The sequence below is a fragment of the Momordica charantia genome, assembly GCF_013281855.1.
Source record: "Momordica charantia cultivar OHB3-1 chromosome 11 unlocalized genomic scaffold, Mcharantia_2.0 BLBB01000011.1, whole genome shotgun sequence".
In the NCBI taxonomy this organism is placed as follows: Eukaryota; Viridiplantae; Streptophyta; class Magnoliopsida; order Cucurbitales; family Cucurbitaceae; genus Momordica; species Momordica charantia.
This window is the reverse complement of record NW_028275159.1, coordinates 9,803,453-9,947,631: the sequence shown is the minus strand read 5'-3', so window position 1 is coordinate 9,947,631 and position 144,179 is coordinate 9,803,453. Positions and strand designations below refer to the sequence as shown.

At 35.0% G+C, this 144,179-nt stretch overlaps 11 protein-coding genes, 2 long non-coding RNA genes, 1 other non-coding gene and 1 pseudogene across 15 annotated transcripts; 7 read left to right on the top strand and 8 right to left on the bottom strand.

The window, feature by feature from the left end:
- The first annotated feature begins 19,441 nt into the window (after positions 1-19,441).
- LOC111021132 (uncharacterized) lies at positions 19,442-21,306 on the top strand. Its single transcript, XR_015788672.1, has 2 exons — positions 19,442-20,346; positions 21,054-21,306. It is a non-coding gene; the product is annotated as an uncharacterized LOC111021132 (transcript).
- A 5,660-nt stretch (positions 21,307-26,966) lies between these two features.
- LOC111021144 (Polynucleotidyl transferase, ribonuclease H-like superfamily protein) lies at positions 26,967-37,894 on the bottom strand. Its single transcript, XM_022297995.2, has 14 exons — positions 37,532-37,894; positions 37,326-37,382; positions 37,175-37,240; positions 36,581-36,714; positions 36,355-36,467; positions 36,054-36,182; positions 35,873-35,943; positions 34,513-34,572; positions 34,003-34,058; positions 32,682-32,742; positions 32,316-32,583; positions 28,989-29,170; positions 28,603-28,898; positions 26,967-27,188 (listed from the first exon to the last, which is right to left on the bottom strand). The coding sequence occupies exons 1-14, from the start codon at positions 37,634-37,636 to the stop codon at positions 27,065-27,067; spliced, it is 1,722 nt and encodes a 573-aa protein (XP_022153687.1). The 5' UTR covers positions 37,637-37,894; the 3' UTR covers positions 26,967-27,064.
- Positions 37,895-44,100: 6,206 nt separating this feature from the next.
- LOC148208092 (secreted RxLR effector protein 161 pseudogene) lies at positions 44,101-44,805 on the top strand (annotated as a pseudogene).
- Positions 44,806-58,338: 13,533 nt separating this feature from the next.
- Positions 58,339-61,628, top strand: LOC111021162 (sequence-specific DNA binding transcription factor). The gene is made up of 5 exons (XM_022298018.2): positions 58,339-58,585; positions 59,553-59,682; positions 59,830-60,030; positions 60,141-60,311; positions 60,866-61,628. The coding sequence occupies exons 1-5, from the start codon at positions 58,452-58,454 to the stop codon at positions 61,301-61,303; spliced, it is 1,074 nt and encodes a 357-aa protein (XP_022153710.1). The 5' UTR covers positions 58,339-58,451; the 3' UTR covers positions 61,304-61,628.
- A 113-nt stretch (positions 61,629-61,741) lies between these two features.
- Positions 61,742-70,904, bottom strand: LOC111021161 (transcriptional corepressor SEUSS). The gene is made up of 10 exons (XM_022298017.2): positions 70,576-70,904; positions 68,627-70,038; positions 68,419-68,538; positions 67,565-67,613; positions 67,152-67,366; positions 66,997-67,065; positions 65,865-65,962; positions 65,503-65,596; positions 64,793-64,862; positions 61,742-63,023 (listed from the first exon to the last, which is right to left on the bottom strand). The coding sequence occupies exons 2-10, from the start codon at positions 69,698-69,700 to the stop codon at positions 62,080-62,082; spliced, it is 2,733 nt and encodes a 910-aa protein (XP_022153709.1). The 5' UTR covers positions 69,701-70,038; positions 70,576-70,904; the 3' UTR covers positions 61,742-62,079.
- Positions 70,905-86,592: 15,688 nt separating this feature from the next.
- Positions 86,593-87,844, bottom strand: LOC111021149 (uncharacterized). The gene has a single exon (XM_022298004.2). The coding sequence runs from the start codon at positions 87,669-87,671 to the stop codon at positions 86,658-86,660; it is 1,014 nt and encodes a 337-aa protein (XP_022153696.1). The 5' UTR covers positions 87,672-87,844; the 3' UTR covers positions 86,593-86,657.
- Positions 87,845-90,838: 2,994 nt separating this feature from the next.
- On the bottom strand, positions 90,839-101,033 carry LOC148208091 (uncharacterized). Its single transcript, XM_088119535.1, has one exon. The coding sequence runs from the start codon at positions 98,084-98,086 to the stop codon at positions 97,040-97,042; it is 1,047 nt and encodes a 348-aa protein (XP_087975661.1). The 5' UTR covers positions 98,087-101,033; the 3' UTR covers positions 90,839-97,039.
- On the bottom strand, positions 90,985-92,040 carry LOC111021150 (uncharacterized). Its single transcript, XM_022298005.1, has one exon. It carries the CDS (start codon positions 92,038-92,040, stop codon positions 90,985-90,987), a length of 1,056 nt encoding a protein of 351 aa, XP_022153697.1.
- A 3,590-nt stretch (positions 101,034-104,623) lies between the features above and the next one.
- On the bottom strand, positions 104,624-105,821 carry LOC111021151 (uncharacterized). The gene has a single exon (XM_022298006.2). It carries the CDS (start codon positions 105,817-105,819, stop codon positions 104,980-104,982), a length of 840 nt encoding a protein of 279 aa, XP_022153698.2. The 5' UTR covers positions 105,820-105,821; the 3' UTR covers positions 104,624-104,979.
- A 2,586-nt stretch (positions 105,822-108,407) lies between these two features.
- Positions 108,408-109,322, bottom strand: LOC111021152 (uncharacterized). The gene has a single exon (XM_022298008.1). The coding sequence runs from the start codon at positions 109,320-109,322 to the stop codon at positions 108,408-108,410; it is 915 nt and encodes a 304-aa protein (XP_022153700.1).
- A 12,899-nt stretch (positions 109,323-122,221) lies between these two features.
- On the top strand, positions 122,222-127,479 carry LOC111024984 (uncharacterized). Of its 2 annotated transcripts, none has more exons than XR_015788688.1 (4): positions 122,222-122,627; positions 122,704-122,897; positions 122,982-123,094; positions 127,203-127,479. It is a non-coding gene; the product is annotated as an uncharacterized LOC111024984 (long non-coding RNA). The 2 variants fall into 2 exon arrangements; XR_015788687.1 differs by having other exon boundaries at positions 122,227-122,627; positions 122,987-123,094.
- Positions 127,480-129,730: 2,251 nt separating this feature from the next.
- On the top strand, positions 129,731-130,599 carry LOC111021153 (uncharacterized). Its single transcript, XM_022298009.2, has 3 exons — positions 129,731-130,103; positions 130,152-130,414; positions 130,471-130,599. Exons 1-3 carry the CDS (start codon positions 129,731-129,733, stop codon positions 130,597-130,599), a joined length of 765 nt encoding a protein of 254 aa, XP_022153701.2.
- Positions 130,600-133,028: 2,429 nt separating this feature from the next.
- LOC148208090 (uncharacterized) lies at positions 133,029-135,023 on the top strand. Its single transcript, XR_015788963.1, has 2 exons — positions 133,029-134,249; positions 134,500-135,023. It is a non-coding gene; the product is annotated as an uncharacterized LOC148208090 (long non-coding RNA).
- Positions 135,024-136,181: 1,158 nt separating this feature from the next.
- LOC111021154 (uncharacterized) lies at positions 136,182-137,050 on the top strand. The gene is made up of 2 exons (XM_022298010.1): positions 136,182-136,862; positions 136,910-137,050. The coding sequence occupies exons 1-2, from the start codon at positions 136,182-136,184 to the stop codon at positions 137,048-137,050; spliced, it is 822 nt and encodes a 273-aa protein (XP_022153702.1).
- Positions 137,051-138,596: 1,546 nt separating this feature from the next.
- On the bottom strand, positions 138,597-140,463 carry LOC148208089 (UDP-glycosyltransferase 71A15-like). The gene has a single exon (XM_088119405.1). It carries the CDS (start codon positions 140,362-140,364, stop codon positions 138,787-138,789), a length of 1,578 nt encoding a protein of 525 aa, XP_087975531.1. The 5' UTR covers positions 140,365-140,463; the 3' UTR covers positions 138,597-138,786.
- Between the last annotated feature and the right edge of the window lie 3,716 nt (positions 140,464-144,179).

Sequence of the window (144,179 nt, the reverse complement as noted above, 5' to 3'; positions counted from 1 at the left end):
TGATGCATTCTCTTATGCAGTCTACCTAATCAATCGACTGCCTGCTGCTAATCTTGATTAGAATAGTCCCTTGGATAAATTTTTTCATCAGAAGCCTAACTATCTCTTTCTCAAGACTTCCGGCTGCCAATGTTTTCCATGTCTTTGTCCTTATAATAACCACAAACTTCAACCATTCTCTACTCTCTGTGTTTTCATTAGGTATAGTAATATTCTCAAGGGTTATAATTGCCTCTCTCTTACTAGTCGCCTATGTATCTTCAGACATGTTCTTTATGATGAAACAACATTCCAATTCTCCAAAGCTACATCTTTTAAATCTCCAACTCCATCACCTATCTTGTCTTTAACTATACCTATATCAGCTACATACCCCAATACACTTACCCATCCTACCCCCTCTACTTCACCAACTTATTCCATTATTCCTAATCCCGATACTATGATATCTACCTCACCTTCCCCTATAGTCAATCCCCTAACAACATCATCAATTATGCATTTCTTCATGGCTTACTGCAAGAAACTATATTCATGGAGCAGCCTACAGGTTTTATTTCTCATGACTCAAAACATATGGTTTGTAAACTAAAGAAGACATTGTATGGATTAAAACAAGCACCAATGGCTTGGTTTGAAAGATTGAACAATTTTCTGGTCCTTGAATTTTAAAAGCTCTAAAGTTGACCCTTCTTTATTCTATAAATATCGTAATGGTTAATGTTGATGTGTGGATGATATTGTGTTAACTGGTAGTTCTTCTACTGATATTCATCATATCATTTCTCTATTGGATGTTAAGTTCTCTTTAAAAGACGTGGATAAGTTGAGTTATTTTCTTGGGTGGAGGTTTCATTTGTGGTGGGTTGTTTCTCTCATAGCTAAATACATTACTGATGTGATGCCAGAGTAAAGAAGAGAGGTACATAGATGAAACGGTACTACAATCTGAATGAGAGAGGATCTTAAGATCATAGAAGCATGATCAATAAAGACCTAAAAGAATTGATAGTTACTACCTATACTAACAAAATGCACCTCCCTTTTTAGTAGCTCAATCATAATAACTCCAAAATTAAGTGTGCTCAGTTTGGAGCAATCTTGAGTTGGGTGACCTCCTAGTTAATTTACTAGAAAGCATGTGAGTGTGGACAAAGTATGTTGAAAGGACTCGTATTAGTCTAAAGGGATAGCCTTCGTTCTTCTAAGTAGCTCATATAGAAATGGTGGCATAGTTAGGTTATAGGGGATGGAGAGAAATACTGGGACAATTAGATTTCGAATCTGGATTCCAAATCTTAGTCCAAGTTCATGCACTCTCCCACCTCTGTACATTTGCTGCTCGTCAAATGCATACTAATTAAGATACTTGAAAGAATCACTTGATCATGGATTATTGCTTTCAAAATCCCCCCAGCTCTACTTGAAGGGTTTGCTGGAGCCGATTGGATATCTGATCCATGGAGCAAAAAGTCTACCTCGAGTTATTGAATCTACTTTTGTGGAAATCATATATCTTGGAGATCTAAGAAACAAGCAATCATATCTCGTTCAAGTAGGTGAGTATAGGTCCCTTGTTCTTGCTGCCTTAGAACTTGTCTAGTTAAAAACTTTATTCTCTGAGTTAAGTATCCCTTTGTCTAAAGCCCCTGTGCTATGATGTAATAATTTGGGAGCGATTCACATAAGTGCAAATTCGATATTGCATTCAAGAATGAAGCATGTGGAAATCGACATATATTTTGTTCGTGACTTGGTTATTCTGGTCTAGATTCTAGTTCACCATCTACCAACTTCTGCTTAGATTACAGACGTTTTAACTAAGCCACCCTCGACAGCTACTTTTCACTCTCTCAAGGACAAGCTCAATGTTCTATTCGTTCTCCATCTACCATTGGCTTGAGAGGGTGTTAAGATAAATCACTAAGCTATATTTTTCTATTTTACAGTTATATGTTAATCGATTGTATTATGTTAGTATTCGTTAAGCTGTTATTTGAAGCTCGAGATAGTTAGTTAGAGTCTCTAGCCTATATGAAGAGATTTCCTGTATTCTTGAAAGGTTAAGAATGAAATCTAAAATAGTTCGGCATAAGCGTCTTAACTGTTGAGCTATGTTCAAGTTATAATTAATCCCTCATTGCTTAAATAGAAACATTTTGTGGAGGGATCCTTCAAACCTATTTCTCAAGACTTGGGGGCTGAAATGCATTTTTTGAAAACTCATGGACGAAATGACCTCATTAGTAAAAATTCATGAACAACTAAAAAGGTAATTTTCTCGTGATGTATAATAATTTAGTTTTCAATATCACTTAATATAAATGCTTACACTTCTGTTTGACATAAAATTTTGGATCTACTCTTAGTTGTGTTAAATTTAATCAAATAGAACTCCTCGGGGAATATGGAATTCTATGTCAAACTGTTACTAAAAATTTGAAAGTATTATAAAACTAAGAACAAAATAAGAATAAGAACATAAAAGAACACAAGATGGAGAAGTGATAATAATAAGATAGCAGAGAGCATAAATGTGAGATTTCTTTATTCATCAGTTATTGTGAGAGATATGTGTGTACAAAAGCTCTATACAACCACTATTTATAGGATCACAATAGTCTAAGTTACAAGATCTACCATAAATGACTTAACTCATAAGAGTAATATGACAGTTAATGGTATGGTATGATTTTATAGGAGGTTATGAATATCTATATTATTATTATATTATACCACATTGCACTAGAAAAAGATATTTAATTTTTCTGAAAAAAAAAGAACAAGAAAAAAGACCGGCTCTCTTTTATATCTCTCCGAGGAAATAGATCCTTTTTTCGTTTCCTCAATATATATGGCACGCTTGACTAATAGTGGTGAAGAAAAATTATTTAATTTTTCTGAGAAAAAAGAAAAAGAAAAAAGACAAGTTCTCTTTTATATCTCTCTATGCATCTGTATTGTAGTTCAAAATTTTAACAGTGGGCAGTAGAAATTTGATGTTACCAAGACAATAGGGAACTATTTTCCATATTAATTTTGACTTTAAATTTCGATAATTTAAACCCTACAATAATATCTTTAATTTTTTTGTTTAAAGATTTATGACTAGCATGAGCATAGTATGCTTGTGGCCTTTTTTTTTTTAATTTAATGTTTTTTGGTATAAATTTTAGATTTTTTTTAGTGGAAATTTATATGATTTTTTGGTTTTTTCATGGATAATTTGAAATTTTAATTCGGATGAGTTACTAATTGCAAGGGTGATTCAAAAGTGTATGGTTTAAGCGGATGAAATTGAATGTTTAATATTAAAATGAAGGGAAATTGATTGGGTAGCAAAATTTTTATACAAATTTACAAAAATATCACCATCTTTCTGTATTTTACAAATAAGGTAAAATATTTGAATTTTTATTTTTTGGAATTTTTATTATTCCAATTTTACACTTATGATATCTAATATACCATCCAATGTATCTAATATACTTCCAATCTACATCTAATGTATATCAAATGTATGTATTATACGTTTAATATACATATGATGTACCTCTAATTTATGATATACTAAATATATTTGTAACTATGATATATATAAAGTATATCAAATGTGTAATTTTCAATAGTATATCAGTTGTTTATATTGTAGTTTATCACTGTGATTTGTTGATTAGTAAACTAATATTATCGATTGCTTTATCACTACTATTTGATCTATATTAATATTAATTAGATACTAAATCAATAGTAAATCATGTAATCATATCAAAACTATATATTAGTAGAAATCATAATTATATCATACGTATATCAGTGATAAACCATATTCGAAGTTACTATTAGTAGATATCATAGTTATATTAGAAGTAAATCAATTGTATATCAATATTATATCAGTGGTATAAGGCATATCAAGAGACACCTATTAGATAAATAATATGTTAAGAAAGAGAAGCCTTGAGAGAAAATAGTTTTCACAGTAGAAATTAGATTAATTTTAAAATTTTGTTTTTTATAAATGTTTCTTAAAGTGTCGTTTCATATATAGTTTTGAAGTTAGATTCATGCTCCTTCCTTTATCATATTCTATTAAATCATCCTTAAAAATGTAAGTCGTGATTATTTAACCATTTACATATACTTAATATTCTTGAAAAATAAGTACAAGGCAATTAGTGACTATGAAAATATCAATTTTGTGAGAAATAACATTACTCTGATATCGGTCGACATGGACTTAATAATTGGCACCTGTCGTCCTCAAGGGATAGTTTGGATGGTCTGGGACTTCTAAGAATATTCTTGAGGTCTTAAGTTTAAGTCACATGGAACGTAACTCAATCAAGCAATGACCTTTGCGTATGTGTACGATCGAATGATAACACTAGATGGGGTGAATAAGATTGCTTATCACTTTTTTAAAATTCAAGATAAATTCAAGGTAACGAACAATGATGCAAATACTGAAATTAAAAGAGAGAAGAGAAGAGAATGGTGACACCGAGAATTTTTATAGTAGTTCAGAAATTTATATTCCACCCCCAAGACTCCTTCTTGGATATTTTACTACAGTGGCTCTCTTAACGGGTGAGAACCAAACCGATCGACCATCTTTTTGTCCTAGGCTAAAGAGAAATCCAAAATCATTTTTACTGATCCAACCAATTTACATTTCTCACAATCCAAGATGTACCCACACCTTAATACAAAACCCAATTTGAAAATAAAGAATTCAAAAACAAAGTGGATTACACAAATTTTGTAATGGCTAAAAAACCACACTCTAATGAATCTCTCACAAAAAATGAGCAAGTTATGTGTAGGAAAGAATGGAGATTTTGCAAAAATTGAGAGGAGAATTTGAAAACAAATGATTTTGTTTTGATAGTTGGTGTCTAGAATGATGGAATTTGGTGGCTTTAAATAGAGTTTCTATGATGAATTTTGCCATTGAATTTAGAGTAACAAAGGATGAATGATATAGATTAAAATGTGAGGTAATGAAATGAAAACATAATTACGGTGATTAAAAAAAATTGGTGGAGATTGAGAAATCATTGAGATTGTGAGTGATTGATAAGATTGAGAGAATTTGGTGGAAACTGTTTTTTAGAAATTGAAAGCACCACATGTCATCTTCTCATTTGTTCGATTGTTGTATGTCACGTCAACATAAGTATGTCATCTTGATGCCACATATTAACTTCTAAGCGATCCACTTGCCCATGTCACCCACCATTTATGATTTATTCATTTATCCACGTCACCCGCCACGTAAAATTTTTCTTCTAACTTGTTTTGACCATTACTTCTTCGTTTAAACTCCGATTTGAGTGATTTGACAGGCATTGATTTTGTCTTTTCGAACTCTACGCTATGGACACTTTGAAACACTCAAGTTATTAATTTATACTTAGTTTGTGATCATCAAAATATTTAGTTTGATTGAAGCCATAAAACTAACAATGTATAGATAGAAGGACATTATACATACCCAGATATAAGGGCATAAAGGTCAAATGACCGCCAACTCCAAGAATTCGAATTCCATCTCACCCCTTGTTGTACACAAAAACCATTATTGAAAGTTAGTTCATTCTAGCATAAGCTTAAATAGTGTTTTAAGCTTATTGGGCCCGGGCCTTCATTTCTTCGGACTAGATTGATTTACAAGCCCAGTACCTAATACTTGGATAGTAAAGAAAACTAGGCGTGAGCAAGCAAGGCCGAAAAATCAATCCAACCGACCAAAATCGACCGAACCGACATCGATCGGTCAATTTTCTAGATGAATCGTTCGGCGTCGATTTTTTAGATGGAAAATCGACTAGTCGGTCAGTCGGCTCATCCAATACCAAAAAAACCGACCGACCGACTTATTAAAAAAAATCCCTCAAGAATCACTATGCTGCATTCAGGAAGAGCTACAAGAAAAAGAACAATAACTAAGAGTATAATGGAGGATAGAAGAAAGATGTAGAAACTAAAAGAAAAAAAACGAGAGAGAAAGATGGAGAACTAACGGAGAAAAACAAGAGAAGGAGAAGGAGAGGGTGGGGAAAAAGAGAGAGAGAAATAGAAATATTGAAAAGGAAAAAAAGAAAAAAAAAATCAAAATTTTCACATGATTCACGCGAATCTCCTCCCACACATATATTTATTTACCTACTTTATCTTTTATTTATTATTATATTTTATTTTTACACATTTTCCAACTCCAACTACGTGGCAATTTCTTAGCCACACAAACTTTTTTCTTATCTTTTTAATCTCTTTCCCTCTTTTTTTCCCCTCCCACTTCCTCTTTCCTCCCACTGTTTCACTTTTCTCCATTTTCTCTCTCGACCTTTCTTTCTTCTTCTTCCGTCTTCATCCTCCCCTTCTTCTCTCCTTTCATACCATCTCCATTACACCTATGTATTTTAGTCACAGAAACACCGTCAAAATGGCTTTTATTATGGAGGTCGGTATCTATAAAAAACCGATCAAAATCGACCGACCGAACTGTCGGTTGATGGTCGGTTTGCACGGAGGTAAAAAAAAAAGTTTTCCGACCGACCGAAACCGACATGGTCGATTTTCGGTGTCGGTTTTTGATCACCCCTAAAGAAAACTGTTCTTTCTTCTTTTCTTTTTTTTTTATTGAAAAAAATAGAAACTAAAACATATTTATACCCCTTTTGTGTTTATTGTTGTCTGAAATTTTAGAGTAATAAAAAATAAGTTTAATATGAAATTTAATTTTTCAAATTAAATATTCAATTTTTTATGTTATATTTATTATTTGATATTTATTATACATTTTAAAGATAAAATAATGATAAAATAATATTTTTATTATGGAAAAAAAAACCACGAGTCAGAAATAACAAATAATAAACTTGATCGTGTTGTTTCCAAAATTTATCTATAATTTTAGAAACATTTCTTAAAAATTAAAAACGACAAACATAAACAATTGTTGAACGCTCATGTTTTTCAAAAATTGAAAATGATAGAAACAAGAAATAAAAATGTAAATATTATCGAACGGGACCTAAAATTTTTACAAGGATATAATAATTATTTTATTGTTTTATTTTAATTAGCTAGCTAAATTTAGTATAAGGATTTATTTTTCAATAATTATAATTAAGTATTTAATTAAAGTTATTCATAGTTCTATAAGAATTATATATATATATATACATATGTATATTAGTATAACAACTTATGATGATTCAAACTCATCTCTTGACTAGAGACAATTACTAATTACCACTAAGTTTATTTATTAATTTTTTTTTGTTGTTAATTCATTGTATCATAATTATATAAGTTGTTTGCGTCTTTGCAATTAATTCCATAAAACAAACACTGCCTCATTTATTTCTACGTACATTCGGAATGACAGTGATCTTTGATTCGCAATAATACTATTTTTCTTATGTTTTATTCTCAAGCATTTTTTTTAGAAAAAACGGGCATACGTTGTTTATAAGATTATAATGAAATCTAAAATCAAAGGACCCTTTTGATACTTTAATAATTTTCTAATAAGTCACAGTTACATTCACTTAGTTCGTGTACTTCAAAAAGTTTCTAAATAAAGTTCCTAAACTCTTAACTTTGGGTATGATAAGTATTTGTTAACTCCGTAATTTTAGCGTCTACATGGCACACATTTGACTTTATTATCTAAAGATTGCGCTCGAAACCACCTTACCACATGATGTTTTTACAAAATATACAAATATCTTGTCATTTAAATGTTAAACGAATTAACCGTAGTGACTTATTAATACAAAATTAAAAGTTCAATACATATTAGAAAATTTTTAAAATACATAAAACTCAATAGACACAATAACTCTCACCGTTCAATAACTTATTAGAAAACCCTGTAAAGTACAAAGATTAATCACTTTCTGCTCTGAAATTAGAAAAACAAATTAAGTAGACATAACTTTAAATCCTCATCGACCAAACTTGTAAATTCACCTAATAATTGATGATTTGTAATTTTCATGGAGTATAAGTCCCCTGTGTGAAGATAAACCATTAACAGCCTAGTTTTGTCATGATTTTACGATTTGTTGCACATTTAGTTATTCTGTTATAATTATCCTCTTACAACCAATTGTTTATATAAACCATTAATCATCTCCGTTATTCCCAGTTATCAATAAGAGAGATTTCATATTCTAATTCATCTTTTTCTCTTCTGTTAATTGATATCAACATATGGTATCAAAGTCCATGTTTCAAAACACCTGATTTTTTTTTCTTTCCTCTCTCTTCTTTCCACCATGTCAGATTCAAGCTTATCGCAAGAATCTGGAAGAGGGTCTTCATCTCAAGGGATAAACCCTGGGAATCATGTCAAAACCCTTCAGCTCTCTTAATCAAATTACCTTGTGCGGAAATTGCAAGTTCTTACAACCTTGCAAGGCCATGGCTTAGAAAATTTGTTTTGACCGACAATGGTCCTTCAAATAAATTCCTCCGACAATCTGTTCCAATGATCCTAATTCTTCATCTATAGATATTTCTATAGAATAAAGTCCTGCATATTCGACTTGATACGCCAGGATCGACTCATACCTTAGCACGTCAAATTTGAACAGCTCTTAAAGGAACCTATGTTATCAGTAATCCAGTGAAAGGCATGGGTTTTAAAAACGAAATGCAAAGCCTCAAGAAAGGCTGAACGACTGATGCCATGATGGTACAAATTTGAATGCAGACTCAAATTGTTATTTGGACTCTGGGGCATCTAACCATGTCAAAAACGACTTTAGCGACTTTACTACAAGTTCTCCTTGCAGAAATGATAGCAAAGGTCTGGTTGGAAATGGCACAGGTTTATCAGTTGAAAATATAGGTGCTCCTACTTTTTATTCTTCTCATAATGCTTTATTGCTTAATAAACTCTTACATGTCCCAAGTATTACTAATAACTTACTTAGTGTCAGTCAAATTTGCAAAAGAAAATGCTGTCTTTTTTTAATTTCACCCTTTTATTTGTATTTGTTTTGTGAAGGATCAACACACTGGAACAATTCTTCTCCAAGGGCAGATACATGATGGACTGTACCATTTTCCGCTGTGCACATCTCAAACTCAATCCGACGTATCGTCTAGTACTTCTTTGTTATTGATTCTAATCTTGATCTATGGCACAAACGCCTCGGTCATTCTGCCATTCTTGTTGTAAAACAAGTACTTACTGAATGTAACATTCCTATCTACAATAAATCTTCTACTTTTTGCAATACGTGTGATATTAGTAAATCATCTATCTTACATTTTTCATGTTCTCTTACTCAAGTCCCTGGATCATTACATCCCAATGAATCTGATCTTTGGGGTCCTGTCATTAAACCTTCTCGAAATGGTTTTCATTATTACATAAGTTTTAATAAGTTTTGTTGGTGTATTCTCTCGCTATACTTAGATATATTTTCTTCAATCCAACTCTGATGTCTATAATACTTTGTCCCCTTTAAAACTCATATTGAGAAACTATTAGGTACTCTTATTCCAATGTTACAAACAGATTGGGGTGGTGAATTTCGCTCTCTTATTCCCTACCTCAAGTCCCACGGTATCACTCATCGAGTATAATGTCCATATACTTACAGCAAAACGGAATAATAGAACGCAAACATCGACATATAGTAGACATATAGTAGACACATGGGACTCACTTTCTTATCTCAGCGGCGATTTATACTATCAATTATCTTCCAACTATAGTCCTACCAACGTATTAGCCCGATGGAGAAATTGTTTGGTACGAAACCTCTCTTCATTTCTTAAAGTTTTTTGATGTTTATGCTTTCCTTGTGTCGGAATCCAGCAGCCCCCAATGGGGACATCAATATTTATCTTTATTCCTCTACGCAAAGGTTTGTTTTATGTCAACAGAGACCCTAATCCGAAGACTAGCACCCCAGCAGAAACCATTTCCATTGCAGTCAACATCCTCAAACCTTCCGATTGCATTTCCAAGACGAATAGCCATAGTCCTGTTCATACATGACATTGGAAGACCAAAAAAATGGACCCAGAACCTTTTTAAACTCCAATTCCGAAATTTTTTTTTTGAATGGCAAGGCTTTTCAAGGACAAGAAGAGCCTTATCAAAAAACCACGGTCCTGTTTTCAACACTCTAACCATATCAACTTCTCTGCAAAAGTTGAATAAAAAAAGATTTTTTTCCAATATTCTCCGCAGTTAATTTGTTCTCTACTTTCCTGATCAAAGAGAACCTTTGTTAACACTTCAGAACTGATGATCCTTTTAACAAGAAGCTTACCAACCAAACTAGAATTCAAACCTTGTTCAGTCATCTTGATAGCTTCAGAGTCCACAACAATCGCTAACTCCTCCTCCTCAAATGTCAACTTGAGCTTTTGCCAATCGGCGAGGAGCTTGTCGTTTTCCATGGCGGAAAGGAGAGAAGAACCCCCTCCCACAAAGAACCAGAATATAAACCTGGGAAATCTCAGTCACAGACTGAGAGAGAAAACATTCATCCTTACGGAGAGCGATGAGTAAGATTTACATTTGTCCTTTGTTATTTTTAATACAATTTAATTTTGTTCTAATTTTGTACTTCTTTTCAATTTTAATGAAAATACATTCTTAATTTTGTTAATTTCTCTTGTGATTTCATTTTCCTTATCTCTATGGGTAGCTAAATTAGTATTTCAACCTTCCTACAAATGATATAGTTCATCTTGCCTTAAATTGCATCTATAGCACAGCGTAATAATTACGTTCATTTTACTGATTGATATAATTTATCATGTTGATTTTCTTGTTGGCCACTTGTTTAAATCACGTTAGATTGAATTTAATTCTGAAAATGCTACATCAAACGGATTTCATCAAGGTAAAATGAGAAGTTACTTAGAAATAAGAACTAAAACAAGATCCTAAACATAGGCTCTCCTACCCGTACATTAAATGTAAGTTGGAGTTTACTTTATTTAGGATTTTAGTGTTTCATAGACGTATGTAAATACTAACTTAAGCTTCTAAACAAACCAAAAGCGGTATGAAATCGGAGTTAGAACCAGTTGCATAAAATTAGTGGGAATGCGGGCACATTTGGTAAGTGTAATTCATCTCTTTGAAACTAAAAAGTAGTAGGGTGTTGGCTTTTTAAATTCAGTTTTCCTTGTGTTTTTAAATCATGTTCCCAAAAAATTGACTTATTTTTATCCCAACCCCGATTATTCATTCAAGCTATTTACAAATTATTTTAAAAGAAAACTAGTCCCTATGGAGACGAACTTGGAATATTTCCATATTATTACTTGTGACAGTGTGCACGGCATGCACTCTACCCTCTAGCTATTAAGTAGAGGCACAACAGTTACACTCCATAACGAAGCACGTTGAGCTAGACATATACTTCGTTCAGGATCTGGTTCTTCAAAGAACTTCTTGTTCAACACCTGCCAACTACTGATCAACTTGCCGATGCCTTTACCAAACCATTATCCTCTGTTTCCTTTCATAAAATTCGTTCAAAGCTGAATGTCTGTGTTGCTGAGGACCTTGGTTTGTGGGGGTGTGAAGATAAACCATTAACAAATTACTATTACTATGATTTTATGATTTGTTGCACATTTAGTTATTTTATTGTAAGTATCCTCCTATGACTAATGTTCTATATAAGTCATTAATCATATTGCAATTATCAATAAGAGAGATTTCATATTCTCTGAGTAATTTATCTTTTTCTTCTTTTAATTGATATCAAAACACCCTGCAGCATGTCAAAAAAAAAATTAAATAAAAATAAAAAGTCCCCTGCATATGTTATTATTTAATGCACAATTTCTTTCTTACTCATAATAACTGATTGCTTAAACTTTTTCCCACGTGAAAATTCAAAGTCATTTAAATTTTTTACTGAGGGCCACAACCTTCTAATTTCTACACAAAAAAATATATATTCTCTCATTTTTTCTCTTTTTCCTTTTTTTTTCTTTCTTTCGCAAAGGTTGGTGGAGTCAGATAACTATAACTTTTTTCTACAAAATAAAAGTTTGAAGGCTTGAACAGCTTGAATAACAACTTTTTATGCACCCAATGATAACCCACAAATTTTCTTTTTATTAATATCACTGTGGACACAAGTAAAGAGAGACTATTTAGAATCAAGGTTCGAAATATCGATGTCGATGGAAATGTCGAGATATGTCGATGTCGACGGATATTTAGGGAAAAATCACGGAAATTGTGGAAATTGATGGAAATTTTTTGAATTAGTAAATAAAACTTGAATTGTAGCTTAATATGTCTATATTTGATCACGTTTAACTATTTTACTTATGAAAATGTTGACGTCGATAGAAATATATATAAAAAAAAAAAAACTTTGATGAAGATTGATGGAAATAGTTTGAATAAGTAAAGTAAACTTTAATTGAATCTTAATTTATTTGTACTTTGTTCACTTTTGACCATCATATCTAAATTATTTACCTATAATTTTCATAAGTAATATTACTTGTGGTTGAAATTAAAATGTTGGAACAAAATCATGTTTATATATATGGAAATTATTTTAATTATTAAATTAAAGTTCATTGTTACTCGATTGTGTTTTATTGATAATTTATAATACAATCTAGTATTTAATTACACAATTGAACAATATATGTGAAATACTAATATATAAAGATTGAAATAATCGTAGAAATTTAAAATTTGTTTCAAAAATGTGTAAATTAAAATTTGAAAAGAGAAGTAGGTACGAGTTAATTAGAATTTAAAAATGTGTTTGAAAAACCAAGTCGGTAATTATCTAATTTCGAAGTGAATTCTTATTAGGAAAGACACTAAAGCAAAAAAAAAAAAAGTAGTCAACTACTTGTAATACAACATAAAGTAAATTCCAAATCTTATATTTGTAATGATCTTGTTAGTTATACTTATTACTTAATCTTTATATTAAAATACGAATGTTGCATTGAACATATTAAGGTTAGGTTGTGATAAATTATAGATTGTAGTTGAAAATAAAATAAATAACCTAAATTTTAAAAAAAAAGGCATTTGAGTCGATATGTTGACGTTTCATCGACATGTTGACATGTCGACGACATTGGAGGAAAAACGATTTTTCCCCATATGTCGATGTCGAACACCTCGACACGTAAACATGTCACTCGAAATTTAAAACCATCTTAAGAACTATTTTCTAATTTTATGGGGTAAGATTTTGAAATTTAGGATTTTTGTAAATTCTAGAATTAAAAGTTATTCAGAAAAAAAAAATGTTATAGAAAAATTCATCTCTACATTTTGATTGCAATTTAATGAACTATTCAACGTGGCTATCCTCTACCAACCAATTCAAATTAAATAGAATTTTGAAATTCTCTTACACATCCAATAGTATAAAATCGCCAAATCATTACTTCAATTTTCAACCATCCCCATCACATCAATAGTACAATTTTGCTAATAATTTTATTTCGAATTCTCTTCTCCATTTAAGTTTTCAAATACACATACACTTCCAAAAACTACGTTTCTTTTGCTATTCTCCGATCTTAGATTCTTTTTTCTTTTTAAATAATGTTTATTCTCAAACTTATCTATGAAATAATATTTGTTTTAAACATAATGCATTGATTAAAATTTATTTTTAAAACAATGTTTTTAAAATTCTTTCGCCACTTGCAAGAGACAGACCATATCATTCCGTGCTTGTTCGTCTCAAAAATCAAGATATAATCGACACCAATTACAGTATAACAACAACATTGATTTATTGAAAAAATATATATTAGTTATATTATATTAAACAATTGCATAATTTTAGCTATAATGATGGTCTTTGGGGGTGCAGAGCCCACTTCATTTCCTTGACTTCTTGTATTCAAAATGGGTTATGCTTTTTTTTTATTATTATTATGTTAATCGACTTTTTATTTATTTATTTTTATTTATTATTATTATTATTAAAATTATAATAAAAAAAGTAAAAAGTTAGATTAACAATTAAAAAACATAAGAAAAAAAGTAAAAAGTTGATTGTAAAAAATAAATTAATAAAAAATTGATTAACAATAAATAATTTTTAAAAAATAAGAGCATAACCCACAATTTCTTTTTTAACATCAGCATAAACCACATCTCAAACGTAGGAAGACAGAAATAAAGTGGTGCTACATTCACTAGTCAAAAACTATTATTAAAAAAAAGTATACTATTATTTAATATATAATATAATTATTTTTTTTTTAAAAAGTTTTCGAGCAATATGTTGTTTCTTGAAGAGATGACCACGAATATGAACTCAAATAGTCATATTTTTAAAAGATCAGACATGACGCCAATAGTGCCACATCTTATAGTGGTCAGATGCAAATGCAATAACAAAGATAACTAAGTGATGGAAGAATTTAAAAGCATTATTTTTTTTAATAACTTTCATCCCACATATTATATATTTAACATGTTTAAACTGATCATTATTTTGTAAATAAGTTTGAAAAATAAGCATTATTAGAAAAAAAGAACCCTCCAATCTTAAATTATAAATATTAAAAAACATTTCTAGATTGAAAGGAAAAAAGAGGATGTTAAATCAAGTTACTTTATAAGAAAATGTTAAAAAAAATGGAGACCTATTAGAAACCTTTCCTAAATTTTTAATTAATCATATTTGAGACTTTTAATATTAATAGATCTATTAATTGATATATATGTCAATTACCACTCAATTAAATTAATTAGGTCGGGTTAAACTTGTAATTATATATATAGACTTGCTTTATAAGAAAAGACAAAAGAAGAGGGAAAAAAAAAGGCAAATCACATGTAGCTAATTGGTTGGTGTGAGGAATTAAATCTTTATCTTCTCCCCTTGGGTGAAGTGAAAGGCCAAAAAAGGCCCCATGAATATGCCTTGAAGTGACTGTCAATGCCATGGCATTGCCAATTAATTTCCAAAAGCTTTGCAATTTGCACTTCTTGATGCCCTCCTTGATTTTAGGCACCAACCAAACACTGCCTTTTCCAAATTTCCCATCAACACTATCCCTATCTCTTAGAGTGAACCATACGTTTTGCAAGAATTTTTTTGGTCAGTCCTCAATTGCAATACTAAACAAGTCATTGTAGGTAACTCACTCACACTCTCGTTTCTTAATTTTGTTCTGAGATTTTCTTCTTTCATTGTCCAAGTAATTAATTTTGTCATAATCTCTCTTTGAAGACGATAATTTTTCTTATCTATTTAGATTTAATCCGAGCAAGCTAGTACATTTATTCTCATGTTGTTTTAGATTCTACCGTGTCAATTTTTCTGTTTAAAATGTTAATGGATGTTTGCTCCAATGATATTTTGAAACTTTTAAGAAAGATCAAAGGTAGCATTAAAACGTTTGAAATGATAAGGATATCTTTTAAGCAAATGGCAAAGTTTAAGGGTATTTTTGTAATTTAGCCTTTTTCCAAAAAATAAATAATTATATTTCATTTTACTTTCAAATTTTGAAATTTCTAGTTTTGTCCTAAAATTTTTGAAAGAATAGTTATTTTAATCCTTATTTTTCCGTTTTTTTTTTTTGTCAATTATTTTAATGACTTTTGAGTTCAACCCGGAGTGAGGAATTACAAAAAACAAGTTATTTCAAGCCAATAAGTCAGTCATATTGTTTTTTACGACATAATTTCATTCTAGTCCCTCAACTTTTAAAATGTCTAGTTTAGTTCTTAAACTTGAAACAAAATTAGCTATTTTAGTCCTTATTATTTCTTTTTAAAGGCTTTTAGTCCTTATTGTTATTTTTTGTCGATTATTTAATAGATGAGTAGCAAGGAAGGAAATTAAGATCGTCCCCCTTAATTTATCTTACATATTTTAAAAAATCCATATATATGGCAAACTTTTTAAATTGAAAGATTATACATGGTCAAATAAGAGGTAAAACTTTGCCCCTGATGACAAATGAAAATTTATGGCTTAACGCTTGAATTTGAGTATTAACCTGTTGAGTTACACATCTATCTAAACTAGTTTAGATAGACAAAAATTAAAGGCAAAGTAAGAGTAAGAAGAAGAAATGTTTTTTAATTAACCGCTGATTAAATTTGATAACGCCAATAATGTGTTTTTATTTTAAGTATTATAATTTGATTTGGGTTAGATATTGATTAAATATAGTAATAACGTGCCAAAGCAAGTGTAGAGCTTAATAATTGCTATATATTCCTCACCCCACATGTTGGAGATTGTGAGATAGCTATAATCGTTTTGACATGTATAACTTCTTACTATATATTTGCAATTGTTATTTTAATTCTTAATTTTCTTTAAGTATTTTGATTATCGATCCTAACACATTAGTAATTACAAAAAAAATTTCTCATATGTTGTCAATAATCAATAGTCTCTATCATGAATGAAAAAGTTTTTAAGAAAAAAAAATTTAACTTCTTTCAAATATGCTACCTCATCAAATTGACGTGGACTTACTAATTTATTGTCAATATTAATAAGATTTAACTAAATAAATAGATGGAGAAAAAAAGGACAAGAAAAAAGTGAAACATCGAAAGCAACTTGGTCAATAATAAAAATAAAATGAATGCTTTTGGCGTTGTAAATTAGATGCTACTTTTTGGGACAGTAGAAAAGGCTACCAAATTTGAAAGAGAAAAAAAAAACAGAGCAAAAAAAAAAAAGAAATTGTAAATAAATCCTTCATGATTGAGATCCACTCGTATTATATTTTGACAGCTTTTTCATCTTTTGCTTTTTTTTTCCTTTCTTTCTTTCATTTATCAAAAAGTAAAATTTTTAATAACAATATTATTTCTCGGTTAAAATAGTACTATTTTAACCCCTTCTACTTTTGATTTTGATTTATTTTAATCTATTTATAATGAAAAATGAAGAGAACAATGAAGCGTAAGCAAGAGAGAAATAGTACAAAGAATAAATTCTATTCATTAAATTGAAAATTGTTACAAGTATTTATAACGAAAAGTAATAATCGACCACTGCTCTTCAAATTTTATCTAACCAACGCAATACCACAACTCAGCTAAGCCACTAGGCCTACAAACCACAATAATCACCGAGCATAACTCTAAAATGTGGAAACACTAACAACGAACTAACACATGTTTGCATTAATTTTTAGCGCTATCTACTTTTAAAACGTTTGTTTTAGTCTATGTACTTTCAATTTTTGTTCATTTTAGTTATTGTACTCTCAAAACGTCTAATTTTGGTCCCGTACTTTTAAAAAGTGACCAATTTAGTCTATATATTTGCAAAGTTTTAACCCAAATTTCATATACAACGAAAATTCTTTAATACAAAATTTATGGTTACATTTTAACAAATTGAGTGAGTGAAATGTTATGCTAAAACTATTATCGGAAGAAATGAGATAAAAATGAAAATAGACTAAGATGGTCACTTTTTAACTACAATGATTGAATTAACGTTTCGAAAGTAAAGAGATCGAAATAGACGTTTTGATAGTAAAAAATCAAAATAAACTAAAATGTGGGATAAAAGTTTGAACCTTCAATCTTGTAAAAACTATTGGTGTCTTCACTCTCGAATTATATTTACGTTGGCTTTGATGGTTGTATGTAATTAGTTCTAAACCAGGAGGAACTAATCTTCAATACTGTTAAATGTTTGATAACTAAGAAAAACAAATATAAAAACAAATATTTTTTTAAAAATAGAATTAGTTGTCAATTTTTCAGTGGTGATGAGAATAAAATTCCTCCTTACCGTTAAGAATTCAAAGTTTACGTTTCTTTTTATACAATATGTAGAGGTGGGAATTCGAACTTATAACTTATTGGTTGGAAATAGGTGTCATAACTCATTGTTACGTTCGGTTTGGTACTTATTTTTTTCTTTTTTAATACTGCTTTTAGTGGTAAATTTGGCAATAATTTTGTAGTTGGAATACAATCAATGATAGAAGAATAAGTGATAAAAGCTTGCGATTGTCAATGGCATGGAATATGACTGTCGTGTAAATGCCGGTAACAATAACAATGACACCCATACTTTTTTATTGCTTTGTAAAATTTATTTTCTTAATTGTATTTTAAATTTTTTATTGAAGCAAATTCAATGTAAGTTTCGTATCATTTGGTAGCTCAACTAATTAAAACATGTACTTTAGACTCACTAAAAAATCGTGAGTTCGAATATTCGCTCCATAAAATACTGTACTAAAAAATATTGGTATCGTTTTTATATACATTCTAAAATAGATAATAAAATTTATGAAAATTATCACTAAATACATTCAAAAGCTAAAAAGTACAATTATTATCAACAATAGAAAGAAAAAAAAAGTTCGACTAATTATTGAATCGTTTTTTATTTTGGATTTAGATTTTTTTTTGTTCTTAAATCAATAAGTAGAGTAGGAATTCGAACGTCCAATCTTTTGGTGGATGATATATTCTTAACTAGTTGAGTAAGTTTATAAATACATAAAGTGTTTCCGTTTTATTTATTTGTTTGATTTCTTATGAAAATTTTAACTTAATAATTTAATAATTACATTTTAAAAGAATAAAAGCTAAATTTTTATACAAATAAATAAATAGTTTAAACTTTTCTATTTAATATTTCTTTTTATTTTAATCTTTCAACTTTTAAAATATGTCATATCAATCTTTGAAATTTTGTCAGAAAGAATTATATATTTTGGTGATCTATTAATTTTTTTAATACAATAAATTGAGACGATGATTTCAACCTTTAATCTGAAAAAAAGGAGTATATATTAATTACTACTAAAATATGCTCCGTCATTTTAATCGTTGTTATTAACTTATTATCTACCTTAATTAATATCTATCCGAATCTATTATATGGCTCTAATTCATGTTCGTGTTTGCATTCACACGTATCGAAATCCATTTTATTCATACCTCAAATACAATGAGAGTAAAAATTTACAGAGAAAGTAAAAACGGTGTAAATTAAAATAGATATTTTAAATTTTTCATAATAAAAAATAGAATAAACCTAAAAATTTTAAGAATAAAATAGATATTTGAAAATTTTAAACAGGCAGAATCCAAATAAAAATTGAAAGGCAAGCAATCAAAATATAAAAAATCAAAATGGTTGCATGAGAGCTTCTTTTTTAAACAATAATTTCCGTAATCATCTAGATATCTTTGAAAGTAGAAAATAAAAAATTGAAATAAAAACTCAAGAACTCAAAAGTCAAAAAACGGAACAGAGACTTTAAAAGAAAGACAAGCCAATCATATATCTCCAGGTCAGACTAACAAATTAAATGAAATCCCACGTCATCGTCTTCTAGAATCTCTGGACTTTCTGGCCCACGATCTGCCCGTTCGAAAATCTCTCTCCCATTTTTTTTTTTCTCGAGAAAGTGACAGAAAATCAAATAGAAAAACAAGGAACCCCACGAGAGTCGCCCACGATAATGACTCTGTTTCTACAGTCCTCCCACTGCCACAATCGTACCGCAATCTCCATATTCTCCTCTCCAATTTTCCTCTCTCTTTTTCATTCACGCACGAGCGAGCAGAATCATGATCGGTTCCGGGCGAAGACTGTTGGAGAGCCCTCTCGAATCCCCGGATCTTAGGGCTTGGAACGCCATGGAATTTGATTCCAGACCGGCTCTGAACCACGAGATCTTCAGGAGCTGGAATGGCAGGCAGATTCATCTGAGGGACGAGGCGGTGGAATTGGAATCTGGATTTCGTTTGAGCCCTCAACGGAGCCCTCAGTTCTACCGATCGAATTACCAGAGCCTGTCGCCGCCGTCGAAGGCTCGCGCCATAGCTACTGGACAGAAGGAGCTCATGGAAATGGTGAGCCATATGCCGGAGTCGTGCTACGAGTTGTCGTTGAGAGACCTGGTGGAGCAGCCTAGGGTTTTGGGGCTAGAAGAAGAAACTGTAGCTGATGAGAGGGATTTCAATTTGGGCGGGGATCGAGAGATTTTCGCGATGGAGAATCGGAAATCGAAGAAGGGAATTAGTAGGCCATTGGTTAGTAAGAGTACAGGGAATATGGAGAACGGAGGTTTGTATCTGAAAATGGGATTTCCGAAATCTATTGGAACGACTAAGAAGAAGAAGAAGAAGAACGATTCTGCGTTGAATACGAGTGCTAAAGTTTCGCCTAAACCTCCTCCTCCTGCGGACAAGGATTGGTGGAAGAGAAGATTCTCAGTTTCATCTGAGAGTGAAAGCGTTGGTTATGGTTCGAGTATTAACAATGGAAGCATCAAGAGCAGTAGCAGCAGCAGCAGCAATGGCAGCCATGGCAGCAACAAGAACAGAACAAAATCCGCCCGCAGGTAACACCATAACTATCAATCTGTGGTTTCTTTGGTTCACTCCGTAATTTTTTACTTGAGAAATGAACGTTTAGTTGATCTTCTGAGTTGAAATGAAGAACAGATGAATTCACCATTAAATAGAATAATTAATTTCTAATCTGCATCATTTTGGGTGGTGAAATTTTTCAAGACGTCCTGTTATGCACTAGTAACATAAGAATCTGCTAAGTTGAAGATGAATGATTTTTCTCTGAAATGAAGAACAGACAAATTCGCCATGATCGTACTCTAGTAATGTAAGAATCTGCTTTGTTGAAGATGAATGATTTCTCTCTGAAATGAAGAACAGACAAATTCACCATTAAATAGAGAATCGTTTCTACTCTGCTCTGCACTATTTTGGGTGGTAAAATTCCTCAAATTGTTCATGCACAAATATCTCAAGAATCTGCTCTGTTGGAGATGAATGATTTTTCTCTGAAATGAAGAACAGAGAAATTCACCACCCAATAAAATTATTTTTCCCAAGTTCTTCATACACTAGTATCATAACAATCTGCTGAGTAGAAGCAAATTCACCATTGAATCAATCATCTCTACTCTGCATCATTTTGGGAACTAAAATTTCTCAAGCTGTTCATGAATCAGTAACATAAGAGTCTGCTGTAAACTGGGTTCATCATCATTCATTCATTCATTATTATGAATCATAATTTAATCTACAGGAACACAAGTGGAGGTTGCTGGTCATGGATTTATTCAAAATAAAATACTATGAAGGAGATGAATGAAGAGGCTGCTGCTCTGCCCTCCACTCAAAAAAAGCTAAACCAGAAGCCATAGGTATATGAAGATATGGAAATGGAAGCATTAATCTTACAGCATATGTAAATTCCTTCCAGTTTTTCAACAAAAATGCTTCCTTTTTTCTCTTTTTGTTCTTTGATATATATATATATATCCCCTGTGTTCTCTTCCGGGGCTCGTCTTCTTTAAGCTAATTGATAGAATGAATCTCCTCTTTCAACGAGTTTTTTTTTTTCTTTTAATTGGCTGGCGGAAATATTTTCTGGAAAAATTATAAAAACAAAAATTTCGGAACAAATATTTAAATTAACAAATAAATATTTTACTTTTTTTTTAACTAAGTTAAAAACTATTAATGTTAATATTATATTGATACTAGTAATATGTTGTTAATATATTTTTTCCTTTTTATATTTTGTCGATTTTTTTGCGATATTATTGCGACATTGATTAGATGTCGGATTAATGGATATACGAAAATGTCATCGGAAATACTGACATATTGACAAAAATAACTTGAGTCAAACTTCACCACCGATGATTGAGAATGGTACCTACTCGTTAACGTTTTGACGAAATGTTGTTGTATGGTTGAGGTCAAAATTTTATCTTTTGTGCCTTGTTTTTTTTATCTTAGTACAAGATGTGGTGGTAGAGAATTGAATTCACAAACGATTCGGTGGAGATATATATCAATTATTGTTGAGTTATGTTCGCTTTTGCTGGATTTCTTTGTTAATATTATCAACAATAGAAGACTAATCTAATTACGGAGACTAAATTTACGATTGAATTTCATCTTTTATTAATGTAATTTCATTATAGTTTTGTAACTTAAAAAAATGTTTATTTTACTTACCCTCTCGCTCAACTACCCTATTTGGTTTCAGCTCATTAATATTTTTATAATTTAGTAAGAGAGAAATATAAAAACATAAATATTTTTTTCTATTGGTAAAAAATTTATAAAGCTGTGCAATAACTACATTAGTTACTTTTTCAAATTGAATAACTAAAATAAAATAACGATAAAAGTTTAAATAATAAAGTAAACCTTTCCAAAGTTCTTAAACAGAAAGCCTAGAAATTAAAATAGAATTTAAACAATTTTTTTTATTAATCAGTCCCTTTAAAAATTGTTATTAGTACTTGAAAAAGTTGTAGTTGTACAGTTGTGTATTATGTTGCTTAAATATTAAACAAATTCCATGAATAAAACAAAGTTGCTTGGCCATCACGACTTTTCAATAACTTTGGAATTGGGAAAGTTTGGAGTGTTCTTTGGTTCATGACTTTTGTGTAAACATATCAAAATAATATTCCTCATTATTGATTTCCAGTATAAAAAATATGTGTACCACAAAATAAATATATTTTAATTATTAATGTTCGAGAGTTTTTTCAATTAATTTAATCTTTATTATTTATAAATTTTTAATTTAGTTGTTTATATTTTAACATTTTTTCAATAATATTGACAAATGTTAAAATTTCGCTGAGGAACAATGTTATCTTAAAGGGGAAGGGGAGAATTTCTCATTTCTTTAGATTTCTAAAAAGATGAGTAGAAATTTCGAGTTTCCTTTGATGACTTTTTTATTTCTAAGTTTCTATAACTCGCCAAGTATTATGTCACGTAAGTTTATCATCATCCATGTTAACATTTACCAATAAAAATAGATTGAATTGAAAAGATGTTAAAACATAAGATACTAAATTGAAACTTTTTAAATAATATTAAACTAAATTGAAAAACTCTCAACCATTTAGGATTAAAATATATATTTAGCCTAAAAATAAGTGTATAGTATACTGGTAAGATCGACTAATATTCTATAGTTTTTTTTTCCTCTAATCCTAAGGTTCGCCTTTTAGTTTATGTTTTTTCCCCTAATAATCATCTCTCGAATGTTTAAACTACAAGAGTGTCAATCACATTAAAATTATTTTTTTTAGGCAAACTTGAACATAATTCAACTGGTGAAAACATAGAGGTTAGAATCCCCACATCCACATGTTGCTGAACTCAATAATATTAATAATATTATTTTTTGGATAATCATCTCTCAATACAAAAAAACAAAAATTGAATCATCCAATTTTTTAAAACTATTATCTCCCCCTATTATTGCAGTTTGTAGTTCCTTTGGATCAATGAGCCACCATGACGATTATTCATAAAAACCAAGATTCAGTACCTAAAGACTACTATATTTCCGTATAACTGTAACATCCTAAGTTGTTTTCGTGATTGACTATTTAAAAACATACGTCTTCTTATGAACTAACTTAAAATTTCCCCAACCTCAGCATGATGAATTACGAGGAAGAAAGATGCATTTTTTTTTTTAACATTGAAAGATGCATTTTGTTACTACATGCAGTGTTTGTCAATTTTGTAACGTTAAACTTGACTACAAAGTTTTATATCGTTCATTCATCTCCATCTAGAAGTTGTGTCAGCTCTACTGTGTCACATCAAGAAAAATTTGTCTCTTTTATGGGAGCTTTGTATAATGTCATTCTAATATAACATTAAGGAAAAAAAAATTAGTGTTGGATTTTAGAATTCTTCCTTTTTGATGCGGGAAAAGAAAAGTGATAATTTTTTTAGTTTAACTATTGCTAATGTGAGAGATCAAACTATCGACATTTTAGATGCACGAACTAAATTATGCTCAAATTAATATATAGATTAGTTTCTTTTTTTTGTTATTTAGTGTAGTTAATTTGTTAATTTTGAATTAAACCAAATTCTGGTCAAACAAAGGAGATGTCTCCTAGAATGAGAGAAACTCATAAATGAATTAAATTTACCAAATCCATTAGCTTAAACTTTTGGATTGAGCGGTGGTTTATTCATTTTTAAGAAAATCAATTAACCAAATTAGACTAATACCTGCCTCTTTTCCCACATCACAAAGACTTTAATTGCCTTGATTAAATTATCAAACAATTTGTTGTTCAAGTTCATTCTTCGTTTGTTGCATGAATATTATATTTGCTACCAAAGAGAGAGCACTCATGTTATAGAACCATATAATTAGGACTTTGGTTTTGTTTTATCTATCAATTAATATGATTTTTTTTTTAAATCCGTGTGTCCGGGTCAGCTTGCGCATCTTGACTAATCACGGGCCAATCCTACCACATTTGGTTGACAAGGTAACTCGTAGGATATTAAATCCTAGGTAGGTGACCACCATAGTTTGAATTCATTTCCTTTGAATCATTTGCTCTTTATATTGGTTCTTATTGACCACTAGATCAATAAGAACATGATATTAATTAAGATACATTTTTTTTGTGAAACATAATCTATCTTTGATCGTTTTTTTGTTTTCTCCCAAATTTTCTTTCTCTAGATTACCCATGCACAACTCGTCAGTCAGAATTTTTCATTCAACAAAATCTTAATCGTTTTATTGTTTGATTTCATATAGGCAAATTGCATGTATCTATGGCATCAACTTAGAAATTAAAAAGAAAACAACTTAACATAAATCGAGTTTTGAAAAACTAAATAGTCCAACCACATGGGAATTTGATAACTCAATTGTTTCCCATCGCTCATCTAGGTTAAACCATGGGCCATCTTGTTTGCCAGCTCTCGACGAATACGTCTCGTTGAGGCTATTTCCATATATCTTCCATCACCTACCAAATTTCTTTTAGAAGCAAACTAATTTCAGCTTGTTCTTCACATTGTCCGTTAAGGATACGAATCGTTTCGAGAGAGTCAGATTCCAAGTGAATCGGTCGACGGTGTTCTTGTCAAATCACATGGAGTGTACTTTGATGCTGCATCACCATTTTGTCAATTAATTTTAAAGTTTTGTGATAATAATAACTCAATTGAAGAAAAAAAAAAGAGATGAAATTTAAACTTATAAAAAATTAGGAACCGAATCTTAGATTACTAGCTAATATATTTATTTAATTATTATTAAGGGTCTGGTCAATCATATAAAATTCCTGTTGTCTCCAAATCTTCCAAAGACATTGAGGAAGATTTTGGGGACTTTCTAGAATGTAAGAAGTTCTCAAATTCACACGTATTAAAATATTACAAACTTGATTTGTCTCCGCCCTTTTCTACTTTCCTTCATTTGTTTTCTATACTTTTAAAATGTTCATTTGAATAGGATCTCTATAATTTCTACTTTTGTAATTCTTGTACTTTTAAAACGTTCATTTTAGTCGATGTAATTTTTAAAAAGGGATCAAGATCAAAATAATTGAGATAAAAATACAAATGAAAATATCAGAATAGACGTTCCGAAAATACATAGACTAAAATGAACAAAAGTTGAAAGTACAAGATTAAAATAGACGTTTTAAAAGTACAAGTACCAAAATAAACCAAAGCTGGATTCGAACCTTCGACCACAGATTGGCTAAAGCTGTCTAAACTTATCATTTAGGATAATAATTAATTAACATTCTTTCGAAGACATTACAATATGAAGTTTGAAAATGATAAATTAAAAAATTATATACGAAGATGGGAACAAGGATGGTCAATAGATTGAAATTGAATCCATCATATATTCATATTCAATTTTGTATGAATACAGAATTATATATTAATTGGGTACCCTTTTTTCTTTCTTTTTTTTTCTTTTCTTTTCTTTTCTTTTTTTTTTTTTCCGCTTCTTATCTTTGCATTACTTTTCTCAAGATCTCTTGAGATTTTTAATCTGTAATAGAAATTTCGGGACAGGTACCACTACCGAGTAGCTTTTTATTCTTTTAAAAAATATTTGAATATTAAATTTTTTAAAAATAAAAACTCATTACATGTAGCATTTAAAAAGAATTGCAAATAATAAATATTGCCTTTTAATTAAAATTCATTACTCACTAATTAACTTTGATTAATAATAATCAATGTTTTTACTTTCTGTGATAATCATTAATTCATTGATAATAATTTATCACCTATAGCCTACGTATTAAATAATTGCAACTATAATAATCATTGATATACAAGTTTTAATTTTTGTATATTTAGTTGTCATCTTTGTGATATATAAGTTATGTTAGATTTGTAACTCCTAAAATTTAATACTTATCTCTAAAGTGACAATTTAGTTCTTGTACTTTTAAATTTGTAATAATTTAATCTTTGAATTTTCAAATGTACCAATTTAGCACTTTAAAATTTGCAACAATTTAGCTCATGCCAATAAAAATGTTGAGTAAAGAAATTTTTTATATATGTATATCGATATAAAGTGATGATGGACCATAGTATTTATAAACTACAAAGTTTGGCCAACGTAAACATAGTTTAACGATAATTGACATATATCTCCAACTAAGAAGATATAAGTTCAATCTCCCACCCTCACATATTGTACTAAAAATTAAGTAAATAAACTACAAAGCCTGAATTATTACATGTATAAAAATCAACACTAAATTTTGATGAGATTTTCATCATTGAGATTAAATTGTTACAAAATTTGAATGGTTTCATTATTATAAACTAAAATGGGGAAACTAAATCATTACTTCCAACGAGTATAGAAACCAAAAGTGTCTTTTACCTACTTTATATCATTTAGACAGCATGCGTGCCAAGTTTAGGGTGGGAATGGGCACGGCTCAGCCCACACGCATCATAAGTCACTTATAAAGAAATAATACTTCCTCGATACATGAAATTTCTTCTTACCCACCACTAAATATTTGACAGTAATTTATTCTCCTTTTTTTCAGAAAAAGAAAAGACCTTTTCTCTTCCTATTTTCATTCCTCTCCAACTTGTCAAACACTGTATAGAGGACGAATATTTCTACAGTAGGGAACTACTTTCGAAATATAAATACGAGAAACTAGAAAACTTGTATTGAGAAATAGGCGGCATCGAGAGAAAACGATCATAATTATAAGAGACATTTAGAAGTTGCAAGCATTTGAGTAATCAATGTTTTACAGATACAAAACACAGAGCTACCTCAGCTTGGGCATGGAGCTCTTCCAATATCTTTACAATCTTCTCACGGCATATGCTTGTTTCATTTTGCTCCTTTAGCATTCTCCTCAATCTACATCCATATACAACGTGTGGTAATGTTCCAAACCAACAAAAAGAACAAGTAATAATAAAGACTGCCAATAAAGTCTATGAATAGTGCAGAAATTTTGGTGAGAATAGAAATGGTTGGAAAATAGTTTCGAATCCTATGGTAGTCGTCTATCTAGGTTATTACATCCTACAAAAGTTTTAACAACCAAATACTAAAACATCATATGGATTATCCCAAAATATTAGTCGATGTGTGTGTGGTAAGTGAGTCCAAACACTCACAACCACAGAGGAAAAAGAAAAAGGTATTCATACCTAGTAAGAACATCTTAACTATACCTTTAATTTTACCCCCACTCCCACACGAAAAGGTAAGACTAAATATTATCAAATGGTGTTTAATATTTTACAAGTCTCAAATTTACCCGTATGGAAATTCACAATTAGCTCCTTTTAGGGGAAAAAAATCAACTAAAAAACTTGTCACTAAATTATTGGTTTTTCTAACATATTTACGTGCACTCGGAATAAATAGATTTTGTTGAAACCCAGGTCAGATTTTTCTAATGGGCAAGCTAGATTTCATGTGTTAGGTAGCATCCAAATGACATGTCCAAATATGTTGAAAGAATAATCACACCAACTTTTTGTTAACAAGTTTTTTATGTAATGACCTAATTAAGAATCCTCCAATTAACTCTCTGCTGTAGAAGTATTTCTTTTATATTGTGTCCCACTCTCAGGCCAACTTGTGCATACCTCAACTAATCACGGACAACCGCCTGACCCAACTATATTTGGTTGTTAAGAAAACTCGTAGGATATTAAATTCCTAGATAAGTGGCAACCATAGTCTGAACTCATTCCATTTAAGACCTTTACTATTTACATTGGCCCTTATTGACCACTAGCCCAACTCATGATAGTTCTCTATTATAGAAGTATTAACGCGACAGAAAGACTTCAAAGGTTGGAAGATACCCCCAAGTGGGCTCTCCCTCTCGGTTTGTAGCCTTTGTTTAAAGGTTGAGACCCAGATCACATATTCTTGCACTGCCCTTTTGCTAGTCAGACCTAGGGTTATGGTGTAAAGGAAGGCTAATAATATAACATAAAGGAAGGTCATAACAGAAAAGCCAATCCTATTAGCCAGACTAAGGAGTTTTTCTTCATCGCAATTTGGAGCCATAAGGTACATTTAGCTCATCTAACAAGTTTTTTCCTTATGATAGTATTTCCCACATGAACACTTCCGAGGCACCAGGCAGAAAGTGCTTGCCCTGTAACCTTTCATGATATGATTGAATAATTGCTAGATTCTATGTCACATTATGTCACTTGTTCTATCGAATGGAAACTTCAATGTTTGTAAGCAGTTCAAATTTACCATGATAAATGCAAAGAACAGATTTTAGGTTGCATCATGCACATACCTCTGTACAAGTGCTATGTCACCATGACCAGTGCAAATAATAAGCATTGCATTAGTAGGTAATGAGCTGTAGAGGTTTTTGATTCTGGAATCCATGCGAGTCAGAATTTCCCGAAGTTCAGGAGAGATCTTGCGGCTGTGCTTTTTTCGGTTGACAGATTTCGTATCACATGTAAGTAAAGACATCATCTCAGCAAGTTTGACATTCAATCTTTCTTCATCATCTGCTTGTTTCTTATAGTAAGAATTCAGTTCCGAAAATTGTGTCCAGATGAAGTGCACTTTTTCATTTATTACCTAGAACAATAACAGGCACAAAAAATACTATCAGATATCAGTCAGCTATAAAAAGAAATTTCTGAAAGGTACAATCAGCAGCCAATCAACCTCCTTTTTTGCCCTTGAAAGAGCTTCCTCATCAGAAGTTACAGGAAATGCATGTGATGATTCAGAGGAATATCGCTTCACTGTTGAAACATCATCAATGAAAGAAGACGTCTTTCCACTCTCACCAAGTATAGTTAGTAGTTTTTTCCGGATTAATGATGGAGGCGAACCAAACTCCGGTCCTGATTGAAAACAAGAGAAAAGGCATCCAATAATAACTCTGCAGAAATTAAACTTGACAATTTATAACACAACATAAGGTAATCTTTAAGCCAAACTCTACAATGCAAAAGATATATGCAACTGATCAAGACTGCGCTGGAGTAATTTTCCCACTATCAATCCCAAAGGAATGATAACAACAACAGTTATAACATAAGAATATAATAAGAGTTTTGAGTGTAAAACAGCTTTAATTTTAAAAGGTCCAGCTTTCACTATATAAAGCCTTCATACTAATGCAATGCTTGAAGGAGCTTTCTGTTCTGGTGATTCTCATCCAAGGGGCTTTTATAGCCACTGTATTTAAACTCTTGGCTAGTCACTCATACCAACTTTATCGCATTTTCTCAAATTATATGTCACAAGAGAGGCAAGCTCATTTGAGAATACGCCAAAGCCAATTGGTAAGAAGGGTTCCATTTATTTCTCATTTTCCCAACATCGAGGCCAACAAGCACCAAAGGAAGAGAAACAAAATTCCCTTGTATCAGAGGACACTCTCCGTCCAAATTAGGCGCCTTGTAAAAAGACTTTTCTGATACACTTGTAAGTTTTATACAGAATAGTCTTTGGGGCTTGGAAAGCCGAGAGAAAGTAAGAAGGTTGGCAAGGACAATCGAAGTAAGGCAACCCCTTTTGTTCAACTTTCTCCACCAAAGGATTCCAGAAGACCACTGACCAAGGACTTGGGTTTATTGCCGAGGGGCATGCCCAAATAAGTAAGAGGAAAGGAGCCCTTCAAGCAGCCCCAAGTTTTAACAGCTTTGCCAAGATCCAATTCACCAATGTTGATGCAAATCACTGAAAATGTAGTTAAACTGATTTTCCAACCAAATGCCAACTCAAAAGTTTTAACCATGTCAAATAGATTAACTATTTTTCCGTCTTCCATGATTCAAAAGAGTGTGTTCAACAAATTGCAAGTGGCAGATGACTCTTTTTCTTCTACAAGGGAGCCTTCAATAATCTCAATCTCAACTCCCTTTCAAAGAAGTCTACTCAAACAGACTGACAAGGAGGAAATGAAAAATGGAGAAGGGGTCCCTAGTCTAAGGTCCCAGTGTTTGTATTTTGCTTCTAGACTACCCAATGATAAGAACAAAATAGGAAGGAAATACTTGAAATACACTCGTTTATAAGAAGCAGCTCTCATTAATAATGAGATAATACCAAAGGAAGGACAAGAGATCCTACATGCTTAGGAGCTTAAACAAAAGCACTCCAATTGGCACAAATAACAAAAATAAAATGATTCCCAAGAAACTACAAAGAAATTCTTTTTAACTTGAAGGATCTTATGAAGGAAGTTTCCGTCCACCTTCTGATAGGTTTTTTCAGTTTTAAGTTTGAAGACAACACCTTTATTCTTTTTGCACCTCCATTCATGCACCACCTTGTTTGCCCCAGAATAGGATCTACAATTTGGTAACCCTCAATAAAAGCTCAATGAGAAGGCAAAATTGTGATGGGTGGCACCTCTATAGGTCTCCCAAAAAGAACTATAACCAAGATTTTACAAGCACAAATTTTTTTTTTCATAAGAAACGATACTTTCATTGAGAAGAATGAAAAGAGAAACAAAAGAAACCAAAGGGGCCTACAAAAAAACCAACCCCGAGAGGAGTCCCTTACAGAAACGGACTCCAATCCAAAAGAATGAGACCTAACAGATAATTACAAAAGGCCTTAGAAACAGAGCCCCATAAAGAAGTATTAAATCTAATGAGATCCCAAACATAATCCACAGATTTCTCCACCTCCCTAAACATCCTATTATTTCTCTCTAACCAAATCCTCCAAATAGCAGCCAGAAAACAGGTCTGCCACAAAAAACGACCCCTGTCATGAAAAGGGAGGTGTAACAACACCTCCTCCATCACCCCTCTGGAACGGACCTAAGACAAGCCAAAGCAATCAAAGAAACGGAGCCAAATATCCTGAGCGAACTGACAACTCCATAACAAGTGCTCCAAATCTTCAGAGGCATTCCTACAGAGAACGCACCACTGCGGGTCCAGACGAAAGGAAGACATCCTTTGGATATGATCTAAAGTACTGACTTTCCCAAGTAAAACTTACCCCCCGAAGAATTTAATCTTCTTCGGAATCTTAATCTTCCAAAGAGAGTTGAACCAACAGGTCAAAGGGGAAGAAGGAGAAGGGGAAATCAAAATATCGAAATAAGATTTACAAGAAAAACCTATCGAGAGGTTGGGGGACCACACCCTCACATCCTCCCTCCCAACAAATAAAGACACCTCAGACGACAACAACACCAACAACTTAGACACCTCTAAATGAGACCAGTAGAGCAGCAGTTAGAGACCTTAGAAACACTAGCCTTTTTAATAGAGTGTCAAGTTAAGCCTCACTTTTGGTATTCAAATGCAGAAAATAGCCCTCAGGCGATACAAAGCAGACCCACCTATTCGCAAGGGTGGGTATTCTCTCCTTACAACCTTTCAGCACTCACAACTAGGATGATTCCCTCCCTGCTTCCCCTTTCCTTTTCTACTACTTGTCGCCCTATTACAAGACCTGGGCCCCACTCCCAAACCGTTATCCCTTTATTCCCCTACATCATTCTATTGCACCTAGTACAATTACTTTTCTACCCTTCCTATGATAAGTCTTCACAATGGGTGGCCTAACATAGAGCTAAGATGATATCATTTACATTAGACTTTACAATTCCATTATGAAAGAAATCCTAGAAGAATTCAACAAGATCCTTCTTGAGAGTATCCTACCCCTTTTAGAAGAATGCTCAAATAATAAGTCAGACCCTCCAGAAATATGTTTAGGCACTATTGTTTTGATTTTACTGTGTACTTACAAATAGGTCCGGTTTTTTATGTTGACTTCAATACCGCTTGCATCCACATGCAGCAGCTAATGAATACATCAAACATGAAACTCGGAACACAACAAACGGTTGCAATCAGCTTTGCTTGCACCACTATAATTGAAATAAATGCCACTTTCATGTTCAGTTATTCTGAAGACCCTCCATAAAGTGTAACCAGTAATATTCCTAAGCAACTTCAGAGTTGAACAGTCAAACCATGTTCTCCATAAGTACAGTGCAGATAGAATGTCACTTGCCATGTTTAATTTTAAGAAGTGCAAGTTCCATAGTAGCTCTTGCATCTTCAGTACTATCATGGCCATTGCCAGATTGTTGTATCTCCCTGGAAAGAAATTTTTTAGCAAGAATCCGAAGGGCAGTTTTATGAGAGCCACCACGGGGATGCTTATATAGTACTGCAGTATCAACAACCAGATCATGAGACATCTTCAACGCCATCAGGTCATTCTCCAACGAATGACCAATTAAAATGGTCTCCTTGTGAACCAGATTCAAAAAATCTCTCTGCAAAGTACATTTACTACAAATGCATTAGGAGGTTCCAGATAACAATAATTGCAGCAAGTAGATAACATCAATGAGTGCAATGTCAAGGAGAGAACCTGAACATCTTCCAGAGTTGTGGTCACCCCACTTAACATCTCACTTGTAATTCCACTGAACCTGTTATGCCCCGAAAGACAAATGTTTAGAAGAGAATGAGGTTAGTTCCTTGTTTTTCATCAGTATATTGGACCTTGCGAGCATTACGAAGACAAGTGAATTAGAGAAAGTAGCCATACAGACATGTTTGGTGACATATTAACACCCAGATAAGCTAAGAACTTCAGAAAAGTTACTCTGGCCAAACAAGTTCACGCACAAACATGATGAAAATGAACCATTATTGTACACCCAAAAATCCTCTAACCTTTTGATGGTTAAAAGGTTTTAAAATATAAATTCTTATCTGACCCAACTATAATTGGTAATTACAAGACTTAATGATGTAAACTAGACTTGGAATCCTACAAAATTGCTCAAACAACTGGAAGAATGGCAGATGGTTGGATTCCAACACCTTGGCAGATCTTTACCCAAATCTCTATGTCCTATCTACTAATAAGGGCGCCAAAATAACTGACCTGTGGTCAAAATCCACCAAATCTTCAGATTACAGCTTCAGAAGGCCACTAAAAAAATGAAATCGAGGATTGGATGCTTATGTCTCAGACTCTCAATGCCCCTCCCAACAGCAGATAGATGGGTTTGGCCATTAGACCCAACAAAGGACTTCACCACCAAATTAGTCTTCAACAAGCTGACTATGAATGAATCCCAACAACAGAATTTGGAAGGAAAAGTTGCCAAAAAAAAATTAAGCTCCAGGTGCAAAAAAGACTTCCTCATATGGCCCTATCTCCTAGCTGCTGCCACCTCTGCTTTAGGGAGACAGAAACACAAGGCCCTATCTCCTAGCCACTGCCACCTGTGCTTTAAAGAGACAGAAACACAAGGCCATCTCTTTATTCCTATTTTCTCCTGAACACTCCATTGCCTGGACATCCTTTCAAGAAGGAAGCTGGAATTCTTTGGGTTAATCCGGTGAAGGCTTTGCTTTGGAGCATTTGGTTGGAAAGAAACGACAGAATCTTCAATGGCACCTCTCTCCCCTTCAATAGTTTTTATGATAAAGTTACTGCCTTAGCAGGTGTAAATACATCTATTTCCCTACTCTCAATGATCTCATCTCTAGCTGGAAGGTAATCTAGTCTATGGAGACTTTTGTATATTTCATATCATCAATGAGATTGTCTTACCAAAAAAAAATATTTATATCATTATTGTCGATTAAATACAGGAAGCCCAAATTTTCACATCATAAGAACTTCAAATTTTCTGTGTCCAGCCTATTGTATACTAAAAGCTGAAAGAAAATTTTACCTGGTATTGTAATCAACAATCGCATTGAATGGTTTTACCAATTTGTCAAGGACAATCTGAGAAAACCAGGAAAAAGTAATAAATAAAAATAATGGGACACGCAAAGTAGAACAGGGTGATTTAAAAACAAAATCAAATACTGCAAGTCACACCTTAAATAAAAGTTGATAATACATCATTAACCCAAAACTAATAATAGTTGATCTAAAACTTCAGTTAAACAAACTGGACCTGTATGCCACTAAGATACAGCGGCTTCATTTTATTAAATAGGAATTTTAACTTCAAAAAGCAGCATAAGCTGAGAGAGGATAAAGATATAGATAACTGAATTAACTTAGCAAAATGGTTACAAAAATTAACTGTTCAGTTCTTGATTATTTTTTTCAGATAAGAACTACCAAGTACTAGATTTAAAGTCTTCAAAGCATCAGTTAAGTTTTCCTAAAAAAGAGATCCAATGCTTTCACCAGGGCGCATAACTGAAGCAAGCAGATGTAAAGTGTATACCTCTCCTTGCATATCCACCAGGGTTATTCTTGTGAGCTCAAACCCTTCACAGGTCACACACTAATAAGAGTAAAAAAAATAATAATAATAATAACAGTGATGCGGGTCCTCAAATGACATTCTACCACGACATAATTAATAATGCATTATATCAAGAATTACAGTTAATGAGAATTATTGAGTTTTTGCTGACTAAGTAGCCATCCAATAGAAAAAAGAAAACGGGTAGTCATAAAACACATGAATAGAATAGATACAACACTCCACAAATAAACAACTTAGTTTTGGACTCAAAATTAATAAATAAATAGATAACAACCTTTCACTTTCTTTTCATGGAATATATGCTCAATAAGTTTCATAAAATTATAAAACATAAATAAATAGATAACAATGTCTGGATGCTCTTCCCTTAGCTTGTGAATAAATCTTTAATTATCTCAAGAATACTGATGTGGTAAACATCAGTCCAGGATGGTGTATTCTGTGCAAAGAGGAGGTAGAATCTCAAGGACATATTTTTCTTAAATGCACCTTTGAACTTTGTAGATAAGTTTTGGACCTAGTTACTTTCTTTCTTTGCTAAATGGCCTCCTCTCTACCACCCTTGATTAGCCATCCGTAAAAAGGTAAAGGAGATCCCGTGGTTACAATTTAATAGAACTTTCTGCAACTTTGGCTTGAGAGGAACCAAAGAACATTTAACAATGTAGAAAAGACCATTGATGGTTTCTTCGATACCATTTCTGCCTCTATTTTGATGTAAATTTTATGCTCCTTTCAACAACTATAGTTTAAATGGTTTTTGAGTCTGGAAGAATCTTTTCTAATCTTTTTTCTTAGTTAGAGGCTTGGCTTTCTTTCGCTTTTCATAATTTCATATCACTTATAAAATATTTAATGCTTCCTATCCAAAAAAAATGGCACATAAAAAAGAAAACGTATAACTACATAAGGAAAAGATTTACACCAAGAACAGCAACACAAAACCATATTTCAAGAACAGAGTGAAAGAAAGATCTTCCCCCTTGAATATACGTCTATTCCTCTCAAGCTGCAAGTACCACAATAAAACTTGCGACCATGATATTTTAAAAAACCTTTTCATTCTTTTTAAAGGGATGCCGACCAAGTATTTAATTTAACTTTAATACAAATATGAACATTAAAATATGGAATATAAATGAATGGAAAGAGATCAAAGATAATAATAAGCAGGATTGTTTGTCAAATATCTGGGGGATAATTTGCTAGCTTCGTCAAGATTAAGCTTTGCCTTTTTACAATATATCGCATTCTCTTATCCAAAAGATAATATATTGCATTATCAAACTAAATTTAGAAAGAAAAGTGGACTTACCATCTCACAGTCAAGTGCCAACATTTCATAAGGTAAAGATCCCAAAGGAGCAGGAAGTGTATGGATAAAACCTGAATCATATGAACAATTAACTTGAGGAGTTATCTGACTATGAGGGAAAAATGAGTGAAATAGAACTTTCTGAGAGAAAACAAACAATCAACTAACAACGACAAATAACCTGGTTGATTGAAAGGATAGCCATTGTCTTCCAGTTCTTTTGCAGTAAGCGTATAATATGTAACAGGGAAAGGCAACTCCTTCGGGAGTTTGATAGATATTGGTGTTTCCTTTTCAGAGCCAAATCTTTCTATAAATATTCCCATGGAGGAAAATAAATTTAAAATAATAATAATAAAGTACATTAACTCCCTACTTCTACAAGGAAATAGAAAGAATTCTAAAACATCACAAGAGGAAAATTAATTTTCAGGAGAACTATGAACTAGACCATAACTAAAGTTCGTAGATTGTTTACAAACCTTGTTCAGCTGTCGGGTCAGACTTCTTTAAGTCTACATCATTTGCACCCCTCTTTCTCTTTACCTTACACGTCAAAAGTGCATCAATTGTTTGCATTCTATCTGATACACAGCTAGCAAAATACAATAGGGAAAAAATATGAGGACTGCACTGTATGTAAACCACAGAGCCATTCTAAAGGTAAAAGGAATAAAGAATAACAGAATTCAATAAATTAATATGCACCTAAGAGCTAAAACTGCCCTTGGATTGCCACAGAATTTTTTAAATGTAGGAAGTATCTTGGACTGTGACATGTACAGAGCAGCATCCAGGCCAGGGAGATAAACCATTGCCACTTTTGGGATGAGGGGTTTATTCTGCATATATTTAACTCTGTTAAGTATTACCAGGAAATCCTAAATAGTTGGAGCAAAAGTAAGCTATCAACCATGGATTAAATGACAGAGCATAACGCAATTCAAAATAACATTTTTATACAAACCAACATTCACAGTTAAATAATAAGCATGCCTGTAAATTTTCAGGAGAAAAATGAAGGAACACCAAAATCCCACTTGTCAATCTAATTCAGACGTCAAACCACACAAGCTCGTAACAAAGAAGAAAATGCATAAGGTTCACTCCTGGTTACATCTCCAAATAAGCATATGTGATTGAAGTGAAACAAATATTTGAGGTCGTCGACCTTTAAAGGAACAAACAACACCGATATCCAGTTTCGTGTTTACAACATAATGTTCATGGTCAGGTCTTCACTGCTAACACAAAATTTCAAGTTAGAGACATCAATAACCTAATGGCTAAAAAGGTATTGACCTTAATAAAAACCCACGATGGCATAAAACCTTCAGCAAGCACCCAAGTTACAAGCCCTTGAACATCCTGCGGGGGAAAATAAACGACAATAAAAATCTAATAGCCACTTGCCTTTAACATTTGAAGAAACTTGAATAGTAAGTAAACTCACTTGCAGACTCAAAGTTGAATTAGAATCCGGAGTTTTGAACACAACCTCAGCTTTGGCCTACAGGATGAATCAATCAAATTAAGCTGACCCCTTTATTAATTTGACAACAAGAATCAAAAAGTACCCAGAAGATGAAAATGGTGAGCAAAAAGAAAAGGCAATGACTTGAAGAATTTGAAAAGGCAAATGTAGGAATGAATACATACGTCGGTTCCGTATATGTCAAAGAAGCTGGACTTCTCCTTTGTTTTACCCACATTCAACTGGGCTTCATCTTCGGAATCCAAAACTGAAGCGCTGGAAGATGGCATGCTATTTTCTCAGCAGAGAATGGGAAAGGACAAAGGCGAAAGAACGCTCTGCTCTCTTTGAACTCAAATGCCCTGCGCCTACAGCTACTGGAAAATTTCGAGTTTCTTTTGGGTCCTTTTGTGGGAGATAACGAAAGTGCCTACTTTTTACTGAAACGTGCTGCAATCGAGTATAGAACATCTCCAATGGTGTATCATTTTGGCTCTAGGGTTTTGAAATAATTAGTGATTTTCATATTTTGATTTTCAAAGTAGTCATGAATAATTTGTCATGTCTTACTGATACTATGTTTTGAGTTGAATTATTTTTAGATTTGACCTAATTCTTCATGTCGTAAATTTGTTCTTAAATAACTCATATTAAATAAATAAACTCAATTTCAATCCAATTATTAAATATTTTGGTTGGATTGATTCAAGTACGATGGTTCCTATACGAGTGAAATCAACAAATATATATATTATATATTTGCTTTTTCTTTCCCGAGGGTCGTTGCCTTATTTTGGTTATATTTCATATATATTTTTTAGCATTTTGTCATTTAGGGTATTTTAAGCAAAACGTGAGAATGGTATTAAATAGGTATTCGAACTTTTAATTTGGTGTCAAATATATTATTGTTACTGATTCCATTAGTTTAGTGCTATGTGGCAGGAAAATTTCTAGTCCTCCCGTGGTATGAATAGCTTCATATTTCTTCTATTTAACTGTTGCCACGTGTCAAGTATCTTTATTATTATAATAAATAATAAATAGATATAGTTTATGTTGGACATTTAGAAGTCATATGTATTCCACGGATATACATTCTCTCTCCTATTTATTATGATTATTTATTTATTATTTATTTATTTCTTATTTACATCTTTCATTTCTCTCATTCTTAACTTTTATTTGCTAATTTTCTCTTTCTTCATTTTGTTTCCTTTTTTCCTCTTTCATTGTTTCTTTTTTACATTTTAATTTTCTTCTTTTTTTATTGAAAACAGCAACACATTTATTAATTTATGGATAAAATTGATAAAACTGCTACAAAGTGTATCTGTTGGGCCAACTTGGAAAACAGTTGTTCCAAATACCAGAAACACGACAAAAGCAAGTCTTTCCAACAATTTTCTTATTTTAGTACTATGCATTTAAATTTATGTCTTTTTGATTGGGATATATATCTTAACCAATAAGTTATGGTAAGTTTAGATTTGATATCTTTACTTTCTTTTGTAAGTTTAGATTTGATATCTTTACTTTCTTTTGTTAATGTAAGTATTATTTCATTTTTTCTCTTTCTTCCAAACAATAAAATTTTTATTTGAGTGGTTTTATATCTTATTCTCATTGTCGTTTGTAGATTTCTAAAATAAGAAAGAAGGGTTTGTTATTTTATTTTGATATTTTCATTTTGTTTATAATTTTATTTTCAAATAGTTTAATAATTATTTTTAATTAGATTTTATTTGTTACCTATTTTGATTTGTTGTTTTTTATTTGTAACTTTCTTTCAAATAAAAACAAAAATTTTAAAAGTAGATACTTCACAATACTTAAAAAGTGATATAAAAAAACCTTAAAAAAGTAAATACAACATATTTTATTTGTTACCTATTCTATTATCCAGCTTTTTTTATATAAGTATAAATATCGAATAATAAAATATGATTAATTAATTTACATATATTAAAAAATATGTCATGAAATTATTTGAAAATTCCATTTTATTGAATTAAAAATGAAAAAAATTAAACATAACATATGTGGAGATTTATTTCTTCACTGGGGATGAATGAATTAAAATATTTTATGCATTCGAAAATAATGAAAAATGATATAAAATGATTAGAATGGAATAGATAAAAAGAAAGTAATAAAAAACAACAAAAATAAAAAATAGATTGAAAAGTCATACATAATTTAATGGTGAAATAAAAATAGTTGAAGTTCAAATATTCTACAAGAAAAATGAAAATTTTCAGTTTGAAGGAGGAAAATTAAGGAATGAAAATTGAGAATAAGAAAAGCAATTGAAGATATAAATAACAATGAAGTGAGAAATAGATTAAAAAAATAAAAATAATAATCACGGTAATAAATAGGAAAGAGAATGGCCAAAGCGAGCATAGCTCAGCAGTAATTGGTATATACTTCCAAGTGGTTGTGAGAGAGAGAAAGTAAAATACGTTGAATAAATATTGCTTCTAGATGTGTGGACCCCACATAAAATATATCTATTTTTATTTCTTATAATAATAAAGATACTTGACATGTGACAACTTTTAAATGAAAGGAGTATGGAAGTTCTCCACGAGAGGACTAGAAATTTTCCCCTATATGACATGCTTACATGGCTATAACGTATCAAATGAAACTTGCCACTTGGAATAAATTTAGTTGGGTCTAAAATTTGGACGAGTTCTAGGGCAGAAAAAGTAAGGTGACTAAAATAAATCTAACATAAAAAGTGGGAAACAAATAGAAGGGAAGAAGATAGAGGGGAAGAAACAATGATAGAGACTTATGAGACACAAAATTGAAAATTTAGAAACCTATTGGATATAATTTTAAAAGTTCAAATATCTATTAGATACAATAGCAAGTTCATGGATTAGATTTATTACCTAACTATTGTTGGGAATAACAAATATTAAAACCTGTCGTTGTCCCACATCAGAAGAATAACCTTTGGGAAGTTAGTTTATAAGCATTGACTCTGTATTGGGCTTATAAATTTGGTGTGAGGCAAGCCAAGACCAAGGCCCACACGTGTGCCGCCATCCGGCTCGGGCATGGTTTTCCTTTTGGGATAAATTTCTTCTACAAAGTCAAAGACACGTGGCAAATTTAGAGGAATTGTTGGATATGTAGATGGATGAATCTTGAATAAGAAAGTCAAGCAAACGTGTCAAGTTTAGAGATTAAAATGGCTAGTCAAAGAACACATGAGTAGCCAAAATAATTTTTATTTTTTAAAAATTCAATTCTATTTTGGGTCACCCCGTCACTATAAAAGGTTCACTCCCCTGTCATTTCATATCATCCCATTCATCTCAATCTCCACTCTATTCCTTCACTTTTCCACCTCTTTCAACTATCTTAACTGAGCACGAGATTGATTCCACTCACATTCCTACGAGTGCACGTCTGAATTGGAGATTGTGTTAACATTGGGGACCATACCGGCAATAAAATGATTTAGCATCGAGGTTGTGCCGATTTTGCTTTCAAGGCAGTGGTTCCACCCACGACACAATGTTTTTACCTTCTGGTTCCAATTTTTTCCTTTATTTTCCAACAGTTGAAAGCAAAATCTACTAATGGCTGCTATCCGATCTGGGAAGGTCCTACTGCCACTGTTTCAGTTGCTGCTGCTGTTCCCGGGATGTCTACTGCCGTCGAAGCTGACAAATTCGAGAAAGACAACAAAACGATCCGTGGGCATCTTCTTAACCATATGAACGACTTTCTCTTTGATCTCTTTGTAGTTCAAAAATCTGCAAAGGTCATTTGGGACACGTTAGAGTCTAGATATGGTGGGGATGATGCAGGCAGAAGGAAGTACGTCGTCGGTAAATGGCTTCAATTTCAAATGTCAGACGACAAACCGGTGATGGACCAGGTTCATGAGTACGAAAACCTAGTGGCAAGTGTGTTGTCTGAAGGCATGAAGATGTGTGAGATGCTTCAGGCCAATGTGTTGCTCGAGAAATTCCCTCATTCCTAGAGTGATTATCGCAACCACTTGAAATATAAGAAGAATGACCTGACTCTACAAGAGCTTATCAGTCACGTGCGCACGGAGGAAGCCAACAGGCTAAAGGATAAGCTCTCTTCTCAATCCCTAAATTCAATTAAAGCTAATTTAGTTTAATCTTCTAGTGCTTCCAAAGACAGGTTCAAGAATAAAGGGAAGACAATTGTAAGGGATAGAGCTCAAAAGAACAAAGGTCTCCAACCTAAAAATACTGGTGGAAGAATCGAGAAATCCAAACTAGTCTGCTATGTCTGTGAAAAACCCGAGCACAAATCCTATCAGTGCACTCAGAAGAAAGATAGGATAGATCAAAGAGCTACTCCACAAGCCAACCTTACAGAGACTGATGATATCATTACCACTGTGGTTGTAGAAACAAATCTAGTAGAGAACAAATCAGACTGGATTCTTGACACGGGAGCATCCAGACATTTCTGCTCGAACCGTGACCTCTTCCATGACTTCCAGGACTCTGCCGACGGTGAATGTGTTTTCATGGGAAACTCTGCCACAGTTGGAGTACTTGGGAAAGGGAAGGTTCTCTTGAAACTCACATCTGGCAAAACTTTATCATTAAGTAATGTGTTGTATGTTCCTTCCCTGCGTAGGAATCTGGTGTCAAGAGGTCTACTGAATCGAGCCGGACTTAGGATTGTGTTTAAGGCCAACAAGGTTATTATCACAAAAAATGGTGACTTTGTTGGTAAGGGCTATTTAGCAGATGGTTTTTTTGTTCTCAACACTACTTCTTCAAATGAAATTAATTCTAGTTCTGCTTACATCGTTGAGTCTCTTGATGTGTGACATGGTAGATTAGGGCTTGTAAATATTGCATCAATTAAAAGGCTGAAGACTCTAAATTTAATTAATGATTTCGATTTGCCTGAAACTACAAAGTGTCATGTCTGTGTAGAAGCAAAGTTTGCTAAAAAGCCTTTTAAACATGTCACTACAAGGTGTACTGAACTCCTAGAATTAATTAATTCTGATTTATCTAATTTCAAAAACACAACTAGCAGAGGTGGAAAAAAATACTATATTTCTTTTGTTGATGATTTTTCTCGATATACAAAAATATATCTCCTAAAATCTAAAGATGAACCTAGTAGTATGTTTTTGAAATTCAAAGCTGAAGTAGAAAACCAATTAGACAGGAAAATAAAAAGAATAAGATCAAATAGGGGTGGTGAATATAGTGATAATTCGCTTAGAGATTTTTGTGAATCAAGTGGAATTATACATGAATTTATTGCTCCATATTCACCTCAACAGAATGGAATAGCTGACGGAAAAATAGAACTTTAAAATAAATGATAAATGTCATGCTATTAAGTTTTGGTCTATCTGATGATATGTGGGGAGAAGCTGCACTTTCTGCATGTTTTATTCTTAACAGGGTCCCTCAAAAAAGGCTAGATAAGACATCATACGAGCTTTGGAAAGGGTATTCGCCAAACCTGAGCTAGTTGAAGGCATGGGAGTGCTTAGCAAAGGTGGCATATCCAGCATTCAAAAAACCTACAGTTGGATCTATTACTTTTGATTGTGTTTTCATTGGTTATGCTCAAAATTGTTTTGCATATAGGTTCATGAGTTTGAATGACAAATCATATGTGAATATAGAGATGCTGTATTTTTTGAAAATATCTTCCATATGATTAGAACTAATGGTGAATCTGGTGGGACATCAAAAACTGCATGCATATTGTTGTCTTCCACTTCTGTTGACATGATAGACTCTGAACCTAGATCTGATGATAAAATAGATTTTGAACCTAGGAGAAGTAAAAGGCAAAAGGTTAGTAAAAGTTTTGGGTCTGACTTCCTAACTTCATATCTGGTAGAAAACTTTGACAAGATAGATGATTAGTTCACTTGCATGTATTTGATAGACGAAGATCCTAAAACCTACCAAGAGGCTATAAATGCCTTAGATTCTAGCTTATGAAAAGAAGCTATTAAAATTGAACTAGACTCCATAGTTATGAATCAAACCTGGGAATTGGTAGATTTACCTGTAGAAAACAAACCTATTAAGTGTAAATGGATCTTTAAAAGAAAAATGAGACCAGATGGTACGATAGAAAAATACAAAGCTAGACTAGTAGTTGTAGGTTACACACTATGGCATTGATTACTTCGATACGTACTCTCCTGTATCCAAGATTGCTACAATTAGATCTTTGATAGCTTTGCTGCTATTCAAGGCTTAGTAATACATCAGATGTATGTAAAAACAACTTTCCTCAATGGTGATTTAGAAGAGGAGATCTACATGACACAACCTAAATATTTTTTAGCTACTGGTCAAGAAAATAAAGTTTGCAAGCTAAAAAAATCTCTCTTACCTAAAACAAGCTCCTAAATAATGGTATGAAAAATTTAATGGCACTTTGGTAAACAATGGTTATAAAGTAAATTGCTTTTTGATACATGTGTTTACTCAAAGTTGTTTGGAGCTGATTGTGTGATAATATGCCTGTATGTTGATGACATGCTCATTTTTTGTTCAAACTTAGATATCATTAACGAGACCAAGTTACTCATTTTTTCACATTTTGAAATGAAAGATTTAGGAGAGGCTGATGTAATATTTGGTGTAAAAATAAGGAAAAATGATCATGGATATTCCTTATGTCAATCACACTACATCGAGAGAATGCTGAAAAAATTTGATCACTTTAATAGTTATCTGTAAGAACACCTTATGATGCCAGCATGAGTCTTAAAAAGAATCAATGCGATAGTGTATCTCAATCCGAATATGCAAAGATTATAGGTAGTGTTAAGTTTCTAATGAATTATACTAGACCTGATATTGCATATGCGGTGAGTAAACTAAGTAGATACACTCATAATCCAAGTAAAGATCATTGGACTGCTCTATATCGATTGCTAAGGTATTTTAGGGATACAATGGATTATTGTTTGCATTTTAACGAGTTTTCTATTGTGCTAGAAGGATATTGTAATGCAAATTGGATTACAGATAATGATGAAGTGAGTTCTACCAGCGGGTATGTGTTTAGTTTTGGCGGTGGAGCTATCTCATGGAAATCAGTGAAACAAACATGTATTGCTCGCTCTACCATAGAATCTGAGTTCATAGCACTTGAACTGGCAGGTCAAGAGGTTGAAGGGTTGAGAAGTCTTTTTAGAAATGTGCCACTGTGGGGAAAGTCTGTACATGTATCCATACATTGTGACTCACAAGCTGCCATAGAGATTTCAAAAAATAGTGTATACAATGGCAAGAGACGTCACATACGTCTAAGACATGAAGCTGTGAAACAACTGTTGAAAAATGGAATTATATCTTTGGAGTATGTGAGGTCCGAGAGAAACTTAGCAGATCCTCTCACTAAAGGCCAAACAAGGAAAGTAATTCTGGAGTCCTCAAGATGTATAAGACTCAAGCCATGATCTTTTCTCACTAGCATGAATCCATAGCCCTTCTTTTGGGTGGTCCATGTATGGACTTGATGGATGTAGTGAAGCATATGTGAATCCATAGCCCTTCTTTGGGTGGTCCATGAATGGACTTGATGGATATGGTGAAACAATATGAATCTATAACCCCTTTTTTGGGTGGTCCATGCCTGGATTTGATGGATAATATTCCAAGTCTTCATAGCTCAATTTTGAGTGGTTTATCTATGATAGACTTAATGAAGCGACAAACGTGATTGTGAAGGTAAAGTCGCCTTCTATGGAAGAATAGAGTTGATGAGTCTCTTTCTAGAGCTTTCACAATGACCCAAGGTGTATGTGCATGGCCATTAAAAGCACTTGACAATTGTTGCGGAATCAAAATCGAGGATTCACACATGTTGTGGGGGTCTTAACTATAAATTTTGAAAGTTCAAGAGGTAACTCACTTTCATTACTTAGGTAGTTGCTCTATTTCACTATGCATTAATTCAAATCGAAAGATATTAATGCTTAAGTTATTTATCATTTGCTCAGTTACTCCATCATTCTTCTTACTCATTTCTTTTACTATGTTGTCATTCGTGGGGGATTGTTGGGAATGACAAATATTAAAACATGTTGTTGTCCCACACCGGAAGAATAGCCTTTGGGAATTTGGTTTATAAGCATTGACTCTGTATTGGACTTATAAATTTGGTGTAAGGCAAGCCAAGACCAAGGCCCACACGAGCGCCGCTGCCGTCGTCCGGTCGGCTCAGACATGGTTTTCCTTTTGGGACAAATTTCTTCTACAAAGTTAAAGACACGTGGCAGACTCAAAGGAATTGTTGGATATGTAGATAGATGAACGTAGAATGAGAAAGTCAAGCAAACATGTCAAGTTTAGAGATTAAAAAGAACACATGGGTGGCCAAAATAATTTTAGAATGTTTATTTTTTAAAAATTCAATTATATTTTGGGCCACCCCATCACTATAAAAGGCTCACACCCTGTCATTTCATATTATCTCATCCGTCTCAATCTTCATTCTATTCCTTCACTTTTTCACCTCTTTCGACTATCTTAACTGAACACGAGATTGATTACACTCTCATTCTGACGAGTGCACGTCTGGAGGTTGTGTTAATCTTAGGGAACATACCGGCAGTAAAACGATTTAGCACCAAGGTCATGCCAATTTTGCTTTCAAGACAGTGGTTCCGTTCACGGCACAACATTTTTACCTTCTAGTTCCAATTTTGTCCTTTATTTTCCAACAACTATTTATTTTTTATGTATTATTCCTATGTTGCAAGTTTCTGGCTGTATAATATTTAAATAGTACAGTCAACATGCCACATAAGCAACGAAGTTAGTAACAATGACCTATTTAACACAAAATTAAAATTTTATAAATTAAAACCTTGATGTGAGCTAGGTACTTCATAAAACACTCATGTTAGACTTGTACTTAAATAAATAAAGTGAACTCTTACTAAATAAAGTGAACTCTTACTTTCCTCAAATCTCATTGTATCGTTTAGATATCCAAATCCGAAAAGTATAAATGTTGACAATCTATAGCAAACCTCGAAGTATTAATGTTAACACTCTAGCAAACCTTAGCTCAAGCCATACCGGGCTTAGATCGATTTTAGATATATCCCAACAAAGAGTTCATGAATTTTCCAATGATAGGACCTATAAAGTGGCAACTCCAAGTCTACTATTAACTTGATGTTAGATTGGACTAACGATTGTTGTTTAATTGAATTAAAAAGTGATAATTTGACATGATGTAACCTAAGAAAGTAGACTAACTAGTTCAAATGAGGGAAGACATATCAAAAATCAATTTATAATGTACTGTGCTCATCTGTCCTATTGATTTAAAATGCGAATTCCACTACCCTATTCTCTTATATCACATGTTGCCACATTGTAAAAAATCATCACTAATTGGTCTTCACGTAGACATTCACAATAGACTTATTTGAAATCAAAGTTGAAAGTTGAATGGTGCGATTCAAATGAGAAACGAGCTTTATCGAAGAAAATATTTTGAATAAAAAAATGTGAGTTAAGAATTTTGAACATCTAATCTCACGAGAAAGAGTAGCAAGCAATAACTTACAACTTGTAAAGTTATAAATTATAATTCAACTTTGAAAAATGAAGTTAGAATTTAGTTAAATTATACAAAATGCCAAAAAAAATTGGTATATGTTTCAATTATGCTCCTATCATTTCAAAAGTTTCAACTCTACCATAACCTTTAAAAGTATTTCAGAAATAACCCCTCCATCAACTTTTCCTTTGAAAAGAAAATAGAAATATGACAGGGTGGTGATGAGTTTTTTATTTTTTATTTATTTTTATTTTTGATCAATAAAACCACGAAGGAAACTAAGAGCCAGCAAAACAAAAATTAGGGGTTCTAAAAGCACGATAGTCATCTTCCCTAACGAAAATAACAGGGGAGGGGCATTCTTCCAACCACACTCTAGAAATTTTCAACATCTATAGTCATCCCAGCCAAATCATGCGCAACTCTATTGTAAGAGCGAGGGCAATATGAGAGATTCACAAATTTCAAGAATTGAGTAAGATGGACAATCTCTTTCACAATCCAACCTAACTCTGGGTGGTGATGTGTTGGACCATAAGTTATAAAATGAGGTACACATAGACATAAGTGGTTTCAATTATGCCTTTAAACTATTGATAGATAAACTTCAATTATATATCTATTATTTCAAAAGTTCTATTTTAACCTTAACTTTCAAAATAATCGTTTCACTCCTCATTCAAATAAAGATATGCGGTGAATTGTAAAATGGAAGTTACAAGAGGACACAAATGATGGTAGAAAGATTTACGTCATATTTAACATGTTGTCGATTAGGAAGGAAAACATATTTGGGATCGAGTTTTAGTCAAAGTTTATTGAGGAAAGCCACACACACTATGAGAAAATTGAAAGATTAGTAAAAATAAAAATCACGTTGTTTGGGGAAGAGAATACCCTGGACACGTGGAGGACCCCCATTGGTGCTCCAAGGTGACTCATGAGTCATGCCCAGCTCGGACCGCCGAGATCACCACCACTAGCGTTGACAGATGCTAAGTATGAGGGCCGAGGTGAACCTGGCCGAGGTCCGATCTACCGGGATGCTCGGTGGGGGCCGATGTGAGCTACTGTCAGCGGCGCGATTATCGGGTGTAACCGTCGGTCCCGAGATTACCGGGTGTAACCGTCGCGAGATTAGCGGGACTACCACCCATAAGTAGATGACCTCACTCCACGATCAGGTACGATGATTTCTGACCTCGAACTAAACTGGAAATCCGACCTATACTGACTTGATCGTCGGAGTGCTCACCTTTTTGTGCAGGTCCGCTCAAGTACTCAGATCGGTCCGGAGGCCGAGTTCGAGCTGCAATCCGAAATACACTGTTGTGCATATCCTTGCATAAACATTTGGCGTCGTTTGTGGGGACGACAATCTAAGTCATCCCAATTCTTTTAAACCAACACGCAAGCGAAAATGGTTCAACCCGCAAACTCGACCAATACGGCAGATCGAAGGACCCTAGCTGCCAGCGATGCCCACCAGAAGGAGGTCGAAGCAGCAGTGGTAGAGGGGCAAGGTCACGACGGCCTAGCAACAGAACCCCTCTGCAGGTCGGCACGAATCACCGCGCCTGTTCTACCACCTGCGCACCCCCCAAGGACATCCAAGGCCACCCGTGGCCGAGGCGGAACCTCTAAGAAGGGCGCCCGGGGTCCAACCCCGGCCCCGACAAGTGAGAACTTGGACGCACTCCAGAGAGAAATGGAGGCAATGCGCACAAAAATGCGGTCCATGGAGGAAATGTATAACGAAATGATATTAGATGCAGGCGTAGGGTCCCAATCTGAGAACCGAGTGACGCGCGCTGGCATACGTAAACAAAGAGGTTCCCACCTCAGCCCAGTCGAGGAGGAACATCCTGAAGACAACGAGAGCGAGGGACACACTCGCCAGAGAGGAGACCTCCGTGAACACCTCAACAGAAAGAGAGGCTCATCTCTCCGAAAAGGACAGTCACCATCCCGCTCACACAGGAGCTCCAACCAGCAGGCTGAATCCTCTTGCAACCCAGCAACTCCTGCAGAAGTGATTACAAGGGAGGAGTTCGACCAGCTGAGAGGCCAGCTCGACGCTCAGGTGGAGGCCTTAAAAGCCAAATGTGAGCAGAAAGAAGGTCCACTGAACGATGGCGACTTGGGAGAATCGCCCTTCACCTCGGACGTTTTGGAAGCACCGATCCCTCCGAAGTTCAAAGCTCCTACCGTGAAACCTTATGATGGGTCGAAGGACCCCAAGGATTATGTTGAGGTCTTTGAAGGCCTCATGGATTTCCAAGCGGTATCAGACGCAATCAAATGTCGCGCTTTTCAGATCGCGCTTACTGGCAGCGCGCGATTGTGGTATCGGAGACTGCCAGCCAGGTCGATCTCGACCTACTCTCAGCTGAGAAGGGAGTTCCTCGCCCAGTTCTCTTCTCGGCATTATGACAAAAAGACAGCGACCCATCTCGCCACCATCAGACAGAAGGAGGGTGAGACGCTGCGAGAATATGTCACCAGATTCTAGGAGGAGCAATTGAAGGTCACACACTGCTCCGATGACTCGGCCATGTGCTATTTTCTCACCGGTCTAGCCGACAAAGCCCTCACGGTGAAACTTGGAGAGGAGGCCCCGGCCACCTTCGCCGATGTGCTTCAAAAGGCGAAGAAAGTCATCGATAGACAGGAGCTCCTCCGAACCAAAACCGGCCGACCAGAACGAAAGATCGGCCGGGGCAGAAGTGGAAAAGATATAGAAAAGGCAGATCCCAAGTCCAAGGACAAGGGATCCTTTTCCAGCAGCCAAGCTGAGTATCGAAGGGCGGAGAACGGACCTACCAGGAGCCGGCCTTACGAACGCTTCACCCCGACCACGATTCCAATTTCCGAGATCCTAACGAACATCGAGGAGTCTGGAATGGAAAAACTACTCAAACGTCCTGAGAAGCTTCGGGGAGCCCCGGAGAGGCGCAGCAAGGACAAGTATTGCCGCTTCCATCGGGAGCACGGCCATAACACGTCGGACTGCTGGGAGTTGAAGCGCCAAATTGAGGATCTAATTCAAGATGGCTACTTCAAGAAATTTGTGGGAAAGCCCAGGACCAGCTCGGCAGAAAAAAAGGAAGAGCGGAAGCGTTCGAGGACGCCGCCCCGGCGCACTGACCGACCTGCGGTCATCAATACCATTTTCGGAGGGCCAAGCGGGGGTCAGTCCGGACGTAAAAGAAAGGAGTTAGCTCGTGCAGCCAGGCGCGAGGTGTGCATCATCAGGGAGCAGAGGCCGACCTGCCCAATCACCTCCGACGGTGCAGACTTGGAGGAGGTCCACCTGCCCCACAATGATGCACTTGTGATCGCTCCCTTGATTGATCATGTGGTGGTCAGGAGGGTGCTGGTAGACGGAGGCGCATCTGCTAACATCCTGTCCTTACCGACCTACCTCGCTCTGGGATGGACGAGGTCACAATTGAAGAAAAGTCCGACACCGCTGGTTGGGTTCTCTGGAGAATCGGTCATCCCAGAGGGTTACATCGACTTGCCGGTCACGCTTGGGCAGGACCAAACTCAGGTCACCCAAATGGCCGAGTTCGTGGTAATTGACGGTAGATCGGCCTATAACGCCATCTTTGGGAGACCCATCATCCACTCATTTCGGGCCATTCCCTCGACACTTCATCAAGTTTTGAAGTATTCCACCCCCAATGGCGTGGGCACGGTCCGAGGAGAACAGACCGCTTCGAGGGAGTGTTATGCCTCCGCACTCAAAGGCTCATCGGTCTGCGCCCTTGAAACTCTCGCCAGTAGGGATGAGACGCTCAAGTTCAAGGCCGACCTGCCGAGGAGGGAGTTTGCCGCACCCACTGAGGAGCTCGAGCTTGTTCCTCTGCTTAGTCCCGAGAAGCAAGTAAGCATAGGAACCAAGCTGGGGGCCACCGACAGAGAGGAGCTAATCCACTTCCTCAGATCCAACTCGGACGTCTTTGCGTGGTCCCATGAGGACATGTCTGGCATTGACCCAAAGATTATGACGCATCGCCTCAGCATAGATCCATCATTCCGACCTGTAAAACAAAAAAGAAGACCTATAAACAAGGAGAGGAGTGATGTAATTGTTGAAGAAGTTAGCAAACTTTTGAAAGCTGAATACATAAGAGAAATTCCGTATCCCGAGTGGCTCTCCAATGTTGTATTAGTTAAAAAATCTAACGGAAAGTGGAGAATGTGCGTAGACTTTACGAACTTAAATAAGGCATGCCCGAAAGATTGCTTCCCACTGCCGAGGATTGATCAGCTCGTGGACGCCACAGCCGGGCACGAACTGCTCACTTTCATGGATGCCTACTCTGGGTACAACCAAATCAAGATGCATGTCCCGGATCAAGATCATACCGCATTCATAACGGACCAAGGTCTGTACTGTTACAAGGTCATGCCCTTCGGTTTAAAGAACGCAGGAGCGACCTACCAGAGAATGGTGAACAAAATGTTCGCCAAGCAGATCGGCCGGAATATGGAAGTGTATGTGGACGACATGCTTGTCAAGAGCAAGCAGTCTAAGTCGCATCTCTCCGATCTGACCGAAGCCTTCGAGGTTCTGAGGACATATCAAATGAAGCTCAACCCAGCTAAATGTGCCTTTGGAGTCTCTTCGGGAAAATTCCTTGGCTTCATGGTGAACAACCGGGGGATCGAGGCCAACCCCGAAAAGATTAAAGCCGTGCTCGAGATGGAGGCACCTAAGACACTGAAACAGCTTCAGTGCCTCAATGGCAGGATTGCGGCCCTGAACCGGTTTGTTTCAAGATCGATAGATAAGTACCTTCCTTTCTTCAAAGTCCTACGAAAGAAAGGGCCGTTTGAATGGACAGCGGAGTGCGAGCAAGCATTTCAGCAGTTGAAAAGTTACCTCTGCTCGGCACCTTTGCTCGCCAAACCCCTGCCAGGGGACAAGCTCCAGTTGTACTTAGCAGTGTCTGACAGTGCCGTCAGCTCGGCCCTAATCATGCAAGAGGAAGCGCGGCAAAACCCGGTCTACTACACAAGCAAGGCTATGACCGAAGCCGAGACCAGATACCCTCAAATGGAAAAGTTGGCTCTTGCTTTAGTCACCTCGGCCCGACGACTTAGACCATACTCCGAGCCCATACTGTGGTGGTGCTCACTAACTTGCCCCTAAAAAACATCTTCCGTAAGCCAGAAGCTTCTGGACGCCTGATGAAGTGGGCAATGGAGCTAAGTGAGTACGACATCCAGTTCGAACCTAGAACTGCGTTGAAAGGACAAGTAGCGGCAGATTTCATAGCCGAACTCACACCACCTTCCGAGCTGAGCGAGTCCGACCTACCGTGGACAATCTATGTCGACGGATCCTCCAACGAGAAGGGGTGCGGGGCCGGGGTCCTCTTGCTCGGACCAGGAGGCGAACGATTTGAGTATGCCTTGAGGTTCGGCTTCCGGACTTCCAATAACGAGGCTGAGTACGAAGCATTTGTTGCCGGCCTACGAATCGCCAGAGCATTGGGGGCCTCGTGTGTTAAGATCTTCAGCGACTCCCAACTGGTTGTGAGCCAGATCACGGAAGAGTACCAAGCCAGGGAACCCCGAATGGAGAAGTATTTGGGCAAAGTCAGATCGTACCTCGCCCAATTTCGAACTTACGAGGTAAGCCGGGTTCCCCGAGCAGAAAATTCTAATGCGGACGCCTTGGCCAAGTTAGCATCAGCGTACGAGACCGACCTGGCCAGGTCGGTCCCCGTCGAGATCTTAGATAATCCCTCGATCTCAGAGCCAGATCTGATGGAGATCGGCGCTCCAGAGTCCTCATGGATGGACCCGATTGTGGACTTTATTGGGGGCAATTCACCACAAGACCCCAAGGAGCGTAGAAGGTTGGCCAGGCAAGCAGCTCGGTTCGTGGTCCGAGGTGAAGCGTTGTACCGACGCGGCTTTCCCCTGTCTCTATTGAAATGTCTAACCCCTGAAGAGGGCCTATACGTCCTCAGAAAAATCCACGAAGAAGTGTGCGGCAATCACTCAGGCGCCCGGTCGCTGTCAGCCAAAGTGATCCGACAAGGATACTATTGGCCGACCCTCAGCCAGGACGCCAAGAAGTTCGTTAGAACTTGCGACAATTGCCAACGCTACGGAAACATAATCCACCAACCTCCCGAGCTGCTCACCCCCATCTCGGCCCCGTGGCCATTCGCGCAATGGGGGGTAGATATCATTGGTCCTTTCCCTTTGGGCAAAGGCCAGACCAAGTTCGCTGTGGTTGCTGTGGACTACTTCACAAAGTGGGCCGAGGCCGAGGCACTCTCCCACATAACGGAATCCAGAGTCACGTCCTTTGTATGGACAAATATCGTATGTCGCTTTGGTATATCGAAGGCCATTGTGACAGATAATGGGAAGCAGTTTGACAACGCGAAGTTCAAAAGCTTTTGCAGCGAACTTGGCATAAGTCACCTTAGCTCGTCCCCCGCACATCTGCAAGCAAATGGGCAGGTGGAGGCAGTCAACAAGATCATCAAGCGAGGCATTAAACTTAGACTGGACTCCAAGAAAGGCAGGTGGGTCGAGGAACTACCAGAGGTCCTATGGTCGTACCGGACCACCCAAAGAGAATCAACGGGTGAGACCCCGTTCTCCCTGGCCTTCGGCTCCGAAGCTGTAGTCCCGGTTGAGATCGGCATGCCATCTGACAGAGTAGAGCGTTACGAGCCTGTAGCAAATGAGGAAGAGCTGCTCCTCAACCTCGACTTATTGGAAGAAAGAAGAGCAATGGCCCAACTACGCCTGGCGGAATATCAGGGCAGAATGACCAGACACTACAACGCCCGCGTTCGACCTCGGACCTTCCAAGTCGGACATCTGGTCTTAAGGAGGGTCCAAACCCATGTGGGTGCCCTTGACCCGACCTGGGAGGGGCCGTTTGAGGTCAAGGGAATAGTCCGACCTGGGACGTACATATTGGCCGATCTGAAAGGAGACGTCCTCGCGCACCCGTGGAACGCGGAGCACCTGAAGCGTTATTATCCTTGAAATGCCAAAAGGATTTTCAATGGATCTGTAAAAACTGTTTCAAAAAGAATTACGATCGGAATAAATGTAATGATTTAATTTCATGATTCCGAGTTCGACCAGAAATTAAATGGGGGCCACGGACTCCCACACGATCACATTCCAACAGTCGGTTAAAATCCAATCCTCCAAAACCTAAGGGTACGAGGTGCGATGCCAAAACCACTGACGAAATTAAAATTCAAACCTTTAAGGTAAAGGGGCGATGTGAAAGTTCAAAATGATCAAGCCTCCGAACTTGAGGGTACGAGGTGCGATATGAAGAACAGCTACGGACTTAGGATTTTAGCCTTTTAACGTTTTTTAAATTAAGGGTGCGATATTAAAAAATCCAGAGTTGGTGCAATGCATTGAATACTAGACAGAGATTCGAATTCACAAATTCAAGTATTTTTGAAGGTGCGACCTCAAAAGTACGAGGTGCGAGGTGACATTGGCTTTAGCTTAAAGAAAAAGCAAGGAAAGGAAGGCAACAAAGTAAAAACAAACGAGAAGCCTCTTTATTGAATGAAAAGCAGAGCCAAGGCTTATAGACCTTGCAGCTCTTCCCTAACACTTACAAAAGAAGAGAGGAAAGACAGAGAAAGGTCTCATGAAAGGTGATCGCCTAAGAGCCTGCTTGAGGAGCGCCCTCTTGAGTGGTGCCGACCTGATCCTCTTCGAGGTCGGAATAGTCAGAGTCCAGATCTCTGACGTACTTATCCACCAATGCTTGGGGGCCAGGGGTGCCGCTAGGCCCAGACGCCCACTGCTCAGCATACCTCTTCTTCAGACCACCGAGATCGATCTGAAGGTCAGGCATGTCGGAAGCAATGCCCTTCATGAGAAACTTGAAGCCCGCGTCAGAGAAGTCTTTGGAAAATCCATCGAAGTCAGGATGTTGCCTAAACGATTCCTCCAATAGGACTCCATTGCTGAGACGCTCATTCACCGTCTCCAGCTCGGCAGTCGCATGCTTCAGCTCCTCCTCCTTCGCTTCAAGCGCCTGGAGCATGTCGTCCTTCTCCTTGAGGAGTTGGAACTTCTCCTTCTCCAAGCCATTGGTGATCGCATGGGCAGCTCGGAGCTGGGCCTTACGTCTGTCCTCTTCTTTCTTCAGCAGCTCGGCCTTCAAAATTTCCACCTCAGAGTGAGCTTTCAGCAGCTCATCCTTCATGGTGGAAGAAGCAGCCTCCAAGGCAGCAGTGAACTCCTCTTTCTCCCTCGCTGCCAGAGCTTCCCTCCCATCCAGCTCTGCCTTCACGGCCAGAGCCGATTGAATGGAAGCAACAAACGCCTGAGAAAAGGTACAAAGAAGAAAGTTAGACCGAGCTACCTGTTAGGTAAATTGAGCAAAAATGAAGACACCAATTTTACCTCAGCGGCGTAGTCGATGGTCCTCTGCAGGACGGACCCCGGGTCACTTACAAATTTGGACGCTCTTCTGAGGCAGCGGTCCAAACTTGCAGCCGAGATGCGGGACACCAGGTCCCTCACCCCAGAACTTGACGGCTCGACTCTGAACCGTGCTGTCACGTCGGACGTCCCGCCCATCCTGGCCTCAGGATCGTCCACCCGATCTGCGAAGCTCGTAGGCAGGGCCCCACGAGCTCCGACCTCCAAGGGGGAGGTAGTCTTCTTCTTCTTCCTCCTTCGCTTCAGAGGGACTTCCTCCCTTACCTCCTCGCCCAAGGGCGAGACGTCCACTGCCTCGGTCTGATCCCTGGGGCGCTTCTCCCTCGAAGGACCCCCAAAAGACTCCAGCTCGATCACTGGGGCTGGATCTTTCGAGGCTGGCCCTACCACAGCAGAAGTGACAGGTTTCGAACTCTGGGCGGCCTCAAGAGCATGGGCTCGGCCCTTGGACTTGCGCTTCACGTTGCTTGCAAATCCGCAAACCATGGCTGCAAAACAAAAACAGGAGTCAACACAAAGTTAGAGGAAAAAGGGGGGGAGCAAGCTCGGCATACCAAGTTCGGAGTTCGGCCTTGAGGATTCAATGGGACGAACTGCAGGGTTGTAATCTAGCAGCCTGGACTCAAGCAGCAACTTGTCGGTCAACAAGGTTCCGACCTTCCTACCCCTCGGAAAATACTCCTTGTAATATTTCAACGTGTCGAAGGAGGCTTGCGTGGGCTCGGGGACTGGTCGGATTGAAACTGCACAAAGACAAAATCCGAGTCAGACCTGAATAACAAGAAAGAAAGTTATCACAAAAAGTAAGAGCTACTCCGTACCTAGGTTCCCAAACCTAGTGGGAACGTCGAAGAAGGAACGACCCGACTCGTCCTTTGCAAGCCATTCCCCGGAAGCGTAGAACCACTTCCTTACCCATCCTTTGATGGAGGTCGGCCCCTTAACTATACCGCCTGCGCCTTTCCTTGCGCACATATAGAACCGACCAGGCTTCTTAGCTATCCTTTTCGCTTCGAAGCACGCGAGGAGCTGGTCTACGTCCAACAGCTCGGCCTCTTCACTATCCCGAGCTCGTAGCCAAAAAAGGATGGCCAAAGCGAAAATGACACCCCACCCATTGGGGGCCACTTGAGCCGGAGCCAACCCAGTTCGGAAGAGAAATTCTTGGACGAAAGGGTGAAGGGGAAGTCTGAGGCCGTACTCAAACATTTTGAAGTAGAGAGTGACCCATCCCTCTGGAGGATTGTCAACTCTCTCCCCCTCCTCCGGAATTCTAAGGAGGATGTTCTCAGGGATAGCGAACCCCCTACGAAGGGATCCGAGGTAGTGCTCAGGTATCCTAGAAGGGTATTCCAAACCTTGACCCGAGGTGGAGGCATCACTATCCTCCCCGTCATCGGAGAACCTAAAGTTTTCTATCTCCTCGAGCTCGGACTCTAACCTACGAGCTAAATCCTCATCGGATCCTAAGTCGCTGCTAAAAGAGAACGACATGGCAACTACGTTCGAAAGAGAAAGTGAGGGAAGAGACCGACCTACCAAGGGTTCGAGCTGCCTTCAGATCGAACTCTAGGAATTCAGGAAACGTAAGGTATGACCTGAAGGATTGGGGGTATTTATAGCTCGTCGGAAAAATTTCCCCACCGTAGACATGTAATCAACGAGCGGCTAGGATCCTCCCGAAAATCCGAAGCGTCGGAATATTTGAATAATCCGACGATAAATCCACCGCAACGGTTATATTCTCCCACGAATAGGAAGTCGCCACGCGTCCAAAGCAAGTCGAATGAACTTCTCTGCCAGGTCGAGATCGGACCAGACAGAGAGGGGGTCAATGTTTGGGGAAGAGAATACCCTGGACACGTGGAGGACCCCTATTGGTGCTCCAAGGTGACTAATGAGTCATGCCCAGCTCGGACCGCCGAGATCACCACCACTAGCGTTGACAGATGCTAAGTATGAGGGCCGAGGTGAACCTGGCCGAGGTCCGATCTACCGGGATGCTCGGTGGGGGCCGATGTGAGCTACTGTCAGCGGCGCGATTATCGGGTGTAACCGTCGGTCCTGAGATTACCGGGTGTAACCGTAGCGAGATTAGCGGGACTACCACCCATAAGTAGAGGACCTCACTCCACGATCAGGTACGATGATTTCTGACCTCGAATTAAACTAGGAATCCGACCTATACTGACTTGATCGTCGGAGTGCTCACCTTTTTGTGCAGGTCCGCCCAAGTACTCAGATCGGTCCAGAGGCCGAGTTCGAGCTGCAATCCGAAATACACTGTTGTGCATATCCTTGCATAAACACACGTATTGGTAAAACAGAAGGATTATGGGATCTAGATAGACGGTATTGCAAGAGAAATATGTTTGTGAGAGAAAATTTGTGGGGTGGGAGATTTACTAGTGGAGAAAGACTATTTTCATCCTTGAAGGTAAGAAATTTACGAGGCAACTCTAGGTTTGGTCCTCTTGCGTTTCTTTGTTAGCCCTCATTTTTATCAATTGGTCGTGGAAAGGGAGGCCCATATTTTGTTCATTGTCTGTCATTTGTTTACCTCTCCGAAATTTGTTTCATCCCAAATCTTTTAATCGTGCGTGAATGAACAATATTTTATCATAATTCTCAAAATTGTTTCCTCCTAAATGACGTCATTTTGAAACGTGACTAAGATCTTTCGATTTATTTTTACACCTCATTGATGCGCTAAATTTTCATTTCATCTAAACGAGAAAGTTACGAAATGGTTATTTTGGACAATTTCTAAATTATTTAAACTATTGGGAAATAATTGAAATTTAATCCAAAGTTTATAATATAATTGAAAACTCTCATGTCCACATGAGTTTTTACAAGTTTGATTTTTTCTTGGGTACAACATATCGAACGCGAGATTCGAACTGAGGACGTATTGATCGGAAATAGGTGCCCTATTTAATCTTAAAAATTTTCCAGACGGCTCAAGAGTATTGAAAAGCTTCGCTTGGCGTGTGTGGTGGTTTTCATTCTCCAGTCGGCAAAATTCAGAAGGGCGAATTCGCGAGTGAAGGAGAAGAGAGCGCAAAGATGTCCCGATCGCTGGTGCAGCCGATCGGACAGAAGAGGCTCACCAACGTCGCGGTGGTTCGTTTGAAAAGGCACGGTCTCCGCTTCGAGATTGCTTGTTACAAGAACAAGGTCCTTTCATGGCGTTCTGGCGTGTAAGCTCCTACCCACGTCCCCAAAACCCTACCAATTTTCGCTCTGAATTATCTGATTTCCTTCGGGCTTTGTTGGGTTCTTATTCTTTGTTATAGTTTTGGATTTAATGCGTGAGTTTGAAATTTTCAATAGGACAGAAATACGGGGAGGATCCATTTGGCCTGTGGATTAGATAAAAAAAAAAAAAAACCCTTCTTCAGTTTTGTAATTTGTTTGTATCAGTTCGCGATGGGAGAGTTTGGGGAGGGAGAGGAGTTGGAGTTACTGGCTTTCAACTGCACATTCAGGAAGATTGTTTGGTGGGTAGTGGAAATTGGGAATTCGATTGGTGAGGAGAAACTATTTGAGGGCTGGAACGATAGGGATATATGAGAGAAGATTTAAAGACTGTATTTCGAATTTCTATCATTTAGGGGTAGACTGATTTTGAACTTGCATCAATTGGAACGTCGTGATGGTGAATAATCTTTCTTTTAGAGTCAATATTCTTCTGCCTTATGGGTGTGGCTGCTTGGTGATAATGTGCAGGGGAAGAAATTCTGTTTCTTAAGATTGAATTCTGTTTAATAACCTACCCCCGTAGTTTTATACTTTTTAAAAATGATTACTTATACCATATAGTTCATTACATAGCAAAAGATGCTTTACATCATTGCCTTTTTTTGCAAATCATACGATTGCGATTAAATATATTTGTAAATACACCTCTTGTTGAGTGACAGCATCGGTTGGAGTGGTAAATTATTCAAGTAGACGGATATGCATATAAATAATCAGACCGTTTTTAAACTATACGCCATACAGCAATTTGCAACTGCATCAAACTACGTGGTTGTATCTTGCAGTTATCATTTTGTTAATTCATTTTCCTTCCCAAATGTGTTCTCATTGACCTACTTTGGTGTTAATCAGTATTTTTATTGCATAAAGTGTCAACTATGAACTTGATAATGTATGTTGCGGCAGGGAGAAAGATTTGGATGAGGTTTTGCAATCGCAGATTGTTTATTCAAATGTTTCAAAAGGAGTTCTTGCGAAAACAAAAGATTTAAAGGCAGCTTTCGACACAGATGATCAGACGGCCATTTGTTTGAAGGTTGTGGAGTTCCTTCATTAATGGTTTTTGTATTTCTTTTCATCACATTTAGTGATTTACGAACTATTTTCTTTTTTTCCTGATCAGTGTACGTTTTTTATGGTTATTTCTTCCTAACTGATGAAATTATCAACTTCATGGTACTAGATTCTAAAAGAAGGGGAACTTCAAATTGCAGTGAAGGAGAGGGAGGCTCAATTATCCAATCAATTTCGTGATATTGCAACCATTGTTATGCAGAAGACCTTCAATCCTGAAACTAAACGCCCTTACACCATTAGCATGATCGAGCGGCTGATGCGTGAAATTCATTTTGCCATTGATCCAAATCACAGTTCAAAGAAACAGGTAGGTTGATGCTTTTTCCCGTACGCAGGATTAACGTTCTTCTTCCTACAATTTGTATAACTCTAAATTTAAGGCCGTGTTTCTCAGCTGATATTCCTTATGATATGCAGGCACTTGAGGTCATTCATGAGCTCCAAAAACAGTTTCCAATTAAACGTTCACCTATGAGAATACGCTATACTGTACCTGAACAGAATTTTCCATCTCTTCTTGAAAAGTTAAATGCATGGAATGCTAGTAACCTTTCCAATGATCAGTCTGGAAGTCAGCAACGAAGTGTTGTAAGTCAGTGTTTTTTTTTTTTTTTTGTAATCGTTGCTTCGCAGATTTTTTCCTCTCCAACGTGCTCCTAACGATATCATTATTTCACTATGATTGATTCAGATACATTTGAAAGTCATTAACTCAGAGTCATATGTTGAAGTATTAGTTCCACCTATAGAAGACTTAACATCTTTCTATTCTTCATTCCAATGTAGTGTTACGTTGTAATGTTGACGAATTACTCGAGTTTCATATGAAGTTTGTCAGAAAAACTGGTCTGTCTGTGCATAGTCAACTAGTGTTGAAATCATTTTTACATGTCATTGGACGTTTCATGCATTAACTCAATATGTGGTCTCTTGTGAGTATCTTATTTGGCAGCAAAGAAGTTTCTGCATTGTCTTCTTCTCTTTGTTGGTTCAAATGTTCCATGGTCCCGTTTAGATCCTTGCCTTTATTGTGGATTGTTACTGACCCCTTCATATATGCACTTTTCATTACTAATTGACAATGTCTTTGTTGGATGCACATATGACTGGGAATTGAGTTATTTTGTTTGATTGTTGCGCAGATTTGTGAATTGGATCCTAGCTTTTATCGAGACTGTAATCCCTTAATGAGTGAACTACAAGGAAGATTTGAAGTTCTCTCTTTCTGTTTGCACGAGGAAGGGGACACCAATGTGGATCAATATGATGACGATTTCGACAATGGGGAACTGCCGCCTAGGCAAGTCAAGGAATCGTTGATTCCTCAGCTAAGTGAAGCTTTACAAAGACAGACAATCTCCGTCGAGGGTGAAAATGCACCAAAGGAAGGAAAACGCTGCAGCACATGTAACGTTGCTGTGGGGGATGCTACTCAATTTAGAGAGCATCACAAGGGCGAATGGCATAAGCATAATGTGAAGCGCAAAACCAAGAATCTCCCTCCTCTGACCGAAGAAGAGTGCATGGTTGAATTGGCAATGGGCAATTCCGAGTCCGATTTGAAGGATTATTCATTTTGAGCTGCGCACTTTGAATGCTCTGGTTGTATCGGTATGAGTTTGTTACTTCAGTTTTGGAGTTTAATATTGAACGTCCTGTTGGGAAGATACTGTATTTGGTTAGTGATAGCTAGTATCTACGAGTCCTATATGACAGTTTCAATGGTGTCACGATCTCAGTTTTTGGGTTTCAATGATGTTCGATTTTAAACCGAGATTGTATGACAATTTCATAACACAATCCATGTTTTATCCCATAGTAGTAGTGTAATACAAGCTTGTAACATTCAAAACTGTAGATTTCAATGATTTGCGAAAGCTAAAAATGACTATCACTGTTTAATTATGGCTTCTGTTTACAGATCTCTGTTTAAAACTTGAAATGAATTATATCAAAGCAAAACCTTGTACGCTGCCCCTGTTACAGTTTGTATGAAACAGAACAGGAATCCATTCAGCTGAGAATGAAAGTTTGGCGCTGTAAAATTTTGCGTATTCCAAAATTACTCTTTAAGCCAAGGTAAAAGATTAACAAAAGGGTAAATCTAAAATGCAGAGGGAAACTCAAAAAAAGAAAAAGAAAAAAGAAAAAAGAAAAAAAGCACAAGTTGTACATTTGAAATCAAAGAAACTCACCCCACCCAATCAACAACTCTGCTAGCCACCACATTTTTTCCTATTAATATTTTAAATAACAAATTAGTACAGAACGTGAGCCATACCCTCGTTGTTTTGTTCGTGTGATTTTCCATCGGTAGAGGGCAATTCTGACAATCCTCTGGCTGTCACAAGCAGCTTCAATAATCGAATTGAAGATTATTAAACCCGTTAACTCCAAGTCCGTTAAGAAGCTGGTCCCCCAAATCTTGATGGTTTATGCTCTGTTCTCGAGCCAATGACGCCATCCCGATTCTCCCGTTCGAAATCGAGTTATTTCCCATTGCAGACTTCATGCCATTGACCATGGAAGCCTGAGAAAATCCCCCACCCATCGAGCCATATCCAGCACTCCTGATGCCAGATACACTATTAGCAGCTCCACTCCCAACGAGGCAGTTCCGTCCATTGAGGCTCATAATGTTGTTCGTTGGCAGCATCCCGTGAACAGATTTCACATCGTCCCCTAGAGAGGAAATGCCAGTCATTGTGTTCATCCCATTTAGTTGGTTCGACATCATGTATTCCTGAATGATCTTTTGCACGGAACTCTGGGAGTCGTTTTGATCAGCTTCAGAAGAGTGTGTTGGCTGCTGTTGCAAGGAAACATTTGCCGGAGAATTAGTGGCACTCATGTGATTGGTAGTTGTTGCAGTACCAATTGATGATTGTGGGGGATTGGCAGATGAGGACAGTGTAGGCGACTGGAAGGACGAGTTCGCTTGTGCCTGAGCAATCACGGTGGAGGAACCTGGGGACGATATTTGTGCAGAATTTGCAGCATACGGGCTGCTTGCACTGTTCATAGAGTTCTGCTGTCTGGAGTTCATGGAGTTCTGGTGGAGTAACCCAACAATGGTACTAGCAGGAGATGAGGTTGATGCTTGATTAACAGAGTTATTTGCTCCAGTAACACCACTGTTAGCAGCAAGCTGCATAGAAGCAGCCTGAACAGAGCTTTGGTCACCGTTTGTGTTTTGATCCATTGTTTGCTGAGGCTGAGGTAACTGTTGCTCGGTATTTTGAGGTTGGCTGTGGAAGCCTGGCGAAGCGTTCGTCTTTCGCGGAAACTTGGCCAAACTCTCTGCAAAAATTTACAACAAAGAGGGTACAATAATTCAATAGGTGATATCGAACATTATTCCAACAGCGGGAGCACTTCAAAGTGTGAATTAAGTTTATATGGTGAAACAAGTAGACTATGATTCTGAATAACAGCAAAATATCTATCTTCAGCATTACCACACTACCTATTTAGTCGGTGAAAGCAAGACTCAGTTTCAAACATTTCATAACAAATAGAGATAATAACATTGAGTTCATTCTTTTCCTAAGGTGCTATCAAGTATTGAAAATAACTCATTCTAAATCTTGTATGTGCATGCATGTGACGTTGGGAATCCAAACATCAGTATTAGGTTGACTGAAGGTTTTGTACAACATAAAGTTTTATATGATTGAGCTACTGATGACATAATGTTGTTACCAGACCGAGGACTTAAAATTATACTCATTTAATATGATCTTTAATTCTCAAATATTGATCTCTAAAAGTTGTCTCACCCACACGACAATTGTCCAAAGCCGATGGTTCCTCTGTAATATATCCAAAAGTGTTTAGTTTTCTGTAAGTGGAAGATCTATATGAAGAACTTGATGTTTTTGTAATTTTTGTCCTTCTCGTTCCCAAATCAGGGTAAGTTATCTTTCCAAATTTGTAGGAATTATCATTTTGGCTTGAAGCGGCTAATTTACTAACCTGGGAATGTCCCCAAGTTTTCAAGGTTCCAAATCAAATAACCTGTGTTCTGATTGATGAAAAATCCTTTCAGCTTCTTGATGAGAGCAGGCCCACTCTTTTAATTCTAAGCCATAGGTTCCAGGCCTAATTTGCTTTGCTCTAACAGTCTCTTATATGCTTTTCTCTTTGGTTTTAGCAATGGAGTAAATGTTTTGAGAACAGAAATCATGGGGGGAAGTCGGGAGCCTTCTATTTTCCCAAAACGTGATTCTTAAGCCATTTCTAAGCATAAACGTAGTGCCATTCTCAAATAGCACTCGAACACACAGCAGTAACTGGTTAGACCTTACTCGAATAGAATGTGTTCTATAGGTTGTACTGCTATGCCCTTGAGTTCTAAAGAAAACAACTAGAGCTAACTAGGGAAATTTATTTGAGTGCTAACCGTGGATCTCAGCACGGTATTTAGATTTATAACCTTCCTCCATAGGGTGTTTTCTTCATTGAAGAATCCCCATAGCCAATAACTGGTTGGAAAGCACTTATTCTAGAAGCGCCCTCCTGAACACACCTTGGAAGAAGGCCCTCCCGAACACACCTTGGAAGAAGCACTTTTCCTACTAGTAGTACTACAGAGAATGTTTCATCTAAAACTTTAAAAAATTAGTTCAATCTCACTCTCGGCCTTGTTTTAGCGATATATCTTTTTCCTTCTAAAAGAGCACATAGTTAGTCTATTTTGAATTATTAAATGTGTCTAACATATATTCATTACAAAAAAAAAAAATTCTCTGTATGCGTCCATATTCATGCTTCCTAGATAATCTCCTTGCCTCAGGTTGTGGATATCTTGTTACCACTCTTCTGTCCCGAATTTTTCGACAGTGGAAAGTTTTTCTTGTACTCATAAAGAGGAAAAAAATAACCAAAAACAAAGGTACCGTTCCAAGACTATGTTGTACAAAATTTTCTTTTATTCTGGAATTCCCTTGCTGACAATTTCATACAAATATTTTCTACTGTATATAACACAGTACAAATGAAGCATCCAGCATAGATACATTTAATAAAGAAAACATAATGAACACAATACTAATGAAGGTTAAGCTTACCAATTGGCCCAGTCGAAGTTTCTTGGCTGTAATCTATCAAATCCTTCATACTATTGACGACTTCTGATATCTACATCGTACCCAAAAAAAACAGCTATAAGAAAAAATGAGCCAATAACAGCCTTTTTTTTTTTTAAATAATTTTAAGACTATAATATGGGGGTAGAAATTCGAACCTCGACCTAAGAATGTAATTAACAAAAGAGATTATAATGTGAACAAAGGAGATTATAAAATAAATTCTCAAGTACAAACTATATATTAGTTTATTTGATTTGATCCTTAATTGAGAAAGTCTAGTTTATCAAGTACAAACATAAATTTCTAGTTTCATTTTTCTCAAATGAAAAGAGCACAGTTCCTCACAAAAAAAAAAAAAAAAAAAAAAAAAAAAAATCTTAAAAAGTTTATTAGTTATACATAAGATATTTAACCCCTAAATATATTTGTAAAAAATTCCTTTTTTCATACATACTGTTCCGCAAGAAAAGAATTCATATTAAAAATTTATACAAATTATTTTTTGATGGATATTAATACAATTTTAATTAAAAAGAACTCTCCTCACTTTTTTCCAAGATTACAGATTAAAGACCGTAAGGCCGCATGATGGAGGAAAATTTTAATTTCAGTTCAAAATGATAAAAGAAAAAGTTTATAATATTATAATTCTGTTCAAAATAATACCACAAGTTGACATAGAACATTACCTGAAGGCACCGGACGTATCTCTTCGTATATCCCAAGTCATTTACTAATGGCACTTCCAATGCCTTGGCCAATTGTCGAGCTGACCCCACAAACCTAAAAAAGTTTCCCATTAAAACCATGTCTTACTATTTGTTGTATAAAGCTCAAAAGAATGTCAAGATTACTTTCTAAAACATCTCACAAAGTTTACAGAAGAAAGAAAAAAAATTGCCAGACAATACTTCTTCGTTTTTTTTTTTCAATTGACGAATTTGGACTATGCTATATTAAAGTAAACATAATAAGCTCGTTAAAACTACAATTATCAAGAGGAAAAATATGACACTCAATAATGGAGAGATTTTTCTAAAAGTGAACATACATATTGCAATTTGTTTGTAACTCTGGAGTAGACAAGTTAGATGATGCATTTTGAATAGCAGTCTGATACTTCTGAGCAGCTGCCCCCAGCTGACTAACCTGCACATAACAATTAACTGTCAGAAATCATATAACCCACAAAAGTCAACAATAGACACATTAATTTTTTAAATTACTTCTAACCAGTACATTTTCCACCAAAAATCAAAGGAGGTTTTTTAAATCTTATGAAATGTTATAGAATCATGAAGAAAAGAAGATAAGAGTACGTAAGCCAGTATTGTGACATACAGGAGTCATCGAACAAAATATGTAGATAGTACAAAGCCAATCACAGACTTTGTAATGACTTTTCCATTTTATCAATGAAAACCTTTTGATCCATTTCCAATATTGCAACAACCATGCAAACCAAACAGCCACAAATCTCATTTTCGAACAATCACCACTAGATATTAAATTGAAGACGAGCATTATGGTTGCCACTTGTTTCTAAGAAATTTAAGGTAAATCAGAGAACCCAAAAGAGGCAGTTAATCTTAATTTTCAGTTGTGTTTTCTGTAGGTAGGCAATATTTATAACTTTTTTGAAACTGAGTTTCTCAGGAATTTGTGGGAAAAGAAAAGCAATGTCTACATTCTAATAATCCATAGCCTTTAAAGTAGATGATTTCCCCTTCCTGTTCACTCAAGCTTTACTCTAGAGTTTAATCTAAAATTGAGAATCGTCTGGTCTAGCTCCAACTTAGATGTAGGTTAGGAGATATGGGGAAGGGAATAGGAGAATTTTTACAAATCAATTTGCGGCAGATTGAAGTCTAGGATTCGGTCCAATTTATTTGCTAGCTATTTCTCAACAAGACTATAGATCAATAGAAAAGTCTTCTGCAGTCTTGCCTTTTTCAGGTTGAAGAATTTGTCTTCTCTGTAATATTGTTCAATAAAACAAGTGTTTCTTAACAAACATGTGTTTGTACATAAATATATACATGAATAAAAATGGAAAAAAAATTGTGAAAGAGATAAAAAAGAAGCCGTATATACTAATCAACAATATGTTCAACACTATTAGGGGTTCAAGCCAGATGGGAAGTTTCTGGTGGAATGCTTGAAGAGTTTTTCAACATCATTACCTGAGGTATTAGTAACCTCCGAGGAATAAGCTCTTCATGACGACGAGCACAAAATTCCCAAGAACATATCTAATAAAAGAAAAAGGAAGGTAAGCTATATACGATGTTGCCTAAGGAGGAAAGAATTGTGAAAAAGAAAAGGAAGGAACTTTGACCTTTAAGTCTGGAGAAAAAACTATTCGAAGTTGGCCATCACGAACAACACGAAGTTGCTCAAAAACACTTTCTTGTATTGCTTTGGCATAATCTAGGACAATTTGTCCAGATGAATTATGATATTCACGGGGCATATCAACATAGAGAAGTTCTTCTAGCGTCCCACTTTCATACTTGATTTTGAACAGCCTTGGAAGAACTTCAAAAGTTGCTTCTGAAATGTCAAGAGAAAATTAGATGTAGTTAGAACTCCGTAGACATAAAAAAAATACATCAACCAAAAGAAAAAGAAATGAGTTGAGAGAAAATAAACACAAGAACCAATTACAATTACAATTGTAGCCAGCTCATAACTTACAAAATCCACAGAATGCAATTCAGAAAAAACAAAAGCTATAAGCCTATAACATACCAAAACCTCGACCAGGCTTGCGATTGCATATTTCACAATGCCAAACGTCCTGCAAAACGCACCATGAACATTACAACTTTTACTTACATCTATGCTGTAAAGTTTTTAGCAAATTAGAAAGTCCACCATGAATCTTCACCCAGGATAACAGATTATTGAAGGAACAATAACAAAATATCCAAAATTCACAAAATTGATTGTCAATATAGTAAAGTTGCACTTGAAACAATTGCAATCACAAAAACTTTTAAAATATAGACAGAAAAGGCTTAGCCCCTAGTTTAAATCGTGCCCCAGTAGTTGCAATCTCATCCATATCTCTCACTCTCTCTCTCGTAATGTCCATACATTACGACCCTCATCCCTCCCTACTTACCCCTCTCTCTCCTTCATTGAAACTCATTGAAAACAATTGCCATCATGGAAATTATTTAAATATAGTGGGGTGAGCTGAGACCCAACTTTCAAATATGCCTTTAGGAGTCCCAAAATGAAGGCTCTCCCCTGCTCTCTCTCTCTCTCTTATTCCCATACGGCATACAATAATACCTCCCTCTCTCTCTCTCTATCTCTCTCTTACTGCCCAGACCTCCCTAACTCTCCCACATTTCAATCAATTACAATCGTGGAAACTTTAAATATAGTGGGGTGGGTCGTAGCTCCATGTTTGAATTGTGCCTCTAATAGTCGCAATCTTACCCTGGTACCTCTTCTTTCCACTCTATTTTTTTCCCATTTCAATATGCCAGGTTTCCCTTGCAGAATCCCCCCCTCCCCCCACACAGTTAAGGTCAAATTAATTTAAACAGACTCTGAAGAACTCTTGAAAATTACAGGGTTTTATTGCAGCAGACCTGTGGAAATACACCAGTTGTTTGGCGACCATTTCCATACATGGAAACACACCATTTCTTTTTGGCATGAGGAGCAAAGTACTCTGCAACAAATTTCCTCCAGAACTCAATATTGTTGTCCTACAAACATAGACATGATTAGGATCATTTAGCTTACATTATAGGTTGTACTGCAACCAAATGAAACAATTAAGAAACATAATCTTACTTCAGGCCTGTGCTGTTGTTGATACATATAACTTGTTAAACGTCGAGCACACATGCCAGGTTCATAAACTGGTTTTACAGGGGATCTCAATGGCACATTTTGTTGTTGAAATTGTTGTGGTAAATGCGGTCTTTGCTGAGGCATAGCCTTCAGGAGTTGTTGATGCTGTTGAAATTGCAAGAGTCTTTGTTGGTGCAAAAGATTAATCTGTGCAGCAGCAGCCTGAGAGGACTGCCTAGACATACTAAGTAACTGCTGTTGCTGTTGTTGCTGTTGCTGCTGTAGAAACAATGACTGATCAGACTGTTGAGGTTCCAATTTAACAGGACCCAAGTTTCTCATGGATTGAAGCTGTTGTGGTTCCAGTTTCACAGGGCCAAGATTTCTCATTGACTGCAACTGCTGCTGCTGCTGCTGCTGTAGTTGCTGCCCTTGAAGATCATTAGTACTCATTTGAGGCTCTAACTTGACAGGTCCAACACCACATAAGTTTCCTCGAATTGGTTGGAATTGATGTTGTTGTTGTTGTTGCTGCTGCTGCTGTGACTGCTGTGCGTTATTAGAGGTAGTGAACTGTTGCATTGAATGCTGACTATGTTGGAAGTTCTGGGGCTCAATTTGCTGTGGCTGCTGCTGTTGATTGGGTATTATTTGGCTGCTAGAATGGTTTGAAAATTGTGGCCCTGAAACTTGACTAGATGAACCAGGGTTTGCTGTATTTGATGCCACCAATGATGCTGAGGTATTATTGAAGTTCACACCATTGCCAACAAGTGAAAAGGGATCCGACTCAGAACTAGGGTCCATACCTCCTCGTTGGCTGTTTCCAAGACCCGGGGGCCCAGAATTCGGAACTCCATTCCCAAACGACTGATTAAGAAGAGAAGACATACTGGGCATATTGCCAAGCATATTCATACTATTAAACTGAGTCCGTGGGGATACAAGAGAAGGAAAAGCTGACTGAGAAGGCAGCCCTCCTTGTGCTCCCATCATTCCAGAATTTGATCTCAAAAGCGATGGTGAAACAGACTGCGCACCACCAATGGGAGTGGATGGCCCTGAAGGTACCATCTTCTTCAAAAATCTATACACACTCCGGAAGAAGGGGGTAAAGGCAAACTATCTAAAGTAACATTAATTGACTAATACACAAGAACTCGTGCAAGACACGTAAGAGGGCTCAATCCAGAGAGGAATCGTCCCCAACACTCCTGGTTGCAAACTTCATGGTCGTTATGATGAACCAATAGAAACGGGAAAGTTTTAAGCCTCAGCACATGGTGCGGATTTTTACTGAATACAAGCTGGAGACCAAAAAATGCTGAAACGATGGAACAAGCCCTGGTTTTGAACATTCTACAACCAGACAATCTTCGCTAGAGTAATCCTTGAAGGGCTTTCGCATGAATCTGTATAAACAATGAATTTCAGGTAACATTCACTTCATCTTTACAAACAAAATACGCTAAAATCTTATCAACAAATCGACCTCTTTAACACTTCGCCCACGAAATCTCATAATACAACCCAAATGCACAATGAATTCATCGCCAAAAAATAAAGAAATGGACCAAACTCAAATACCAGATAAATAAAAATCCTCTCAATTTTGAAAAACGACAAACAATTGAAACAAGATTTAATGATAACGACTATCTTTAGAACTCTGAGCTGAAATTCTTCACGAACTATATCGAACAAAAGTTGAAAATTATTAAAAGATAACAAACACTGATTATAAATTTTTTTTAAAAAGAACAGAGAGGAAATATATTCACAAAAAGGAAAGCAGTAGAACACAGCAAAACGATCCAAAGAATGACATAATGAGAGAAATCACATCTAGTAAGGTAAGTAAATTCCAAAAAAAAGCTCAACCAAAAAAAAAAAAAAGAAACAAATGAAGTAGAAGAGCTTTGATGAAGAATAGAGCAGCAAGAACTGACCTGCAAGTTAAACTTCGATTGAATGAAAGATTTCAACAGAACCGATCAGAATTACAACAAATAACCAAACAACCGAAATGATTTCTGCTTCAATTATCAGCAGTTCCCTCCGCGTGTGCTTGGAAATTGGTATTGAGTACAGAAAGCGGGAGCTGGTATGCTAGGGTTTCAGAGTCTGAAGTTCCGGTGGAGTGATTTTCTCTCTCATGAACCAAATTTGCAGACCCAGTTCTTCGCCGTATGCTAGAGAGAGGAGAGAGAGGGGTAGAGAGAGAAAGTTGATGGGTGTCCTTGTGGACGTCAAACTTCTATTCGATCTGATTGAATTTTCTTCATTCCTTCTTTCGTTTAACTTTTTTTTTTCTTTTTGCATTTTTTTTCTCTCTCTCTTACTCCATGTGACAAACCAAGTCAAACGCCATCCTTCTTTCATTAACACTTGCTAATAAAAACACATCATCATCATCATCCATGCGCATGTTCATTTCAACATCATCCATGACCAAAGAAAATTTTCGATACAGAGACATGGATACTCGGTCTATTTACTGCTTGCCACGTCAGAATTGTATTAAAAATTATGAGAAATTATCTGGTACCATGGGAGTCGTACATACTCCTTTGGTATTCTCCTTGTTCACACCACAACTTTTTATTTATAAATAATTCTTTAATGTTAGTGGATCCTACATAGTTGTCACATGATGCTGACATGACACGCAATATATGTCTGTGGTATTTATAATGCCACAGTAAAAAAATTCATAAAAATAATACGGAGTTCACCAATATTGAAAAAGTATTGCAATAAGTGAGTATAATACTCTATTTTGTTGGCACAATAAATGGAATAAATGAACCCCACATCATTTTTAATAAAATGCTGACACTGCAAACGAAAAATAGGAAGGAGTATGTTCCTTTCGTAGTACCATAAATTTTCCCCACTCGAAAAAGTCTAATACTACGGAAGAACCACGGAAAAAGTCTAATACTACGAAAGATCCATACTCTAGTATTTTGTTTAGATACTAAATGAAATGAATGAACCCCACATCATTTTTAATACCGACAGTACTGATGTGGATAACAGTAAATGGAATGGAGTATGTTACTCGTGTAATAAAGAAATTTTTGCCACTAATATTAAAAAGAATAATTTATAAAAACAAAATTATAGTAAGAACAAGGGGAGTATGGTACTCATAAAGTGAATGAATTTTTCCCACCATCATACATCATCATCAACATCATTCTCCCAAGTCTTGAGGGTGTGATTGTACCATCAAATTCTATTATTACTTGGACACTATGTTTTGTCCAAAAGAAATCTTGTCAATTATTATTTAGAAAATGTAATATTATTATTATCATCAAAGATTTTATTGTGTGGTTGTGAAAAGAAATAATTGTTGTGAAAGTTTTAAGAACTTCGAAGTGAAAGTGCGCGGGAAAAGGTTGACTTGTTGGTCGAAATTTAGTTAGGTGAGAGTAGAGAATTTAGCAATACAACAATAAGAATTATGTTTGATTATTTTTTTCAATCAAGTATTTTCCATCATCCTTTACTTGATCAAGCCTCAACAACATAGCCAAACTAGTTAATTAGGTCATAGATTTGGAGCTTTCAACTTGAACAAAAATACTCGAACAATATTTTATTTTAGTTTAATAATTACAGGGTGAATAGTCGAATCATCAATGTTTAAGATGGTAAATAGTAATGAGAATGTGACCAAAGTTCCACATTGGTTAAATAAGGGAAAGATCATGAGTATACGTGTGAGGGACAACATTTCCAATAGTAAAATGCTTTTTGGGTGAAACCAAAAGTAAAGTCGTGAAGTTTATGTCTAAAACAGACAATATCATACTTATTTGTGTAGCTTTACCAATATAATTGTACTTCTTTGGCATCCTACAGCTTGACCATACGATATATCCTTAACTTCATATTACATGCTTGTTCTTTACAAGACATACTATACTCCAAAACATAGGATAGACACAATATAATCAAGCTAAAAAAAATGTAACCAACATATGATTTAACCCTCACGAAAAATTTTGAGCTCATAAAACCTAAAATAATTTTTTTAACTCGCCGCACCTAAGTGAGGTTCCCCAATCCACTTAAATCATTAGATAATAGAGTTCCCTAGTCTAATAGGATAATCTTGTCAGTCAAGTAACGTTCTACATTAAAATTGAGCTACATTCTTTAACTTCTTTGAGTCACAACTAAAGAGCTCATATCAATACCTATCAACTAAGAAACATTTGGATCAATTAACCATATAGAGTGCGTAACCTAATTTTAGACACCCTTCCTAAAGAGAAGTTGTATATCATACTCTTGTCCCTATGGTATATAGGTCGTGCTCGGAACATAGATCAAGTACACTCGTGATCATGCCCACAACCATACAACCATACAAATTTCTCACGCTAGAGTTTCACCGAAAGAAACTCCTTAATCAATGACATAGTACATACTAATGAATCTACGGGTGAATAACACAGTAACTAGAGTTATAGGTATCAAACATCAACTATCACTAATTCTTCCTATTACTCTTTTCTATTTATTACAAATTAACTTTGGCTAATCTACACTGATACAGTTCATCTATCTGTATTTTCTATTTTTTTATGTTTTTACAAGATATTAAATTATTGGCAATGGTTATGTTCGTTTATCCTAGATAGTTTATCTTAGATTATAGCTTTATTTGTGAGACTGTTTTTCAACTTATCACTTATTTATGAAATCCACGGTTGGAGTTCCTCTATTTGAAATAGCAAACACAAGAAGCACTATCACAATTAGAAAAGTAAAATTACACAAATAACACAAGTGATCGCCACCATAAGCATATACTTGTTGATGTTTTAAAACTATGAGGAGATACCTAAGAAAGATTTAAATGAAAATGGTGGAAGTGCTTGAACAAAATTGTTAGGCTTAACAAAAATATATATAGTCACCAAACATGGCCAATAACTACAAAAGGCAAAAAGCATCTCAACTTTGTGTGAGTTTCAAATTTGGTAGATTTTGGATGTGAAACCTCCAAAACACTATGCAACATTGAGTTATAACATATATTTGGCTCCCAATGCTAAGAAATTTTAGATTTGCTGATAAAAAGAGGGACGAGAAAAAAAGGCGTTTTTTTTTTGCGCTTTTTAGTGCTTAATTAGACTACAAGAGTGTTGATCACTTGAAAATAACGTTTTGAATAGTCACCTCTGGAGTGTTTTTAAAATAATTCCATTTTCAAAAAAGCATTTTTATTTTTTACAAATATGGTAGGTTTTTTAAGAATATTAGTTATCTAAATCATTTAGGAAACTTTACTAAACACACTTTTGAATTAGTAAATCTTCCGAAAGTACGAGTAAAAAGAGTAATTTTTATTTTAAAAAAACACTAGAACAATGGACGTGGATGGATCTACGGGCAATTGACAAAAACTAATGAGACCAAAATAAGAAATTTAAAGACATATTCAAAACCAATTTTAAAATTTTTCGACCAAATAAACAAAACTATCATAGTTTAAAATATTTGGCTCGTCAATAGTAAGAACCAATTTTGTCCTCACCATCATTAAATATTTGACAACTCAGAAAGATAAATATAAAAATAAATATTTTTTTTAAAAAAATAATGGGTTGCTAAATTTTGAATGGTAATAAGATTTGGTCCAAGTATTTTACTTTATAATTTAGCCCCTATGTCAACCTTGCAAATTACTCTTTCAAATAATTTTTTTAATATTACAATTCAAACACACCTTTGTTATTTTTAAATGATTTATTCTGGAAAGAAACCTTTGATTTGTTTGGTAACAAACAAAAATTTCCACTTTCTCCTCATCTGATTGGATAATAGCAACTAGTTCTTTTATTGTTTTATTCTAAACCCTTTCTTAATCCTCAATAATCTTTCCAAATCAATCTATTTTTTATTCTCCTTTAAAAAAAAGGGCCCCAATTCACTGCATCACGCACCTGAACGTAGACCACGTGGCACAATTTTACTGGGTATCATGTCGACCACACCCATTTTTAGCATGGGCCCGCTGTACTGAACCGGACTTCAAAATAATATTTTAATAGAATTAGAGAATCTTCTTTAGCCCAACTGTCCGCTTAGCTGACAAATTTCCCCTCCTTTTAACGGCCGTTATGCCCTTTTCCGCACAAAAACATAACGGCGCTTTTTGGACGGAGCACGCCGCTGCCACGTGACCCTCATTCTCAAGCACGTGCCCGCTTTCGGACATTCCAATTTCCACATCATGTTGTATGTATGGATGTGGATGTTATGGTCATGCCATGGGCATAATTGGAATTTCACTTCTTTTTTTTTTAAATGGGGAATTTAATGGGTTCATAATGAAGGGAATTGATGAAGGGGAAGCATGTTTGATGCATGGGCTGGTTTTAGGGTTTTGAGTATAGTCCATAGACTACACAATCGTCACTTGACGTCATTTTTCTTTAGGAATGTGAATTTCCACTTATACCCTCCATTTAGTCCTCTTATTTCTAACTCCGATGCGGTGTAATTTTGGTCCTAAAGTTTAAGCTTAAAGTCCGTGTGATTCTTGAACTTGTATGTTTATCGGGAGGTGAAATTCATTTCAGAATAAAATATGTGTGAGGCTATGCTTCAAACGGGGGAAAGAATCTAGTTTAGAATGAGTTCGAGGATGAAGGGAAGTTTTCCGCCTTAAAAAGTATTATTTCTTAATCATTTTATTTTTTTAATTAAATTATTGATAAAAACATGTTTAATATATTTTAATATTAATAATATAGATACTAATTATTCATATAATCTCAAAAATATTTATTGTTATTTAACTATTTATATTTAAATAATAAATATACTGAATATTGAAATAGAAATTTCAATGTTTATTCATTTGTTTAGAAAATTAAATGTTTATATAAACAAATATTTGAAGTCTGCAAACTTTAACAAAAATTATATATGTTTATTACATTATAGATGAGTTGATGAAAACTCAAAAGATAGGTCTAATTTTAAATGTATAGATTAAAACACTTGGAAATACATCAAAGAATAAATATATGTGTGTTTTAATCCTTGATGTTTGAGTTTTTTTTTTCAAGTTAATCCCTATTGCTCAAAAAAAATTTAATTTATTTTAATTTAGTCTCTTTCATTTTAAATTTTTTCAATTATACTTCTTTTTTTGTATGAATGTTAAATTTGACGGATGATAACTTACCTATATGAGGCAACAAACATTTAGATGAGGAACAATAAGAGAAAACTTTATTATGTCTCCAAATTTTTAAAAACTAGTAAAAATTTTGACTTTACTTCTTTCAGATATCGTAATTCATCAATTAAATTTTTACCAACCCACTAAGTATCATACCATATAAACTTTTCATAAACCAATTTTTAAAATCACTGGCGAAAAAAGTATAATTGAAAAGAATAAGGACCAAATTGATAAAACACTCCAACATTATGAACTAAAATATCTATCTAGCCAATAAAAAATGCGTTGAAACACATAATTTCTGGCAAAACAAAATTACAAATTTAAATATATTATTTTATGTACTAAATGATATATGATATATATTTTTTTAATTTTAGATATGTCATAGGTGAAAGTACACTACTAAGTTTTTGAAATAAGATTAAAGATGTGACATTGGTCGGGATGCTTGGACTGGACGACCCAAGTAGACCATACCCGATCAAAGCTGGAACATTAGGGGTTGGACCACGCGACTAGATTGAGCCACCCAACTAGGGTTAGACCACTTGGTCAAGTCGGTGCACTTGAATCAACCCAAAATAATGTTTGCACTCGAATCAACCCAAAATAATGCTCTATATATAAGAGGAGAGACTTAGGCATGAGGTAAGTTTACAACTCTACTTTTGGCTACTCTCAACTAAACCCTTTGTTTACTTAGGCATCATAGTGTGTTGGACTTAGCACGACTGGCAGACAGAGTCTGTCAAGGCATCGACGTTGTAGCCTGAATCCAAATCCTACATCAACAAGATAAATGGAGTGTAAAATAAGAACCGTAAAAAATGTGAAGGGCAAAATTTTTATATATAATATAGATTATATATTTGTTAAGGGGCGAATTTAGAGCGCCACATGGTACGCCAATGGAGAAACACGTGAAGCCCGTGTGACCACTGAGAGGAGAGTGCTGAGCGCATTGGATCAAGACCAAACACACCATATGAACATGTGAATACAGTTAACGAACCTGGTACTCAGAACCCAGGACACGCCTAGCAATTTGTCATATTGTTGTCCTTGACGACCCATCCCTCTGAAAAAAACTTTTGAGATAAAATTATTAAATAAAAAATCTACCAAAAGTATAATGTGTATTTATTTAAGTTTTTTAAAAAGGCTTTAAATTGGAAGAAGCAAGGAAATAGGAAACATCATTCTTGGTCCATATTTTCTTTTCAAGGGCAACAGAATATATCTCTTTCTTTTATATATTTCTTTTATAATATGAAGTTTATAATTCTATATATACATATAGACACACAAACGATAGAACTATAAACTTGATCATGTAATTTGACTACTTATATGTATATAAAAGAGAGAATTATAAATTTCATCTATGTAATTTGATTAGTACTGCTTTTTTTTTTCTTGTTAATAAAGATTATTGTATCTATTTAGTTTACAAAATTTAAAAGTTTTAAAAAATATTGATGTGAAGTTCAATTAGATAAAATTTGGATGAAGTGATATAATCTCTTGGTCAATTTTTTTTAATTTTAATTTTAAACCACAAATACAACTAAAATAAGATTTTTTTTTTAACTAACAAATGAGTTTAATACTCTTTTAGAGAGTTTTCAAAAGAGATAACTCCTAAATATATTGCTATTCCAGCAACTTTACGAGCCAATCCGTTCGTCTAACGTTTATGGTGAAAGAATAAAGTACCTTAAATCCTCCAATTAGTTGAATGGATTATAAACTTAGCAACGATACTACATTGCTAGTCACGAGTTGATGAACATGCACCACTTCATTATCGAGTTCATGCTTGAAGAACGTTATTATAAAAGTTGCATTAGACGTTGAATGAGCATACGTGTCCATAAATAGGCAAGCAAGGGGTGAAATAATTTATATTTACATTTTCAATTGTTCATTTTAACGTAGTATATACTGTGCACATCTTTTTGTGCCACTTTGAAATTTTACATAGAAAGTTAATTTCATAATCAAGGGGAAAAAAAACAAACAAAAGGATGAGTAGATGATGGGGGATTTTTTTGAGTGGTGGATTTAGAGTTCTTTAATGAAAATAGTTATACAAAAATAAATAAAATTGCCCTATTAAAGAGATTTCTTTTTTAGAAAGTTCAAAGTTATTTCATTCTTAGACTCTCAAACATATTTCATTCTTACACTCTCAAAATGGAATAAAAACTTTCCAATTTACTTAATTTTGAACTTTAAAATTTCAAAATGTCTATTTTAATCCATGAACTTAAAAAAAGTAATGTATTTAATTGTTATTGCCATCATTATAACATCACTTGCTTAACACACAAATAACATGGTGTCAAATACATGTATTAACATTGGTTTTTTAATACCAACATGTGAGGGTGGAGATTCGAACTCACAACTTATCAGTTGAACTATGCTCGGTTTGACATATGAATTAACATTGTTGATGTGGATATTGTTAAGATATTCAATAAGTGAACCATCATGGGTCGTTCATTGGTCCAAAGAGGCTAGGGTTAATTAAGAGGAATTTGACACCAAATGTTGTAGGGTCAAGTGGTTGCCTCGGCCCGGATGTACTTTTGACTTTTGTTTATTTTAGTCATTGTACTATCAAAACGTTCATTTTAGTACCTGTATTTTTAACTTTTATTCATTTTAGTCTCTATACTTTAAAAAGTGACTAATTTCGTCCATATTTGCAAAACTTTAACACAAATTTTATACGCAATCGAAACTCTTTAATACAAATTTATGGCTACAGTTAAATGTCATGCTAAAATTATGATAAAAATAAATGAGATAAAAATGAAAATGAAAATGAAGAGACCAAAATAATCACCTTTTAAAAGTACATAAATTAAAATGGACGAAAATAAACAAAAGTTGTTACCAAAATGAACCTTTTAAAAGTACATGAACAAAAATAAATCAAGTAAAGAGGACAGAGACCAAAATAGTATTTAAATCTAAAAAATAGGATTACTTTCTAAAACTTAAAAATACAAAAATTGAATAATAACAATGAAATTTAAACTGAAAATGAAAGAGGGAAGGGGTCGGTGTGGGTGTGAAAGGGGAATATGAAAACTTGATATTATATGATATACTAAAAGGGGTCACAATATGAAAGTAATATGAATTTTACAAATTGACCTAAGTAGGTCAAATCAAAGTCAATCCAATTAAATTTTGTTATAAAAATATAGTTGATTAATTAATTAATTTAACCCACTTTTGTTGAAGGCAGGCTTTTTAGTGTGTACTTTCATTTACTTTTCATCACTATGTAATTTTATATTAATTTCTGGTTGAGTTCACTCAACTAATTAAAACAATTACAATTCCCCAGCCCATTTTACCATATTTTCATATTTTTTTTTTTCAAACTTTGGAAAGTAATTATAGTTGAAAGAGTTTTATTATTATTATTATTATTTTCTTAATCCCTTTGAACATGTCATCATCAGTAAGACATTATTGTAGCTACCATGTTAAGAACTTTCTTTTAACTTCTTTTGAAACGATGATAATGATAAAAAAGATTATTGAATTTTGCTAAATTATATAAAACGGCCTTCAATTTTAACTTTAATATTTTAAGAAACTTCTACCTTTAGCTTTTTAATTTGTTTTCTAATAAAGAAAATTATGTTTTAGTCACTTCTATTTAAATGACAAGGGAAATAAGAGATTGAGAATAGAACTCAAATTTTTAAAATATAAAATTTGAAACAAACTAGGTGTATTAGATATATTTTATGGATCCAAATTTTTTTTTTTGGACAAAAAGTAAAAAATAAAAAAAGAGGCGAATAAAAATTTCTTTTTGTTAAGAGTTTTTGGGACGTGCATCTCTCCTCCTCTCTCTCTCTTTTTTTTTTTTTTATAATTATTATTTTTTAAAATTCTTCCGTCTCTTCATCTCTCTTTTTCTCTTTCTTTTTTCTTCCCCTCTCTCTTCACCCATTTTCTCTATCTTTCCTCCTTTTTAATGGTGTATTTTCTCTCACTATTTGGCCCAAAATTCAACTTTGTATCAGTGTTGGGCAAAATCTGGTCGTCAAACTCCAATAGAAGAAAACTAATTTATCGGCCCAAAACCGACACCGACCGATCGATTTTCACTCCTACTAAACTTCTTGGCCCTAGACCTTATTTACCAATTATAAGTCTTTCACAACAATTTTTTCCGTCCATCTTTCCTACATGAGACAAAGTAAATTCTAATATCCTTAATTATTTTTTGATTTAAGGAATCATCTAATCTCAATTGAAAACAGTAATAGTAATATCTTTTTCGAGAGGAAATCCAGCTTATATTGCTTTTTATTTATATGTTTTCTTGTTCACATTCTCTCTTTTTGTGTTGGACTACTCAAAAAAATTTCCAAGAAACAAAATTTACTTTCAATAGTGGGATAACCCCAAATGGGCTGCTATTTGGGCCTACATCCTTTGTGCTTGTTGGGTTCATATGGGCCTCATTCTTTTCTATTAATTGGGTTTGGGTATTGGACCATCCAAAGCCCATATCATTGGACGACTATTTAGAGACTATAATTACGAATCGTATAAAATTTACATTTTTGTCTTCAAACAACTCGATTTAGGATGATACCCATCACCCAATTTACTATTATATCCTTTTGTATCTCACCTCAATATTAATTAATTTTTAAAATCTAAAATTGGCTATTTCGGAGGAGGTTGCATTTTAAATCCCTTAGATTGCCTAATTAAACTTTCCAAAAGTAAAAAATATCAAATCCCCAAAATCCTCAATTATTGAAAAAATTCGAAAATCTCGTTCCTCCGACTTTTCCTCTTCTTCTATTGTTCTGTTTCTGTTCGTTCCTTCGGCTCCGGCCACCGTCTGCATTCCTTCGTCTCCGGCCGCCATCTATGTTCTTCTTCATCGCCGGAACAATCCGTCTTGCTTCTCCTTCGTCTTCGGCCGCCCGTCCATTGTTTCTGTCGATTATCACGAGGTTTCTTTTTTGTCCCCCCCCCCCCCCCCCCCCCCCCGTCGACCATTCCAGCCCTCCGTTTATCCCAACCATTATCTTTGTAGGTTATTTCTTTGTTTGTTAATTGTAGAGAGATATAGTTGTATATGCTTTATAGCCAGATATAAGTTATATCTTCACATAAGTGTATGTTATAATGGCTATAGTTTATATCACTGTTTAATAAATTTCATTCTTTAGTACGATATATTAAGGAGTAAATTAGGGGATTATGAAAATGATTGATTTAAGTCCCACAATAATTTAATATTTACAAAATCAAATTTGGAATATTAATCTTTTGCATTTAAATAAAAGACGAATTATAATAAATATAAATGCCATAAATAAGGGCAAATTTGACATTTGAAAAAGTTTTAAATTCAGAAATCTAAGACGGTAAAATTTGTAAATACTGGACATTTGTGAAAACAAGTTTGCAAAATAGCTTATACAAGACATTATCTCTTTTGAGGATTTTTTTTAGGACAAGTCATTTTGATCTTGTGCACATTTGCTCAGCCAAAGATGTCATGTGATAATTTTTCCAAACTTTGCCGTTGAGCTGCTCGCTTTGATAATTCTATGTTAATATTTTATAAATATACTTTATATAAATTTAATCATCTGTATAATTTAACTGATTAAAACATATATATTTGATCAAAAGGTTGAAATTTCAAATTGATTACAATAATAAAATTTTACAATATTTTTTATTTTAACCCTTTTTCTCCATTTTACCATATATACTATAACAACTAAAATAATAAAATATCACATTGAAAAATAATATTTTGAATTGTTTTAGAATATCTATTTTGGTCTTGAAATGTAAATTTTAGTTCATAAATATTCAAGTTTATTAATTTGGTTCTTGAACCTTTTAAACATCTATGCTAGGCATTGAACTTCAAAAAACTATGAATTTTTGGGTTCTTGTCATTCTTTTATTGTCAATTTCTAACATACAAATATTGTGGTTTTGGATATATCTATTAACATATTAACATGAACATGTATTAGAACCACATATATGTTGAGGTGGATATTGAATAAGTGCATGTTAGATGATACAATAATTAAAAAAACCTAAAGTTTAGAGATTAAAAAATCACTTTGAAAGTTTATGTTAAAAAATAGTTATTTTTTAAATCCACTTATAACCAAAATAAGACAAACATGGATTTCATGGGAAGAAAATATGATTCATTTTATTTTATTTTTGATACAGATAATAGAGATTTCAACGCACAGGGTTTGTGGTTGATATGAAAACCATAACTCAATTCCTTTTACAATAATAATTTTTACAACTATGACTATTTATTTTATAAGTAGTAGTAAGAGAAAGATGAATAATAAATGGTTGTTTGAAATTTGTAGGTTAATGACCAAAATAATAATAATTGTTTTTTTGATATTTATCTTTGCTTTTGACTACTTGATAGCATATCTCCATGTATATTAACTTGTTAACGTAAGCATGTATTCAAAGTCGAACCATATAGATTTGGGGTGGGTATTGAGTAAACCAAGGGGGTTTTTCCTATTCTTGTTTTATTAAAAAACTTGTTTTTAAAATAATGCTCGTTTAAATAAAATTAAATAAAAATTACGTTTTTTCTAATTTATTCCAAGATTAATGCTTTTGAAATTATTCCATCACATGGTCGTGACCATGCCATTTTCAGCACTTGATCGTCTCTTCAAGAGACGACGATGCCACGTAAAATAATGCTTTTTGTCTCTATTTTGGAAAAAAATAGAAACATAAAGAAAAAACAAGAAACTTGATTTTGTTGACTTTGAAAAAATATTAATAGTTACCTATATTATGTTTCTAAAAATTTAGAAATAAAAAACAAGAAACAGTAAATAAGAATTTTGTCAAAGAGCAGGGATGTAGTTAGTTGGGTCGGTTTTCGAGGAAAAAAATGAAAAATCAACTAGACTAAAGCAGATTGATTGAGACTTGAACCTATTCAGGGTGGTCGGGTTATTGATTTTTTTTCTCAAGGATTTCTATTTTACGCTTCTACAAGAGGCTATCGGTGGATCGTGCAAAATGTAAAACAATCTATATACTATATATAAAAAGGGTTGTAGGGAGAAACTTTGTTTCCATATCTTGCCCTTTTAATTTAAACATTCTCATAGGTATTTTGAGGACAATTTTGTCATTTAAATATAATTTTTTCTCTCACTCCCCTCTCTCTTTCTCCCACGCCACTTTCCCATTTTTTTTCATTTCTTTCAAAATATTTTATCTACGTCCTTACAAAATTCCACTTTTCTCAAATTAATTTTCTCTCCTTAAAAAAACTCTCCATCTCAAAGGTTAGAGTTTAAAGAGTTAGGATAGATATAATTATGTTTGTTTGTTTCTATGAATTAATTAAAAAGTTATAATTTATAATTCAAAGGAATTTCAAAAGTTCCGTAACTTCTTATTTTCTACAACTATATAAAGAGTTTTTCTTACTCTTTATCCCCATTTTTTCTTCAGAAAAACTTGAGCTTCTTTTCTCTTTCGGTATATTTTTCTCCCTTAGTCAACGTCTTGTGTTTTCTTATATTTAGTTAGATTATTTGATTGAACATTCAACTTTTAGTTCTTTTTTCCAATGCAATGTTAATAATCGTTATTTTAATGAATACTCGATTACCTCTATATATAAGAAATTTATTAAAAAATTTTAAGAGATGACATATTTGCTTTTTTTCTTTTGTCATTTTTATTTTTTAATGATTCAAATAAAAAATCTAAACAAAGTTTTATTTATTTGTACGTATTTGTTATGTTTAGGGGGAAAAAGATGAAAAATCCATGAATATGTGTTTTGTTTAGAATTTTTTTTAAGTAATTGAAGAATAATGCTTTTAGTCACACTAACCAGATCAGTAGGTAATGAGAATTATTGAGACGTTGATTTTATGAGATTATGGAAAATACCAAAAAAAGAAAACTTTGGTGTGTTAAACATTTAGAGATAAAAAAGTAAAATTATATTAAAAATTTTAACTATTTAATTAATTTTTATATTTTTAAACATGTGGATCGCAAATGTTTCTTACTAGTAGACAAAAAAGGAAAAAAATAATTATATATATAAATATATTTATTTGTAAATGTTTATGAATATTCTCAACATTGGATCGTCGTCACCACATGTGTCTAGTATAGTCATTGTAGCTTGTTGCAAAGAGAGAGGCACGTAGGGAAAAGGAATATAAAATCGAGAAAGCCCTCGATTTTTTTTGGGTTAAAATCAACTCGGGTTGGTTCCTTACCCCTACTAAACAAGTCTTTAGGGATCAAAATGGAACTAAATAACAAGAAATAGACTCCAAAATTTGAATATGCATTAACCAAGATTGAGTTTACAAACCAACAATGATTCATTAATGTTTTATTATGTTACCAACACATATTTTATTTCATTTTAAACTTTTTTTTTTTATATACAACATGTGGGTGTCACACCCTTGTGGTTTGAGATATATATCAATTACCGCTGAGCTATACTCGCCTTGGTCTTAATACTTTTATTTACTTTAAGATTGTAGGTAAATAATTTTATTTTGCCCCTTAAAATTTTTAACATTATGTTATAGTTGATTGATTTCAATGTCTTATTATAGTTCTTAAATGTGGTATATAAAATTATATTAGTCTTTTATTATTAATTTTTATTAGTCATCCTAAAAAAATCAACCATATGCCTTGAGCATCAAATATATATTTTTTTTTTTGTAGACACCCATTGATTAGATGAATTAATAAAAAAAATGTGCTTATTGCTAGGATTACATTAAATAAAATCTTTTAAGAAGATTACCGGAAAGACTACAATGATTTCTCATAGCAATTCAAAGACTAAAATATCTATACTATATTAAAAAGGTAGGACGTAGGAAAAACATTTTTGGACACTTTTGCCCTTTATTAAATTTACAAATTTACTAATTATTCCATTAATATATTATTACAAATATTAAATTAATTATTAATTATTAATTATCAATACTATAAATGCATGGAATATAAAAGGTTAGAATGCAAAAAGTTTTCCAACAACATAAAATTAATTTTTTCTTTAATTAAAATTCATACTAGAATTTCAAGAGTTTTAGAATTTGAAAAGCTTTTGTAACGTTTTATCCTCTACTACTATAAAAATAGGTTTTCTTCTACATGTTTTTCACAAGTTTCAATACTTTTTTATTCTTAGTTCCTTGAAACATCTCTCGAACATGATTCAATCTTGAAAACATCTCGAGATATTTGTGACATATTCATCAAGTTGCAAGAGATGCATATGTTGAATCTACATATCTCGAATACTAGGTTTGTAACATTACCATTCCACAATTTTACAAAGTTGAATAATAGTATCTGTCAAGCAATCTTCAAGAATGAGCATATTTACTCTAAAAGATGAGTGTATAGTAAGTACTTGGATTTTTTTTTGTTACTATTGTTATTTTTCTAATTAGTGTGTTTTTTATTTGGAATGTTTCTTTTTTTAGCAATTTTATTTAGTTTAGGATTTGGACTTTTTTTTGTTACTAATGTTTTTTATTGTTTAGTGTATTTTTTTTATTTGGAATTTTTTTTAGAAATTTTATTTAGAATATTTGTTTAAAATATAGATAATTACAAGCTCATGTTCTTATTGTTGAAAAAAAAAACAATCATAGAAGTCAGTATATAAAAAAATATTTAATTAATAAATTAATTATAAACAATAATTTGTATAGAATCGTAAAAGGTGGAATATAAAACTTTTGGTCATTTTATTTTCTAATAATATAATTTGAAGAATTTTTCTTTAATAATTTTAATTATAATATAAAATTAAATCAATAAAATAATTTAGTTTTAGTTAAAAAATTCAACATATACAATAAAATGTTACAATAAAATGTCAGTCCTAAACAAATATTTAATAAACAAACAAAATATTAAAAAAAATAAAATAAAGGACTCATATTAGGTTGAAATAATTTAAAAATAAAAATATTAAAATACCTATTTACTTTTTTATTAATATATAATTTTTTCATTTACTTTTAATTTATTTATTTACAAAATATATCATTAACAATTAACTATAAATAATATATTTTAAAAATAATTATAAATAGTACATTTTATTATTAGTAATTAGTTGTCAATAATAATAAATATATATAAAAATTAATCTTAATTATTTTTTAAAATAATTATACTTAAAATATTTTACGTGAAATTATATAAAATTTAAATTACCTTATAATTAAAAAAAATGCACGTGGTAATACACTAGTAATATTTAAAAGATTGAATAAAAAATGAGGATAAGATTTAAAACTCTATTTATACATACTTCTTATTATGGTCCCAAAACCTACAAAACCACAATCTTATCTTCAAATATATATTTCTAATTCTTAAAACTTCTAAAATCTCAGTTTTAATCTAATATATGAATAATCCATTTTATCTTGTTTCTTTCCGTCCAGATTTTAGAGTGATACTTCATTCACTAATTTTTTTTTGAAACGTATTTATAGATTTGTATTAAAGAATTTCCTGAACAAGTATAAGAATCAAAATAGATATTCAAAAGGACCTTGAACCAAAATGAACCAAAATCGAGATTACAAAGATAAAAATACTTTAAACTTAATTTTTTTAAAAAAAAAAGACACAAACATATATATATATATACTATAAACTATATTTGAACTCAATATTTATTAAAATTGTTACATAAACCTAGAATCATTACATACACATATGTGATCAAACTTGGAATTTCTCAAGTTGAACATCCCTAGGCCTCAAGGGCACATACTCTCCCAACAAATAGACCTCGAGATGGTCCGAGAGGGCCGACTTGTCTATATTTTCATGATGGTATGATTTGCAGACGAAGTACAACACCGTCTCGGTCACCAGCTTGAACAAGAAGAACAAAAAGAACAACAAGAAACAAAAAATTCCCAAAATACCCTTGGTGAGTAGCCCCAACGACGTCGTATGGGCAACCAGGTTTCCGAACACAAAACGCACCGTTGCGAGAGGGAGGCTGAGGACGAGGATTATAACCGCAGCGACCCCTAAATTTCCTTTGAGCAGCGCGTAGCTCTTGGCCATGGCGCCGAATCCGCAGCAATCTTCGAGCACGGAGACGACGCTCGAGAGCTGCCAGATGACCGTCAGGAAGAAGGCGCCGGCGAGGTAGAGGAGCTGCACGACGTAGAACGTGAATACGACGCCGGCGCCGCCCCGGAGCGCGAGGAGGACGATGAAGAAGAGGAAGGAGATGGCGAAGAGAGCGAGGATTGTGTAGGCGAGGAAGGAGATCGAGACGCAGAGGAACGTGAGGAGGAGGCGCTTCCACACCTTCGGGACGACGCTCATCACCTGCTTGAAGGCGACGTCGCGGGCGGTGTAGATGCAGGCCACGGTGTAGACGACGGCGGCGGTGGAGAGCAGCGAGAGGACGGCGAAGACAATCAGGTACGCGATTTGAAATAGTCCGTAGTAGATCTTCTCCGACGAGACGACGTCGGAGAGTTTTTCGAATTTTGCCGTACTGATTTGCGTTTGGTCCAATACGATTTCGTCCTGGATGATTTTTCTGAGGAACAAATTGGAGATCTCCATGTGAGCGAGGAACAAGAAGGAGAGGGGGAGAATTAGGGCTAGAGTAATTTGGGAGAAAATCCTCCGCCATGTGAAGGTTAATTTGGTGGTTTCTCGGAAAATTCCAAAGATTCCGAGAAATTGCATCTCTTCTTGTTCTACGTCCATGGTTTTCTGAACAGAAGAGGGGACAAATTAATTGCAGAGTAATGGAGGATTTTTGGAGAAGATTTTTGAGAAGGAAGAGGATATATAAGAAAAATTTGGGGAAAGTCTTCTGATGTTTTGAATTGGGGTTGAAAAGTCTTTGTTTGGAATGGACTAAAGAAAAACAAAGAATGCCAATTGGCTTCAACCAAAAATATTTTAAAAATAGTAAACTTTTATGACTATATTTTAAAGAAATATAAATAGACTTTTTGGTGCCTCTTCTTTGTTTTGTTTTCTAAATATTATTTTATCTTCTTTCTTGTTTCAAGAATAATCAATTTAAAATTCAAGAGGATGTTGACAAAATTTTTGTTACTTGCTATGCAAAGGTGTTCATAGATTGGTTTAGGTTGGGATAATATGGTATAAGATATTTTAGGCTCGACCCGACCCGATTGTTTAAGTCATAAATTTTGCCTAACCTAAATGATACTAGTCCGCTGATACAGCTTGTTTATTAAATATTCGAGTTGGGTTGATTTCGATTATTTGGGTCAAAACAAAGATGAGAAAAGGTTACTTCTGATGACTCTAGGCAAGACTTAGGATACACTCTAGACTAGACTTAGGATGCTGGAACCATTTATATTTCTATTGGAAAAAAATTACATATTGTGCATTTTCTAAATGCAAAATGTTAAACATAGCATTATTTAAAACATATTAATCCTTTGTTAAGTTTACTAATTAACAATCAATATGTTTCTTTTTTTTTTTTTTGCGCCAATCTAGGCATGTCTGATTTATATGGTTATTCTAGATATTGATTACGTTACCTACCGATTTACTATAATTACAATAATCACTCATTTACACAAATTATAAAATTTGATATAATTTTAAATATTTTAAAATTAGTAATTTTATATTATTTTATTTAGATTATACTACATTTAATTGTGACCATCATCTTTTTAAATTATGGATTTTTTCTTTTTGGAAAAATCTTATCTAGGAGTGAGTTTAACTTGAGGAAATATTAAACAAATTTCCCCAGTCTTTCAAAATCGTGTTTTTATATGCCTATTGTGTAGACCCAGTCAACACGTTTGATTGGCTAAAATTCCACAACAAGAAAAAAAAAAACATCTTTTTATTAGAAATTAAAAGTCCACGTCATAATGACCCATAGTGATGTTGACTCTAAATTGTTTTATGTATGAACCATTCGGCAGGTATACATCTTGTGGACAGCCATCGCATGGTTTCAATTATTTATCTAACTTCTTTTATTTTATTTTCTTTTCTTAAATTACATTCTAAAAGTCCACTTTGGAAGTCTAGCACCAAGAGGTCTCCCAATATACCAACCAATAAGGTGATTAGGCAATTTCAGAGTAAATACGTGAGATTTTAATATCTTCTGTGGGCGGTCATGTCAAGATTTAAACTCATTCTTTCAAATTTATTTGTATGGATAATTAGCTGAAAAAAGTCAATCTTCCATTTAATAATGGTCATTTAGAGAATCACCTCTTGCAATACGATAAAGTGTAGCATGGTGGAGAAGCCAAAATGATACGAACAGTTGGAAGACTTCAAATTAATTAGCCACATTTTATTTAAGATTTCTTTTATAACTTACCATCTTTTATCCTTCTAGAGTAGGTTTAAATTGGAGTACTTTAGTTCTATGTTTTGACCCATGATGTGCCTTTTAAGAGCTATTATTTTTAGATATTTCCTTTAAATCACTTGTACCACCTTCGTAGGGGTAGTGTAATCTTCTAGCTTATCTCCTTGAAATCAAGGTTTTAATGATGCAAAGAGAACGATTATTGAGAGAATGAGTTTTGCTGCGTTTAGTTTGATGATTGAGAATTCATCATTTGTTTGCAATTCTTGATCTAGGTCGTTGTAAGCCTAGAATATTTAAGTTAGGTTTGATTAACCTTTATGTGGAGTGTTCAACTTTGAGGAGGGAATTGGTTTGCCTTACCTATTGGTCTTTGATTAGCAAGGTAATCCATCATCTAATTATTCCCTTGGGATCGTGCTAATTTGATTTTGAGATTTTAGGTATGGTTAGTTAGGGGTCCTCCAATGGTGTAAGAGATTTTATGAGTTTCATATGTTGAGAGTGGTAAAGAAATGTGTGGAAAGATAATTTGTGCCTAGAAAACTAGTAGAGGGAAGAAAAGTAAGGTAAGTTTGCATTATTAATCGAGACATTTACCCGAGAAAAAATGGATTAGAAGGAGAAAGAAATGTTATAATTGACAAATTAGAGAGAGATAAAAGTTTGAGAGGATATTAAATTTTTAAAGAGAGAAATAGGAGTGTGATTAGCTTTTAGAGAGTTATGTAGGTAAGAAAGAATTTAAAAAATGTTTCTTAAAATTAAGAAAGTGTGAAATTTGTAATCATTTTACTTATCATTATTAAAAACCGACCCGAATTGAACTTACTCGGTTACCTCGGTTCGGGTAATCTAAAATTTAATGGTGGTAACGATAATGGTTGTTCTTGAGTAGGGGTGTAAATATGGCGGTTCGGGTCAGTTTCTATTGAAAATCGACCCGAACCGAACTTACTCGGTTATCCTCAGTTTGGGTACAGGTCGGGTCGGGTCAGTTTTTTTTCCCTCCTCCCCTCGTCGCTGAATCTTTGAAGATAATTCAAACGAAAAATTAAAGAATAAAATAGGTGTATTAAAAGATCCCAAAATTCTTGCAAATTCCAATTTACACGGAAACGAAATCAAAACTTTACACGCACCAAACCTTCGCAAATCTGAACCCCCATCGGCCTCCACGATTTACATGCAAATCTCGCCCCAGTGGCAACCCCTGGCATCATCAATTCCGACGAGAAGATGGTCGAAACTTCATTGCTGTTAAGACCGTGATAGACTTTAGCCTCGTAGCAGACAAAAATTTATCGTCGTGTCTGCTAAGATCGCCATGGGATGTGCTTGTCTCGGATGTTGAGGGGGAGGGGTTGAAATTGAAAGAGTGAGACGATGCACGCTTAATCAAACGAAAAAAGAAAGGATGCCCTCGGTTCGGTTCAATTCCTTTCGCCCCTATTCTTGAGTCAAGTTTTATCATATAAAAAACAATCTTCTAAAGGCACTTAGAGTGAACCCTTGCTATAGGAGTAAAAGAAATACTACTTCCATCCACTAACAAAAACAAATAATTTATAAAGGTCATAGCGTAAACAAAAAGAGTATCGGCGCGTAAACTTACCGAAAATTCTCCCAAATCATATATTACATCTGTTACTAACAAAGTCCAACATGAAGTAATAATATATATACAAAAGAGATTCAAACAACTTGCAATTTCTGAAGCTGAACATCATCCTCAACCTTCAACTCAACATATTCAGCCATTAAATAGCCTTGAAGATGGTCCGACAGAGCCGACTTGTCAACACTCTCATGGTTGTACGATTTGCAAACGAAATACAACACAGTTTCCGCCACAAGCTTCACCAAATACAACACCAAAAACAACAACACCCAAACAATCCCCAAAATGCCCCTCCCCACCGCCCCAGTCGTCGCCGATTGCACAACAAGATAGTAAAACACAAATTGAACCACTACCAAGGGCAAATTCAGCAGCGCCAACAACTTCAGCACCATCCTCATCCTCCCTTCAACCAGGGCCTTGCTTTTCGCCATGGCTTTGAACCCACAACAATCTAATTCCAAAGCTGAAACAACGCTTGAAAGTCCCCATATTGACATCAAATACCACGCCGCGGCGCAGTAAAACATGATGAACAAGAAGAGAATCATTTCGATTCCGGCGCTGAAGCTACCGTCGTCTGGGCCGTAGATTACAACAGCGACCACCGGTACTAGAAAGAGAACAGAAAGAGCCACGAAGTTGAAGGCGAAAATGCCTGCGAGAACGCAGACGAAGGTGAGGAGAAGCCGCCTCCAGAGCTTGGGGACGGCGGCGGTCACGTGCTTGAACGAGACGGCACGTGCTGCATAGACGGAGGCGACGGTGAAGACGATGGCGGAGGTCGAGAGGAGGGAGAACGCGGCGGAGGAGACGAAGAAAGCGAGGGTGGAGAGAGCATGAAAGATTCTTTCGGAGGATACGAGGTCGTGAAGTTTAAGGAATTCGGGGGTCGATTTTTGTGTGTTGTTTAAGATTTGTTGGTCGTGGGAGATTTTTTGGAGGAAGAAATTGGAAATTCCAGAATTGGCTAAGACTAAGAGAGAGAGAGGGAGAATGAAGAGGAGAGTGATGTGGGTGAAGATTCTTCTCCATTGATGGATTAGTTTGAAGGTTTCTTGGAGGATTCCACGGATTCCAAGAAATTGAAGGTTTTTGAGATCTTGTTCTACATTATTATCATCCTCCATGGTTTTTGGGAAATGGATTGAAATTGAAGATGAAGAAATTAATTTTCAGAAGATGGAAGATATATAAAACAAAAAGCTGGATCTTGCTAATTAATTCTCTCTTTCAAGTTTGAAGTTTCCATGAAATGAGATGATGGTTGAATATTCAAAGTTTTCATGAATGGTAGGGTTCAAGAATTTATTGCTTTGGAAGATAAAAAGAAAATTGTAAGGAATTGGAAAACCCATCTAAGTCTTTGACTTCTAAGCCTCTCTTCTCATACTCCATAAATTCATGGTAATGACAATGATGTTTTTGGTACATATTCTTAAGGTTGGAAATTTTAATAATATGTAATTATTAATGTGGACATAGTACATCTATATTATTATCATGGAAAAGTCACCCTTTTAAAAAACGAGGAATTGAAAAAAATAAGTGGAGAGCCATGTAGTAATTTTTTGGCATTGAAGACTAAGAAGACTACTATAATCTTCTAGAATGGTTTTTCTTTTTATTCTCCAATTCCGTAAAAGTTGGTGGTTCGATCTTCCATTTCTACAACGGTTCATTCTTGCAGATAATATTATACTAATGAGCATAATAATATTACACTCCCAATAAATAAATTTCATTATTGGAAAAGGCCACTTAATTCAAGCAAAATCTAAATTTCGTTGAATTGAAATGTATGTCGTTAGTGATTTTTGGTTAAAATACTATTTTGATTATGTACTTTGTCTCTATCCCCTCAAAATAAATCGAAACTTAAATTACGGGAACCAAAATTAAAATAATATTTTTGCCGTGATTTTTTATTTTTTATTTTTGGGAATTATCACTTAAAAAAAATCATTCACGAAACGCATTTCGTAAGTGATGATTATATACAAAGATTTAAACGTTGTCTCATACTAGGGATTTCTCAAGCTCATCTTCGTCTTCAATCTTCAACGATTCACAGTCCATCGGCAAATAACCTCCAAGATGATCGGAGATGGCCGATTTGTCGATTTTCTCACGGTGGTACGATTTTCCGACGAAATACAACACAGTTCCAATCAACAAGAACATCAGAAACGACAAGATCCAAACAATCCCCAAAATTCCCCTGATTCCCACTCCGATCGCTCCCGATTCAACACCCACTCCTAAAACCACAAGTAGAATCGCTCCGAAAGGAAAGCCGATCAGAATCAGAAGAATCGCAGCGATCGCCATTTTCCCCCTCAGCAGCTCCTTACTTCTAGCAATCGCTTCGAATCCATACGAATCTGGTTCCAAAACAGAGACAACGCTCGACAATTGCCAAATTAGGGCAAAGTACCAGCCCTCAGCGAGGAGCAACAGAATCGGAAATCGAGTGAAGAATTCGGTTGTATCATAGTTGAGGAGAAGAGCAATTGCAATACAGAACAGCACAATCGCATAAAGAGCAACGAAATTGAAGGCGGCGAAGTCGACGATGAGACAGAGGAACGTGGCGAGATGTTGCTTACAGACCTTGGGCGCGACGCGGATCAATTGGTCGAAGGAAACATCGCGATCGGCGCAAACACAGGCGGCGGCGTAGACGGCGGCGGCGGTGGAGAGGAAGAAGAAGACGACGGAGAAGAAGAAGCAAGCGATCTCGATCCTCCATTGGCGCGTGGAAATTTGTGTGTGGGCGAAGATTATGAGAGAGAGAGGAAGAATGAAGGCGAGAGTGATTTGGGAGAAGATTCTTCTTCCTGCGTGGATTAATCTGATAGTTTCTCTGAAAATTCCATAGATTCCGAGAAACTGCAACTTTTCGTGGTGAAGATTCATGATTTTTCTGGGGAAAAATTTGGGGAGGAGGAGAAAGAAGAGGGAAGAAACAGTAGAAAAATGGGGTTTTTGAAAAGGAAAACTCTTAACTTATATTTTAAGTTTGAATTAATTAAGCTTGGAAAAGTCTTTGTTTGGAATGAACTGACTTAACCAAATACAATATTTGAACTCTTTTTAAAGAAATATAAATTGACTTCTTCGTACAAATATTTATGATAATAATATGTATGGTGCTAAATTGTGAATAAGACTATTGCCTAAAATCCTAATTTCAGGAGTGCCTCATATTAAAATTATATATAATTCTCTTGAAAATTAAACATAGTTTATAAATTTAGTTATTTATTTATTTATTTATGGGATAGCCTTTCAAATTTGTTAAATTTAACTTTTTTTTTCCCCTTCACAGTCCCATTCAAATTTCCTTAAAACGATATATGATATATATGTTCATTGCTTTTGTCAGTTTATCTAATTTAGCCTAAATTCATGTAATGCAAAATTCACATTTAACAATTCGTTAAAAGATAAATATAAGCAGGATTTTAAATTAAACAATTTTGTTGACAGTGAATTTTGGAGAGGTCAACGAAGAGTAGCTTCGCCTGAAAGAAATGAGTCTGTAATCAGAAAACTCGACGTCGGGGTGGAGTCCCGCACCTAATAACCTCCTACGCCAAGTCAGTAATAAAGTAGAAAATAGGAAAGACAGTATTAGTGACATGTTTTTCATTTATTTGGTGTGGGTGGGGGTACTTCCTTATATAGGTTTGGGTGGTCGATCGGGAAAGACGATGGTTGGGATGGCAGGGGCGCACTGCGAGCTATGACGCCTACTGAGAACGTATGTTCTCAACAACAGACGGTGGTGACATCGCCTGCAGGCCTGGACCCTGTCGTCTGCTGATGGGGCAAAACGTGCTACCCATATGGGATGGACGAAAACACGTATCTTCTACCATCATAGGGAATGGTGTGTAATCTTCTACGAATTTAAACGAATTTACTTCTTGGAGGTAGATACGTGCTCGGTTTTACCTAAACGAACTTAAAAGTTTTGGAAACTAAATGTAATATTCAAATTCTAAAAAATTTAGTGGCGATATAATAATTAAATGTATATTTTTGGCTCAAAAGTCAAGAGTGTGGTTTAATGCGTCCAAACGTGTGGAGTGCGTCTCTCTCTCAATCGGACTTGGTCAATACATCCAACGGCCAGTATTCCTTGTGTTTCTTTCTTATTCGTAGTCATTAAATATGGACCTAATTGGTTCATTTTGACTATTATCCTATTTTTTTTAATATTTTATTAAAATAAAAACTTATATAATTTTTTTCATAAAATTAATCGATGATAAGTATTTTGTTTATTTTTTATTTTTCTTACCTTCAATATTTGAGTTTCGTATTTCCACACATGCTTTAACTAATTGCAGTATATTTATTTTGAATAATCAATCCATTCATGTCAAGTATATTTTATAAATGATATTAATCTCGAATAATATAAATTAAATAAAATTTTAACTATGTTAAAATTTGAGTGACAAGTATACATCATCAAAGATTACTTTGTTTGATTCCGAGACGGAGATAGAGGAGAAGAATTGAAAAACAAAATATTGACCTATCATAAGGTCATGATATATCAAAACTTTAGTGATCAAGACTTCTTGTGTAAATTAACTTGATAGTTTCTAAAAAAAAAAGAAAAATTCACAAATGGTTAGATGTTGTAGCTAGCGTGTCTAGACGCTGCCTTCTCGACAACTTACGTTGCTTGGATTCGTAGCGTTGAGACGCCCTAAGGCAGTACTGCAGCCTGGGGAAGGTGCCTAGGTTGATGTAGCCCCAAATTTCAACCAGATTACCTAACTCAAGGTGCGGGATATAATTAACTCATGATATAGAAGATTTGTAATGTATGTTGATGTTGAGTCCATAAGTGAGTTCAAAGGACTTTAGCAAGAGATATATGTTCTTTAGCTTAAGTTTCATTGGCAGCAAAGAAGAGAAGGATGCAAAAAAAAGATGGGAGGTATTGGAAATTTCTCTGACTAATGTGAAATTCCTCAATAAGACGACCTTTATTATAGACTTCACCAAGAATGGTGCTAAGATAGTCGAGGGCGAGTAAAAAAGAAAGGGAGATAGGGAATCGCCTTGTCGAATACTTCTATTGGCAAAAATTCCAAAATTGAACAAGTAACATAGGAAAGACAACCCGTATCCATGAGGGAAGTCTTTCGTGTAACATGATACTAGAAAGGAAATTCCAGTTCAATTTGTCAAAAGCCACTCTGGAAAAAAGTCTTGGAACATGTTCTTGAAGTTGCATTTGAAGATGTAAGTGATAGTTAGAAGTCTATGTTGGAGGCAATAAAAAAAAGTAAGGGATTATTTAGAATGGAGAGACAAGTATGGAGAGAAACTTCTAATAAGGAGACATAACACCTCTATTTACAGGTGTTTGAGCACACTCTATGGAGAATTCTAAAGAGTTAACAAGTTCTCTAGGTACATATTAATCTATTCTTATCCAAAGAAATTCTTTAGAATTCTTTGGAACCTAGAAAAAAAGCTAGATGATTCTAGAGTATTTTATTTACATATTTCTTTACAAACTTCTAGATAAATCTATAGATAACTTTTTGTGTGGATAACTCTAGAAGTTTCTAACCTATTTGAAAATTACAAATTACTATTTTTCAGTACAGTTTAATCAATGATAGATGTTGGCCTACAAAATTATGATATATGAAAAATATTAGTCATAGTGCTATATTAACTAACGTGACAAATTATTTGCCACGTATTTCGAATCCTAAAAAATATGTTATATTTTAAGTTGATACAATTTTAACTATATTTATATAAATGTCAAAGCGAACATAACTCAAGGGTAATTAACATATATTTCGAGGTTGTGAGTTCGATTCCCCACCCTACATATTGTACTAAAAAAAACTATATTTATATGAATTTGTGATCTTTGGCATAAATCTCTATATTAGGAAAACTTTGTTACCTCATGCAATTATATGATAAAGTTAATCGGTCAAATTTAATTTGACCCCTTATTGCTAATTATTGTTCATCGTTGCTCTCAAATAAGTTCCCAATTTTCTCATCGATGTCAAAACTACATAAACAATTAATTCCACAAAACCGTTAATGCCTCCAATATTAACTTACAATACACAAAAGTCAAAATTCAAATACAATTTTCACCCAATGACTATAGATAAGATAATGCATCATTGAAGAGATTCTAACAACTTGCAATTTCTCAACCTGAGCGTCATCGTCGTCACCCTTCAATGGAACATAACCTGAGAGATCAGCCGACGACGACATGTCGACACTCTCGCGATGACACGATTTACAGACAAAATACAACACAGTTTCCCCGACAAGCTTGATCAAAATGAACAGCGAATGGAACAAGACCCCAAAAATGACCAAAATACCCCTACTCGCCACCACCCCCGCCACCGTGGACTGAAAAAACAGATAATAAAACAAAAGCTGAAACAACCCCAAGGGCAAATTCAGCATCACCAATGACTTCATCACCATCCTCATCTTCCCTTTAACCAGCGCCTTGCTTTTGGCCATGGCTGCAAACCCACAACAATCTTCAACAACCGAAACGAAACTCGACAGTTGCCATATTATGGCTAAATACCAAGCTCCCATGCAGAAAAATACCACGAAGACGAAAATAATAATCAGGAATCCACCGTCGCCGCTGACGAAGCTGAGTTCGTTACTCGGCGGTCCGTTGATGGAAAAATCTACCAACAGAATCAAAAAGAGGGTGAGCAGAGCAGCAACAATGAAGGCAAAATGGGCTGTGAAGACGCACAGGGAGGTGAGGAGGAGCCGCTTGCAGACTCTGGGGAGGGTGCTGATCACGTGCTTAAAAGAAACGTCGTGCGCCGCATAGATGCAGGCGACGGTGGAGGTGGTGGCCGTGGTGGAGAGGAGAGAGAAGATTGCGGAGGAGATGAAGGAAGCAATGGTGAAGAGGACGTGATAGATTATTGTTTTAGAGGAGACAGCATTTAGAGGTTGTTTTTGAAAGAAGAAATTGGATATTTGGGAGTTGGCCAAGTATAAGAGTGAGAGAGGAAGAATGAAGGCAAGAGAGATTTGGGTGAAGATTTTTCTCCATTGGTATATCAGTCTGATGGTTTCTTTGAGAATGCCAAAGACTCCAAGAAATTGGAGGTTTTGGAGTTGTAAATCCATGGCTTTTTGGCTGGAGAGAAGGGGGAAAGGTGGTTGAATATGAAGAACTTGAGAAAATTAGAATTAGGAAGAGAAGATATATATGAGAAATGATGGTTGAAAATTTGAGTTATTTCATTAATGGGTGGGTTTAACTATTAATTGATCTGAGAAAAAAGATGTAGAATAATATTAGTAAACCCATGTTAGTATTCAAAGTCCACTATTTATTAGGAGGACAATGACACTTTTAGGTATTAATTAATTCAATGCCGTATTATGACCATAAATTGTAGAGTGATATAATATTTCTTTCTTTGTTTATGCATGACTTTTTTTTAATAGTTGTTGCACGAAACTAAGCCTAGTTTAATGGTTAAGATATTTGTTAGGGATAAAAGAGAAGATAAACACATGATTTACTTGCCTTGAGACATGCACATTTGAGTCGTGGCCAACGTGCATAAGGCAAAGCTCAAGGCAAAGCAGCTTGATTCCAACCTAGGGAAGATTCTATCGGTTGAATATTTGCTGACAGTCAACATAATATCAATTTTGTTGGCAAGAGATCTGTTGAATGATAGGTACATATGCTATCACTCTAGGGCGCCATTTCCCAAAATGCTCTCCTCTATTATAAAAGATAGAGTCCCACCGTCTCAAAGGTATGCAATCCTTTGCCCTTAGTTATATGCTTGGCTTGACACACACTAGTTCGAGTCTACTTCAGATTACTTACTAAAGTACGTGTAACCTTGATCATCATCAGTAGTATATTATGACTTCTTTTACAAGATCGTACGTACGTAGATTCAAATTTCTCCGCTAAAAATAAAAATAATAGCTAATTTTAACTATTTACTGGAACGAAACAATATCGTTTCAGTTGTTTTGATTCGGTCTATCTATTATTTCAAAGGGGGCTAGAAGAAACGAGAGATGGTATTGTAAAGTGCTGACAGTCGTAACTATAACAATATGAAACCCTGAACCAAGATAATATAAGAATAATACTACGATAGTAACACAATAATGTAAATGAATTAGCCAAAAGCGAGCATAGCTTAACAGTAATTGACAAATATTTTTAATCAAGAGATCGTGAGTTTGATCCTGCATAACTTTTTTAAACTACAAGAATGAATGAGTTATATAGACATTTGTTTTTAATTATTAGTTTGGACAACTTTTTATATTTAAACGTGCATGTTTCTAAAACTTATTAGAGTAAGTTTTTCGAATTTGAAGGTTTTATTTTTATTTATTTTTATTTAGTTTTTTTAACTTTGAACGAAAGTGGTGAGTTGTTTATGGCATGTGGTAACTTTTAATGCTTAATTTGGATTTATGACATGTGGATCGAGTGAGTTAGATATTTTTATGACTTATAAATTATTTTTTGACAAATAGGTTAACTATATTGTTCACATAAATTTATTTGTCATTTGTTTTTTCAGATTTTTTCAACTTTTCTACCAAAAGCTTTTGGAATTCTGAGAAGGTTTCATGGAACACTTGATGATGAGATTTTTTAAATAGATTTAGGTGGTTGAATTTTACTTAGTGTATTGAACTTTTTGTACTAGATAGTTCAAACTAATGTTGGTTTAATATTTATAAATCTTTATATGAAAAAATTGAATCCGTGTCTATTTATTCAAGGAAATAATACGAATATTGAAAAAAAAACCAAAAACAAACTGTACCTATGGCGACGAAGAAGTCAATTGATCGCCATATAGGTCTTTTTTTAGCAATGATTTATGATTCATCGCCAAAGCTATCTATGGTGACGAAATTGTCGCCATAACTAATGTAAGGACACATTCGTCATTAAAAAGAAAAAAAAAGAGAAATTCAGATTGGGGGTTTAGGTTTTACTAAGAGCATTTTGGTCTTTTGATTAAAAAAATGTAATAAAAAAAAGATAAAAGAAAAGTTTTGATTTTTTTAAAGCAAATTTTCTTGGAGGACACGTGTTTGTTTTTTTAGTGTGAACATGTGGCTTCAGAAATAAAGAAAAGGAAAAAAAGGGGCAAGACTTTTGGGTGAGTTCGAAGAAGAAGAAAAGAATATAATTGGGAGAAAAATTAGGAGCACGTTTAAATCGGAGAGGAAACGACTACGGGATGGATAAACCACCCTCAACCCAAAAACTTTAATTCATATATTAGATATCTTATATGAAACTTGGTAGAGTAGAAATTATGATGTGATTAAGAAATTTTTGAAAAGAAATGAGAAAAGTTGGAATTATGTAACTCTCTAAGGCTAAGATTTGTGGGTTTTCTTCCCTTAGGAATCCTTTGAATTTATGGGGTTTTTATGATATGTTCAATAAATTGTTTAGAAGAAAAAAAATATTTTGGTCCTTTACCTCTGTTTGAGCTCGGATTTGGTGAGCTCGGTTACGACGTGAATCGGAACGTCCGGGACGAGCTACGACCAACTGCCCACTCCTCCTCTGAACACTCTCGAGACCTGCAAAACAAAGTTAGCACTCCGACGAGCAAGTCAGTTCTGGTCCGAGCTAACTTGCCGAGTTCACCTAGGATTGCGTACCTTGCATTTAAGGCAAGGGTTTCTATTTATAGAAATGAGCCCGACAGGAATTCTGACAAACCCTAAAATCGCGGCTTGTTGTCGGGTACGAAAGAGGCATTGTTACGGACTTTGTATCGGCTCGGCACTGTAGGCCCTATCCTGACTGCCGACCTGAGTATTTCGGAGTCAATTTCTATATTTCGTCCGCGTGTTCACCCAACTCACCTTTTCGATTATGGTACATGATCGAATAGAACTGTTAAAGGTAAATTGGTAGTTTGTTGCAACAATAGAAAAGGAGATTGTGTTGGTCAGAAGAAATGGTAGAAACGAAGAAAATGAAATCAAAGAGATTTGGAGATGGAGAAAGGAAGAAGAAAGAGGAAAAACTGTGGGTTTGAATGGAAACAAAGAAGAAGATGAGAGTGTGTTATTAGAAGAGAGAGAAAGGAATTTTTGGGATAAAATTTAAATAAGAAAAGAAAAATGAATTGCCTAGAAGAAAATGGGCTTTCACGTGTGAAGTTGAAACCAAGAGAAATTGAAGGAAAAGACTTGGCTGTGATTGCTCCTTACCTTCACGTGACCCTATAATAAGAAGACAAATGTTAGCTGTTGTTTTTTAATTGTTTTATTAAAATCCATAATTTCGTGAAAATCTTCCCAAATCTCTTTTAATTTTAACATCTCCCCAAATCTCTTTTAATTTTTTTTAAAAATTAGTTAGATGATTCTTCTCCCATTTTTCTCTCCCCCTGCCACCTCTCACTTCTTTTTTTTTCCCTCTCTTCTTCTTCACTTTTTTCTTCACTTGCTGCTAATATTGACCGTTGATCATTTGAAGCAAAAGTTGGAAAGCAACTTTAATCCATCACTTTTTTCTCCACTTGCTGCTAATATTGACCGTTGATCATTTGAAGCAAAAGTTGGAAAGCAACTTTAATCCAATGTCCCAAAACTTCTTCAACTACATTCCTTTAAAAAATGGTTATGAAAAACAAATTGCATAAGCCTCCATCTAAAATTAGAAGACAATAAGGCACAAAATCAAATAATAGGTGAGAAAAAAAACATCATGTTACACAATTTCTCGACAATCATTTAAAACTATAAAAAATAAAAAGTAAAAAGTAGATATATACATGTGTACACATTTAAATTGTAGATAAATATTGGTGGAGATTTATTTTAAGTTGAAAAACAAAACGGGGATGAAGAAGAGAGAAAAAAAAGAGATTACAGTACTCCTTGAGTTGAGAAGAAAATGACAAAGAAGATAAGAAAAAAAGAAGGGAGTAAGAAGTTACGGGGAGAGAGAAAAAAGAGAGAAGAATCGTCCTATCAATTTAAAAAAAATTAAACGAGATTTGGAGAGATTTTGGCGAGATTATGAATTTTAATAAAATAATAAAAAAAAAGTATCAGCCAACACTTGTCTTCTTATTATAGGACCATGTGAGGGTAAGGAACATAATGCTCCTCACCACCGTTAAGGAGCGAAGTTTTTTTCGAAATTGAATGAGTTATTTGTTAGTGTGGGACCTAGTTGTAAGTAATATGAGAAAGAAAAGAGGTGAGTTTTAAATGAAGAGAGAGAATGAACTTTGAATTAAATATTTTGGATTATTCAAAGATAAAAGAGTTTATGATGGAATTAAGGTTGTGTCGAATGTATGTTGGATTAAGTATGAATTGATTCCGTATTGGATTCTCTTTTCAGGTAAAGCAAAAATTGGAACAGTGTACCACCCAAGTTTACAACCTAGAAGGATTTATGAGTGGTTGGTTTATGTTATGAAATGTTTTTAAGATATCTATTATTATAGAATTTTAAGAAATTATATATTATGTATGATTTAGAACGAAGTAATTATGTTCCTTTGAGAATTTAGAAATGTTTTATGATTGTAAAGAAATGGTTAAAGCTTATGAAGGGTATTTAGAAAGAGATTTCAAAAAATGATTTTAGAATTTCATGAAATGTATTTAGAAAGAATATTTGAGAATTGATTTGAGAAAGTTAGAAAAGTTATTAGAAAGAAGAAAAAGAAAAGAATTTTAGAAAAGAGATTTAAAAAATAATTTTAGAATTTCATCGAATGTATTTAGAAAGAAATATTTGAGAATTATTTGAGAAAGTTAGAAAAGTTATTAGAAAGAAGAAAAAGAAAAGAATTTTAGAATAGTTTTTTAGATTTAATATATTTTTTTTTTTGCAAAGGAGATTTAATAATTTTATGCAAAAATAAGTTTTCAAACCAGCTGATTACTGTATGCTATATCTTCTATTTCTGGGTATACTATAGAAAGACATTATGTTACTGTATGCTATATGAATAATGTCTTTCTATTTTATTCATATAGCATACAGTAGCATAATGTCTTTCTATAGTATACTCAGAAATGGAAGATCTTTGGGACTATATGACTCCGCGCAATTTTATCTAGTTGTTTTATGTTTAGAAGAAGAATGCTTTATATGTTTTAGAATGTGTTTTATAGCAGGTTGAGAAGTTGGCGTAACGGGTCGTAGGGACACAAGGGAATGTCGGGCAATTAGGGCCAAATCCAAATTCCAAATCCTGGTCCGAATCCTGGGCCTTGGCTACAGAATGGTATTAGAGCGGAACCTCTCCTAGTACGATGTGGTTCGGGAACAAACCAAGGCGTGGAAACTGGTGTGCATGTGACTCCCGAGTAGAGAGGAGGGGTACATGAATGAACTGATGCCACATCCGAATGAGAGGGATCCTGAGATTATGAAAGAATGGTCAAGAAAGACTTAAAAGATAGTCACTACCTATATTAATAAGGTGCATCTTGCTTTTCAATGGTTCAATTCTAAGAACTCCAAAGTTAAGCGTATTTGACATGTGAGTGAGGACAAAGCATATGCTGGGGCTTGTAAATGATCTTCCTCTTATTTAGCCAATATGGGGCTTTGATCTCATTCCCAACATCTTCTTTTTCGTTCTTATACTAGAAAAAGATAAGTCTTTGTTGTTAACTTGTTGAGTTAATTATGCTAATTATGCCGGCAAATGTCTACACCAAAAACAATTCTTACTATATAATCTTTAAACAATACTGTCACTATCAAGATAGGTTAATTAAGTAAGGACCTATTAGAGATAAAATTGAAAGTTGCTAAGATTTGTTATTTTAAGGTATTGATACTAAATACTAAATAGACATACAACCCTACATGCATGGTGAAACTTTGACATTAGAGAGACTAAATGGACCCAATCTTAATTCTATTAAGGTAAAACTTATAATTTAACCTAAAATTTAAATGAGATTATTATTTCTACACAATGGATTGGATATACATTACATTTACAAGACTAAGTATATATTTTAGCTCATAATATTAATCTTTTCAATTTAGCCATCGTTTGCGAATATTAAAATTGATTGGTAAGAAAAATTTACATAATTTAGACCGGAAAAAAAATCATCAAAAGAATAAAACTTAAATTTTCTACCGATTACTTCATAGAGATTTGGAGGAGATGTCTTATATGACATTTTCCTCCTAGTTTCTTAAGAATTGTCTGGATCATCAGATATCATTAAGAAATAGGTAAGAAATGTTATTGAACAATTTTCTTGAATTCTTCCTCGGTATGAGGTCAAAAATCCCACAACAAGTCTCGATCTATACAAAATGCACTAAATTATTGTTGTCTTTCTTTCAATTTAATTGATAGCAAAAGAACCTTACCTCTAGCGCGCTTGATTAATAGTTTCTAAAATCAAGGGGTTTCAAAATTTAGTAACTAATACAGGCTACTACTCTAGGTTCGCTTCACTTCTTCAAGCTCGGTCCCTTATTGAAAATAAAAGCACTAAGAGCTAACTATTATTAGTAAAACAAGCAACCTTTTTGCTCCTATGTTCACCTTTTTTCCGCTAATTTGCAAGTATTATGCTATATAAACTTATGTTTAATAGCTAATTTACATTTACCATCAATGGGGGACAAAGATTATTAGAAGATAATGACTAAATTAGGAGTGAAAGCCCATTTATTATATAACTTGAATCTCCACCCCATGTTGCACTCGAACAGACAAAAAAGCCCATTCATTACAAAAAATTTAACAAAGACCGACATACAATAATGGATCAAAGAGATTCAAACAACTTGCAATTTCTCAAGCTGAACATCATCATCATCAACCTTCAATGGAATATACTCTGCCAGTAGATGGCCGGAGAGAGCCAACTTATGAACACTCTCATGGTGACACGATTTACAGACGAAATACACCACAGTCTCCGCCACAAGCTTCACCAAAACGAACAGCAAAAATGACATCACCAAAACAATCCCGAAAATACCCTTCACTGCCGCCGCCGCCGCCTCAAAAAACCATGTAACTTGACAGAACCTGAACCACCACACAAGGAAAGCTCAGTAAAGCCATTAGATTTACAACCATCATCATCTTCCCCTTAACCAGCGCCCTGCTTCTGGCCATGGCTTCGAACCCACACGACTCTTCCAAAACCGACACGACGCCCGACAGCTGCCAGATGATAGTCAAATACACCGCCGCCGTGCAGTAGGCGACAATGAAGACGAAGAGGATAGCCCAGGTCGCGGCCGAGTCGAGGGTGATGTCGTGGACCACAACGGCTATGAGCAGTATCAAAGCGAGAATAGCGAAAGCTGTGATGTTGAAGGCTACAAAGGCTGCGAAGACGCATAGAGAGGTGGCGAGAAGGCGCTTGCAGAGCTTGGGCAGGGCGCAGATCATGTGCGTGAAGGGGACGTCACGTGATTCGTAGACAGCGGCGACGGTGGAGGCGATGGCGGAGGCGGAGAGGAGGGAGAAGAGGGTGGAGATTATGAAGAAAGCGAAGTTGAAGAGGATGTAATGGATTGTTTCAGAGGATACGAGGTCGGATAGTTTAAGGAATTTGGGTGTGAAGAAATTGGAGATTTGGAGGTTGGCAAAGGATAAGAGAGAGAGGGGAAGAATGAAGGCAAGAGAGATTTGGGTGAAGATTCTTCTCCATTTGTGTATTAACTTGAAAGTTTCTTGGAGAATTCCATAGATTCCCAGAAACTGAAGATTTTCCATTTCTACATGCATGGTTTTTTTCTTTTGGCAAAAACAAAAAAAAAAGTTGAAAAAATGTTGAGATGAAGAAATTTTAGAAGATGGAAGAGAGAAATATAAGGAGTTAACTAGATACATGCTTCCCTTTCGAGTTTGAAGTTTCGATGAAAAATGGAATGTTATATGATAGAATATTCCATGGTGAAAGTTTAACTATTGCTTTGGAGAAAACGATCAAGAATGAGAAAAATCCAAGGAAAATACTTAGGAATTCTAACATTTTTTTTAATAATTTGATTTGATTTGAAATCAATATATTAAAAAAAATTGACAACTCATATATGTATATATTTTTTAAAAGTTTAGATTTATTCATTTATCCCTCTAAGTGTCAAACATTTAATGATGTTGGGATAAGATTGGTGAAAGACCAACTACGGTAAAGGACGAATAATAGTAGGAGCTAGTTTGTCTTTTTTATTAGTTGAGTAGGGATAGAATAATGGAAGCAAAGAAATTATGAATTCATGCCACGACCATCTATATGGAATGATAGTTTAGTTGATGCATTCCTATGGAGAATGAAGAAGAAGATAGAGATCATCATTTGAAGAGGAAAATTTTTGATAACGTAGATCGCGAAGTATTTTCCAAAATCCAATCTAGATATTGACTTTTAAACTATTCATTTGAGCTCTTTAGACGACAAGGTGAACAGAAGGATCGAGATTCTAACGTTGATGAAAATGTCCAATAAAATATCAATGTAGATGAATATTTCTAGAAAAATCATAAAAATTAAGAATTTATAAAATATATTTAAATTAACAAATAAATCTTTCAATCTTTTTAAGTAAGTTAGAAATTCTTATTATTGATACTATGTCTATGTTAGTGATTTTTTATTGATATATTTTTTACATCTTGTTACTTTTTTTATATAATATAATAGAAATGTTGATTCACTTCTCTCGAATGTTCAAAAAATTAAAACTCTGAGTTCATTCATTGTTCTTAATTTGTTTTATTATAAAGACAATGACATTTTGGTGCATATTTTTTAACATAGAACAAGGCTCTTGTATTTTAATAACATCTATACCGTCGGTCAATATTAAGATATTGACCGGTAGGATAAACTATTTAATGATTTGACAAAACTTAGAAGAGGAAATAATTAAGTCATGAAAGAGAAAATAGTTTAATCGAAAAATATTTAAACACATAACGGACTAAATTAAAAATTTTAAATAAAAGAGATTAAATTGAAAAAACCCAAATATTAAGGACTAATAAAAACATATATTTTGCGCAGTTTAGTTTCTGATTAAATATGTCCCTAATTTTTAGAAAACTTATAATTTAATTTTAAAAGTTTTATTTATTTTTAAATATTCGTCAAACTTAGAAGGAAGTTAATTGTTCAGTATCCTTTCTACTTTCTGTTTCTCGTTTACTACTTTTTAATAATGCAAAATGGAATCACATGTTTTAACTATTTTTTGTTTCTTATTCTTATTGAAAAAGAAGCATAAATATTTGGTAATTATTTTCTAAAATTTTACTTGAAAAAAGTAAAAGTTTTATACGAGAAAATTAATTTATAAAATTAAATATTAAAAATTTGATGTTTATATATTTTTATATAAACATAAAATTTCTAGATATTTTAGTAAACATATATTGTTGCGGTGCATGACTTGGCTTTAATTAACCTATGGTTGACCCTTTTATAGAACCGTCGAGACATATTATATGTTAGGTGAATGTAAGTAAGGTGAATGTAAGTGATGCTGATCACGCAAGATATAAGATAAGGAAGGGGTGAGAATTGCTCTCAAAATGGACCGTTAATGATCTTCACCATGCGAACGATAGGAAGAGTTTGTGCTCAATGTTAGAGCTCTTAATGCTCGTTTGGTAATGTTTCTGTTACTTGTTTATGTTTTCTCAAATTTTAATAATAATAATAATAAATAAAAAGAATTGCACGAACCAATGATAAAAAAATTATATATTTATGTCCGAACAAATTGAAATTCGAAACGAGATAAAAGAAACTTGTTTTTGTTGTTTCCAAAAAATATATACAATTTTGAGAATGTTTCTAAAAAAATGAAAAACAAAAAACATAAATAACTGTCAAATATTTAGATTTTTTTAATAAAAGTAGAAATGAGAAACAAGAAACAAGAAACGGAAACAAAAATATTATCAAACGGATCCTTAAAGATGCAATGTAAAAACCTAAAGGGTTGACGGGATCGTAAGGGTATATACATAATTATTGTTAAGAAAAAATGAGGTATATATTATACATAGTTTTTTGGTACAATATGAAGAAGTGACGAATTCACGAATTGGAGATATATGTCAATTCCTGACGATGACTTTAACAATATACACAAAATTGATATTCCACGAACAAAACTCAATAACATACAATAATGGATCAAAGAGATTCAAACAACTTGCAATTTCTCAAGCTGGACATCATAATCATCAACCTTCAACGGAATATACTCTACCATGCCGTGTTAAAAATATAAAAGAATACTGAATATGCTACAACAAAAATGATGTGTTTTATTGAATTGAAGATGTGCTTAAATACAAGTGAAAACATACCAGAAAGAAACTCTCTAACAAAATAAGACTCTTTAAAATACGACACTACTAACAAAAAAAACTACTGGACAGTCAAGTAAGGATACTCTGCATTAGTTCTAACAGGCCGGAACACAACCTTGAAGATGGCAGGAGAGAGCCAACTTATCAATACTCTCATGGTGATAAGATTTACAGACAAAATACAACAAAGTATCCACCACAAGCTTCACCAAAACAAACACCAAAATCGACAACACCCAGACAATCCCCAAAATACCCTTTCCCGCCACCCCCACTGCCGCAACCAGATAGCAAAACAGAATCTGAACCACAGCAAAAGGAGCACACAACAAACCCATCAGCACTGCGGCCATCCTCATGTTCCCCTTAAGCAGCGCGCTGCTTCTCGCCATGGCTTCTTCCGACCCACACACATCTTCAAGAACCGACACCACACTCGACAGTTCCCAGAACTTCGTCAACCCCACGCAGTAGAAGACGATGTAGTAGAAAAGAAGCGTCCCGATGTCGGCCGGGTCTTCGTCGTCGTCCGCGAAGGCGTTTGGCCCGTTCACAAAAACGGCTATCAAAATTCTCAGGAAGAGAGTAAAGAAAGCTCCCAAGTTGAAGGCGAAAAAATATGTCAACACGCATTTGAAGGTGGGGAGAAGCCGCCTCCAGAGCTTCGGCACGACGGCGATCACGTGCTCGAACGCGACGTCGCGTGCTGTGTGGATGGAGGCGACTGTGTAGGCGACGGCGGAAGTGGAGAGGAGGAGGAAGACGGTGGAGACGATGAAGATAACGAAGTTGAAGAGAGCATAGCAGATTGATTTAGAGGATACGACGTCGGAGAGTTTATGGAATTTGGGTGCGAAGAAAATGGATAATTGGATGTGGGCAAAAACTGAGAGAGAGTGGGGAAGAATGAAGGCAAGAGTGATTTGGGTGAAGATTCTTCTCCCTTTGTGTATCAATTTGAAAGTTTCTTGGAGAATTCCACAGATTCCGAGGAACTGAAGATTTTCCATTTCTACATTATCCATTTGGAGTTTGAAGATGAAGAAATTTTAGAAGATGGAAGAGAGAAATATAATATATGGGATCGGGCTTCCCTTTGAGTTTGAAAAGTTTCGATGAAATCATGGAATGATGATAGAATATTCCATGTTGAAAGTTTAATTACTTGCTTTGGAAAAAACGATCAAGCATGAGAAAAATCCCATCTAAATATTCACTTTTAAACTCTCCTCCATGTGGATTAATTCAAAGTTTTAAATATCCATCTCCGTTAAAATGTCGATAAAATATTTTTTTGGAAAAAAGGAAAGAAAATTTTAAATATATTTAAATTAAGCAGTTTACCTTTTTCTAAATCAGTTTAAGATTTTTAATAATATTAATATTATGTTCATTAAATGATATTTTATTGATAGTTTTCTGGCATGATTTTATCCATCTTTTTATTATACTAGTGTATTACCACCTGCAATGTACGTAAATTTTTTTTTAATTATAAGATAACTTAAATTTTATATAATTTCACCTAAAATATTTTAAGTATAATTATTTTTAAAAATAATAAAGATTAATTTTTATATATATTTATTATTATTGACAGTTAATTACTAATAATAAAATGTACTATTTATAATTATTTTTTAAATATACTATTTATAATTAATTGTTAATGATACGTTTTGTAAATAAATAAATTAAAAGTAAAGGAAAAAATTATATATTAATAAAAAAGTAAATAGGTATTTTAATATTTTTATTTTTAAATTATTTCAATTAGGTTCCCTTATTTTATTGATTTAATTTTATATTATAATTAAAATTACTAAAGAAAAATTCTTCAAATTATATTATTAGAAAATAAAATGACCAAAAGTTTTATATTCCACCTTTTAAGATTCTATACAAATTATTATTTATAATTAATTTATTAATTAAACATTTTTTATGTATTGACTTCTATGATTGTTTTTTTTTTCAACAATAAGAACATGAGTTTGTAATTATCTATATTTTAAACAAATATTCTAAATAAAATTGCTAAAAAAGAAACATTCCAAATAAAAAAAAAGTACACTAAACAATAAAAAAACATTAGTAACAAAAAGAAAAATCAAAATCCTAAACTAAACAAAATTGCTAAAAAAAAGAAACATTCCAAACAAAAAACTCACTAATTTGAAAAATAACAATAGTAACAAAAAAAAATCCAAATACTTGCTATACACTCATTTTTTTAGAGTAAATATGCTCATTCTTGAAGATTGCTTGACATATACTATTATTCAACTTTGTAAAATTGTGGAATGGTAATGTCACAAACCTAGTATATTCGAGATATGTAGATTCAACATATGCCTCCCTTGCAACTTGATGAATATATCACAAATATCTCGAGATGTTTTCATGATTGAATCATCTTTGAGAGATGTTTGAAGAAACTAAGAATAAAAAAGTATTGAAACTTGTGAAAAACATGTAGAAGAAACAGATTTTTATAGTAGTAGAGGATAAAACGTTACAAAAGCTTTCCAAATTCTAAAACTCTTGAAATTCTAGTATGAATTTTAATTAAAGAAAAAATTAATTTTATGTTGTTGGAAAACTTTTTGCATTCTAACCTTTTATATTCCATGCATTTATAGTATGGATAATTAATAATTAATAATTAATTTAATATTTGTAATAATATATTAATGGTATAATTTGTAATTTGTAAATTTAGTAAAGGGTAAAAGTGTCCAAAAATGTTTTTCCTGCCTCCTACCTGTATAGATAATAGAAATGTCGGTTCACCACTTATGTCGACCAAAATATATTAGAAGAAAATTTAAAACCCTAAACTCATTCATTGGTTATTCTTAGTTTATTTTGTAACAAGACAATTGAAAACGACATTTTTTTCGGTGTATATTATTTTAAGGTGGTTAAATATATATTTAGGTCTCTTATATTTTAAATTCTTCAATCGCGAATATTAAAATTGACTGGTACGATAAATTTATTTAATGATTTGACAAATATTTAAAAGAGGACAAAAGTAAGGAAAAATGGTATAATTGAATTTTTCTAAACCTATATTGAAAAAATATCAAACATTAGGAAGTAATTATAATATATAATTTCTTTTTAAAAGTTTATTTAACAATTTTTTTTAATGTTTTAAAAATATTTGTCAAACTCTTGAGAGATCGTTTAGTTGAAGGTTTCAAAAAGTAGCTTGGGATTAAGATGTCTGGATACAAGATATCTGGAAATAAAAAATAACTGTGTTTGATTGTATATATGTTTGAACTTAACATGTCTAAAAATAAATTTTTTATATGTTTATTTTGTGTGATTATATTTTTTGTCGTCGTAAAGATTGATTAATAGTTGTACTAAAAAATATTAATAATTAATTAAAAATAAATAATATAAATTAAATTATTATTTTAAGTTATAAATTCTTTTATAGCATTCTAAATTTTACACTGTCAATTTAACTATATTTACAATTTAGCACCTGGAACAATTAATTGTAAATGTTATTTAACTACTATTCAATATATACATATTTAGCAAACTAATATCTATGTATAATGCTTTAAAATTAATTGAAACTAACTTTCAATAATTAATTTACATTAATTAATTTATATTTATTAAATTATAATATTAAAATCATTTAAAGCAATTATGTTTTTATTTAAAATTCACTCTTGAGTAAATATACTATAAATAATATATCTAAATTTATGTTCCAATCCATTTTTATAATCATCATAAAAGAAATGTATTTAACAAAATTAATAATTTTCATCCTATTAATGACATCAATTTATTACATTTTTTAAATAAAAAATTAAGTATATAATTTAATAAATTAATTTTTTATAATAGAACAATTAATTTAATAGATTGTTATTAAAATTTTAATGTTGTTTTATTAATTATAATTTTAATTTAAAGTATTTTGAATTATTCATTTGGATCACGAGAGTGCATGATAAGTTTGGCTCTCTAATCTATCTTTCATACGTTACTTGGCGTGGGACTTTGTTTGTAATAAATGTAAGACTAGATATTTGTTTATGTATTATAAATATTAGATAATATTAGATGACGTTTATTTGTTGCACAAACAACACATGTGTCTTAATGCCCAAAGCTCTACCTATCAATTTAATCTATCCTTTATCTCAAAAGAAAAAAAATCTATTATTAGTGTCTAAAATGATCACACATCATCATGTTGTACAAATTGCCTATAGAAGGCTTATGATGATTCATGAAATATAGGCGTGACACGAAGAATAAAATCCAAAAGATATTCAAAAAGAAATAATGCCAAAATCTTATCATTCTTCTCCCATCTCCTTTGGTCCCTGAAGTTTTGGGTATGTATCTATTTGGTTTTTGAAATTTGAAAATGAACACATAAAATTTGAAATTTGAAATTTGAAATTTGATATTTATCCTAAAAATATCCATTTTACTTCGCCATCTTCTTATGTCTAAGTGATTTTGAAGGTTTAAGTCCATTCCTAATATGTCTATTAGAAAAAAGAACTTAATTTAGTAAAAACCAACCGTAACCTTAAGTCGAGGTCCTATGTCTAGGCTACCCGAGCGAAATCTTTATATCTAAAGTATTTCTCTCTAAAGTTAAATCAGTAAAGTTGTGAAAACATATGAACCCTTTTAGTATTGATGCTTGATTAAAACATTCATTGGCCAAATCAAGTTTTAACTTATGGAAACAACTTTAAGTGATAAAAAAGGAGAAAAACGCCTTTTGCCTTGTTGGATTTTAAAAACTTTAACTAACTATCCATAACCGGGTTGGGAAAAAATAAATTTAGCTCATGATGATAAAGGAAAAATAGAATTTAATGTTGATGGAAGTAGACGACATGATTAAAAGATTAAAACAAGCTAAAAATGGTATAGTTGTAACCCGAATGACCCTAACCTGTTCTCTTTCAAGATTGGGGAGCAATACTCGATCGATTCCTCAAGGTTGAGTGATTACAACTTTGTAATGAGAAAGAGAGAGATAAGAGTAACAAAGAACTTGCTGGAATTTTAATTAAACAAGATTAAAATTTAAAATTCAAGACTAACAAGTTGGAAATAAAGGGTGAACTAGAAAGGTTTAAAACATTAACAACTCAAAATCTTAAAGAGGAAACGTAAATAAGCCGAGAGTAAATGTTAAAGCTGAAATGATCACTCCGAGATGATCAATGAAGAGAATGAGCTGCTGAATTTATAAGGACTTCAAGGTGGTTAGGAGGTTAAGAGCTTTGTGGAGAGCCATCCATTTCAAACACCTTTTGGTTGGTTAGTTGTTGAATTGACAACCTTCAATGCATGGAAGACACGCGGCAGGGCTTGGGAAGACTTCAAATCACACCAAAATGTGCGTTTTACATTAAGGGCAATCTCGAGATTGGGGAAGGCGTTAGACGCCTAGCTCGGAATTTTTCTGCACAAAAGTGTAATTTCCGTTAGAAATCAACTCTAAATGATGTAAAAACGTCCTATGTGCATGTATAACCTAAGATAACTTATAATGAAAGGTTTTGGACACTAAACCAAGCTTAAATCACGGTTTTCGAGTTTAAAACGTTAGAAAATAGCACCCATTTAGCTTCTTTTTACCCTTGTGAACGAGGGAAATCACACATCATCGGGCTTCTTGGGCCGTGAGATCCTTCGTTGGGGTCGTTTCGGGCTCCAAAGTCAGAACTGGGACGAGGTTCTACAAACATAAGTCGGTCGGGACAGGGATCGAGAGAGAAGTCGAGAGGTGTTCTCAACCCGTAGCCGAGAACACCTCGGCACCTCGGCGCCAAGGTCGGGTCGGTCGTTGAGTGGGTTGGCCCTTAGGTTCTGGGTCGTCCACGATTGGTAGCTGTTTCGGGGTCCTTCATTCTCTTTCCCGGTCCGATTCTCATTCTTGTTTGGACCGTTTAACTTCCTATAACAATAGCCCCCACTCTCAAAATAGAAGTCAATGAGCGTAAGTAAATTGTTAAGACTTCTATATTGAGAGTACTTGTTGTTCATCGTTCCATGAGTGACTATTTTTGTGGAACAACTCCCGTACCATCTCCTCATAGTCGACCATGGTCAAGCCTCTTGGGCTTTGCCATACAGTTAATTTTAATCATTTAGGTCTTTTTTTTTGTTATCCTTGGGATACAACTTTTAGCTGAGCTAGAGCTAGCTGTACGTAATTGGGTTAACCTGTTTGGATTTTGCCCAGGGTTTCATATATAGGGTTTACTCTTAGGTCTCCAACCCATTTCGCTTTTGCCAATCGTTTTATACCCTAAGTCTAGTCGATACCCTTTTGTCACTATCGATTATCGTTTCTTGGGCTGGCTGTCATAGCCCCCATTCTCTTTCGTTGTAGTCGGTTGCAATCAAGTCTCTTAGGCACTACTATACGGTTAGTTTCTACAGTTTAGATTTTGGCCTTGGGATTTAACTTCTCAGCAGAGCCAGTGGTACTCCTTTTGTGTATCTAACCTGTTTGGCTTTTGCCCATGCTTGATACCCCAGGGTTCACTCTCGAGTTTCTAACCTATTTGGCTTTTGCCAATGGTTTTTACACCCTAAGTTTAGTCGGCACTCTTTGGTTTCTAACATATTTGGCTTCTGCCGGTTCTTAACCTGAGTTTAATAAACACCCTCAGGTTTCTAACCTATTATGGCTTTTACCAAATAGTTTTCTACCCATGGGTTTCATTAATTAGTTTAGGCTTGCCTGCTTTTTGTTTTAACCTTGCTGGGCCTGTATGCATGACTTTTTCAGCACCTTGAGATTTTCTTCCCTGGTTTCACTAATTAACTTCTAGCTTATCGGCCTGCTTCTACGTCTGTCCCAATTTGAGTTCCTTGACCATTGTTACTCACCTGGCCCCCACTTGAGGAGGTTTTGTTTAAGGTATCAAATGCAAACTTTCTCAAGTACCTCAAGCCTTGTCATTCTCTCTTATGTCGCTTTCTTCTATCTGCTCGTGTCGACTAAGTGACTCCTCCTTGTCGAGCACAAATTTTTGGAAATCGGGTCGACTTTCCAGACAAGTAATGTATTATGTGCTTCTGACTTTTGATGTCGTGTAGTTATCGGATTTGGTGAGCGGAAGAGACCTAGTCGGTCAAAGAATCCTGGTCGGCGGAATAGGTCTGGTCAGCAGAATAAGCTTGGTTGGTGGAAGACACCTGGTCGACAGTAGAGACCTTGTTGGCAGAAGACACTTGGTCGGTAGAAACTTGCTCGGCCAACACCTGGTCATGTCGTGGACCTGGTCATGCCTTAGATTTGATCGTGTCCTAGAGTCTGGTCATGACCAGTTATATAGTTCGCTTGTCAGGTCTTTGCAGTAGCTCTGTCCTTCCACGGACCTCAGACGGGCATAGGTTTCCTTTTCTTTTTGTTGTTCGAGTTTCTCAAAAGGAGGGTTGTGTTTTTGATACACTTTTCACAGTAACCAGTTTGTCTTTTGGATGCTTTAGAACTTCATCAAGTTGCTTTCTCAATTCTGGGATTTGTTGATCATTTCTCCCGAAACCTATTTTAGAATCTGTCGATTTGCCTCATCCAGGATCTGTCCTGAAACTTGTCGATTTGCTTGTTCTGGGTCCTGCGCTAGAACATGTAGACTTGCTTTCCCCTAGACCTCATCGGGTCTGAGCAGTCCTTCTTTCTTCTTCTAATGGGTTGACTTATCTTATCTAGGATCTATCTTGGAATTTGTTGATTCGTTTGTTCTAGGTCCTGCCCCAGAACTTGTTGATTTGCTTTTTCCCTCGACTAACTCAGAAAACAGCAGTGCCCCATAATCCATCGATTTGTTTACCCCAAGATCTTCTCGGATCCGAGGTGTTCTGGGTTAATTCGTTGCTCTTAGGATATTTAAAGGGATCGATTCTAATTCTTTAGCAGGTTTTTCCCTAACTCAGGTGGGTGATTCCATGTGATGACCAGGGTTCGGGTTGCCCTTTTCATCGCAGTCGAATGTGAGGGTATCAAACCAGTTGAGTGATCTAATCTCATCCTTCTGGTGGTTAAGTGGTCAACTGCTGAAGGTGTTGACTTACTGGCATGACATGTTCTCACTTTAACATCAAGACCTTGTCGTCCATCATCGTTGATCTGATTAGGGTTCTGGGCATGTTGCTCTCCCTGTCTTGAAACTCGTGGGCTTATCTCCTTCAGAATTTCATCGTGTAAGACCTGCCCTCGGTTCATCCCTCTTCTCGGATGACAATCGTAGTCGAAACGTCGTTGATCTCTCCAGAGTTCATATTGTTGGCTTTTAGAACTTATTCGAGGCAAGGGAAAAGAGTCTTTTGGTCAGGCCTTATTTAGGTCGGTAAAGTCGATGCACATGCTCCATTTGACTTCTTTACCAGCACCACGTTGGATATCCCTGGTGGATAACACACTTCTTGAATGAAGCCTGCTTTCAGTAGGCCATCTACTTGTTCAGCTATAATCTCGTTCCTTTCTTGGTTGAACGCATGACGTTTCTGTTTCACTGGTTTACAACTCCTGTCGACGTTGAGTTGATGTACCATGACTCTTTGATTGATTCCTGGCATGTCCTCATGTGACCACGCGAACATGTCGGTGTTGCTCCTAAGGAAGTCTATAGGGCTCTTTCTTTCTTCAATCCCCAATTGTCGATTCGTCGATCCTCGGATGTCAAAAGAATAGATTCCACCTCCTCAGCTTGTTCTCCTCTACCGAGGGTGGTTGAATTTAGTCGATGACCAAAGCTCGGATTTGCTTCCTTCGAGTGGTCGGCATCCTCGTTTGGGCTCTTCCTTTCGAAACATTATCGTCTTCCACCAGGGGTTGGGTTGACTTGTTTCATGTTACCCTCATCAAATTAGGATTTCGTCTCGGCTCCCTCCTCAGATTAGGATTTCGACTAAGTTTGTTCGAATTGTATTGTCTCTACAGACGGGGCACCAATTGTTGATGCAGAAATTTGGTCCCCTGAGATCTCGTCAAATTTGTACCAATCTTCTAAGTATGAAAGGGATCGACATAATAGCACTAGGACCGGTGTGGCTTTGACCACACGAGCTTCGATACTTAAGTTAACATCGAGGAAGTCGAGTGAGGAGAGTAGGAGAAGAATAGGGGGTTTCAGCGTACCTTTTAGGTGTGACCCCTTTCCTTATTTATAGTTTTTCCTCCTTCCTAGGGTTTCATTATTCGAACCCTAGGTCATTCACATAATCGGGCTTCTTGGGCTGTGAGATGATTCGTTGCGGTCATTGAGGCTCCAATATCAGAATTGGGTCGAGGTTCTACAAACCAAGTCGGTAGGAACAGGGACTGAGAGAGAAGTCTAGAGGTGTTCTCGACCCGTAGCCGAGAACACCTCGGTGCCTCGGCACCAAGCAAGCCTTAGCGCCAATGTTGGATCGCCCGTTGAGTGGGCCGACCCTTATGTTCTGGGGCCATCCTCGATTGGTAGCTGTTTTGGGGTCCTTCCTTCTCCTTCCCGGTCCGAATCTCATTCTTGTTTGGACCATTTCATTTCCTATAACAATGGGCAACAATTTTCCGGTGAGATTTCATCTGAGTTTGACAATCTAACTTGTTTGGCTACTATTTGCAGGCGATCTCCGATTTGAACCTCTCATTGGTGAAGTTGTCAGAAGTTGGCGGCAATAGCGATGGAGGCTAGTAAGGATACAGACAATGGTTGGCGGTCGATGGTGAGCTTCACTGAAGGAGGGGAGGAAGAAGGTGAAAGAATGAATGATAGTTTGAAAAAAACAATATAAAAGTAGTCATAGAAACAAAATATTAAATTGATATGTTTGGCCAAATCAGCCAAATACAATCACTAATGCATCATTTAACTTTAGTCAACCAATAGTTAAAGTATCTTAAAGACTATTTAAAACCATTTATCAAACTTTAGAGATAAAAAATGCCCATCTTAAAACTTGAGCGACCAAATAGATACCTATTTTAAACATCATGTACCAGAAGTGTTAATTTTAAAACTTCAGAGACCAAATTATCAGTTACTATAAATTTTAAGGACCAAAAGTGTATTTTCCACTTTATTTTATTTTGATATTTTGTTGTTTGATATTACCTTGATTTCGTTCCTCAACTTCACAATATGTTATTAGCACGAGCCTCTACTATTTTTCGTTCAACTAATGGTAGGTTCTCAAGGTATGTTATTTGTTTTTCTATTTATTATGTTGTCATTAATTTATATCTTGTTTTTCATGTTATATATATTCCTTTCTTTCTTTGTGAATGTTGGATGAAATCCATGTGGATATCATGAATCCTGAATATTCATATTGGGTATATATGTTTGAAGGCAAATTTTGATCAATTTGCACCTAAAGTTGCAAAAATTTTAATCAATAAGTGCTATGTCGTTAAATCGAATGCACATGATTTTTCACAACTTTAAAGTAATGAACACATGTCAGAGAAGACATTAATATATAGTATATGCTTTTGAAGTAGCAATATCACGAAAGATGATATGAAATGCATATCATGAGTTATGTATCATGTCTCGTCATCGAATAAATCAATTAGCTTTTTCATGGAAAGTCATGAATCTCACAAAACCATTATTTCCTGAAGTGAATATGACAATAATTGATCATTGGGGCAAATGTTGAGATCATGAGAGTATTGAAAAGTAATTCCCTAAAGTGAATGATATAAAGGGGCATTTGTCTTCTACCTATTGTACATTCAAGTTTTTAGTGCAGCTTCTAAATTCCCATTAAAGAAAAAGGAGAAGAATATTTGAAAGCAAACTTTGAATATATACCAAGATAATAAGTCTTTTGACCCCTGAATATGAAATATTTGGATGTTTAAAATCCCATTAACAGATAATAGACAATATTGAAGTGGTTTTTAAATATCCTGAAGATATGAAGAATTCTTCTGAAGATAGAATATAATGAAGATATATGCTTGACAGATAGCGCAACTATACACATGATACTTAAAATAGAAAATATTTTTCTAAATTGACAATGCTAGAAGAAAAAGTGAATACAATATCAGGCTGTACAAGCTTGATTGAAGGTTTTGTTGGCAAAGCGAATATTATTTTGGGTATGGGAACAAAATTTGCTATTGATAATGCATTATTATCTAGTAAATCAAAGAGAAATCTACTGATATTCAAAAATATAAGTTGAATGGTTATCATATTGAGTCTTATAATAAAAATAATATAGAATATCTCTATATTATATCTAACGTCTCATGATAAACGTATACTAGAAAAGTTGTCCGCTTTATCTTATGGATTATATTATACTAATATACGAATGATTGAAATATATGCAATAATGAACCTGTATTTCATGAATCCATATATATTTACTCTCTTTCTTCTCTCCGTGAAGAGTGTGCATTTTCTCTCAATCCTCCAATTGAGTTTGTTCAGAGGATGTTCCTTTCTGCTTTGTTTCGGTTTTTCTGTAGTTTTTTTCCAAGAAGTAGCATGGATCGAAATATAACAGAGATCATTCTTACTACTGCGGATGCGATTTTTGGGGAAGATCTTTCTTCCGTACTAGTTTCTGCGATGGCGGATGGTGGCCGAGTGTCAGGGACAAAATAAAAAAATAAATCAACATTATTATGTATGGTCTGTTGCTTTGTTATCTGGGCGTTTTGAAGAGTTATCAGACACAAAATTGGAGATGACACCCTCTTGCGATTTCTTGGGATGACTTTTCATCTTCATTGCATCTTGGTTCAAAGAAGTTCCATGGGTAGGGGCAAGGATGACGGAGCAGAAGGTGGGCAACAGTGGAGGTGCGGTGACGATAAGCTCAAACACCGTTTTGGAATCTGGGGAGGCTATTGGTCTTAATTGTATTGATACCTGTGACCAGCGTGATTTGGAGAATTTGCCTAATCCTTCTATACCTGTCATGGTGGAGAATAAAACAAGTTTGGAGATAATTATTTCCCTTACAATTGTGAATAAGGGTGCCATAATTGACAAGATACCTCCATTAGTTGAGGAGAGTCCCCGATATCATTGAAGGGGTTGAGGATGTTGTGACTTTGGAGAAAATTTTTAATGTGCCAAAATTTGTTCATATTTCTAGTTCTTTGAACACGAAACCTGTTTTATTGGCCAAGTGGGCTATTTTTAATTGTTTATTTGTTATTTCTTCGTGAATTTTGATGGTGGTGCGTGATAACCACTCTTCTGATGTAACTCTTAGGTATCCCGCTTCTTTTTAATGCAGTGAAATTGACTAAACTAATCCAAAAAGTTTTTGGATTTATTACTATTAAAAACTTGTTTTTCTGCCCTGAAAAATTTTTCCTGACATGTAAATGGAGGTGAAAGTACAAAACTAGTATTAATTTGAGGAAAAAGTAAGGTCTAAAGCAGAAAAGAAAGGACCAAAACTCGAACAAGTTCAAAGAAAATTTGCCAACTTTATGAAATTAGCCCCGTCAAAATCATTGCTTTTGGAGCTAGTTTCAACAATTAATTGGAGGATCTCGAGCAAGGTCAACAACCGGGGAATCTCGAGAATTAAGAAGCTATTACTTTCTTTTAATCAATTTCTTCTTAAATGGCAAAAGATATGGGCTTACACCAAATTAAAACAGATGGGTGGCTACATTTGAGCACCCATTTGGCCAATAACTCTACATTTAAGAAGAAAAATGGTCAAATCTATTATGAATTTTTAATTAAATAGATGCCCACTAACGCTTGCTTAGTCCAATTTTGAGGTGTCTCAAAATCCATGCTCCATATGTCCTTTATGTGTCTTTTATTCAAAACCCCATATGTTCTATTATCCATACACCATGTGTTGAAACCCTAAATGTCCCATGTGTTCTCAATTTTAGACTTTATTAGTGTTATGTAAATCACACCACATGCTTTATCCATGACCTATAAATAAGGTCAATGTGGTGCTCATTTAGTAATTAGAATTTGTGAGAAATTAGTAAGAAATTTGGTGGGAAATCAAGTTTGAAAATTGGTGGGAAATGCTATTTTGAATTTTGAATTTTCTTTATTTTTGAATTGTTTTGTTTATTTTATTTCCCCGACGTTGCCTCATTTCGTTCCTCAATTTTACAACAAAATCAATTTTCTTGAGATTTAAAAAATTGGTGACTTTTCAACCTTTCCCTTGGACATTTTTTTTTTGTTTTTGTCTATTTTCATTTGAAACCCCTTAACACACTTTAAAGCATTTGGTTTCTCTCGTACACCCCTAATTGTAACAGTCACTACTACAAACATCTCACACCAACGGTTGTTGAACACTTGAAGGATTTTTCTCCTAATAGTATATTTCAAGTATTGACATCTATGACATGTCAACGAGATATTAACTATAGAATAAACTGTGTGATCTATGTAGAGGTGTCAAAAGATAGAGAGTAGTAACTCTTATAAGTCTTTGGTTCTCCCGCATTCTACACTTCACCAACGGCAGCTCCATACCTTCAAGCGAGGTTGTGGCAAGAGATAGAGATGAGAAAAAGCTTCCGAAAAATCGATCCGATTGACTAAAACCGACTTAATCAATGTCGGTCGGTCAATTTATTAAATAACTCAATCGAAGTCAGTTCCTTAAAAATAAAAATCGATTGGTTGTAAGTCTATTTGGTCGAGAGTCTTATTTCCGACTGAATCCGACCGACTTCATTAACAATAAAACTTATCAAACGAAAATTAAAAAACATTAAATATTGTAGTCTATACTTTACCTAATGTGATGTGATTTTTTTTTAGTACAACATATCGAAGATTGAGATTTTTTATTTTTTATATTCAAAATCGTTTGCTTCTTCTTGCTTTTCTTCTCTCTCTTTCACATCAAATTCGTACTTCCCTTAACCCCTTCTCTCCCACCCTTTCTCTCCCATCTTCTATTCTTCCCTTCTCTTTTTATCTCCTTTTCCCTCTTTTTTTTCCTTTTATTTTGTTTATTTCAGTAAAGTTTCATCTTTTTCTTCTTCTCTATTTTCTCTCTCTTCCGTTTCTACTCTCTTATTTCTTCTTCTTCTCTTCCTCTTTTCTTCTTTTCTTCTTCTGTTTCGATTTTCTTTTTTTTTCCCTCCTTTTTTTTTCTTCTTCTGCCTTACCTCTTCACCAAAATGATTAAAACCGGCCGACGACCGTCGGTGCACTTGGTCGGTCAAGAGTCGTAGAACGTTCTAAAATCAACGAGTTCCGACTGATGAAAATTGAATTTATTAACGTTCGATGGTGGTTTGAGTCCAAAATCGATTCCGACTGATGGATGATCACATCTAACCAGAGGTGATTATCTTTATGGCCACTACTAGAAGATTGTGTTGAGATTTTACCTCACCCTACACCTCTTGCTTCTCTTTAGTGCATGCAGAACAAAAAATGGGAGAAGACCACTTCTGGCGGTGCTCACAAAGAAGACGAAGAAGACAGATGAAGATAAGAGAGAAAATGAAAGGGAAGGAGAATAAGAACAACAATCTTTTAAAGTGGTTCGGCACACGACCTACATCCACTGTAGGGAAAAAACTTTTCTATTTCACAGCACAAGTTTACAAGGTGAATCTTTCAAAATCCCTCCTAATACAAAATTAGAAATTGGTTTTATGCGCCGGTTTCTAACCTTTAACCCTTTGGGTAAAGCCTAGATATACTGAGTCTTGAGTTGGTTTCAAGAAACTACAAAACTCCACCTTGAAACATACTGCAAGCGAAGAAAAAATCCCCCTTTCTGAGGAAGATCTACCCCTTTTCAGGTACATGCATTCCAATCAATCTTAGACAGTGTTCAAATTTTTGTTGATTGACTGGTTTTGTGAGCATGTCTGCGGCATTTTCTGATGTATGAACTTTCTCCACCTTGATTTGCTGTTTTTCGATTTGTTCTCGGATGAAATGGTATTTCACATCTATATGTTTTGTTCTATTGTGGAATTGTTGATTCTTAGACAAATAAATTGTGCTTTGATTGTCACAATGTATCACCACTGTCTCTTGATCACGACCATATTCCTTTAGCAAGCCCTTTAGCCATAGAGCCTCCTTTACTGCTTCTGATAGAGCGATAAACTCGGCGTCTGTGGTGGACAGAGCCACTACAGATTGAAGTGAGGCCTTTCAGCTTACTATATTAGATCCGACTAGGAATAAGTATCCAGTTAATGATCTTCGTTTGTCTAAGTCTCCTGCATAATCTGAGTCTACAAATCCATAAAGCTTTACTGTTTTTTCGTTTGAGACACTGTATGTTAATCCCCTGTTTTCAGTTCCTTTAAGGTATCTCAGCACCCATTTGGCAACTTCCCAGTGCCTTTTACCTGGGTTAGACATGTATCTACTGACCAAACTGGCAGCATATGATAGATCGGGTCTGGTACACACCATAAGGTACATTAAGCTACCAACTACGTTTGAGTAGGGGACTTTCTCCATGTAGTTTTGATGTTCTACATCTGTTTCTTCTGGTGAGTTAGCTATAGATAGCTTGAAATGCTGTGCTAAGGGAGTTTTTACAATCTTGGCAGTTTCCATATTGAACTTCTGTAGAATTTTCTTGGAGTACGAAATTTAACTGATGTTCAATGTTCCTTTTCCTCTGTTTCTGTTAATCTCCATTCCGAGTATCCTCCTTGATTCCCCTAGATCCTTCATATCAAATTCTGATTTAAGAAATTCTTTTACCTCTCTGAGATCTTCTTTTGTCTCACCAGCAAGTAGCATGTTATCAACGTATAGAAGTAGATAGATATTATGCTTATTTTTAGTTGTTTTAATATACACACAACTATCATAAGCACTTCTTTTGAATCCAACTTTAGTTATAAATTCATCAAACCGTTGATACCAACATCTAGGTGACTGTTTTAAGCCATAAAGAGATTTTTTTAGAAGACATACCTTGTTTTCCTCCCCTTTTACCTTGTATCCATCCGGTTGTTTCATGTATATTGTCTCACCAAGGAAACCGTGTAAAAAAGCTGTTTTAACGTCTAGTTGATCCAGCTCTAAGTCTTTTTCCGTCACCATAGAAAGAAGCATTCGAATTGATGTGTGTTTAACGACGGGAGAGAAAATATCTGTATAATCAATTCCTTCTTTTTGATAAAAGCCTTTGGCGACTAGCCTAGCTTTATATCTTGGCAATTGTACATTTGGGATGCCCTCTTTGTATTTGTAGATCCATTTAGATGCTATTGGTTTTCTGTCTTCTGGTAATGGGACTAGCGTCCATGTCTTATTTAATTCAAGAGAAGACATCTCTTCATTCATAGCACATATCCACTTCTTAGCCTTTTCACAGTTAATTGCCTCCTCAAAATTTTGTGGCTCTTCTATATTCAAATCATGAGCTGCATTTAGAGCCATTGCTATGCAGTCTGCATCAGCATATCTAATAGGTCTCTTTGTTTGTCTTCGTTGTCTATCTCTGGCAAGTGAATAGCCCTCCAAGTTTGGAGGTTCTTGATATGTATCTTCTTGGGTCTCATCTTCTCCCCCATCAGATTCTATATCTTCTGGTATAGGTTGCTGATTCTGAATTTCATTTCCAGATTCTTTTATTGTCTCCACCTCAATTATAGCTTTGGATTTCTGTGGGATATCTTCCGATTGAGATTCACAACTCATGAACATTTCATTTTCTCTAAAGATTACATCTCTGCTGTTAATGCATCTTTTTTCGATAGGTTGCCAAACTCTAAATCCTTTTACACCTTCAGTAAAACCCAAGAACATGCATTTTATTGCACGAGGCTTTAGTTTGCCTTGACTTACGTGTACATAGCCCACAGAACCAAAAACTTTCAAAACATCAAGTTTGGGTGGCTGTTTGGTCCATTTCTCTTCTGGGGTCACAAAGTTATTTGCTGTGTGAGGACTCCTGTTGATAGTATGGACAGCATATGCAGTGGCTTCTGCCCAGAACTTTTCAGGAAGTTTAGCATCAAGTAGCAAGCATCTAACTCGTTCCATTATTGTTCTGTTTAATCTTTCTGCAACCCCATTCTGTTGGGGTGTGTACCTTACTGTTTTATGACGACTAATTCCATGTTCTTTACAGTAAGAGTTAAAATCTTCATTACAGAATTCTAAACCATTGTCAGTCCTTAGGTATCTTACTGATTTTGAAGTTTGTTTCTCAACTTGTTTCTTCCAGTCTTTAAATTTTTCTAGAGCTTGATCCTTGGTTTTAAGAAAGTACACCCAAGTCTTCCTAGAAAAATCATCAACAATAGAAAGAAAATACCTTGATCCATTTTAGGATGGACTCTGTGCTGGACCCCATAGGTCTGAGTGAACGTAATCAAGGATTCCCTTTGTTACATTGTCGGACTTGTTGAAGCTTTGTCGGGTTGTCTTGCCTAGAACACAAAATTCACAAAAGTTTAAATTTTCACAAGCTTCTTTAGGTAATATTCCTTGTTTGGTTAGTTCACTCAGACCCTTGCTGCTTATATGTGACAATCTTTTGTGCCATAAATCTCCACTGGTTAGTTCCCCATTTGTAGAGACTAAAGCTGTGCTAAATTTTTCAACATCTTTAACAACAAAAAGACCATTGATTTTTTCTCCAACAAGCACCACCCTGGAATCTTTTGGTACCTTTAGAGTACCATCTTGTCCACTGTATTTACAGCCGTTTGAATCTAACATTCCCAACGAGATTAAATTTCTCTTTAAGCCGGGTACATGCCTTACATTTTGTAAGATTTTCGTGGAACCATCTTTCAATATCAAAGAAACTGTGCCTATTCCCACAACCTTGCATACATTGTTATTTCCCATGTAAACAAGACCTCCATCCCATTCCTTGGAGGAGCGAAACCACGCTTTTGATGGAGTCATGTGATATGAGCACCCAGAGTCTAATACCCAGTCATGTTTTTCTTGAGAGGTTTCCCCTTGTCCACACTGATTAGTGGCTGCAAGTACATCTGAGTATGTGATAGAGTTTTCACCCACTGAGGCTTCCGCTGAATTCCCTTTCTTTTGCTTTGTGTTTTGTTTCTTCTTGAAGAAATAACAGTCCTTATTCAAGTGGCCTATTTTATGACAAAAGTTACACTTTACAGGTCTGATTTTTCCTCTATCTTCGTACTGATTCTTTTGATCTTTTCCATTGTTCTTGAATTTTACTTTTACAAAATGTCCCTCTGCATTTGAGTTTTCTCTTTTCCCAGCCTGCAATTCTAGCTCCTTTGTCTTGACTGCAGAAATAATCGCATCCGTGGTTATGGATTCCCTACCGTACTTTAGAGCAACTTTTACTTCTCTATAAGATTCCGGTAGTGAATTCAGAAGAATAAATGCTTCATTCTCAACACCTATCTTTTCTCCAAGACTATTAAATTCTGATGAGAGTTTCTTGAAGTCATCTAAATTCTCACTCAGTGTTTTAGAGCTATCCATCTTGTACGTGAAGTATTTTTCCCGTAAATAGGCTTTGTTCGGTAAATCTTTTGACAAAAAAAGAGTATCTAGTTTTGTCCATATTTCATAGGCTGTTTTTAAATCCATAACCTTAGAACGCTATCACTCAAATTCAATATCAGAGTTCCATATGCCATTTCTTGCATAACTTCCTTTTCTTCCTCTTTCATGGTGTCGGGCCATTTTGCAGGGTCTGTAATCGCTTTAGAGGCTTTCTGTTGCCCAAGAATTGCTTTAATCTTGGTTTTCCATAGTTCGAAATCCCCTTTACCATCAAACTTTTCGATTTCATACCTTGCAACTGCCATCTTGAATATCTTCTTGAAAAGAAAGATTGGTTCTTTCTGTCAATCTGTCACTTTCTTTTCCTCTGCAGGCTCTGATACCAATTTTGTTGAGATTTTACCTCACCCTACACCTCTTGCTTCTCTTTAGTGCATGCAGAACAAAAAATGGGAGAAGACAACTTCTGGCGGTGCTCACAAAGAAGACGAAGAAGACAGATGAAGATAAGAGAGAAAATGAAAGGGAAGGAGAATAAGAACAACAATCTTTTAAAGTGGTTCGGCACACGGCCTTCATCCACTGTAGGGAGAAAATTTTTCTATTTCACAGCACAAGTTTACAAGGTGAATCTTTCAAAATCCCTCCTAATACAAAATTAGAAATTGGTTTTATACGCCGGTTTCTAACCTTTAACCCTTTGGGTAAAGCCTAGATATACTGAGTCTTGAGTTGGTTTCAACAGACTACAGATTGGTATAATGAAATGAGTGCCTCCCGGACTACCTACCCAAAATATTAAAATCTAATTTAAAAAGAGTAGAAAAGTAATTAAATAAATTATTGAAAGTTGAAAATGGTTGTCTATAAGATATGGTTCCTGCATAAAACAATTTAAAGTCAACATCATCATGGGCCATCCTTTCACGTGGACTGTTTAGTTTCTAATAAATATGGTTTTTTCTTGTTTGCTTTTTTTCTTCTTGTTGAATTTCATTGGATATAAATATTGGAAAAGTAGCCAATCAACGTGTTGAATAGGTCTAGACGCGACTAGACACATAAAGTAGCCAATCAAAGTTGTTGATGTGTTTCTCACATTGTTGCTAAGGACCTCCCAATTTAATCAAAGGATTGAAAATATATGTAGCATTTCATTTAAAAGATGAGGAAAAACTATAAAGGATAAGGAAAATAAAAAGCAAAAACTTATTGTATACCTGTGAATTACCAATTCTATAACTTGGATACAAAAAGTAAGGAGATGTATTCCAAAACCAAGAAAAAAGAGGGAGATGAGAGAATGACAGAAGAGGGGAGGAGAAACCTTGGTTTTGAAAAAAAGTATAAATTAAAGCGATCTCGATCAGATATGAATTTTAATAAAATAATAGAAAAATTTTAAAGGCAACACACATGTCACTTTATTATTTAGCCATATCATACTCACGAGGAGTCAAGTCTTTTCCTAAAAATATTCGGAGTTATTTATTCTATTTTTTCTTTGTCTTCATACATTCTTCTCTTATATATATGGTTGTCAATTTTTTAATTGAGGACAATTTCTTTAATATATTTTCACCTTTTCCTAATCAATTTTTAAATATCATTTCAAATTTTGGCTTAGATTTTAGAAACATTTTTAAAAGTTAGATAAAAAAAATCAAAGAAATATATGAGAAAAAAAATATACAACTTAAGTTGAAAAAATTAAAAGGAAAACAAAATAGTTGTCAATCAACTCTAGCTACATTAAATCTAAGAGCCGTTTACTTACCGGTAATCGTAATCAATAAATCGTAATAAGAAGTTTGATTCTCTTTGATGATGTTTACCAACTTGTAAGAATGTAATCAAATGGTGGAACCCTCAAACTTTGTAAAAGGTGTAATCCCATTACACTTCTACAACCTCATAATCTCATTCTCATTCCGAGGACCCCATATATATATTATTATTAATGTACCACTTTTATCCTTTCTCTCTCATGTATAATTAGATTCATATAATTTTTAATTAGTTTTTTTATACTTTTATAATTTATTTCCTATTTCTACTATTTTTATGAGTTGATGTGATTTTATTATATAATATAATAAATTAATATTAATTAATATCAATAAATAGATATTACTACTTTTAAATATTAGAATAATAAAACTTAATAATATGTTTTATTAAAGTTTGGTTGTTCTAATAATGATGTAATTTTATTTTAATTATCTATTAATATTAGATAAATTTTTATAATAAAAAATATTTACTATCAATAATACAGTAATAAATTAAATTAAAATTTATTATTATTGTAATTTAAAAAAGATTAGCACAATAATATATTTGTAATTAACTAAAATGGAGAAAATGGTATATTAGTAATTGTTATATATCCAATTCCAGACAATTTTAGTAAACAAAATCAAAGAAATTCTGATTAAGATTCCAGAAAATTTTTGGTAAATAACATTAATAGAATAACATTACGATTTTGATTAATTTTATTACGATTGATTTCCATTACGATTGCGGATAAGTCATTTTTAAATAAGGAAACTTCTTTAGAAACCTCCCCTCTCATTATTATATAATGAATACTAAACAATATAAGACAACTTTTTCTTACACTTACTGTTCAAACAACCATTTTTTATTTCCTCTCTCTTTTGAATATTTCCTTAATTTGAGCAATAGGTTCATTCAATCAATGAGCTCTACCCCATGGCGATACGTCGCCAACAACTTTATTTATATCTCTTCTTTTTAGCTACAGAAACCTTGCCATTCGAACCTTTCCTTGTCACCTTTCTATCCCGGCCGACTTCTCCCAATGTTTTTCCCGAGTCGGGATAAATATTTCCGACGTTTTTACGTCTTTTCCCAATATTTTGAGACGTCGGGAAAAATCTTAATTCCTGTAGTGATATAATCTTCTTCTTTTCAGTCCGGAAAAAAAACAGAAGATGGATCCAATGGATGTTAAGCACAAAGACATGCAGTACCTTGGAACCTTAGAAATCTTCAAAGAAACTTTCAAAATCATCAACAAAAAAAGAAAGATCTTCACCATGGCAGCTCTTTTCTTCATCCACCCCATAAACTTCAACCTCTATTCCTTCATGGGAACCTTAAATCTCCTCCTAAGAAAGTTCCTTGAACATGGGAACTTCTCACATTTCTTCTCCCACAATTGGCCCTTCTTTTGGCCCTCCGACGTCATCAACATCCTATTCCTTTTCTGTTATTCTATCGTCTCCACCACCGCCGTGGCTCACACCGTCGCTGCCGTCTACACCGGCCAAGAGCCATCCCCCAAGGGCACAACCAGCCTCGTAGGCAAGGTTTGGAACTGAGTTCTGGTCACAATTCTCTGTGTTCTTTTAGCTTTCCTGGTGTATAACATTATAGCTGGAATTGTCTTGTTTTTTATTATTTGGACCACCATTATGAAACATGGGCCGTTCGGGGAAGTTAATGGTTCGATTTTGGCTGTGTTTTTGGTTTTTTACTTCGTTGGGTTGTTGTATTTGGTTGTGGTTTTGCAATTGTCGGGTGTTGTGTCTGTGTTTGAGGAGTCGTGTGGGTTTAAGGCCATGGCGAAGAGTAGGTTGCTGTTGAAGGGAAAGGCGGCGGCGGCGGCCACGATTGTATTTGTGATTTGTTTGAGTTTTGGGATAATTATGTGGTTAGAATCTGTTGCTAGGTAGATGATTTTTTGGCCATGGATGACTGCATTGATGCATGCGTTGGTGAACTTGTTGTTGGTGTTCTTGGTTTTGGTGTTCTTGTTATGGAAGCTCGTGTTGGAGACGGTGCTGTATTTGGTCTGTAAATCGAACCTTCAAGAGAGTATCGACATGTCGGTTCTCTCAGATGAAGATTATATTCCATTGAGTACCACATTGAACTGATTGTTTTGGTCTTTGAATAATGGAGATCAAGAGGGGTTGTATGTGTGATGATATAAATATATGTACAAGAGTGACTTAGTTTTTGTAAAATGTGGAGGGAAACAATTGTGGAGATTGAACGATTGGATTCTTTTTAATTAGTGCATGTGTGTTGTTGGAAGCGTGTGATAGACACTTACAAATTTAGAAACAACAAGACTTGTTTGAGAATAAACAACTTCAGTTGTATTAAAATTTCTCACAGAATAAACACTTGTCTAATAGCTATCTCAAACTCTTTGTTTTTCTTCTCCACACATTTGTTTAAAATACATTGAAAGATCATCCTATTTATAAGATTCCACGAAAGGACCTAAATCCATATAATAAATCTGATGATCCCATGAATCCAATTAGTTCATATTAAAATACTAAATATACAAACATACGATAAAGTATTAGTTTATGTACATGTATTATGTATCTTAGGAATGTACATGTTTAATTTCCAAATCCTCCCAACATGTCTTCTTCATAACTCTATTTAAATTCTTAAACTTGTTAAATTTGATCTCTAGTCTTCACATAATCTATTAAAGATGAACAAACGACCATTCAACCCCAAAAGCAACATCAAGACCCAACAAGTGGAAATCATAATAAATAGGGAGGAAACGACTACGCAGGGATTCAAACACAGGACCTCGCTGGTGGATTGGGGTAAATTTAATTCATATATTGGATATCTAATATAATCGATTTGAATCTCCTTTCTTGAAATGCATTCTCTGATGAAGTGAATCTTGTATCAATATGCTTACTTCGATCATGGAACACCAGATTCTTCACTAGAGCAATTGCTGACTTATTGTCCACATGGATGACAGTTGCATCTTCTTGCACAATTTCAATTGCCATCAACAAATTCTTCAACCAAACTGCATGACACACACATATGATGATGCAATAACATATTCAACCTGTAAGTATACTACTATAAATTTGGGTATAAATTTGGGTTTTAATGTTGGACAAAAAAAGAAAAAAATCAATGCTATAAATTTGGTTTTTAATATCGGACCAAAAAAAAACCGATGTAATAAAAAAATATCAGTTCAATCACAAGTATACTATCTATCTACATAGATAGTGTCGCAATAACTGCTTTTTAAAACTCTAGTTAAAAGCAATATTACCAATAAAGAACACAAATCCACTTGTGCTTTTTCGATCATTAAGTTCTCCAGCTCAATCACTATCACAATAACCTTCAAGTTTGAATTCTCCCAATGAAGAATAAAATAATCCATAATCCAGCGTACTCTTGAGATATCAAAGAATTCTCTTTGTTACTTTCAAATGATTAGTTGTAGGAGATTCCATAAACCGACTCACCAATCTAACATTGAAAAGAATATCAATTATTATGCACGTTAAATATCTCAATCTCCCCATTAAAGCTTCTGAAATATGAAGGATCAATAATATCTCCATCTTCATATTTTGACAATTTTATTCCAATTTAAATCGGAGTTGCAATTGTTTTAGAATTGAACATCATTCTTAAATTTCTAAAGGATTTCTCTAGTGTATCATTCATGATAGATAGAAAATCCCTTCATCTAATTGCTTCATCTCGATACCAAGATAATACGACATAAGGCTATTATCTGTCATCTCAAATTCTTAGATCATCGCCTTCTTGAATTCATCAAACAAGTTTGGACAATTTCATATAAAAATCAAGTCATGCACATCACAGACACAAACCAACAAAATATCTCCATGATCATTAATCTTCATATAAAAAGAATACTCATGTGGGCATCTTAAATACCCATTGTCATAGAAATATTTGTCAATTCTTCTATTTCACATCTTTGGAGCTTGTTTCAACCCATACAACGCTTTCTTCAAGTTTCGAACTTTATCTACTTGCCTTTCACCACATAACCAAGAGATTGTTCTAAGTACACTTTTTCTTCAAGATATCCATTCAAAAATGTTGATTTGATATCCATTTAAAAAGTTTTCATCTATCTTGAGTAGCAAGTGCAATCATCAATCTTATGGTCTTCAAGCAAGCAACAAGAACAAATACTTCATCATAATCAATATCTTTTCTTTAATCTTTCGCAACTAATCTCGCTTTATGCTTTTCTACTTATTTTGACATCATTTATTAGTGATGTCTTTCCACTTATTTTTAAGTAAAAAGAAACTGATTTTTTTCCCTTTGTCAAAGTCCAGAACGTGGAATTCTTTCACGCTCCTCCTCCCTTTTTTACTCTAAACTTTGTTGACCCTCCCATATTATCGTTGCCATTTTTACGTATTTAACAGATTACTTCGGAAGGAAAAGGGAGGAACAAAGCATAGCAGATCAGAATGAAGTGGTGAAGGTAGTAGATTGAAAAAAGTTTTGTTTGGGGGAAAGAATACTCTGGACATGTGGAGGACAGCCATTGGTGCCCCAAGGTGACCCATGAGTCATGCCCAGCTCGGACGGCCGAGATCACCACCACTAGCGTTGACAGATGCTAAGTATGAGGGCCGAGGTGAATCTGGCCGAGGTCCGACCTACCGGGAAGCTCGGTAGGGGCCGATGTGAGCTACTGTCAGCGGCGTGATTATCGGGTGTAACCGTCGGTCCCGAGATTACCGGGTGTAACCGACGGTCCCGAGATTACCGGGTGTAACCGTCGCGAGATTAGCGGGACTACCACCCATAAGTAGAGGACCTCACTCCACGATCAGGTACGATGATTTTTGACCTCGAACTAAACTGGGAATCTGACCTATACTGACTTGATCGTTGGAGTGCTCACCTTTTTGTGCAGGTCCGCCCAAGTATTCAGATCGGTCCGGAAGCCGAGTTCGAGCTGCAATCTGAAATACACTGTTGTGCATATCCTTGCATAAACAAGTTTCTTATTAGAAAAATTCACTTCTCTCTCTTCTTCACTACCCAAAACCCTAGCTTTTTTTCCTTATTCCTCTCATTATTTCTCTCTCTGATTAAAGCCCCACCATTATCCTCCATATCCACCTGTTTTTTGTTTTCTCATTTCTATTTTCTCTCTCTAAAACTGCCACTATTTTCCTCCACAGCCACCTTGTTTTTCTTTTCTCCTTTCTATTTTTTCTCTTTCTACAACCCCACCATATTCTTTTATCTTCTACCTCTTCTCCCTTCTTCTCACCTCTGGTGGCACCCGACATTCCGAACTCCAACAACATATTCTGGCGACACGTTAGGTTGCGGCAGAACCTCCGACAGTAGATCAGGCGACAAGCAATAACCATCCTGACGACAGACCTGGCGGTGGCATGAACGGCAACCATAGTACTTCAGCACCACTCCGACGAACAACCTTTGATGATAGAACCTTCGACACCTACATTGGCGAAAATTGCAGTAGTTACGAACTCCAGTGACGACGCACACCTACGGCGACATTCCAGCAGCTTCTAGCGGCATACACCTCTGGCTCCGACGCTTCTTTCACGACCTCCTCTGGTAACAGATCCAACGACGAGCAACCATCCCGATAGCAGATCCGGTGGCGGCACGAACCCAGTAGGTTTTAAGGTAAAGATTGGATTTTCAATTTTGGTAGCAGGCTTGAATACAGTTTGTCAAGTCATCAGTGAGAAGTTATTTCTCCAATAATTAGTGTTAGAAGGAAGCTTCAGATATCGCCACTAAGTTTGAGTGGGAGCATGTGGTTGTGCCATTTACATCTGGGAGACAAGACCACATATATTGCCTTACCTCAGGGCAAAGGCGGATGAGAGCAATAATTTCTAATATTTTGTTTTACAAGTTATTTAACTGGCAGGAGAAGCATTGAAGATTTTTCAAGAAGATCCGAAGTTGTTGCAAAAGAAGCTTTGGAGGTTTCCAAGATTATCAAAGACTGGTGTTTTAGTGGGAGACAAGATTGATGTTTTGTCTCCAAGTTCGAGATTATGTTGGGATAATGGAGCCAAAACAGATTACCCGTGTCCTACGAGGAAAAATATTTCAACACTACTACGAATTCTTACAGAAGTAGGATATCTTTGTCTTATAAGGATTACAATATTGTTTTCCTATAAGGATTAGGGTATTTGGCTTCCTATAAATAAATTCCTTTTACTAAAATTTTATTTGTATAGAATCCAAATAAAAGATAGAGTGGTTGTGGGCAGCGTTTGAAAAGGAGTCTGTATCCCATCAATTTAGTGAGAGTACTTTCAAATGTGTAATCCTAGGTAGTCAGAGTTGGGGTACTTAGAAGCAAGGTAGTCATTGTGTAGTGATACCTTGAGTGAGATCTCTGTTGTAATATTCCTAACTATAATTGAACCTACTTTTGCAGAAGATAGTCCCAAAATTGAGACGAACTAGTATATATAATCCTTGTAGTGGTAATCAAATAGTTCTTGTTTGAAGAACTTACAGGAGGATCGATTGATTTATATTTTTTCCCCAAGGGAAGAGTCGACTTCTGCTCCATCGGATGCGTTTTGTGGCAGGTCTTTCTATCAACATCATCATAGGTCATCCTTCAATGTGAACATTTTTTAGTTCCTAATAAATATGTTTTTTTCCCTTTTTTCTTGTTGTTTAATTTCATTGAATAGAAAATATTGGAAAAGTAGCCAATTGACGTGTTGAATAGGTCGAGACGATTAGCACATAAAAACATATTTTAACAAGATTTCGGGAATAGGATAAAATTAGGTGTTAAGGATCTCACCATTGAAACATGAGAAACCTAATAAAGCTTTATAATATAAGTGGACTACTCCTCTCAAGCCAATTGGTTTTAAGATACGTGAACATTAATATTAGGTATTGTTTGTCAATAAGTAGATATCTTCCTACTTACCACTATTGAAAATATTCACGGTTATTTATTATATTTTCTCTCTCTATGTTCATGCATTCATCTCTGTATGGTTGTCAATTTTTAAGTAATCAGCGTGTAGAAACATAACTGCTATCATAGTTTCTTTAACATGTTTTCACCTTTTTCTAAAATACCAAATTTTAAATATGCTCTCAAAATTTCGCTTAGATTTTAGGAGACATTTTTAAAATGTAGATGAAAAAAACAAAGATATATATGAGCGAAAAAAATATGTACAAACTTAATTTTAAAAAATAAAAAAAGAAACCAAAACAAAACAAAATAGTTATGAATTCATCTCTATATTAATTCTAAATACATTTTAAAATAAGGAAACTTCTTTAGAAACCTCCTCTCTCATTATTATATGATGAATACTAATCAATATAACACAACTTTTTCTTCACTTGACTATTCAAACCACCATTATTGTTTTTTCTCTTTTGAATATTTTTTTTTAATCAATAGATGCAATCAATGAGCCCTACCCCACAGCGACACGGCGCCGACACCTTTATTTATATCTCTTCCTTGTGGTCACAGATCCATCACTTTACCCTTATCCCCTTTGAAGCATTCCCTCATCTCCTTCAAATCTTCTTCTTCATTTGAACAAAACACAGAAGATGGATCCAATGGATGTCCAGCACAAAAGCATGCAGTACCTTGGAACCTTAGAAATCTTCAAAGAATCCTTCAAAATCATCAACAAAAACAGAAAGATCTTCGCCATGGCAGCTCTTTGCTTCATCCACCCTCTAAACTACATCCTCTCTTATATCATGGGAACGTTAAACCTCCTCCTCAGAAATATCCATGAACATGGCGACTTCTCACATCTCTTCTCCCACAATTGGCCCTTCTTTTGGCCCTTCAATGTCTTTTGCATCATTTTCCTTTTCGGTTACTCAATGGTCTCAACAGTCGCTGTCACTTACACCGTGGCCGCTATCTACACCGGCCGAGAACCGTCCCCCAAAGATGCCGCAATCGCCATACGCAAGGTTTGGAAGCGAGTTTTGGTCACATTTCTATGTGTTGTTGTAGCTTTCTTGGTGTATAATATCGTAGCTGGATGTGTCTTTTTGGTCATTTTCACCACCATTTTGCCGTTGGCGGATGTTATGGGTGCGGTTTTGGCTGTGTTTACGTTTTTTTACTTCGAAAGGCTGTTGTATTTGGTCAAGGTTTTGCAACTGTCGGGTGTTGTGTCTGTGTTGGAAGATTTGTGTGGGTTTAAGGCCATGGCGAAGAGTAGGTTGCTGCTGAAGGGAAACGCGACGGCGGCGACGACGGTTGTGTTTGTGGTTTGTTTGAGTTTTGGGATTATTATGTGGTTAGAATCTGTTGTTAGGGAGATGCTTTTATCGTCGCGGATGATTCCATTGATGTACGCGTTGTTGAACTTGTTGTTGCTGTTCTTGATCTTGGTGTTCTTGTTGTGGAAACTCGTGTTGGAGACGATGTTGTATGTCGTCTGCAAATCAAACCTTGAAGACAGTATCGACATGTGGGCTGTCTCAAATCAAGATTATATTACGGAAAGAGGTTGATAATAGATATATTGTACAAGTGATTTAGTTTGTAAAATGTGGAGGGAATTGAAGGATTGGATTCTTTTTATTAGTAATGCTGTAATTTGTGCATGTCTTTGATGAACTTTGTAAGATTCAAATTTGGATGAATAAATTAATAATAAGAATATCTTGTGTTTTTCGAAGTGAAGAGTTAGAATTTCATTAATCGTAAGGGCAAAATGATTTGACCAAATTTGAGTCAAGAAGCCTCAAATTCAATGAGGGAGAGGATAACACAATTGGGAACTAAATGTTATAATTTAATCAAATCCACTTATGAACATATGCATCTTTGTTGATATGATAGTTGAAATCCTATTTTCTCCACTGATTTTTCGTATTAAATATATATATTTCAACACTAATATTAAAAAAAAAAATTACTTAAAGATGGATATGCTACCCTACCAATGTACCATGTAACTTTTATTCTTAATTTTTTTTAATTAATTTAAGACAGAGAGTCGTTGAAGTCCAAAGATAAAGCGAATGGATTAGGTTTGGAAGCGGATGGGGTTGGATAAAGTCAACAAAAATCTCTAATTGTAAAAATAGGTCCTGGTGATTAAACTTACAATCTCTTAGTGGGAGATATATATCAATTACCGTTGAGTTATGCTCACTTTGGTACCTCTCTACTAAATTTTTATTATCCTACGTACATGATAAAAATAATTTTGCTATAAAAAAAAAAAGAAAAAAATGCTCGACGGTTAGTAAGCCTCAAAATTATTAGGATTATATCTAATTTGTTTGGTGCTTAAAATTTTTTGTAATAGATCCTTGATTTTGAAATACATATATAATGAAGTTCTTGTTTTTAAATTTGCTCGTGAGTGCTTAATATAGTATTATTGATGAATTACACGATTAACTAACTTCAAATAAGTCAATGTTTTTGGTGAAGTTAGAAAATGAGAAGTTTAATTAAATATCTAAAATCAACTTGGGTTCGTGATCTGGTTCGCAATTCCACCGCGGGATATCAACATGCCACCCTTGACAATCGACAGGATAATTAAACCCTTTGTTTGGCATTCAAAATTACCATTTAATATTATACTTATTGTTTGAGTTCGAAATTGCTGAGCTCAGTCACGACGTAGATCGGATGGTACGGGATTAGCTTCGGCCAACTGTCCACGCCCCCTGAACACTCTTGAGACCTGCAAAATAGAGTTAGCACTCCAACGAGCAAGTCAGTTCTAATCCGAGCTAACTTGCCGAGTGTATCTAAGATTGCGTACGTTGCATTTAAGGCTAAGGTTTCTATTTATAGAAACTGGGCCCGACAGGAGTTCTGACACACCGTAAAATCGCAGCGCGTTGTCGGATACGGAAGGGACATTGTTACGGACTTTGTCTCAGGTCGGCTCGATACTTTAGGTCCTACCCTATCTGCTGACCTGAGTAGATTGGAGCCAATATCTAAATTTCGTCCGCGTGTTCATCAAACTCATCTTTTCGATCACGATACGTGGCAGGCCAGGATTCGCATTCAACACTTATTTTAATAAAAATATCACATCATAGTCTACTAAAGAAAATACTTGAATCATATTCTTGGAAAATTTACAATTCATTAACATGCAACAACAAAAACGACAAAAATAACGTGAGAAGCCAAATATTATCTAAAAATGGACACCGTCCATTATTTGGAATTATCTACGAGAACACCAATGAAACGGTTTAAAGCAGCGAAAGAAGATCCACCCTCCATCATCGCCTTCCTACTTTCTTCACTCTTAACCGCCGCCGCCGTCTTAATCCCGCCGGAGCCGTCCATCAGCTTTCCGATCGCCGCCTCAATCTTCTCCGCCCTCAAAATCAACCCCTCATTCTCCTCCTCCTCTTCCATTTTATAATCCAACGAAACCTCCACCGCCGATCCCATCTCCACCACCATCTGGAATCCGTTTAACTGCTGCTCCGCGTACATCGGCCACGCCGCCACCGCCACGCCGGACCACAAACTCTCCAGCGCCGAGTTCCACCCGCAGTGCGACACGAACCCCCCCGTCGCCGGATGATTCAAAATCTCCACCTGCGGGGCCCACCCCATCACTCTTCCGACCCCCGCCGTCCGCTCCACGAACCCCTCCGGCAGCACGCTCTCCGCCGGTAGCGACCAGAGGAATCGAACTCCGCATCTTTCCAGGGCCTCTGCAATCTCCTTGCTCTGAGATTTATTGAAACTCCCCTTGCTCCCGAAGCACAGGAAAACCACCGACGCCGCCGGCTGCTCATTTAGCCACTTCAATATTCTTCCAGCTTCAGATTCAGATGCATATTCAGGGGTTACTCTGTTTTCCATTTTCCCCAAATTCAAAATTGGCCCCACGGCGTACACCGGCGGCAATCCCTCATCGGAAAACCACTTCATCGCATCAAATTCCAGCTCCGAAAACGTGTTGATTAAAATCCCTCTGGCTTCTCTGAACCTCCGAGTGAGATCGAGAACCCACTCGTTGGCGTCTCTGTCGCAGAAAACAGAGGAAACGATTTTAGCCGGAACCGGGTTCGAGAAGCCCGGGACTGCGAACTCCGCGGCCGAGTTCAGCAACCGGTCCATGTCTCGACCGAACCGGTCATCATAGAGACGTTGAAGATGGAAGAGTAAGGCGAGAAAGGAAGCACTGGAAGTGTAAAAAAGATAAGTGGGAACGCCCAATTGGTTGGCCACGTCCACCATGGGTATGCAGAACATGTCCACCACGAATCCGGCGAGCGTGGGGCCGAGGTCGGCCACGGCCTCGGCAACATGCCGTTTTTGGGATTCGACGATTTGTTTGAGGATGAAAATTTTTTTGGTGTCGTCGGAGATGCAGGGTTCGGGGAGAGTGACGAAACGGATCCGGTGTGTGGCGGAGGAGGAACAGAGGGATTGGATTAAGGGAGCGGATTTGGTGGTGAAGGGGAGTTTGATGAGGAGGATTGTAATCGAGAGGCGGGGATCTCTATTTACGAGGAGATTGGCGAGGTTGACGGCGGAGGAGAGGTGGCCGATGAGTGGTATTGGTATGAAAACTAGCTGTAGATCCATCTTGTTCTTCATTTGGTAATCTAAATTCTCAGTGAAGAGGGTAAGATAATATAGAGGATGTGATGAGTTTGCGGTGTGTTTGTGACTTTTGTGGCAGTTTGGTGTGGACTTTTCCTTCCAACATATTGCTGACCGCATCAACTTTTGGTTTGAATATTTTACCGTAAAATTGCAGAAATCAAACATTCGGTTTGGTTTCGTGGATTTTGTTGGTTTTCTTTCGGTAGCTGCTTCAGATTCAAACTTTTGAAATTTCGAATATGTTACTGTTAAAGATGAATAAATCATTCCTCAACCCAAAAGTTTTATGTGAATGTGTTGAATAAATTTAATTTATATATTAGATATCTCAACACTCAACCTCACTTGTAGAAATCATGATAAACGATGCACGGGTTCAAACACAAGACCTTCCCATCGTGATATCATGTTAAGAATGAATGAACCACCATCCAACCTAAAAACTTAAACTGAAGGGTTGGGTAAATTTAATTACGATTAAACTTACGAAGAGTACCAAAAAAATTTCATATGTCCAAGAAAAGAGAAGTATATAAGCAATGGATGATACTACATCATTATAGAAATTTGAATGATCTCTTATTTGGACTACTTCTCAACTTTTGATATCAAAGTCATAGTTTAAACCTAAAAAACTAGAGAGGTGAATTCGAATTGGGCATGGTGGAGGAAGAAAGGAGATGTGATTGAATTTGTCTTCATATTTTTTTTTAAATTATTTGGGCTAAGAGTTCTAGGAATCACTAATAGAGCATTTTGAAGGGCAGAAAGAAATTCACTATTAAGGATGAATGAATTACAAAGATTCTTCAAATCAATCACTTGAGCTTTTGATGGGTTACATATGTTACCCATTTATAATTACTATTCTGAATTGAATGTGAGAAAATTAATTTTAGGAAAACTTAAAATCACTCTAAATTGATTTTTAAAATATTACTGGGTGATTTTGAAAAATCAATTATACTTAAATTTCTTTTTTCAAAATCACTAATTCTACCACCATTTCCAAACATTCCCAAAAATTTTACATAGAGAAACTATCAGAATGGAGACAATGTGACAATTTATTTTAGGTCATTAGATGTATAAAAGAGAAATTATAAAATATATTTTGAATGAGTATACAATATTTTGAATATGCATTCACGATTGGTAGGGAGTAACACATGTTTAATTTTTCTCTGAAAATGGTCTAACAAGAATAACTAGCAAGAAGGATGAACTTGTCAATCTTTCATTAGAATGTTTTCAACGACTATTATAGAAAGGTGAAGGACGTACATTTTTTATTTTTAATGTGGGAAAGACTTACATACTAGTTTTGGAATAGTGTTTTTAGGTGTAGATTTATCTCACACGTCCAAAATTATTTCTTATAAAGATGGAGGGAGTAAAATTCATGGTAATTAGGGGTGCACAACGAAACCGACAAAACTGAAAAATCGAACTGAAACCGAGTTGAACTTTCGGCTTGACGGTTCGGTTCGATTGAGCAGAAAACAAAATCGAAAAAATCGGTTCGGTTTCAACTTTAATAAATAAAACCGATTAATAAACCAAACCAAACAGATTTCTATTATTTTATTTAATTTTATATATGTTATCACTAATTTAAAAAATAAATGAATAAAAATTTGTGAGTCGGTTTGTTTAATTACTTTTTTTTAATTAACTAACAAAATAAGAAAGAAAAAACAACCCATTAACAAATGGGAGATCCATAACCCATAAGTCCAGAAGCGCAGACCCACAAGTAGCATATTAGAACTCAAATCTTAGGAACCGAACTGAACCAATCGGTTCGACTCCATTCTAGATTTTTTCTTTTTTTTTTTTTTTTTAAATCGATTATGGTTTTGGTTTGGCCCTCAAATTGGACTGTAAACACCCCTAATGTTAATGTCTAGATCACACAAAAGCTTAATGGTATGATCACTAGCTACTGAGTTTAAAGATTATTTTTTTTATTACCATATGAGCTAAAAATTTGGATCGAAATGAAATGAGACTTGGTTTCCAAAATAAGTTTTTCTAACTCTTTTGCTAACATCAACAAGCACGTAAAATTACATTATCTGAAATATGTTTCTCTCTCTCTCTCTCAAATGTCGGGATCACGCAACGGGAATAGTTGTCGAACTTTAAGTGAGAATTACGATAATTTTTTTTTTTTGTCGGATTTCCTTTCAAAAAGTTACTATGATTTGAAATTCTTCTAATTGTCCTCTTTCTATTATGCAGATTATGTAGTATGATCATCGATCTTCTCTCTCCTCACCACCAAATCTTAACATAGAGTTTAGAATTTGAACGAGCTATGGAGGAAGGATTTTCACCCTTACACGTGGCATATGATAATTGAGACTGATAATTGGGTCTCAGACAAGTAACACACATGGCAATCGATAGAGCTTCAGTTTTATTACTTCAACACAGGTATATACTTGTGCGAGCCGAAGTCTTAGGTGGTCGAGCCGACCTAAATAATTAAGCAATTTGTTGTTACTTCGGCTATTCCATTAGTCTTACCTCGGTTCAGTCTCAGGCTCCGATAGAGTCCACGATAGCACACCGTGATTCACGGCAACCTTAAAGAGTCGTTGAAGCACTGTCGGGACAGTTGTCGGAGAAGTCGCCTATAAATAGGGTCCATTTTTTTCATTTCAAGGTACGCAATCCAATAAATTCTCTCTCGAGTTGACTTGTGCATTTGCTGACTTTAGCATCGAATTCTTTACTCTGTTTTGCAGGTCCCCTGTGCATCATCAGGATCTCATTGCTTAGCTCATCCTTGCCGATCCGAGGCTCAGAGACTTGGTCAATTTTTTTATCAAACAACAGTGAAAGTTAGGGAGAGAACAAATGAGAGGGAGCGTGGGGGAAAAAACGAGTGAGATTGAAGGAGAGAGCGAGCGAGGGAGAGAAGCGCAATAGTGAGAGAGTGAGGGATAAGAGCGAGAGCGAGACCCTATTTCAACAAGGTCAGGAACATAATTTCACGTACTTGCCGAAACTGGCAAAAAGGTTAGAAAAGTTATTTTGAAAACTAAATTTTATTGGGTTTTTGGGCTCAATAGCCCTTTTTACAAATCAATATTGTTTTTTACCTACTTTTTTCTAAAGTTATGTTTTCTAATATTTGCTTACATCATCCTAAATACAAAATTACTTTCACTACCCATCCACCCTTTTTTTTTAATTCTGTCTCTATCTCTCTTTTCTAAAATTTGTTTCCTTTCACTCTTTTTCCATAATTTTTCCTTCCAGCTGAGTTTCCCTCTCTCTCCTCTATCCTCTAAATTTTTATAATCAGAAACGCTTACACAAAATATCATATCCATTCGATTTCTGTTTCCAAGAATCATAAACGCATATACATAAGTTTTAAGAGCAGATTTCAAGATGAGCGCGGAGAAAATATAAGTTTTAAGAGCAGATCTGAAGAAGAGTACGGAGAAAGGATCGGTCTCGTTCTTGTTCTTAGTTTCGCTCTCACTCTTAGTCTCGCTCTCGATCTCGCTCCCACCCTAAAACAATCATGGATGGCAGTTTAAAAAGGAAAAATAAAATAGAAAAAGAATGGTCGACTGAAGAAGATGAGGAGAGAAAGAGATATAAAATTTAGGGGTTTGTTTTTTAATAAATAAGAGAGATAGTGAGTTTTTAGTTTTTTTAGTGAGTAAATAAGAGAGATTAAGAAAAAAGAAGAAGGGGCTGCCGAAGAAGATGAGGAGAGAGAGATATAAAATTTAGGATTTTTCAGATAGGGAAAGTGAGTTTTTAGTTTTTAAGTGAGTAAATAAGAGAGATAAGGCCCACCTCTCTCTAAAAATAGTTTTTTTCGTTTTTGTTTTTTTTTTTTTCTCTCTAAAAACCCTATGTTGCCTATTTTGTTTTAATTAATAACAAAAAATATTGATTATTTATTTTTAAATAAAGGCATTTTATTTAATAAAATTTGAAACTATTCACTGTAT

Coding starts and splice junctions, on each gene's coding strand:
- LOC111021144 (XM_022297995.2), bottom strand. CDS start 37,636: ATGCCATCTTCCAGCGCTTCAGTTTTGGATTCCGAAGATGAAGCCCAG. Junction 36,183..36,354: donor TGACCCGACAGCTGAACAAG/GTTTGTAAACAA, acceptor GAATATTTATAG/AAAGATTTGGCTCTGAAAAG. Junction 28,899..28,988: donor TTTCAAGGGCAAAAAAGGAG/GTTGATTGGCTG, acceptor TTATTGTTCTAG/GTAATAAATGAAAAAGTGCA.
- LOC111021162 (XM_022298018.2), top strand. CDS start 58,452: ATGTCCCGATCGCTGGTGCAGCCGATCGGACAGAAGAGGCTCACCAAC. Junction 59,683..59,829: donor AGACGGCCATTTGTTTGAAG/GTTGTGGAGTTC, acceptor TCATGGTACTAG/ATTCTAAAAGAAGGGGAACT. Junction 60,031..60,140: donor ATCACAGTTCAAAGAAACAG/GTAGGTTGATGC, acceptor TATGATATGCAG/GCACTTGAGGTCATTCATGA.
- LOC111021161 (XM_022298017.2), bottom strand. CDS start 69,700: ATGGTACCTTCAGGGCCATCCACTCCCATTGGTGGTGCGCAGTCTGTT. Junction 67,614..68,418: donor CAACTGGTGTATTTCCACAG/GTCTGCTGCAAT, acceptor TGCGTTTTGCAG/GACGTTTGGCATTGTGAAAT. Junction 63,024..64,792: donor AACTTCGACTGGGCCAATTG/GTAAGCTTAACC, acceptor AAATTTTTGCAG/AGAGTTTGGCCAAGTTTCCG.
- LOC111021149 (XM_022298004.2), bottom strand. CDS start 87,671: ATGGACGTAGAACAAGAAGAGATGCAATTTCTCGGAATCTTTGGAATT.
- LOC111021150 (XM_022298005.1), bottom strand. CDS start 92,040: ATGGAGGATGATAATAATGTAGAACAAGATCTCAAAAACCTTCAATTT.
- LOC148208091 (XM_088119535.1), bottom strand. CDS start 98,086: ATGGATTTACAACTCCAAAACCTCCAATTTCTTGGAGTCTTTGGCATT.
- LOC111021151 (XM_022298006.2), bottom strand. CDS start 105,819: ATGTATCTAGTTAACTCCTTATATTTCTCTCTTCCATCTTCTAAAATT.
- LOC111021152 (XM_022298008.1), bottom strand. CDS start 109,322: ATGGAAAATCTTCAGTTCCTCGGAATCTGTGGAATTCTCCAAGAAACT.
- LOC111021153 (XM_022298009.2), top strand. CDS start 129,731: ATGGATCCAATGGATGTTAAGCACAAAGACATGCAGTACCTTGGAACC. Junction 130,104..130,151: donor GGGCACAACCAGCCTCGTAG/GCAAGGTTTGGA, acceptor GTGTTCTTTTAG/CTTTCCTGGTGTATAACATT. Junction 130,415..130,470: donor CGGCGGCGGCGGCCACGATT/GTATTTGTGATT, acceptor ATCTGTTGCTAG/GTAGATGATTTTTTGGCCAT.
- LOC111021154 (XM_022298010.1), top strand. CDS start 136,182: ATGGATCCAATGGATGTCCAGCACAAAAGCATGCAGTACCTTGGAACC. Junction 136,863..136,909: donor CGACGACGGTTGTGTTTGTG/GTTTGTTTGAGT, acceptor ATCTGTTGTTAG/GGAGATGCTTTTATCGTCGC.
- LOC148208089 (XM_088119405.1), bottom strand. CDS start 140,364: ATGTTTGATTTCTGCAATTTTACGGTAAAATATTCAAACCAAAAGTTG.